The sequence below is a fragment of the Gambusia affinis genome, linkage group LG03 (genome assembly GCF_019740435.1).
Source record: "Gambusia affinis linkage group LG03, SWU_Gaff_1.0, whole genome shotgun sequence".
NCBI classification, from domain to species: Eukaryota; Metazoa; Chordata; class Actinopteri; order Cyprinodontiformes; family Poeciliidae; genus Gambusia; species Gambusia affinis.
The window spans coordinates 19,132,640-19,238,953 of record NC_057870.1 but is presented as its reverse complement, the minus strand read 5'-3'; the positions used below and the strand labels follow the sequence as shown (position 1 = coordinate 19,238,953).

General features: G+C 36.8%; 6 protein-coding genes and 1 long non-coding RNA gene across 7 annotated transcripts; 4 read left to right on the top strand and 3 right to left on the bottom strand.

Annotated features, from left to right (window-relative positions):
- The first annotated feature begins 1,122 nt into the window (after nt 1-1,122).
- rgs7bpa (regulator of G protein signaling 7 binding protein a) lies at nt 1,123-10,577 on the top strand. Its single transcript, XM_044112396.1, has 6 exons — nt 1,123-2,063; nt 3,478-3,644; nt 6,894-7,024; nt 7,427-7,568; nt 9,030-9,100; nt 9,571-10,577. The coding sequence occupies exons 1-6, from the start codon at nt 1,914-1,916 to the stop codon at nt 9,660-9,662; spliced, it is 753 nt and encodes a 250-aa protein (XP_043968331.1). The 5' UTR covers nt 1,123-1,913; the 3' UTR covers nt 9,663-10,577.
- A 598-nt stretch (nt 10,578-11,175) lies between these two features.
- LOC122828306 lies at nt 11,176-11,673 on the top strand. Its single transcript, XR_006370198.1, has 3 exons — nt 11,176-11,283; nt 11,361-11,538; nt 11,615-11,673. It is a non-coding gene; the product is annotated as an uncharacterized LOC122828306 (long non-coding RNA).
- Nucleotides 11,674-12,253: 580 nt separating this feature from the next.
- On the bottom strand, nt 12,254-20,764 carry c7a (complement component 7a). Its single transcript, XM_044110611.1, has 18 exons — nt 20,672-20,764; nt 20,470-20,531; nt 20,260-20,338; nt 20,024-20,165; nt 19,797-19,941; nt 19,319-19,457; nt 17,746-17,889; nt 17,366-17,609; nt 16,164-16,277; nt 15,906-16,072; nt 15,596-15,824; nt 15,317-15,491; nt 15,090-15,177; nt 14,265-14,397; nt 13,990-14,178; nt 13,367-13,466; nt 13,083-13,267; nt 12,254-12,994 (listed from the first exon to the last, which is right to left on the bottom strand). Exons 1-18 carry the CDS (start codon nt 20,705-20,707, stop codon nt 12,810-12,812), a joined length of 2,556 nt encoding a protein of 851 aa, XP_043966546.1. The 5' UTR covers nt 20,708-20,764; the 3' UTR covers nt 12,254-12,809.
- Nucleotides 20,765-28,357: 7,593 nt separating this feature from the next.
- On the bottom strand, nt 28,358-43,783 carry plcxd3 (phosphatidylinositol-specific phospholipase C, X domain containing 3). Its single transcript, XM_044110612.1, has 6 exons — nt 43,397-43,783; nt 32,456-32,712; nt 32,009-32,182; nt 30,389-30,564; nt 30,204-30,305; nt 28,358-29,153 (listed from the first exon to the last, which is right to left on the bottom strand). Exons 1-6 carry the CDS (start codon nt 43,497-43,499, stop codon nt 28,991-28,993), a joined length of 975 nt encoding a protein of 324 aa, XP_043966547.1. The 5' UTR covers nt 43,500-43,783; the 3' UTR covers nt 28,358-28,990.
- Nucleotides 43,784-47,097: 3,314 nt separating this feature from the next.
- oxct1a (3-oxoacid CoA transferase 1a) lies at nt 47,098-89,340 on the bottom strand. The gene is made up of 17 exons (XM_044110610.1): nt 88,962-89,340; nt 88,056-88,164; nt 87,309-87,399; nt 86,901-87,036; nt 86,579-86,728; nt 85,852-85,958; nt 84,848-84,908; nt 71,813-71,920; nt 71,467-71,581; nt 69,214-69,308; nt 68,537-68,585; nt 67,496-67,568; nt 65,883-65,958; nt 57,561-57,650; nt 56,163-56,243; nt 48,040-48,141; nt 47,098-47,644 (listed from the first exon to the last, which is right to left on the bottom strand). The coding sequence occupies exons 1-17, from the start codon at nt 89,064-89,066 to the stop codon at nt 47,609-47,611; spliced, it is 1,584 nt and encodes a 527-aa protein (XP_043966545.1). The 5' UTR covers nt 89,067-89,340; the 3' UTR covers nt 47,098-47,608.
- Nucleotides 89,341-90,061: 721 nt separating this feature from the next.
- Nucleotides 90,062-93,589, top strand: lg03h5orf51 (linkage group 03 C5orf51 homolog). Its single transcript, XM_044110609.1, has 6 exons — nt 90,062-90,237; nt 90,819-90,928; nt 92,079-92,225; nt 92,516-92,647; nt 93,133-93,244; nt 93,328-93,589. Exons 1-6 carry the CDS (start codon nt 90,144-90,146, stop codon nt 93,561-93,563), a joined length of 831 nt encoding a protein of 276 aa, XP_043966544.1. The 5' UTR covers nt 90,062-90,143; the 3' UTR covers nt 93,564-93,589.
- An 805-nt stretch (nt 93,590-94,394) lies between these two features.
- Nucleotides 94,395-99,634, top strand: fbxo4 (F-box protein 4). Its single transcript, XM_044110608.1, has 7 exons — nt 94,395-94,687; nt 96,327-96,601; nt 96,702-96,922; nt 97,867-97,942; nt 98,064-98,236; nt 98,337-98,530; nt 98,616-99,634. The coding sequence occupies exons 1-7, from the start codon at nt 94,532-94,534 to the stop codon at nt 98,697-98,699; spliced, it is 1,179 nt and encodes a 392-aa protein (XP_043966543.1). The 5' UTR covers nt 94,395-94,531; the 3' UTR covers nt 98,700-99,634.
- The last annotated feature ends 6,680 nt before the right edge of the window (nt 99,635-106,314 follow it).

The window sequence follows — 106,314 nt, the reverse complement described above, 5'->3', positions numbered from 1 at the left end:
TGTTGACGTACAATCCAGCTATATTAATTCTCTCTTCATAACTTTCTCCCCCTGGATAGACACCACAACCTCTGGATTAATACTCACAATATTCTGTGAGATTATCACAGCAACACTTTCCCTAAACAATATTCACACCCTTCTAAAAGATAACTCTTTTTCACCTTAACAATAGGTGTAAGTTCCCTGGGGATATAAGTTAAGACTTCACTACAAGCAGACTGGAGAAGATTCTCTGTCATCCAGGATATGGTAATCCTTACTGTGCTTACAGTAAGTAGAAGGCAACTGGACTTATTCTCTTGTTTCCTGAACATGTTTAGGACACATGAGTAAGATTAGCTCAACATTTTGGTTGATATTCCAGAAGTGTTTCTGATGATACCACGTGAGTTGTCCCAAGATGTGAGTTGCTCTGAAAACACCTGGAGAGACAAGTCAAGGCTGCAGAATAGTACTTCTCCATGTGTGGAGTTAGGGGCTGGAAAAAATATCACAAGAGATACAAATGTAATGCTAATGATTTGTTTATATTGGCCTCCTTCATTATATTTCAGATAGGTAGGGTTAAGGGTTATGCAGTCAAATTGAAAATCAACCTTGAGGTTGTTTGGGGAGCTCCAACTTTCCGAGTCAGAATTTGAGCATTACCTAGCTTTCTTATTGCCTTTCTGACTGGGAACGTGAAAAATCCAACTTTTGACTGTAAAGATAGTGTACAATAACTCTTTCCTCCTCATAAATGGGTTTTTATCACCATAATTTTGTAGATTTCGTAGACTACTGTTGTTTCTGCACATTTTCATTACCCGTTTTCCTTCCACTCAACCTTCCATTAATGTATCGGGATAAAGTCTGTGCAGCAATCTACATCTGTTCCCTGCCCTCCCTATGGAGGACGTAACTCTACGTTAAATCATCTTTGATGATATTTCAAATTACAGAGTTGTACCTGTAGATAACAGCACAAAAAGTAAATTTTGGCTCAGCTTAAAAGTTTAAAGTGATCAAGTTCAGTCCTCACAGAGCTCGCAGCATTTTTGATTGGACAGAAATCTTCATTTTCAAGGTTTGCTAGAGTCTGGTTAAAGGGCCCTTTTAGTATTCCTGTCCCACGGGTGCGCATGGTTGCCAACCACAGAGCCACGTCAGGCCTGTAGCAAGTGCTCATCTTCGTTCTGCCTCTCCAAGGTTAGAGATAGGCCCGCCCGACTGGCAGGAAGCACTCAAAGAAGAAGAAGAAGAAGAAAAAAAAGACACTCGGGGCCGGACTGGAACTCCGACGCCAGGGATCAGTTTCATATTTTCTCCTACACAGAAGCTCAAAGTGTAGGCTGCGACTTATATTCTCAGCGCACTCAGACGGCGTTATTTGGTCCGCATAGAACAGAAGAAAATATTTTTAATCGCCCGGTGCTTGATGGAAACGCGCAATCATAAAAAATGGTTGCATTTGGAGACCATCCGTGAATGCGATCTGACATCTGTGCGTCAGAAAGGACGCTTCTGCAAACTGGACTCCTAGCCGGTGTGAAGAGTCCTCGTTGTACACCTTTATAGCGGCGCGGGAGTGAAGGTGACTTGAGCCCCGACGCAGTCAAGGCAATGCGGAGAGGAGCCACAGGCGCTCATCTTCTACTTTTTCTGCGCCCTTAGGCTCGTCTGGGATTTTTTTCCCCTCCCTGTCCTACAATAAATAAAGGTAGCGACAAAGAGCAATAAGAATAGATCGAGCTTCAGTTGTCGAAGGTGAACTGAGTATAAGGAGAGAATAAGGTGAACGGTAAAGGGTGCAGGGTGGTGAGGTAGAAGAAGGACAGCGGTGGAGGAGTTTTTATCATTAGAAATATTTGTGGCTGGAGTCGGATAGAATCGTTCCTTTTCGGGGCTGTTTTAATCGTGGATGTGTATGCATGAGTTCTGCATCGAATGGGCGCAAAAACCGCCCCAGATCCGCCGGGAACATCTTCCAGATCGGCAAGCCTCCGTACCGAGACCCGCAGCGGAGGGAGAGCACCGAGAGTACCCGCAAAGCCCAGCGCGCCGTGGCCGACTGCAGAATGGTAGGTCTGCGGCACGTCTGTGTCTGCAAGCCGCCTCCAATAAAAGAGTGTCAAGATTTCTTTTGCTGTTTGACAATTGAATATCCTGCGCATCTAGCGCGCAAACATGAGTGACTTTACACAGGTCTGCCTAAAAATAGCCGTATGCATTTACACTTAAGCCAAACAGAACACCTCGGCGTGCAGACGGACTGTGTGATTTGCATTTAGAGTGTGGAAAAGAGATAGGTGCTTATGATTTAGGACTGGTTTGCTGAGAGTTTTTGAGAAAAGGTTGAATTACATGGACAAATGTGCAAATGTTGATAATCATGGCAAATCTGTCTTGTGTTTTAATAGAAATGATCAAGTCTTTGCCATACATCACTGATCGTCATGCAGTCTTCTCGTTTTCAGGCAGGATGTGCAACACGAGCAAAAATACCTGTGCCCCAATACGCTCATAATCTTATTTCTTCAGGCAACCAAGTTAAATAAAACATGAGTCCTCCCCCCCAAAAAAATTATATATTGGTACACTCACGCTTGTCTATAGGCTGTTCTAATGGCGATGCTTCATAAATCTTCAGTCACGTTTTTCTGACTTTGTAACTGCAGCTGTACAAGTCTGCACATTTTTCGTTTGCATACTGCAGCTCCCTTTGCTGGGTTTAGTTGCTCTTCGTTTTCCACCGCTTCTCGTGTTTAACATCTCAGACCTTTCTGCTGCAGTGACAGGACAGGAGCATAAGTTTCCTTAAAGAGGTGCTGGTCTGAGTCAGTTTTGCTGCCCCATTCTCACAAGTTTATAATATCCAGGCAAATTTCAGATTAATAGTAAGGAACACATTACCTTCAAGGTTTATATTATCCAAAGAAACAACAAACAAGCAAACAACAAACAGAGCTTTTCTTAAATAACCTCTTGTTGAAAGTTTTTCTTTTAAAAAAATCTAATTATAATTTCCTAGCATGTCTGCACCTATATAAAAAAAGGACCAAAATCTTGTAGTAACTATGCCAGACCTGAATGTAGTGCTGTAACAAGGTCATGAAAATAGATGTTAATAAAAAGAAGGAGCAGTGGAGCACTTTTTTATAGTTGCTGTTTTACATCTGTGTTTGGGGTGAAGTGTATGATTAGATGTGGGGCCATAATAATGTCATATTTTTCAAATTGTTGCATATTGGAATAAAAATCCATCAATTCAAAACATGCAAACTTAAATTTGCTTTTAAAACTTTTCTTGGAAATTTATAAAATAACCATCCATCATCGCATATACTCGTCTATCCATTTTAGTGTTAGAGATGTGAGGTAGCTGCCTGTAATTGTAATTTTCTGTCACCATTCATTCTGATGTGCTGCTGTTTAATGTGTCACGGTGAAGCTCAAGTTAATTTTTGTGATCCTTTTTGCCTCAATTTAACTCAGATCGTCCAAGAATTCAACACACTTGTGGCTTTGTACCGTGAGCTGGTCATCTCCATCGGTGAAATCACTGTTGACTGTCCTACTTTGCGGGCCGACCTGCTGAAGACCCGAACCAAAGGCTGCGAAATGGCAAGGGCTGCACACCAGAGTCTCTCCTTGATTTCCGGGTGAGTTTGCTGTCCGTGGTGCTGAAAACTATCACAATGTGCCACACTGTCGGAATTTGGAAAGTGGTTTACTTTTTTTCTTCAAAGCGAACCCCTTGTTTGCATAAGCATCAGGATTGTTGGCTGGCTTGTTTTGTTTACCTCCACCCCTGTAACAGAGACAGAATAAGGCATAACTGGACTAAGCAGCTGCTTTTGGTCCCTCTGGCCAGTGGATGTGCTAGACATCTCACACTGACTGCAGATATGAAAACATCAAATTTATTGTCATGTTTTTTTAAAAAACTAAACACACATATAAAGCAATTTAAAAATTTCAGGATAAAAATTTTAGATAACTTATTAAAACTTAGGTAAAGTCTGTAGTTGCCAGCTAAGAGAAATGCTGTTTGTAGTTTACAAACAAGCTTGTAAAAACTGAAACAAAAATGTAGCGCGCCTGTGTTGTCTGGTGGATGATGGGCTTTAGTGGAAATGAGGCCCTGCCTCAAATTCTGGTCAGGACCCAGGACAATCTTGAGCCGCCTCTGCTCTGTAAACATTCAAGCATTAGCCCACTCCATTAAACATACTGAGTTTGAGGGAAAAACAGAACATGAGATCAGCTTTTAAAAACGATCTGTAATTTGCAAGCGGAAGAGCTTTTCCAGGAAACGATCACCACACCATGCTGTAACCGATCACTTCCATTTAGCTGTGGCTAATGCACAAAGTGGAGTGGCAGTGGGATGCTTCCCCGGATGAATATTTGAGAAGATATTATCAATGGTGTAAATCCAATGATTTTTTTTTGTCAGGCTTTTAATACATTGTGTGCTTAGTTCTGACTTAATTTTATTGGCTGTTTCTTTGTTCTGTGATTTCTGTAAGGAATGGCTTTGCTTATTTTCCTCGCTCCTAAGTGGTCATAAAATACAATTCTTTGGTATGTTTTTTTTCTAACAATAAAGGAAACATCAATGCTCAGTGGTTAGAGTTTGAATTAGTTTCCTCTTTCTTGACTCAGAGTACATTTTCATTATAAATGTACGCTTTAAAATAAATCTGGATAAATAGTGGTAACAGAAAGCTGAAAAGGCCTAGTTTGACGAGAGGTTCCCTTCAATACTTGTGCCAGTGGATGAGGGGGACTTTAAGATCCTCTGAAGGGTAAGACGCCAGCTGTCTTGGCACCATCAAACTTACTTAAACAACAATTGGAAAAATTGCAGCCAGTGGTGGGTGAGAGGAGAGAGATTTGGAGGATGTCTGTAGTTCAATGTCGATGCCAATGCCCATTGAATGTTGGAAAGACCCCAGTATTAAGTTTATTGTTCTAATACAGTCCACATCCTTGCCTGCCTGTGATTGGCAGATTATTAGGTCTGTAAAATCCCCTAATGAGCTTTCACTTGCCCTTAGGAACTTTGTTTTGGAGGCTACTTACTGCTGATAACGTTAACCTTTTTCTTTAAGATCCTTGGATATATTGTCAGACCCTGGCCATGTAACTGCTGGCAGCTAACACTGGTTTCTTCTCCGGTACAGTAATACCATGACTGCACACTCACCCCATACAACAACCTGTTTCAACTTTTATAGATGCAGGAAAGCAGGGTGTTGGATCACCAGCTCACCTCTGGTACTATAGGTCATGCTTGAAGAACTCAGTGCAATTAAATTGCAAGTGCCCAGAAAAAGTCACAGAGGTTTTCAACTCTCGCTTATCTAGGTAAAATATTTCCGGTTGAAGCATGATCTTATCTGGTTATAGGAATAATCAGGATTTACACAAAGTAAAAATGTTAGAGAAGGAGTCACACCTGCAGCAATGGTCTTGTCTGGATTCTTGAAGGTCATAGAGCTAGAAATTTGGGGCCAATATATACCCTGCAGGAAGGACAGTATAGCCTCTCCCAGTTATAATTATTGACTAACTCACATAAAGCCCAATTGGGATTTAAACAGGACTTTATCGTGTATTTTGTGGTGACTGAATCAAACTTAGAAGTTTGACTTTTTTGCTACTTTGGGATTTGTTTGGGTTCCTCTGACTCAATTAGAAACACAGCAAGGTTTTCTAATGAGTCACAAATCAACATAATGGTTGATAAAACTTTTCCAAAAAAAGAAACATAGGCTGCATCAGGATACTAGTGGCACTTCTCGTAATCATTGATCAATAAGTATACTTCCTGTTTTGTTTTGTTTTTTTCAAAGACTGTAGAGAAAGTAGTAGCCCAACAATTGATATATTTAAATATACACTGAGTCTGAAGTCCACCTGCAACCCATTCAGTTCAGTTTCTGGACTGATTATTCCACTTTAACATCATGTTGTTTTTTTCCAGAAATCCTGAAATTATCTTTGTACAAAGGTAAAGTGGTAGGTTCATCGTTCTTTGATGTACAGTAAGCTTTTTACTATGTTAATATTGCTGTGTCAATATTACTGTGAGTTAATATTTTAAGTCAACCTGGTTCAAACTGTTCACAGTTATCACTGCCTTGCTGCCTTGATAGGTGTTCTCAGTGTCTTTCTAAATGATGCCGCATCACTAATGGGACAATGCACTACTGAGGTGTCAAAAGGAGACGTTTGAGGCATCTGTTATTTAGCTTATATAACAACCTATCATCTGTGTTTGGTGGTGATGTTGACTTTCAAATGTGTGCTGACAATACAGTCATTTACACACAGGATAGACATAAAATAGGCAACAGCCATATTATCAGTAGCAATGGACTGAAGTGCAAAATGGTATGAAAAACAGCAAAAATGTCTTTCTTCAAAAAAACAAACAAAAAAACAAACAAAGTAACTGATAAAGGAGAAAAAAATATCTATTGATGAGCATAAACATAAACATAAACAGCACATAAACATCAGGGAACTAATTTAGACTCTACTCTTAGGTTTTAAAATATATTAACTACTGCTCTAAAATGAAATTTGCCTAACTTTTGATGTATAAGAAACATCCTATCCATATGGATGGATAAATACTCTGACAATCCAGTGTGATATGGGACACATTAATTCTTTAAGCATAACTTCCACTCATTCTGCAATGACACCTTAATGTTCTCATGTTCTGTTTTCTGTTCTCCAAATATGACAGTATTTAGCATTTGACTTTCCCTGCTGCTTCTTTATGTTACTGAATACCATAGAGTGCCCGTACACATATTGGTCTAAGACCTTTAAAATGGCATAACTGTCAGCTGTAGCCAATAATGTTCTTTTGCTTTCACTATTTGCCATTTCAGGCCAGAGGATGGGGAAATCCACCCTGAGATCTGCAGGCTTTTCATCCAGCTGCAGTGCTGTCTGGAGATGTACATCACAGAGATGCTGAAATCTGTCTGCCTGCTGGGATCCTTGCAGTTCCACAGAAAAGGTTAATGCACATAGACTGCATGACAGTTTATGGGTAATATTAAATGAAGTTTTTAAAAAATAAAAACATGAAATGATTAACCATAAAGCATGAAGCAAATATATTATTTAGTACTTCAGAATGAATGACTGTATGCAGATCAGAGGATTTTGTAGCTTTATTTATGTTTGTACCAACTACCACCTTTAGCTTATGTTCCATTAGCTTAACTAAATGTTAAGTCAGTTAACCTTTAACTTAGCTATAAGTTAAGTGAATGTAACAGAAGCTAAAGAAACTAAAGGTGGTAAATGATAAGTGATCAGGTTGCAAACTTTTCTTCGTCTGCTTTCTCATTTTCAGATTTTTTATATTTTGTATGTTAAATAAATCGTTATCAAACTTATTGTCTTTGTGCTTTAGGTAAAGATTCATGTTGTCCTCCTGGAATTGACAGTAAGACTGAAGACTCTGACATCCCCATCCTGGAGGACACCTCTTCTTCACCCACTGATTGTCCTCAGCTCTGCTGGCTGGTGGCCATTGATATAGAAAACATTGAAAAGTAAGTTGAAAAATGTTTTCTGAGAACAACCTGAACGTTTTATGCTTTTTTTCTGCAAGTCTTCAGAACTCTCCTAACATTTAAACACAAAAAATAAAGAAATAATGCTCAAAAACATACACTAAGCAGCCATGTAAGTTTTTTGCTTAACTATTTCATTTAAATGTAAATGAGAAAAAGGTTTTCAAAGACATCACATAAAGTTATTTTGTGGGGAACCTGTTTCACACAAGGAGCCAGCCGAGAAAGTCTACCCTATGAAAAGCCTAATCGAAAGGACTTTAGTATATTCTTTATAATATCCTAAAGTTATTTAGGATATTAATATTATTTACTAAAGTGTGCTCAAACTTTAGTAAAATTTTTTACTCGAAAAATTTTACTATTTTTTGAGTAAAATATCCAAATTTCATTCGATATTTTTTTCAAAACTATTTCTAAAATCTTTGTCCATTTATAGTCATAGAGAAATCAGCAGATGTTTTCACAGCATGTCTGGTGGTTTAATATGGTTATTGATTATTCATTTTAACAATGTAATCAAATCCACAACTGAAGATACACAATAAAAATTGAAGAAAATCTTTTCTTTAAAATGTTCGGTTAAATTGAATAAAATTGCAATTCCTGCAAAAAAAAATTTCGAGTGGGTGTTCAAAACCTCAACTTGATGTGAATTAAGGAAACTGAAGAAAACTGGAGACTATTTTCAGTTGGGTTGGGCCTTGAGAATTGAACAAAACATGAGTGTGGCTTCGGTTTAATAAAAGAGCTGTCCAGTCTGGTCCATTCAGCATTTGCAGCCAAAATATATTGCACAAAGGAGAGTGAACGACCGACATAATGTGATAACGCAGACATGGTTTGGAATAATAGAGTGGTCTGTCTTTGAGGTACTGCGTCAAACTCCCTTCGCTGCTGCTTCCTCCTCTAGCTATGACTCTCCAGCCTCGCATGACTCCATTCACAGTTTTGGACTCTGTGTTTTTAAGTAGTTCTTTATTGTTTGTCTGATTTTCTGCACCAGGTCAGCCCATCAGCAGGATCTCAGTAAGCTGCAGCATCAGAAACATATGTGCAAATGCATCTTCATCAGCTTTTTTGAAATAAAGCTCTCTTGCAAAGGTGCAGGCCTGTGAAAAGAATTCATTTATATTCACAGTATATTCAAGTATATATGTGTGATATTTATAGAGTTAGAAGTAGTCCAAGAAAATAATTCTGAGTTAAGTTCATGAAAGGTAAAAGTAATGAATTTTAATTGAGAAGTTGAGACTATTTTAACCAGACAAATGGTTATATGTAGCTCCTTTGAACCATGTTGACTCTGAATAGAATCGGAATTGAGAATAGTTTGGAACCGGAATCATAATCGGAAGCAGAATCGTTCAAATTCAAATGACCCTCAACCTCGATTTTAAATGCCACATTTCATTTACTCAAACGTTTGTATTTTTACAGGGACATGAGAGATATGAAGAACCTTCTAAGTAAACTCAGGGAGACAATGCCTTTACCACTGAAGAACCAAGGTAAGGGAAAGAGTGTGCCTCATTTAAGGCATATGGACACAAGTTTTATTCAGTAGAAAAGCAAAATAAAAATGCTATCCATATAATCTTCAGAAGTCCCAATTGGTAAAGAAAGTTGGAATCTCCTTGCCTATATTGTATACAAATGTTTTATGTATCTAAGATATATACAAAACTGTATATATGGTGTTTAAATATACTGTAGCATATCCATGATGCTGTGGGCTGCCTCACAAAATCTATTTCCTTAATTCATTCATAACAATCTACAAATTATAATATTTCCACTTCAAGATTATGCAACTGTAATAAAATTTTTAACTTTTGGGTTTTTTGAAGTTATACTATCTAGACATTTATGATCACTTCAACTATCTCCCATATACTAATTAGTCTAGGTAACAATTAAATGTGTTTATGTTCATTTATTTTGCCTTTGTTAAAAAATAATTATGTGTTCTTTTCTCCAGATGACAGCAGCTTGCTGAACTTGACTCCCTACCCTCTTGTCCGACAGAGGAAAAGGCGTTTCTTTGGGCTCTGTTGTCTGGTAACCAGCTAAAGTCCCCACCTTCTAACGTAGGAGGCGACAACAAAGACATCATCACCCACTGTCTGTCACCACTCGTGTCTCCCACCGATCTACTACTGCCACTTTCAAATGTATTCTCTTTTTTTTTTAAAGGCTGTCCATTTTATAATTTTATTTTGTAATACAAAGGAGAATTGTAACTGCAATGTAATAAAAATAAAACACCGTAATCATATATTTTAAGATATTTTGCAGAAGCTTTTTTTTTTCTTTTTTTTTAGTAAATAAATCGACTGCTTGTCTAATTTGACAAAAAAAAAAAAAAAAAAAAGAAAAAAAAAAAGAACGTGAGCTCACATGAAACTATGTCATTGTTTGGTTATTACCACAGTCCCGAATGAGTGAAGTAAGGATTCATGTTTCAAAAAAGGGAATTTAAATGTCTGTGTTGTCAGAAATAATGTGATATGATTAAAAGCGATTTGAAGAATTAAAGGCTACACTCCCAGAAATGATGGGATGCCTTTGTCAAATATTAGATGACAAGTTTGTGCAGAAAAGTTGTTGTGTATTACAGTCTCTGTTTTCTGTTTCTTGCTGTTTTTGTTCTTACTGTACTTAATTTAGTCTTCCATAAACCAAGAACCTGTATTCAACTTAAACTATCCAGCTTCAAAATGGAATATATGAGACATTATTCAAAGGAAAACTTCTTTGCACACAATATCTATCTATAAAGACGTTAGACTTGTATGTACACATACGCAAGGCTCTTAATTATTTTCAAAGCTGGAGTTGGTTAGCATAGAGAACCTGTTTTGGGGTAGTAAACGAGGGAGGATCTTGTACTAAATGAGGTATAATGAAAAAGGAGAAGGTAAAAATAAAAGCTGTAATAGGTCATTTTACATTGTTAATAAAACTTTGTTATTGAAATCACTTAAATGGTGTGTCACCGTGGTTTTACAAGTAATACACCAAAGTGTCCATAGGGTGGAGACAGAGAAATACATGAACAGAATAGATGTCCGATATGTAATTTTGCTACAAAAGTAACTGCACATTTCTGTTGATATATACATAATGGCATCTAACTAATCAGTCAGATGCGTTAGGATTTCAGGATTAGGATTAGGATTTTTTTTTGTGTAATTGTGTTACTGGAAAATTCCTGTGTCTTGTTATGTGTACTTATTTGCATTGTTTTAGTTTTTCCTATTTGTACTTATTTTGCTCAGGTTCCTTGTTCACAGCTGGCACACATCAGTGATCCGGAGAAAGTTAAGTAAATAATGGAGATAGGATGAAGGCTGGACTTCCTTAATACTTTAACAGTGCCACAGATTGATTAAATCCTCGCCATGTTGCCTTGATGCAGTAGTTTTTGCAGAAGAAGCTCAGACTAATTAAGTGCCTATGCTATGCATATAGACACACTTTCTTTTCCTTTTCCTGAGAAAATTAATTTGACGCTTTGATTATATGTGTTAGGTTTCAGTTTTGTGTGAGTGCTCTTCCTATAGACGATCTTCGTGGGAGCTTTCTGGCGAGCTGGCGCACCGCACCTGTAACTGATTCCAGCAATCGGCCGCTGCTGGAATCTTAAGAAGCGGTGGACCAGTCATTCGTCGCTCGATGGTCCCACTTGTTGGTCAGAGTCAAACCTCAAGTTCATGTCGCTGTTGTTTTTATGAGTCATCAGGTTAATCCTGTTTTGCCATCTCTCAGATCCCGATGAGCTGCTTGGATCAAGCCAGGAACCACATCCAGCCAAGCTCGCATCTGCGACTGCTCCTTGCCAACCGGACTCTACAGCCTGCCGCTCGTTTCCCCGCTACCATCTCAGAGTCTCTGCACTTACCTGAATCCTTTCCTCTCCCTCAGCACCACCTCCGTCTGAGAAACAGTAAGCCCTTCTCTCCATTCCCCCTGTCAAGATTCCCTCAACCCGGTCACTACTAACTTCTCCCTTCTCCAAGCAGAACTAAGCCGGCCAGCCACCCCCGATCCCAGAGGGCAAATCTCGAATGTATCATTGTCAAGATTTACTGTTAATAAATCATTGAATCAAAGATCTTCCGGCCTTATGTGTGAACCTGCATGTGGGTGAAGAAACTTAAATCCAACATCACAGTATGTGAGAGGGCAGAACTGAAGCACATGTTCTAATTTATTGAATATGACTCCATACATACATCATTTTCATGCGAGTCTGACACAAGCAGGTACTGACACACATGGGCTCACAGTATGAGAAGGCAGCGAGCCAGTGGAAGGAATAGACTGCCAGCAGGAGTGTGTTCTGCCAGCAGGGAGCTTCTACTGTCAGTTATAGTGAGCAAATCTCTTAAATTATACTTCAATTTTAAATCCTAACAGAATTTACATGATCATTCTAAGGAACATTTTTACATTTTCTTTTCTCGGGTGAAGAACTTAAATTTCACATGACAGTCAGTTGTGTTTACAAAGCAGGCAGTTCAAAATGCAATATTGCCACTACATTCAGAGTAGCTGCTTAATGCATTCTGGTTAGGAGTCTTTAAAAGTGTGAATTAGCAAGGAATAAACCATACATAAAAAAATGCTTCATGACTGGGAATTAAAAGCACTTTAAGCAATGTAAATGAAATATTTTATTTAACAAAATAAAAAAGGAAATAGAACAACGTAAAGAAGAAAATAGAAGAGACAGTTGTTAATTCTCCCTTTGAACCTTTAAGCTTTTGTGACGTTTGTAAACTTGCTACACGCAGTATCTTGGTATATCCAAAAGGCATTTATGTAGGTTGAAACATGAGGAAAAGAAACGTGTTGCAACAGTCACTTGTGTGACCACCGATGTGTAATATTTAAACAGAAACGTCTGGGCTTCTGCTTAGGCTGTTGCCCCCACAACCTGATCCCAGATTAAGCACATGATGCATTGATTGGTCCATCATGTGGGTCATCCATCCAGCCATCCATCTATTCAGTTATAGTGAGCAGTTATAGTGATGCATGGATGGATGGTCAGGAGCAGTTTCATGCATTTGGCTTGTTGAAACGATTATATTTCCATCAGTACGTAAAAGGAAATGAATACATTTTATTTCTGAACCAACACTTCTACAGTATGCAACTAGTCAAATGCTGCTGGAACACAAGCCAGATGAACAATAGTATGAGTGGGAGGTATTAGGAAGCACATGGCTGGATACTGACAACAGTCACCTTCTCCCCTTTGCATCGTCGAAGTCCTGCTTCACACTCGCTCATGGTTTGTGGTGCAACCGTTGCATCTTCACCAACACGAATGCACACGCTTTCTCCTGGATTCAAGCAGTCTGCAGAGTCTTTACAGCGACACTGATTGGTTTGGGCTGACAAAATGGTGTGAGAGTAAAAAGAGATGACTGATGAAAATACCAGAAATATTTTTCAATTGTTTGAGAGCTTCTATGATCTCACCATCACAGTTTTCCCACATGTGACATCTGGTGCAGTCTGTGGTGCTGCGCTGTGGCCACTTGCAGTTGCTGTCGTCTGCTATCTCAAGGTTTTTCCCGAGACATTTCATTGCCTGAATCTTGCACACAGTCAAGAGAACAAACTGTCCATTTAATGGACTTATGGCACACAGCTCCAGCGAAGAACTGATAAAAAAAAGAAAAAAAAAAGACATACATCAAACTAAACCAACTAGCAAGCAAAATGCTAGATGATCACAATGGTGTTTAGATTAACAAATATACCTGCACTCAGGAGGCATTTTGCAGACACATTTTCCTCTAAATGGCTTCTGCCATTGTTTGCATTGTGCTGGGGAAGCAGTGGGCTTCTGGCTTCTTTCAGCTGTGGGATACATTTTTTTTTCCATTAACAGTAAAGAACAAAAATAAGTTAAAAGCACAACTGTACACCAAATTGTAGCAAAGTACTGCTGAAACAAAATATTTGTTTCAGCAATCTACCATCGTTTTGAATACATTGCCAATAAAAGGTATTCACCCTATTGGCTGTTTCAGCTCTCTTATTGCTTTTTGCTCAGAAGCATCTGCACAACATGATTTTGCTATCATCATGCTTCATTACGGTTAGGATGTATTTGTGGTAATGTGCCATGTTTGTAGCCTGCAAAGATAGCTTCTTGTCTGGTCTGATGGTCAAAGAGCTTAATTTTGGTCTCCTCAGACCAAAGAACTTTCTTCCATTTGACCATGGAGTCTCCACATACCTTTTGGCAAACTCTATTTGAGCCCTGATATGAATTTTCTTTAACAGTGGCTCTTTCATCACATAAAGCCCATAGAGCTTTGACTGAGGAAGAATCTGGACAACGGTTGTATGCAGAGATGAGATAAAACAACAACAATACCTTGGATGCACCTGGTTTGAGTTGGGTCTGGAGAAAAATTCAAACTGGAATCACAAGTAGCCGCAGTTTCGCCATCTAATGAATGACCCTGTGGACAGGACAAGCTAACAGAGTCTCCAAGATGATAAGCCTCCTGTAAAGGAGATGCTATGACATCCACAGCGAGCGGAGGAAGCTTACACACTGAAACTAGGAGGGGAAAAACAAACATGGAGTTAATAAAATAGTTATTTAACTATGATATTGTAGTTCACATTTATTACAGATATAGCTACCTGCGCAGAGCCCAGGGTTTGCGGACCAGGTTTGATCAGCATTGCATTGTAGGATGCTGTTACCAACAAGATAATATCCGGTGGTGCAGCTATATTCCACTCTGTTACCCACATAGTAGTTGTCCTTGGGATCCTGTGCAATGTGGTTGGAGAAATGGTGTAATTTAAAAAAAAATTCTTTATGTTTCCATTTTCAAAATTTGTTTCAGTGTCCACAATTCTGAGTTTATCATATATTTCCTGATTACATATAATTGGTTACTGCAGGTGTAATGATTTTATTGTGCAAAACACTTAGAACTACCTTGTTGCTGAAGTGTGCCATATAAATAAACCTGACCTGACTTATATATATAAATATGACTATATCTGGCACTATTAAAGTGAGTTCTATTTGAGGTTGAGATGTTAAAGTTGTTCTATTTTTCTTTTGGAGTTGGGCAAGTTTTACTGTTTTGGGATGGAAACTGTCAGTCAGATCTGACAACTCTGATCATAAGCTTACTTATGACCAGAGTTCATCCATGTTGGAACAACTAACAGATGCTGTCCTGCAGAGACTCCAGTTGGGCCAAAATATTTGTTTCACTCAAAAAAAATTAAAAAAGGAGGCAGCACCCTCCAGAGGGAATTGTAATACAGATTGAATTTTCCTGAACTGTAATGAAACAGTTTTCAAGCCTACATTGACATTGGTTCAATGAAGCATCCAACTTTGACTCAGAAGATTAAGGGTTAGGCTCGATGAGGATAGCACTATGAGTTTTGTTCGAGTTCCACTTTTCCTTTGCTCCTCATTGTACAGTAATTTAGCTTCATCTTTACCAGGATGTAGCCGTTGATCAAATTGGGTGGAGTCACACACTTCTGAAGTTCTGGAAGAGTTTGATCAAAGCACTGAGGCTCCATGGTTCTGTGGAAATGGTAAAATAAAAAGCTGCATTAGTGGGCATTCAACAAAATATTGTCTCCCTAAAAGGTTAGCTTATTACAATCTTAATGAACGTCTACAAATACTTAAATTCATATATCACATTGCAACTAGCTCTGACTTTAAGTACTGCAGGTCCTCTTGATCTTCACAGCCAGCGGTCTCAGTTGGTTCTCCGGTACAGTGATGTCCGCCGTTCTGAGGGGAAGGGTTAGAGCAAGAGCGACTACGCGAACTTTGACCCCCAGAACACAAAGACCAGGGAGACCAACAGGACCAACTGCCATGGATCACACCTTCATTTAAGGGGTGCAAGAGAAAAATAAAAGCATTTATATTATTTCACTTTAGAAGCTATTCTAAAATAGTAAATTAAATTGTATGAAAATCAAACATCCACCTGGTTGGCCCTCTGCCTCAACTCCTTGCTCACAAGCCAGCCCTGATGTGCCAGTTTTGCAGATGCATTTGCATTTGTCTCCATCCATGACAGCCAGGCCATTATTTCTGCAGGGCTGGCAGTGGCAGGGATGGCTTTCATACAGGTATTGTTCTATGGCTTTACGGAGGAAGAGTCTCTTTACTCCAGAACACTGAACTTCCTTAACCAGTTCTGAAAGAGGTCGAAGCTATCAAAACAAAAGAGTTAGAGGGTCAAACTACAGAGAAAAGTCTATTATTTAAATAAGGTAGGACATTGTTTTCGACACCTTTTGCTTTATGACCACAGGGAATGACGTGATAGAGGCAGCCCAATTTGAGTAAAATTCCCAGTTCTTGTCTGCATCATCAAGCTGCATTTTCCCTAATGCTGCAATATGTGAGGGACCTCCTCCCAGCACCTCCACTTTTTCACATTTGCCAGATCTGCTGGTACCTGTTTCAAAACACTTTTATGGATAAGAAAAAGGCAATATCCAGCATATTTAGATTTCTTTATGTGCTAGGAAAATTAACAAAAGCCTTACCACTGCGCCATATTCTTGAATTACTATTTGTTGTGCAAACCACTGTTGTTATAGGGAAGAACAGAAACCAGCGTTTTTTCCTTTCACATTCTTGACTGTCGAAGCTCTCACTCTCTTTAAGACAGACAAAAAAAGAGGGAAATACACATTACCTTTGAGGTCATTTAAACCACCTCTAATTTCTTCCAAAAAGTTTTTTTTTTTTGCACTAATTTACAAATTTTTTTCAGTTCAATTCCTGAAAAGGGTCATGACAGACTACTTAACTTAATTTGCTTCAGAAGAACATTGCAAATAAAAATTAGAAAAGGGCTTGAAAAAAATATTGTGCTAAAAGAATAATATTTCTTATAGAGCCATTGTGGACATCATATTAAACCCTACAGATTAATAATAGGAAGTCACTTAAAGCTCAAGTATGCAACAGTTATGAAAACATGTTTTTCACATATTTGTTAAAACTGTTACTATGTCATTATTACAGTATGTTATGAGACATAAAATAAATTGAGCTCCTCTACTTTCTCCCAGCACTCATTACAGAAATGTACAACTCGGTCAGAAACAACCAATCAGAGCAAAGAGGAAGATCTTAGCACTTTCAGTCATGCTTGCTCTCAGCTACCCTGCAGCTTTTCCTGAGAAGCAGAGCCACAAAAAAGTGAGAAAGAGGAAAGACATGCGGCCAAGGTCATGGGGTCGGGACTCGAACCAATGATGGCTGCATCAAGGACAAAGGTCACCGTATATTGGCTACACGCTCTACCTCTTTGCCATAGCAGCACCCCAGAATAATTTTTTTCATAGATTAGTGAACAGTAAAAAAAATTGTCTTAGAAGAGTTACCTACTGCAGCTTCAAATTAATTTCTCTGTGATAAAGACAAAATAGACAAAACAGACAAAAAGACCAAACCAAACCAAAAATGAACAGGAGTTTAGGAAGACAAAAGAATTGTGTTGCTTTTTAACAAACTTAACTTCATTCCACATTGCTGTGATGAGTGATCAGATAAAGTATGATTACTTCAGTCTATAAGTTCATATAAATCAACTTAGTCACCTAAAACAAATTGCAAGTGTTTTAACCTTGCCATAAAATTACCTTTAAGCAAAATTTCTGAAAACATATTTTTAACCAATCTCAGAAAAAAAGAAAAAAATGTTTATTAAACTTTTTTTTTTTTTTTTGAAATTCCTTACGGATGAGCTTTTCAGTTGCTTCATTGATTGAAACGATGGCGTTCAAGGAGCCCCCCATGCTTCCCTCAGATATGTAGTGTGTTCCAAACCTCTCCAAAATCTTCCTGTAGGCTGAGTAGTCATAAACAGAGGGGAGCTTGGCCAGGTCCTTCCAAAACTCCTCTGATATTGGAAGGTACTTAGGAGAGTTGCTTTGGAACTGAGCTACCTCTATCTCGTTCTTTAACACCACAATCCTTTCAGACTATAGAGAAGGAAAGAATGTCATTTCATGAACATCATTTTTAATCATAGGTTTATTTTTTATATATATTATTATTTTTTTAAAGAGTTTTCAACAATATTTTCTGTTGAAAAGCAAACATGTGAATTCAACATACTTGAGACGTGTCATGTTTAACATGGAAGTCATAATTACGATGTCCTGTTGTTGTCCCAGATACTCTCTCTCTGTTGACAATATCTTTTGCATAGTGCCATTGGCTGGTAAACATCTCATCACTGAAATCATTTTGGACTGTAACCTGAGAAAATATCAGGATTAATAATGTTTCCATATCAAGATAAACAAATACTTGACAAAAATGTATTTAAAAAAAAATTGATCCATATAGTTTAAATCTTTCAAGCAATAGATAAAAGATGGTCTTGTTATATTGCTGTCGGCTGTTAGTGTGTTACTTGAAGTGGGTAGCTGTTTGAACAGCCTCCTTTTGGAGAAATACAATATTCATCCTAACCAAAGAGTAAGGAAAACCACTTAGTGTAATTAAAGTTCACCCTTAAAAAAACGAATTCTCAGTTAGAACTGAAACTGTTAACTAACAAAATAGAATTATAATTTGAGTAGGTTCTTATTCATCAGTTGTCTTTTTGATTAAGTGAATCATTTAGCACAGTGGAGTCACTGGTCAAACACCGAATCAAGTTTCCTCCTCAGAACTTAAACAATAATGACCTAATTATTTGATTCAGGTGTGTTGCAGCAGAAACCTATTCAAAGGTCACAGGACACCGGCTCTCGAGGCCTGAAGTTTGACACCTGTGAATGAGCATATTAAGTAAATCACTGTTTAGCATTTGTCACCTCACTTTTGCCTGCATATTCACATCTCATTGGTTGTCTCCTGTTCTCCTGTTTTATTAACATTCTTTTGTTGTTGTAGATTGTTCACCATTGTCAGTAATTAATCTCACACCACCACTTGGCCAGTTGGAGTGTAAAGACCAGTATAGCCTGCTGACTGCTACTACTAAATATACACTGTATGAGCTATATTCAAATTATTATTATTATTATTATTATTATTATTATTATTATTATTATTATTATTATTATTATTATTATTATTATTATTATTATTATTATTATGTGCTCCATTATATTCTAAATCTATGTTTCTTTAAGTTGTGGTTATTCAGTGAAAAATCTACTTTTTAAGATCATGACTGTCTTAAGTCCACATAAGCCCACTTAAAGAAATCTGAATATTAGTATAATTCATCTGGATCTATATGTCTTGTATATGCAAAGAACTGCAAACTGAAGGGAATAGTTGTACAACACAACAGAAGTAAGGATAATGAAGCTGTTCAAAATACATGCCAGAAAAGAACCATGTTGGTATAAAATTCCATCTGAGGTAAAGTGAAAGAATGAGAGAAACCCAATTATCAATCATTTTTGCTCTGAATCTTTTACAAGACGCCAGACTTTACTCATTGAGCACTAATCAGTGATACACAACGAGTGACAGAGACTGAGTTCAAAGGTAAATGATTTGTACTTGTATAGTGTTTATGAAGCATTTCACACTACATTCAGTCATTCATCCACACACTACGGCAAGCTACAGGAGGCAGACAAAGTTGGAATTGAACTGGCGGCAATCCACCAATTGCGGGACAAACTCCTACCACCAATGCCACCAATGCCCTGATTCTTCTACTAACCAGGAAGTTGTACTGAATAATGCTGAGGGGAAGCCGATAAACGTTTTTGTGGACATCACTAAAGACGGGTCGACACTGGCCCCCAAAGCTCTTAGTGTTGATGACACTTCCTCTGCTCTTTCCAGATACCACATCAAACCTACAGGGGAAAAAATACATACATATATATTCTGATGTTCAAAGGCAATTTTTGGAACTGGATTTTATTTAGGAATATTAGTGTAAGTGCAACTTAATGCACATGCATAGTACACTTTTTAAAGATTATATTGGTAAATGGTTTTGTAAGCCAAGTGGGATTTCCTTTCAATTTCACAGTAATGTGTTACTCTGGGTTGATCTATCGCATAAAATCCCAAAGCTTGTGGTTATAAAATGACAAAATGTCCAAAAGGACAAAGGATGGGAATGTATAGGCACGATGTACTTTTTCAGATGGTTAAATGCAAATGTATCTCTGCAAAGGTTTCTCACTGACCCATTCCCTAGTAGCTCTACTTGAGGAGGGGGAACTGTATGTTCACATGTGATGAACTTTTGAGCCGGACAGTCCTGCTCATCTAGTCCATCTTCTTCACAGTCCTGATCTCCATTACACAACAAAGACTTGCTAATGCACTTCCCTGCAGATCAAAGAAGAAACAGATATTCAGGGGTACTGTATTTTGTTTTGTTTGACTTTATAAAGTAAAGTTTATTTGCGACCTGATAGACAACGAAATCTGTCTCCGCATCCATCTTCCAATGGACAGGCTTGTGTGGTTTCACAGGCTCTGGTCTCAGTGCGGCCACCATCACAGGGGTTCCCATCAAACTGAGCATAGACAGCCATGGCTCGGCTTCTTGTCTATAATGTAAAATGATAAAACTAAGCTTTATGAGTTATTACCCTTTCCAGATGGGGAACCAAATTGGCAAAAGTATTTAAAACTTCTCCAAACCTGCAATTTGGTGCAGGGATCACAAGCTGACCAGCTTCCAAAAGACCCCCACTGGCAATGAACACGCTGCACACAGAACCTTACAAGAATAATTAAAATCTAGTAATTCAGAAAACTGAAGGTAAGTAAAAAAAAAAAAAAAAACTGCAACACATCAAATTTGTTATTTTATCACCATGGATTTGTAGTGAAACAGGAGAATAAACTTACACTCTGGCAGAGTGCAGGGTCAGGAGCAGCAGCGAAACTGTTGCGCAGAGTTGCACAATATTCTAACAAGAGAAGAGAAACGACAATCATGAACAACAAAAGTGAAAAGAATACACATTCTTGTTAAGATCACATTCAAATTCTAAACATCTGTGCTTATGAAGAACTGCTATCAAGAATTAAAAATTGTAGTCATACTTGCCTTCATGATGTTCGAAGTTGAGCAAACAGGAGGCATGTGTGCAGGCTTTCACACAAGTATATTTAAGAGGAGTGTCATTGCTGGGAAGAAGCCCCATGGAATTCAGTATATTTCATAAGAAAGAGAATGTGGGGGCGGGAGAAAGGGGGAAGGATTGTTTCTGAAGAATGTGTGTGCTTCTTTGGATTTGATGAAAAAAAAGTTTGGTGGCTTTTCCAGCCAAAAAGCTTCTGCAAAGATTCCTTCCAAATCCTGAGTTTACTCAGTAACATTATCTCTCTACTGAAATGTGGAGTTATTTAAATGAAGGCCTCTATGTTCCTCTAGAAAACCAGTGTTTATTTGAACTTTCCACTTTACATGCAATGGCTTTAAAATATAAAATAAAGAAGAAGAAAGATCTGAATAGTCCTTAGGTAATCATCCCTCAGTGTTTGATGGGGTTAAATTTTGAAAAATAGTTTTTGACTCTTCAAACTGAGCACCACTTAAACTGAATAACAGCTGAAAAACAGCTTCTTGTCTCTTCACACTTTTTGTTAGGGCTTACAGTTCACCACAGTTTTTTGAATTATAAAGTACAGTAGCTCTCTAGGATGTTATTCACATGTAATCCAGTTTTTTCTTTTTCTATTACTCAGAATTTTGGGTGCTTGGAAGATACTACAACCTGTTTAATCCCACCGGCAACAATTGTTGTCAGACATTAAATTTTAACTTCTGGAAACTCTCAAATAATTGTTTTGACTCTCGGTTTCTAATTGAACCAGTGAAAGCTGAAGAATGTTAGTGTGTCAGCAGTTATCTTTACCACAAGTTAGGTTAATGTTTTGTATCTTATTGTTTTACTGTTATATTGCTATTTTTCTTTTTTGTTGTTGTTGTTGCAGTTATTTTAAATTAAATTTGGCATCTTAATTATTTATATATTTTTGAAGAAACTATAACTTACAAATACTGTATTGATAAATATTATTATTAGTTGTGATTTAGTTTAACAAACACTGGAGGGCAACAGAGGTCTGAAATGCTTTTCTTTTCTGCGGTTAAAAAAAACACTTGAATTGCTAAACAAAAACCTGTCTGTATTTTTGCATGTCTCAAAAAAATGACCTATTCTATATAGCTTAACCAGATTGTTGACATTTATAAATGATAAATTATAAAAGATAAATGCTTAATTATGTGACAACCAGTTGTATTTTTTTTAGTCCAGCTTGGTCTGTTTGCTATATATGTCTGTATTATCCTCAGCCCTCTAAATATGGCTATATTTGTGCAGTCAGGGTGACATACTGTGCATATTCATCACACACTAGCTGGTAATACTCAGACCTAAATTGATTTTTATATTATTATTTTTTTCTTTAGTGACCTTGTCTTGTCTGGCACTTATTTTGGCTGCTCATCATTTTGACAAGTAACTCTCTGAGCCATTTTTCATGCTTCCAATTTTAGGATGTCATATTAATGTAAAGCTTGGTGTTAAAAATGTGCTGCGAAATCTCATAAACTGTACACTGTTGAAGGAGCTTTGTTTACAATTTAAATATACAATTTGAGTTTTCAAATAGAAGAGAAAAATAAGGAAAGAGATTAAAACAAATGCATTGGGCACACGTTGTAGCTTTTTTTATTTTCTACACAAAAATTTTAGGGTTATATAGTATTTATCTAAAATTAGTGATGCAGATTCACCGATGAAATTGATTGTACTTTATCTGAAGATATTTACATATGGGGCTAATATCAGAAATTTTTTGAAAAATATGTCTCTACATAAGATTATCCATTTGGGAGAGGCCCAATTTAACATTTCTTTTTGGCTTCATGCAAATAACCTTTGGGTTCTAAATTACTTTCATGTTTTTTCATGCAATATCTATCATTGCATCATTGTCTATTGCAGTGACACACAGCCAGATGACACTTTTGTGTCAGATTTAGTGGTATACCAGAAACATGAAAATACAGAAATTCTTAAAGGTTCTTGGTTTTTAATGTGTTAAAATTGATGCAGTTATTTAATGGAAATTGATATGTTTCTGTTGTTATGAAAAGGATAGGCTTGGTCCTGCTGAAAGCAAGGACAAGTGTGATTTATATAGTTATCTATATCTATATCTATATCTATATCTATATAGATATATGGATAGGTATATATCGATCCATATATCTATATAGATATATATCCATATCCATATATATCCATATCTCTCTCTCTCTATATATATATATATATATATAGATAGATAGATAGATAGATAGATAGATAGATAGATAGATAGATAGATAGATAGATAGATAGATAGATAGATAGATAGATAGATAGATAGATAGATAGATAGATAGATAGATAGATAGATAGATAGATAGATAGATAGATAGATAGATAGATAGATAGATAGATAGATAGATAGATAGATAGATAGATAGATAGATAGATAGATAGATAGATAGATAGATAGATAGATCTATATATAGATATGTATATCTATATATAGATCAATAGATATATAAGTGCTGCATGATTTAGCAAATGTACAACAGCAGGCTAATTTCCAAAGCCTCCAGCTGGAACAGCACTTCCAACAGTTCAGACAAGAGGCCACCAGAGCGTGCCCTCCATTAGTCCTTTCTCTGTGGGTTTATGATATGCAGAAGGCCATCTTTAACTGCCATCTGCCCTAGAAGTTTTACTTGTCAGAGATCCAAACTTATATTTGGAAATTTCAGCTGCTTTTGTGCAGAAATATATCTCTATGAATTTATTTGTATGTTTACTATGCAAGATCTGTTTACCCTAACCCTATTTTAAATAGTGTTGATTTTTTTTTTTTTTTTTGTCTGTTGGGTTAGTGATTATCAGTATATTCATTATATATGCTCAGATTTAGTGTTGTGTTTTTCATTCTGGCTTTTCAAAACATCTCTCTTGCAGTCTTCTGCCTCATCGTCCTTTTCTGACCTTCATTATTAGGTCCTTGGACTTGAATGTAGGTCTGGTCTTTGATTTTTCCATCATAACACCCAATCATGTTTTAATCTAAACCATTTCACTGTAACTCTGTGTGCTCTGTGTGAAAATTTACCCCATCCTCTAACCTGCTGCCTTCTAGTATTGCCTTTAATTTACCTCCATCCATTTTCCAAAAAACTCAGACCAGTTTCTGTGTCACCGTTAAAGAAAAGCACCTCAACAACATGCTACCACTGGTATTTTTCACAATATGGATGGTGGGGTTTTTTGTTGCTCTTGTATTTTTTCTTCAGGTTTTCAGTCGTGCAATACTATGCTCTATGAGATGTTGAAACATCTGGAATCTGATTTTTAAAGTAACTTTGCTTTAATTTCCCCTACAACTTCACATCTGATCTGTCCAGTGTGTTATTTGGTTCATGCAGCTGTTGTTCCTTATTGTTCTCCAACAAACACACAACACACAAATGTTAGTTGTTTTGACTTGGAAACTTTTACATTTTACAATGGGAAATTTTTCTGTCAAACAATTTACTTATTCTTCCCAGCATTGTGAATTTTTGAAGTTCAAAGTTCTGCTATTTCTTTACATGGGATTTCATGATGAGATGTTGTTACATCTGACTTCTTCTGCTATGTGTCTCTTTTGGAAAGAGCCACATCAGAAATGATATGTGGCTTAATGACTGAAGCAATCATTAAGTGTCTCCTTCGCTTTCTCCTCTTTATGTTGCAGACTGGCATTTTCATGTTTTTTTGTTTCTGGTTAATTCTATATTTTGTTTCGTCTTTATGTAACCTGCCATGGTTGTATCCGATTGTTTATCCATCCATTATCTGTACCTACCAAATCCTCTTAAGAGCCATGAGGGTGAGTGGGTTTAGAGTGGTCAGCATTTTAGAGGTATTGAAATACAACCAAATAGGTCATGTATGGCAGGTAATGGTTTATGTAAGCAAAAAAAAAACAAAAAAACAATGAAATTCTTTTGTGATGAAAATGCATATTGTAGGCAGAGCAGCTGTCACCCTGTGCACACATGTACCTTAGCAAGTAGAGACAGAAGTGCCTGGAAAAATTACTCCTCCTCCTCCACATACTCCAAACTTTTATGAAGCCGCACATCTCGCCACTGCCCCTCTTTAAACTGTCTGAATGCCATCATCCATCTCTGCCTCCCACACCTCTACCTCCTCTTCACTGCTGTGTGAGCGTGACAGAGAAAGACAGACATTTTAACATGCACACGCTCTTTAACAAATCATTTGCATTTTCTCATCTTTAGTTGGCAAGCAGCCATTTGTACAGAACCTTGACAGCAGTGTTATAGAAATTTAGTTAGCTTAGTTTTTTGGGGGTTTTTTCTTGACGGTTTTATTATATCATTGTCCTGCAAAAAACAAAAGTGAACACCAACCAAACATTGTGTGAACAACAAAAAGAGAAATTAAATGTAGAAAATTTTGTGAAAGCAACTATTTATAATAACACATTGAGAAGTTTTACATATTTAGTGATGAGATGCTAAAACTTCAAATATGTGATTTGTTCTCAAAGCAGTTTAGTGGGTCAGAATAAGATGAATAGAGAACTATATTTTTTTTGTTAAAAATATGCACACAAAAAAGAACACTGAGCTATTGTTTCTTCTTTACCACCTGGCTGCTGAAAGTCTGACGCTGAAACACAACCTCAGCAAGGTCACACTAGGTGCCGCTGACCACCCTCTCTCTGTGCTCATCACCCTGGAAACAAGATAGTTTTTGGATGCTTTTCTGCATAAACAGTGAGAGAAATGCTGCCATGCTTGCATAAAAGCTGAAAGGAAGTCTGCATCAGATTCTGAGTAATTGCAATTTTCTCACTAAATTAAATTGCAGCCTTATTGTGCTTGTTAACATAATAATCTTTTCAGTCAAGGAGTTAACCAAGCAAGCGAACAGCTAGCACTCAGCAAACTCCCCACCCAAAGGCATAGAAGCTTTATTTGATTGGCCATTTTCCACATAGAACAGAGTCACTTTAATTTGAGAAATATGTTTTGGATTTTTACAACAGCAAAGGACTCTTTTCACATCAAAAAACAAGTGCAATGACAACAGTTTGGACCAGGGGAAGACACAAATGTCCTTACAACACAATCTACAACCTTCTCTTCAGTGGGATTTTGGCAGTGCAATACGTAAAAATTAATAGATTTTCACCTTAAAGGATAGCAACATTTACAGTTGAAATGAACACATGCTCTTCAGGGTAGTAATGTAAAAATCAATGTAGATGGAAAGAAACCTGATTAATTCTAGAAGTTTTTCATTCATGCACAAAGTGAAGTACAAAAGAGAAGTGAAAGTTAACAACAGCTCTGTTATGATACCAGTTATAGGAGAATACTTTAGTAATTTGCACATTTTCTGCAGTTACAGAATGTAGAAACATTCCACAATATAAAGTGTTTGACATAACTCAGAACCACACAGAAGTGAAAGTATTGGAGCAGATACTACAAACATGTTAGGGCTGAATCTGTCGCTCAGATGAGACTTCTTAAAAAATTATACATTTATTCACAAAACGTACATTCAGCAATTCAGCTGAGTAACATTTTTTAAATATCAATCTTTACCAGAACATCCTTACATCCTTTACCAGAAGGATGTAAGAATGTCATGTTAATTATCAGCTTCATATGATTCTTTTCCTGCATATTGTGTAAAACCCTGGAGATGTTATAGCTGTAGGGACATGCCAACCCAACCATTCCACCTGTGGTTAGGCTACTCATTGCAAATTAGTTTTGCACGGTCAATTCTGAAAAACTATGATCTCTCTTCAAGTATGTTATTACAATGCAACAGTGTGCACTATGGATATTAATTTGTTGATCTTGAAAACCTGGGTTTTCAACTAGGTGAATGTTTTTTACCCTTTACACTGGTGTTCATAGTAACTGTGACATTCTGTGAATTTGTCCTTCTCTGCATGTGTAATTTAAAGTTATTAAAACAGGGGAAGAACTTTTTATGTCAGATTTTACTGCACTGAATGACACCAATTAGTTATTTAATTGACTTGCATAATATGTGATATGCAACTCGTCTGAAACATTCCCAAACAGTTGTCAGCTTAGACAATTAAGTATGTGGAAAGCAACTCTAGTATTTAAATTGTATGAAATTTAAAGCAAAAGGTAGAAAAATGCTTTTTTTTTGCTTGAGGTTAACTGAAACCACTCTGAAAGTAAATTAAGTAAATTATCAACAAGAAATGTTAAAATAAAAAAATAAGTTAAAATTAGCCAAGCACTTCCATAAACTCATCTTAAAATTGTCAGCAAGATCAAGATGTCAGTGTTTTTACGATTGTAGCTGTATGTGACAGATGTTTCTAGTGAGTTTTAAGTGATGTGTTGTCAGAACTTTATTGTAACTTTCTTAAAGACGTGGTTCAGACTTTGAGGCAGCAGAGGCAGCCAGTAGCTGCAATTGTTCAGCAGACAAAACATCTACAAACTTCACAACTTTGGCTTGCAATACAGTAGACTGCTAATATACGGTAATGTAGCACTGAATCCTATGGATATCCACTGTTTCAGTTTGAGTCATTTTAAATTGCTAAAATAACTAAAAGAGGGATCTGTCTGACTAGCTGTCAGCTGCCACCACACTGTGGATTTTATCATTTTTTTAACAAGCTCACTGCAGTATAGTATTTCAACTACATAGTGTACTATTATTGATGATAACTTTACTTAAAGTTTAACTTAGAAAATCTGTACTATCCTTTTAACAGAGTTAATGCTAGCTGGAGAAGCATATTAAGGCTGAACTGCAGAAGCTACAGCTGGAACAAAACATTATTGTCAAGGGATATTCTCAAATTTATGTTTGAAATATTGTTGGTGAGTGCATGTAATCCTGGTAAGGTGTAATGTATTTTACAGAGCTTCATAGCTAACATTTTTATTAACCATAGGTTAGCTTCAAACTGTGACACAAAAATCAGACAATTAAACTTATTGTACAGCACGGTGGCCACATTTGGACTGCTTAATCTATCATGTTTATAATTTTCTGACTTGAATTAAGTTGCTAAGAGACTGCTAAGAATTGTTATCACCTGTTATGAAGGAAAACATCTCACAGTGACTCATACATGCTGCAGTATAGAAAGAAGCACAAACAAACATACAAGGGTCAAGTTAGTTGCAAAAAAAGGCAGACTGTGGGTACACTCAAGTACCAAAATATAATCATTTACACCCGCCTATCGCAACTTAGAATCCACCATGTAGTAGAACAAACAGTTGGATGTTTAACTATTAGAAATGAAGGAATAAGTGCATCTAAGTGCATTTCTGACAGAGCAAGTAGATGCTTCTTATAAAAATGGGGAAATTATTGTCAAATGCAGATGGAGAGAATATATCTGCACCAACAGCATAGATATTATTCCCCAGTTAGCCAAGCTGCACTCTGACTCTCTCTTCCTGTGTGGTTATAAATGAGCAAATCCACAGTTTTAATCAGTCAATCCACAGCTGCTTGCAGGACTGCCTGTAATTCCAACTACAGTGCATATCACTAGCTACTGAGTAAAAAACCTCAATGAAAGATTACTGTTGGAGGACAAATATGGAAATTATTTCTTTCTTGCCAGTGTAATGAATAAACACACCGGAACACCACATTTTTATGACACTCTGCAGCCAAACGTCCAGAGGAATGTTTGAAAAACACCTGCAGTGACATGAAAGGGGATGCATATTGTCTGAAAAATAAACTAAAAGACTGCACTTGGACTGATTTTTCAAACGGGACACACAAGAGCTAGCTACAATTTACGAGCCAACGATTTCAGTTACATATATTTATTTAAAACACCCTCTGGAAAAACTGTTATTATCACTAGAATGTCAAGACGGATGTAAAAGGAAAGTCAATTGAAGGTAATAGTGCTATGAAAACCTGCGTTAGACGGAGTTGTGAGCCTGAAAATGGCATATTTGTGGTAAAAGCAGACATTTTTACAGCCAACGGACTAACTTAAATCACCACTAAATATGTAAACAAAAAAGGTCGTGATCCCAAAAGTAGGAAATCAACCTCACTCTCATGGTGCTCCAACCAAACATCAGTGTATTTTTTCACCAACCTAATCTTGGTCTCTTCTCCATCCTCCCTGATCTCTCAGTCCACTATAGCCCTAAATAAAGAGAAAGGAGCTGCAACATCGCTTCCCTCCTGAAATAAATGCCAAAGAGTGTAGATAGAAAGCAGAGCCCAGAACACCCGTTATCTGGTGGTGGCAACTGCGCTCTCTGATGTCCCAACGTGGGCTCTCAGGTTGCATCATCATCTTCGTCTTCATTCAGGTGATGATAGTTGAGGCTGATGACGGCGCTGATGAATTCACCGAGCTCAACAAAATCGGCTGTAATAATGTTGATGCCATTCTCCCCGGGTCTTTGAGATCTGATCCACTGCATCATGCCTGGTAACGCCCTGAGAAGAAGAACAGAAACAATCAAAAAACACACAGACAATAGCGTGTTGGGACAAAAGGGCAGGTACTTCAGGTAAATGTTTCAGCATTAATCGTTTACGTACCCCCTGGGAATTTATCGTTGACATGGTACAGTATTGTTTCTCAGAGAAACGTATAAAACACAGTTTTGTGTACTGAAGAACGAGCTGTGATAAAAGATCTTTTTAACACAGCATGTGATGTCTGACTGTGTCCTTCTCACAGCTGGTGTCGGGCTGTGAGAAGTGCACTCTGAGCTCTTGTTGGACATGTTCATGAATATCGAGCAACAGGGGAGGAAGTTATCTTTCTCAGATAGCTCACCACATGTGCCCCCCCCAAATTCTAGGAGTTTTCTCCCTCCCCCCATCTCATGCACAACTGTTTTCTTGCATTGCAGAGTCCTCTACTGATTTGTGAGTGTTGTGAAACGAATGCTTGGAACTTTGAAGGATGTCTACATCAAAGTAGCTAACTGGCTGGTGTGAATGGCTGATAGAGGAATTATCAAATGAATAATTCATACCAGGAAAATTGATGGTTTTGGTGCCAAAGCTTTTAACAAGCTGGTGACATTACGATGGAGTGAGACACAGACAAAGCTGGGGATAAGCCTAGAAAATGAGTCCTCCAACACGGGGGAGGTACACAAAGAACAAAGAGAAACAAAAGCAATGGTTTTGTTTTTTAAAACCAACAAACCAGCTCAAATGAGGTCACGGCCAAATGCTGGGGGACATTTGTAAAACCCAACACGCATGATGATTAAGTTATTTAATGCCACACCGGCTCACATATTTCTGTCTTTGTGTGTCCACACAGTGAGTTGTTATGAGTAAATTATGCCACCTCAGAGACCACTGGCGCTGGAGGTGTAGCAGCAGTTTTGGTCCCAGATGGCCGTTACTCTTTTCCCTAATTAGTGTAAACTCTGCATGATTTGCATGCCCTATCGTTATGCTGAAAACAAACATAACAAAGTTTTTGTAGGGTTTTTTTTTTTTTGAGCCTCTCTCTGGAATAAATACCTTTCCGTTATCGTCTCCCTCAGTCCGCTGGCCACGCCCTTCATCACAGTACTTGCCTTCGGTGTTAGAACCACCTGGGAGACGAAGAACGTCCCCTTCCTCCTGCAGAAAAACGAACATGTGTATGTAAACGTCTGATCAGAATCGCATGAGAGCTGGTTATGGAAATAAATGTTGTTGCAAACCTGCGGTCAGTTACAGATGCCTGGAGAAACTGAACGAGCTTCTCTGGGTCGGTGGTGTTGGCCCATGGAGCAGGCATCATCTGGCCAGGCCACAGGAAGGGTACCTCCAGGGCCATGGGGTGGTGGTAGAAGACAAGCACCTGGTACTCCTTCTCCCAAAGATACTTCAGAGTCACCTATTGTTTACAATTACATGAATTACAGGATAACAGATCATTTAAATCATGGGAAATGAACCTTCCTCTACTGTGAGTTTAACCAGATGAATTGTGCATAAAGAAGCATCCTAACAAGTGAAAAATTGAATATCATGGGTCTCGGTTTCATTTAATTTGACTGGAAAAATACATCAATCTGCATGTTTTATTTTACTTGTGTGCAAGAAAGAAGAAAATATTGGCAGAATAAATATCTGAGGAGTGCAAGAAGACAGAAAGATTGTACTGTGCTTTGAAATATGCAGTGCCTATAAAATGTATTCCCCTCTTGAATGCATTACCCTTTTTACCCAAATCCATCATAATGAACAATGTGGCTTTTAAAAATATATATATAGAAAAAAATATGCCAAAGAAAAAACTGATTTCTACCAAATTACATTTAAATAAAAAAATATTTGACATAAAATAAATAATTGCATAAATATTCATCCCCCTTTAAAGACACAGATCTAATAAACAGAGGTCCAGCTAATTGCTGTGAGGAGTCTCACAATTAGCTTACTTGCACATTCAGCCCATTGTGAGCAACTGCACCCAGTTTTCTTATAATTTAGACACTGCGAGAAAAATTGTTTTAGGTTAAAGTTAGATAAAGTTGGTATAGAAGTTGACAACTGTGGGACTTTCAGCCTGAGAAACAAGAAATGACTAGCCAGTCAGACTTTGTGGTGAGAGACAAAACAAAACAGAGAGAATCACAGAGCGAAATGATGATTAAAAGTAACAGCAAGGTAATATGAGAAGCACAAAAAAGTGCCATAGGTTCAAATAGCAAACAAAAAAGCTATGAAATGTCAAGGCCTCTGCAGCACATGGGGCTGTGATCGCCAAACTGGGGGAATGGCCGCAGCAGATTCCAGGAAACACCTCTGAGATCTCAGATGAGTACAGTTCTAGAAACAGCTAGGATATGGAGAAAATTCTTTGAAGAGAGAAAATTCTTTGACATTCCAGCTGCATGTCACCCTATTCACCATGACAAAATCAAGACTGGAATCTTTATTGGAGCTCACTGTGATAAGAGAGTGACTGAGATAAGAAGACATCCTAGCAATGGTTTATTAGAGTATCTTCTGCATGTGATAAGCCAGAAAGACGGGGAGAGAAATTGCTTTAGTAGAAGTCAGGCTGCCAAATGATTACGAGTAGACTGAAAATAAAACTTTCTGAAAAACAAAATTGACTATAAATAAATAAATTCATAAAAAATAAAAATCTATCATTGAACAAATGACAATCATCAAATTGTAGATAAAAACTTAGAAAGTCTTCTGTGCAGTGCAGGGCTGAGATCACTCACAAAAATTTTATATCCTCTTGGAGACAAGTTGTTAAAGTTACAAAATCCCTGAAATAAATTACAGGGGGTGACATTGTTGAAATGTATATGCATTTATACCTCTTGAGCAAAAACCACTGGGCAGAGTTTTTCTCCAAAAACTTCTTTCAGCATGGCCACCAGCTTTTCGTGGTGCAGGTTTTGTACACCATAGAAGTGGTTGAAATCCAGGAAAACGACTTCTTTGGCGTGTGCTGATAGGAAGCTGCTGATCTGCTCTAAACCCTCACGGACCTGAAAACACGCACATAAAAATCCATCTATTGACATTCTGACACCAAAAATCTAAATGCATAAAAAACTTTGACTTTCCACTTGAACCTCTTGAAGTACCTAGTACAATTAGGCTCTCAGTCTGCACTGGAGCATACAGTTAAATAAACAGCCACGTGCAAGGAAATGAAATAACATCACTTAGCAACCACAAGTATCATCAAAAAGTCATTGCATCAAAAAAAAAAAAAAGAAAAAAGAAAAAACATCAGAGCTGTGTGCGTCTCTGCTGACCGTGGCACTGAAGAGCCCGTGGGCGAAGTACAGCTCGTTGTCGGGGTCACGGGGCTTGGTGGAGATGCGCAGGTCAAAGAAACGGATCCCGGCCTCCAGCTGGCTAGTGAAGTTCATAGTCTGCGTGGCCAACCACTTTCTCATTAGCTTCTTGGCTACAGTACCGAAAACAGACACAAAGTTCTGCACTGTCTCTGGCTGTTCGGGGCCCACTGGGGATGCCTCATCAATGTAGAAACTGAAGGAGTCGTGAGAACCTAAAGGAGGACACAAAGATGGTTCTAGATGAAGGTACTCTCAGTTGCAGGTTTTATTTCTGGTGAAAGCCAGGTGGCAAGAAAGGGGCCAGTAAATAAAATACCAGGGTGCCATGGCAACAAGTAGCTGAATAATAGCACCATGGACTTTGGAAACTTCCATCAAATTAAGAAAATCTGTGAATGGTAATAATAATACTTTCATCAATTATATTTCCCAACATTTTTGGTGAACTTTTTTTTTCCTATTTCCATGGCTCACTTTCAATTAGCTGTTAGCTCTTATAATCATTTGGTTTAAACTCAAGTATGATACAACAAGGGCTATTTAGCTTTGACTGTCAAGTAGGTGAACAATTTTGGATGTACAGTGTTTAATAGTAAGCAAATAAGGACATTATGATGGTATACATTAAGTCAAGAATATTTGTATAGCACATTTCAGTAACAAGGCAGCTCAAAGTGGTTTACATGAAACAAGCAATAAGCTCTATTTCTTTGATCATCCTAGTTTCAACAAACAAATAAAAAAAAAACTAAAAAAAGTGGAGATATGAAAGGTAATGCTGTCTGACAGTGAAAATACAGAAAAACAGAGATCTTTGCATTTATTTAAAACATATGAAAAAGCTAATTCTAGTTATTAAACATGAAAGTTATGTCCTTCCATCCCTGCTTGACAAGGTAAATATGTTGTGATAATTGTACATGTTAGTAGGCCCTGTCCTTGCCATTGCAATCACTCGTGCCACAAAATCCCATTTCTTGCTTTTTAGGCTCACAGAAGGACCACTCACCCCTTCCACCAACAAGCTGACATGCAGCACGGACTGACCTTCTACTATCTACACGCACCAGAGCCAGGTCTTCACAGCCAGCTCAGAGAATGACCATAAGCAGGGTGGACAGCTGAATCCTGGGGCGGTGGAGCTAACTGCATCACTGCTGGCTGAGCCGCACCATTAGGGTCACAGTGTAACACGCCGTGACCTTAACCAGCTGCAGCAGCTGCACCGCTGAATTTTTTTTTTTTTGTTATATTTTGTTTTGGTCTCTCCCTTTTTGGCACAGGGAGTTTTGATTCTTTACATATGATAATTCAAAAACCTTTTCGACATGATGTTTTTTCTTTATATATTAAATGGAGACTGGAATAACATCATTAGCATCTGATTTGCTACAATAATCAACATCAAAGCATGTAAAAAGAAAAATCACTCTTCATCTCATAATTTATCCAATGAAATAAGATTCTGTCTGAAGGAGAACCACATGTTTGAGTGAAAGAGCAGGGCACCATATGCAAAGGCTACAGCTCTCAACCGGTTCAATTCTCAGCCTCTTCCTGTCCATCTACTAGTGAATAAAGGTTACTTATGCCACAAAAAACTAATTTCACACACAAAGTGACAGGGAAAAAGGAAAACAACTGTGGCTCTCTCAGTTATTTAAAGAAAGGGTTTCATTAACTAAAATTCTGAGTTATAGTGCCTAACACAAATTTTAACGCCGTTGAAAAAGGGAGGGAGATATGTAGAAGTTGTCACACCACTTGGACAAGTCCCAGGTTAGAACACAAACGTGGAACTGGACAAGAGAGAGCCTATTTTAGGGATCTGTAATCTCACTGTTGGCCCACATAAGGAATCCACTTGGAGTTCTGTTCATGACGCTTCATTTCTATATTATTCAGCTCAGCTGAAGGTAAAATTTCAGCTCAAAAGTGACTGATTTAACCAGTCACTTTTGACTGGTTCAATCACTCTTACTTGGAAGACTGACCATGGAAGGATTTTTAGTTGAGCAAAAGAAAAAAAAAACCTTCAGATTTTTTTTCCCCACGTTTTTGAGAATAACAACAAGAATGGCTGAACCTTTCATAAATATTTATAAACATGAACCGGTTTAACCTTAAAACCTCATTTAAATGTTGGGGAACTGCAACAGCATAGCATAGAGTTATTTATGCTGGGGAGATCAAATCTACCTTTGTGTCTTTCAAAATGAAGTTTGCACACATTTGGAAAATGCGAACAGCTTTGTGCCTCTGCCCTCAGTGAGTCAGAGGTGTGAAAGGAAAATAACAAATAGCTTTTCAAGAAATTTACACTAAGATAAGAAAAACAGAACAAAGCACATGCAAAAACCCATTTATTGCCACTGAATCTTAAAAGCACGATGAGGCCACCATTCTGACTCAGCTGTGCATCTTTTTCCTAGCTCTATATTTGGTTTGTATCTCTTTCTGTCTGAGTCTGTCTCAGCCGCACTGAGGGCCTGCAGCTTCTGGGGAAGGAGTTGTCAAGAGGAGCTGATTAACTAATCAGTAGTGGACTTTGGAAAATGTGTATCCACCTCTCGATAGGCACCCACTTGGGGGGGAAAAACAATTTTCCTGCCACATTCTTTAAAATGGAAAATAAGAACTGTGATTAATCAAACATTGCTGATAGAAACCAACTCCTGGGAGATTGCAGCTTCCAAACTGAATGGCTTCTCAAACAATAAGATAAAAATATTTATCCAAATATGTAGAAAATCTTCAGTTATTTGAGGTGAAATGTGTAAATGTGGAGAAATCAATCCTGCACAATAAACTTCTGGGTGTTTCAGTTACACCTTTATCTAGAGTGATGTCTCACACCTAAAAGATTTATCTAAATGTGTTAAAATAAATGATAGAGGTCACATTTAATTCTTCCAAAAACTATTGGATACTGCTGTTTGCTTCAGTTTAATGTTGCTTTTTCAAACTTAAAATGACAAAGACTCCAGCAAAAACAATAAATCCTGCTCACAACTGATCCTGAAATATCAGCAGACTTTAAATTCCTATCAATTTTTTTAGACTTTTATTCACAAATATCTGATAAAATATAATTTCTTTGTGAGATTTTGCCACATATTCCAAATTGGATTGTGGTCTAGACTTTGGCTGAACTATTATACAACATGAATATGTTTTGATCTAAACAACAACCTTGGTGGAAGATGGACCTCCACCTCAGTTTCAAGTCTTTTTGCATCCTCCAGCTGGTTTTCTTCCTGGATTGCCCTGTGTTTAGCTATTGTCCATCTTTCCCTCACCTCAGAACAGTTTCCATGTTCCTGTTGTGTACCTATAGCATGATCCTGCCACCACGTTGGTCACCAGAGGAATTGTATTTTCATGGTAATGCAATTAATTTTTTAATGTACCCAAAATAGTTCAGTTTTGGTATCACATGGCATTTCTGTGTTCTTAGGGTTGTAAATAGGGCCTCTTGGGGCTTCTACTCATCAACAAATGCTAGCTTTGTGATTGGTAGTCTTATTGACAGATTCTCTCACCTGAGTATGGATCTTTTAAATGTTGTTGCATACAAACATAAAAAGTGATGTAATAAAAAAAAGGACTAATGGGAATCTGTCTTGTTTTAAACACTACATGGATTTTATACCAGTCTGACAACAGAACAGATTGTGGAAGCAGTGAGAGCTATTTTCTTCTGACAGTCAACCATGCAATCACATGTCAGGTGCAGACATGAAGATGTAACGTCCACACTGGAACAAGGGGGGGAGGAGTCACAGAACAGAAAGCAGAAAAGTTAAGCTAAAACCGGCTGAAAAAAAGAGTTATTGACCATTATGATGACAGTGTTGTCTTGAAAATTGACCTGCATGGGGAGGGGGGGGGGGGGGGGCATTCAGAAATGACCACTGCTGGTTCGAATCCGGGGGATTTTGAGAGAGGAAAAGCATCTCAGCTCACCATGAATCCTTTTCAGATCTATTTTTGGATGCTGAGGACAGGAGAGAAGAAGAGGAAGTGAGAAGGAAATGGAAAGTGACAGGATGCAGTACAGGAAAATTTTATGGGAAAAATTAATTTAACCCACAGGTTAAATCCTCTCGGCTATATTTCACCTTTTGAGATTTTCCATATAGTATTACTGTCATTCTTCAGTGCTGCTTTTCCATCATCTTATGACAGTAGCATTTTATTCTAGTCTATTCTATTCTATTCCATTCCTGTGTGCACATAGTATGATTCAATTTCTGGCAAAAATATGTAAAATTAAATTTATTGGTCCTTTTGATCTGAACTGAATTGTAGACAAATGGAGAAGTAAAGGAATCATATATAGAAATCATTCTAAATTATTTCCTCCAGTTTTTTTTTTTTTTTGTTTTTTTTTCAGAAGAATATCTATCTAAGGAACTTAGAAATTTTATAAATTCTAAAAAGTTTTAAACGTACATCAGAGCAGAGTGGATTGGTGCAGTTTTAATGTTAGCTTTATAGCATATTTGGGTACTGATATTAAAAATAAAATGACAATAATTGTTGAACATTTATACCCCACAAAACTATTTAAATGTGAAGTATTAATAAAAACAAATCTGTTTTGCTTAATTTTTTAAAAAGAGAAAATCATAGAAAGAAATATAATATTTCTCTAAATGAAATAAACCACGCCAAGGTTAATGTTTTCTCTTGTATTACCTTAGTAAGAAAAAAATACAAGTTCTATGGTTATTAATTATGTTCAATTTTGACTTTGACAAATTTCCAGTCATATTCAACAAATCTGAATGTGTGTTTCGATGAGGCTCAATTTTCAGATTAAAAGTACCTTTTAAAAGAATACGTATAGTTAGGCATACTACTCATGAAGCCTATTTTCTGTATTAAAAATTACTTTTTATTGGTCTGATATTGTATTCTAATCTCACCAAGCCGAGTTTGGATAAATAAAATAAAAAAAAGTGTCAAACATGCCAATGTATGCTACTATTCTAGGGCCATATGGACATGTTTTATTGAGATAGCTGCAGAATCAAATTCTTGGCTGATGCAGTTCCTGAATTCATCTCAAAATGCCACTTTCATCCAAACATCTAGAGTCCATGACAGTTGTGGTGTGCTTAGCTTTTCTACATGTAAATCCCACTGCTTTTAGACAATTGTATACAGTCTGATCTCTATATCAACTCCTTTGTCAACCGACATTCTTTATTTATTTCATTATACAATTTCTGTTTTCGAGGCACATTCTGTTATCTAAGTTATTCACACCACCGGCAAAGCTTTTCTATTATTCCTTTATTTTTGGAAACATGTGTCTTCTGAATTTAAGTAGCATTCATATTTTGAAAAGGCCAAGCCAGAGTCCTCACTTTTGATATGGAATCTGTGAAGTGAACTAAAGATTAGGATTATGGGAAGGCAGTCATACGCACTCAAGGGATTTAAAGTTAGCTTTAAAATAGCATTCAACAACTTGACCTTTGGGCATCAACAAATCTAAATGTTGAAATATTGAAAACTATATTTGAAGAAACTTTCTGTGCATGTACCTGCTGGATGTGACACACACACACACACGCACACGCACGCACACACCCACACACACCCACACACGTGTATATATATGACACACTATAGTGTGTCATATTTTCCTTCTATCACTGCAAGTGATGAAACTCCAGGGAAACTAATTCATAACAACTTTGACACATCATTCTTGACCAACTCAATGAATAATGTGCAGACGGGGAGTGTGTGGCATTCACCTCGCAGATCCAGTAATAGCTGCTGAAATATGGCCTTACCCACATCCCTACTGAATAGCTTGAGGGAAAAAGAAAATTTAAAGTCCTTTTTCCTTCATGTGACCCATATTTCATCAACCATAACTACAACTAGATGTTGGACAGCCATCTATAATACTGGACAGCCACTGAGTCTTATAGAATTTCTATAAGCCAGAGAAGGCATGGTTCCATGCATAATTACTGGTTGGACAAAAGTTGCAATTGTGACCAACAATAAAGTGTTAGTGGTAGATGGGAGAAATAGAAAAGCAGCAGAATGCTTACGAAGATATGTAAAGATGTTATATTAGAAATAACACAAAACCAATGCTGCTGCGTCAAGTTATGAGTCATGGCATTTTATTTTATATTATTTTAAAAAAGCTCAGCACTAGAATTATGTAAATAATAAATTATCGGTCAATATTATATAGCACCTGTTCTCAATAGATGCTACTCAAAATCTTCCAATCTCAAAATTGCTTTGTTTTGTTTTGTTTTTTATGGATGTGCCTAGAAAAAGCTGTTCCTCACTAACTTCTTCTATTTTTTCTCTGGCCCATTTTCAATCAAGTTTCACAACAGCACTGAGTCAACTCTCCTCTAGGTGACAAATGACTCACTGGTCTCTTTGGGCACTGCAGAAATCCTGCTATTTTAAAAACAGTTGGACCCAATACTATAGACAAAAATAGTACACTTTTATTTATGGACTGTCCTAACCATATTCTGGACATTACGCAACATGATTACCAAAGCTTTTCTGTAACCTAGAATTAAATAATTATGTTTCATTTTGTTCTACACACCTTAGAAGATTTTTTGATAATAGCACCAAACAAAATGCACACAAAAATTGGCTAGTCACTGGAAATAAACAATTTTAGGCTTAACCACTCCTGATCAGAGACTAGCCAGTAAAAATTTGAAAAATCGAATCCTTTTCAAATAACTGAAAGCACAATATCTATATGTCACAATATGTTGCAGTATCAGCGTTACTCTTTACTACAGTGTGGAAGTTGTTAATGCAGGAAATAGAGTGAGTTTCACAGTGAGATGTAAAAAAACGAAATCAATGATAGAACAAAAGTTGTAGTTGGCACAGCAGTAGGTCGGCTCTTCATTCGGTCAGCTGCAAAAGAGCAAATTTTCTATGAATGGTGGTCGTTTCACTTTTTTGCCACTTTGGTCTTTCTATTTTTGGTAATATATTATTGAACTGGAACAGATGCAAACTTACTCAAAGACTATTTCAATTCCGTATATCTCAGTTTATTTACATAGCACCAATTCCAATAATGTCTTAAGTCACTTTACAAAAAAAAGTCCCTTTGATCCAGTCATACAGATGAAGTAGATAAATTCCAAATTCATTATAGTTTCCAAACAATGCAGTAAAGTTATATTTGCTATTCAAATTGGTTAAAAAGTTTTCTATCAATGTTTTCTAGTGATTTTGAAATAATTATACATTTGGAATAAATTGAGCAGCCCCATCTATCTATCTATCTATCTATCTATCTATCTATCTATCTATCTATCTATCTATCTATCTATCTATCTATCTATCTATCTATCTATCTATCTATCTATCTATCTATCTATCTATCTATCTATCTATCTATCTATATATATATATATATATATATATATATATATATATATATATATATATATATATATATATATATATATATATATATTATTTGGGAGAAAATAGAATAAATTAAGAAAACAGCTTTCATAGTTCATCACCTATAAGCTCTCTGAATTAAGCTCATATCTCTAACATGATTAGCCAAATTAAATCTATTTATTATTATGGGTCAACTGACAACACTTTACAGCACTTAATTAAATGTACAGATGTCATAAAATCATCTTTGCTGATTACAGGATAGGAAAATGTCATGTTTTTATCACTTTGTGTTCTGAATACTGTAACTCATTGCTAGCGGGAGACAGTAGGTTGGTCATGTCTCACATGTAGTTGGGTCAATAAGTTACACTTTTTATTTTATTTTATTTTTTTCTTCATGGTTCAAAATTTGATAAGTCTGGTTTGCACACGTTAATATTACACACTTATGGGTACTATTGTTGTTTAGATGCGTGCAACATAAAAGCCTCTAGTTGGTGATGTAACTTGTCTCGGGCACTGAGTGTGAAAACGAAGGAATGACTTACAGTTCAAACAGAGTGCATCTGATACTGAGCATCCAAGAGAAAACAGTAGTGTTTTCTCTTTAGCTGCAAGCAGCTTTTTGCCGGTCAGATAAAATTCTGAAGCCTTGAACAACCAATGTTACTGCAAAAGTAAACCTTTGTCTAAAGGAGGCAAAACCCAGGAAGAAGTCAAGTGAACCTCAGTCAAACAGCATCGGAAATAAACCAAAGAACAATGGATCTGTAGCCTGAAGAATTGTGTGGATGACCAGGTGTGTTTCCTCTACCTGCAAATGCATTATGGGAACCAGACAAACAGGTGGAGGCAGCGTGATGGTTTGGGCAATATTCTCCTGAGAAAACTTTTATTCTACCATCCATCATAATGTTAATTTGACATAAACAACTTGTCTAAACATAATAGAATATGTGCAATCATTCAAAGAAAAGTATTCTCTGATGACTGTAGCCTCTTTCAGCAAAATAAATTCAAAAAGTACTTTGAAGCAACAAAACGTTTGGGAATTAAATGAGAATTTAAACAAGGATTTAAAGGTGGCTAACTTGTCCCAGATTTCAATCTAGTTAAGGATCTGTAACAAATAGAGGAACCACCTCACAACATTAAGAGGTTATAAGAATTTGCCGCCAAGATCTAGGTACCAGATGCCACAGCAATCTCAATAGACCTCTTGAGGTCTATTGAGTTCTATTGAGGTTTAAGTCAACGTCAAATTTATTTATATAGCACTTTAAAAACAGGTGTAAAACTGCACCAAAGTGCTGTACAAGAACGACAATAGCACAAATTGCTGATTTAGCAGCAAATGAAAGGACAAGTTCACTATCAAACAGGCAGTCATAATGTAATGCCTCATCAGAGTATGAGGCATTACTCTGATGTGTCTTTCTTTTTTGCATTTTATCCAGTTACTTTAAATATCTGCTCACATAAAAAGCGAGACTCACTGTAGCATAGTGCGTAGCGCCCGGTCACTTTGAGATTAGCTGTTGCTTCACCACAGCCACCACCTCAGGCTCAATTATCGACTGAAGTGATTTTCCATTTGCCTATTATTAACCTCTTAATCTTTGAGTGTGCTATTTCAAGATTGATTATTTAAAATTAAAACAAACCAACAGGAAGCACAAGAAGAGCAAACAGCAGATGAACCATTTAACCAGCAAATCAGTCAGACAGGGGTGGATGTTCACTGCACCACGGCAATGGCAGCTTTAGACCAGCTTTCAGGGTTAGAATAACACAAGTCAGGTGAGACAGCACCAGCAGACACTTGCAGGTATAACCTATCATTTGACAGTTGTTGCAGCGTGTCAGTCAAACTCTGATGCTTCTCTGAGAATCTATTATAGGCTACCATAGATTCTCCCTCCTCTGCAAAAATCTCTTCTGCAGCATAATACCTCAAAAGAAACAATTTCCACATCACACAGAAGGCATTTACAAGTATGTTGTGCAATGCCTGGAACACAGACAGGCGTCCTTTCGACTTTCTTGGGAGGAAAAATTGTTTTGACCTGGATCATAGAAGCAGTGGAGGGGAATTGAATAGGTATCATCAGTAGTATGGTGAAATCTGTATTAGTGCATCTTACAAAGATATTACATACATCTAAGGTCAAAAGATTATGTTTCCAGTTCCAATCATGCTTCTACAAAGGCTTATTTATTCCAAGAAGAAGAAACCAAAGACACTGATGTCAAATGAGCTTTTTGAAAGAAATCAAAAACTGCACACTGAAAGGAACACGTGGTTCCTGCTAAAATAAGCTCTCATAAAATCCTGAGGATTTTTGAGAATTATCTTGGCAAACATGATGTGAAGTGTGTGCAAACAAACGCGAAAAGCCAGACTAAGTGAGCCTTTTCATATCCTGTGTCCAATTGAAGGACAGGCAAAGGGCAGCAGAGCTGCAGAGAAGTAATGACACCTAATTAAATGAAACAGAACATGTTCTCACGCTACTTTGGTGTGGGAAATTATGATTCAGCTGCATGTAAAGCACACGTGGTATTGCTGGCTCTGCCCTTTGATGGTGACGGGTTAAATGCATGAAGGAATGCATGATTGCGTGTGGTTTTTAGGTATTATTGAGAGCTGTGGCCACTGCTGGATCAAAAAAAATGCCACGCCTCATTGGACACCGAGCACTAATCCATCTGCATGTAAAAATGATTCTACATGCAAACCGTTTTTTTAAAAAAAAAAAAACAACAAGCGATTGTTAATGTTCAACCACAAGACAGCAAGACGACAGTGAGATGGGGGGAGGAGAAAAAGAAAGAACGATCTGTAGAGCTGTTCTTGATAGTAAGATAGCAGATTTGTGAATTAATGTGCTCTAAAAAAAAAAAAAAAAAAAAAAAAATCTTAAAAAAAAAAAAATGCCCTCTATCAACCAGATATGCGCTGGGCTTTACAACCAGAGTGTCTTAATTTGAATAGAGTAAAAGAGACCTGCGCACTGATTGGTTAAAGGTCTAACAGCTCATTTCCTATCATCAGCACCATCATCATCTGAGTGCACTGACCGAACTCATCCCATCTCCTCTTGGGCACCACCCCGCTACAAACACAAAACAGAGCAGCAATTCTGCTTCTTGTATACTCATCGGGTGCAAAATAAATGAATAAAAGCGATATGTCACCCCTGTGCTATTTATAGGTACATCGCGGGCAAGCTGAAGTGAAACAAATAGATGGCACATATCTTGTTGCGCAACAGGTCTCACCCTTTGTTCTAGTGATGCACAGTTAAAGTCATGCCCATTTCTGCCCAGTGGACTTTAATTAAAGGCAAAGTGAAACACAGAAGTTTGCAAAGCCACGGTGTTAAAAAAAAATAATAACCAATGTTTTGTCATCTCACTAGCCCAGGATCAGAAAAATAAAATACATCACAACAAACCTACCGGGAATAGCCATGTTGGCGAGCGGGACGGTGTGCATGCTCTGCGGTAAACTTGCCATCCAGTCTGCGAAGCGCAGGTCGCTTCTCCCGTGAGACGAAGCCATGCTGCCACCGTGCACAACGCTCCGTTCTCCGGGACCGGTGCCTGCGCCAACCTGGACTGCTCGCTCGCTCTCTCTCTCTCTTTCTCTCTCTGTCCACACAGCTCCCTCTCTCTTACACACACATTAGCGTGTCCAACGCCCGGTTCAACATCGGAAGGATGGAACAACTATGTTAAAATGCGGTTGAACGGATCTCGGCACGCTGTCCAGTAAACCACCAAGTAATACCAGTGAATTGCATTTCCGCGAAATTCACCATCATTCTCTCTCCCTAACATAAAACAATAAAAGCACATCTGTTTAACGAAGAACAGCTTCATCTTAATTCATCTATATATCGAACAGTAAATTGAGAAATTCAATTAAAATTAGTGAACAAAATTGCCCATCCATCCAAATCATTGAGTACAGGTGTTCTCATCACTTCCACATGTCATGCAGACTCCATCAACGATTTGTGGAACACTGGGCGACTCTTAGGAACTTGGAACTGAATCTTGGGACTGAATTCCAGCATAGAAAACCTGATACCTGTACAACAATTATGACATATTAATAGTAATTATTACACAATCAAATGTCAGTGGCATAATAGCAATCTGAAGAGATTAGAAAAGTCAAGGACTTGATCATGTGAAATCTCAGAGCCAAGGTCAGTGGATGTTGTGGATGATCGGTTAGTTTCTGCAGTGTCAGTATCTACAGAACTCAATCCAAACCTCATGCTCCAAGAGAGTCACTGGACAGCTTAGTAGTTGCCAGAAGCCAACTGCCTGGGAGAACAGTGATAAGGGTAAAGTTTGGTGGAGATGATTTTATGGTGTGGGGCTGATTGGAGTTGAGTTCGTCTGCCCCTTAATCTCTTGTGGAGGAACTTTTAATAATATAAAACACACATTTTAGACAGTGTTTTACTACAAATGTTGTGGAAACAATTTGGGGATGACCTCTTCTAACTTGACTGCACAGCACTGCACAAAGCAAAGTCTAATAAGGCATAAATGAGTGCGGTTGGTGTGGAATAACTTGACTGACCCATGCAGGAAACATGTGGGATGAATTACAGCAGAAGCTGTGAGGCAGATCTGCTGGTCCAAAACCGGTGTGTGACCTCACAGATGGGCGTCTACAAAGGAAAGGTTACAAATTCCAACAAATGCAGTCTTAAAGATTGTGGAAAACCTTCCTTCATACTAACGCTAAGGGTTGAATCTTATGACAGGAATGCATTACTGAGGCCATGAAAGATTAAAATGATTGTTAACAGAAAATAAACACGCTGTTTGTTTTATTGAAAAGTCTTGGTTGGCAACTTTAAACAGCCTATTTCTAAGAGTAGCAACATAATCAATTTTTAGAAACAAATATCTTTAAAGTTGACATTTCAGTTTTTTCCCGAAGAAGAAACATTTGTGAATTTTCTGTACATATTCATAAGAGATTAGGGGTGTTCATTTAAATGCTTTCATATTCCCTCTAAGACCTCCAAGGGTAGGCAATTTAGAATTAAGCAACTGACATAATCTGTGATGAAAATCAGCTGGCAAAGCACCTTCACATGAGTCATTCACAAAAATAGGTCACAGTGGAATAAAGATTGAGAACATAGACCTGAATCCTTTTCATATGCAAAACCGCAACACTAACACATCCCACGACTAAATCAGGCGACTATCAGGACTGTAATTGTTGGTGTTAGAGCAATTTTTGATAAGTGTGCTAACATGTCAGAATAAATCAACTAAAATCTCTCGTATGGCTATATTATACTTAAATGCATAATATATTATGCTTGGGATTACAACATAAATGTATATATCCAATTTTTTTTTTGCTTTCAACCAGTTGTGTATATCTTGACACTAAATATTTTACACATTCTTCTTTGTATTTTGTCACAACGGTTATGCTTAGCCTTTTACTTTAAATATAAACAGCAGAAATTCTTCAGTTCTAACATTTGTTGCAACAAGTCCATTTTGAAAAAAGCAGGCTCCTCCCCAGAAAGTCGTTTCTGTTCAGCGTGGAATTTCTACCCAACTAAACCCATTTCAGATGAATCACTCTAAAAAGATAAGCTTGTTTACTTTTGCTGTTCAGTGACATTTGTTCCAGCTAAATCCAGCCATATTTCTGAAATCCATTTACCCACTATGAGAAACGCGTTACAAAATGCAGCGTTATGGGGAACCACTTAAGTTTGACTCATACAGATGTGCTGGATTACCATCAACAGCCGGCAGCAGGAGTCCCTGTCACTTTCTTCCATTTTTCTGCTTGATGATCCAACCTGGTTGATCTTCCTGAAGCTCAAAAAAACCCGCTAGCTTAACTCTGCGGTTATGTAACGGCCCTCAGGTAATCGCTGTGCATCTTTGGTTGAGTAGAGAAATCACATCAAGAACAACATGTTGTTGGAGAAAGAGCCAACCTGTGTGCCATTTCCTTTCTGTCTCATCTACATCTTGCTGTTTTTTTCACTTTTATAAAATCTAAAAACATATTAAGAAACTAATTAATCATGTTTTGATCACTTTACTCTGCACACAGACTTTATTTCATTTATTGTATAGATATCTGTAAAAAAAAAATAAGGCTTACTTTTAATTTGAAATGCATGAGCTACACACCAAATAGACAATTTTCTTCCATTTTTGAGGTGATTATTACAAATATGTCTCGATTAGACTCACTTTATGATATATACTTCATTTTCCAGATGGATAGTATACAGGTGGGCTCAATCAGTGAATGCATAATATGAAAAGCTTTTGTTAATTGATCAAGACTATGGAAGTAAATATGTGTCACCAGGATTTGAATTGAAAATGCCCCTGAAATTTTTTTAACATATTTGTGCTCGCTTTTTCAGTGTTAAAATATACTCATAATACATTTTTAACCTAAAAAAAAATCATTATTTTTGCATTGTTGAGTTTTCATTTATATTTATATATAAACTTTCCAAAATCCATGGCCATACTACCGAATTTTGAATGAATGCCAACTCAACGGTGTGTTTAATGCTTTTATTTTGTATACCACTTGTGTCAAGTCTAGTATCTCTTTGGAGAACTGATGGGTGACAACTTTCTGGGTTGTTTGTATGTTGCTTTAGGCGAGTTAAAAAAAAAAAAACTGAGCCTGGCAGTCTTATTAAAGGAATAGTTTTGCAGGAGATCCTAACGCTACTGTAGTTAGCTAAACTTTCCAGGGGGGTTAGCATATTAGTTGTTTTTTTTTTAAAGTCAGGATGATGAGATTCAGTCAGCCAGTTATCCAACTTAACATTGTCCAAAAGACCTGAGTTTAGTAAGAAGTTACGTCAGAGAGAAAAAGGACAAAGTGCAACTTTTATTTAAGGCAAATTCTGATTTGAAGTATGAACTTTAAAGCTCTGTATTTGTTTCCCCAAATTACACTTGTATGTATTGATATGGTGTACTATATTATTTACTTTCTGTTGCTCCGTCATAACCTAACCATATAACATTCTCAGAAAATGTATTTACAGTTTGGTAGAAATAATGAATTTTTTTAAAATTTTAAAGTGTATTCTGAATATAGTTCAACACTGAAAAGGTACAAATATACAACATTAAAATTTCAGGGGCCTTTTTATTTCAAATTCTGTTGACACATACTTACATCCATAATAGACAACTTTACAGATCTACAATCATACAATTTGAAACCGTATTGTATTGCATTTATTAAAAATATTTTTACGGTACAATCAGGTTTTAATCTTACAGTATGTGTAACTGAATTTAATTGTTAAAAGGTAATAATGGCGCTTTCTTCCTACAAACCATTTCAAGAACATTTTAAAGGGTTATTTTGGTTACAGCTGCACACATGTAATTATTACCCCAACAGTGAAATATGCACATCACACCATAAGAATCATGAACAATGACTCCAGTTGAGTCCTATTCCTTAGTCAGTGATGCTGAGTAATTCCTGATATTTGAACACTCATTCCCAGAGAACTGAACCAGATGCATTTTTTGTAACCTTTGACGCAGAGCAACCTCTGTTATTGGCAGTTTCTTAGCACAGAGTAACTAACAAGCCAAAAAACATCTTCATAACACCTCGAAACACTTTTAAATCTGCTGCATAGGCCTCAGGTTGGAAGACACCTGGAGAGGAACACAAAGAGAAATGCTTATTGATATTTGGTGAAGATGTGTAAAAAAATATTCAAACAAATTGACATTTAATGTCAAGCCCCAGGATCTGATTATCCATACAAGTCTGGATTAACTTGCATACTGTGGGAGGACAAAAGTCTAACTTCAGAGAGGACTTCAACATTCTAGAAAAGCTGTGCTTTAAGAGCAGGATTACTAATATTTCTGCTACAGTTGATTGACTTAACATATTAATGTTGAACATCTTTCCTAAATATACTCAAAATAATTTCAGTCTGATAATATCTAGCAGCAATAAAAATCAATTGATTTTGAGGCTTTAAACACAATCTAAAATGGGAAGCCTGAAGAAATGGGGATAACTGAACGGTTATGGCACTCACCTCGAAATCTGTGCCGGTACATGCCTTGATGTCCTCAGGATTCAGTCCTTCCCATATTTCAATCAGAGTCAGACCTTTTGTCTTATCCACATCAAACACAGCCTGGTAAAGAGACAGATGGTTGAAAAATGTGAGTATATAAAAAAAAGAAGAAAAATGAGTAGAAAGACGATGTTTGATGCCGGGACTAAAGTGAGGTACAGAGAGAGACAATTTCAGGAAATGAAATATCAACTAGATGTAAAATGTACAATGAGGCCACACTTAAAAAAATAAAAAAGAAAAAAAGAAAAAAAAGCAGCAGTTTGGGCATAAGGCCAAAGTAGCACTTTAGTGTCATCCACACAGGAGATGACAAAAAAGCTGCAATTATTGTTGACATACAGAAGAGGCAAAGAGGAGCCCTTGACTCACTGAATCCGGACCCCTACAAACAAGTGAACAGTTACACTGTAATTGTTGGAGAACTTCTGATAGTTTGAGCATGACAGAAAAATCTATTTAATTCATTTTGGGTAATAGATTCAACATTCTCAAATTTAATATTAATTCTAAGTGAGGGGTAGTAGCACATTTTGTTGACCTGGGGTCTGCAACCTTTTTAGTCTCAAGAGCCATTTTGGCCTGCAGTGCAGCTAAATAACATTTGTTCAGTTACAAATGTTACACGAGAACCAGCATTTTATTTCCTTCATTTTCTTTAATGAGATGTTGGTATTTGTGACAGAGGATGTAACAGATCACATGGTTTACATCCAATGAAACGTAACCTTGATCTGTTTTAGTATCTTTTGGTATTCTTTTGGAAATACCAAAATAATTTTTATTTGGCAAATGCTAGAAAACTTCGAGTTACTTTATGAAACTAAAAGATGCTTCACACTTTAAAGGTTTCTCCTTAAAAGAATGATGACAAAGCATCTGAAAAATCAGGGAGCTCATCACTGTGTACAACCGTAAGCAGAATATATATATATAAATAGAAGACTACTCCAGGTACACAGAGAAGACTGCAGTTTCTGCTTATGCAGATAGTCTGATTAATTAACCAGCAAATATTTGTCTTAATATCATTGCCAGATAAACCACAATGGGAAAAAAGGTAATATTCTGCATGAAAACCACAACTTTATTAAATGGACACTTCAACATTTCTGTCGATAAATGAAAAATAATGTGCTATGACAGTTTTACAACCAAGCTGTAGCAGTAGGCGTCATTATTTTTTCCCCTTTTTTAAATGAAACCAGTAAGTCCAAGTCATCCATTTTTGTTTATAAAATGTGCTGTGAAACCATTGTTGTATTCAAAAGTTGTATAGTGAGGAGATTAGACATACATTTTTTCCTAAACAAACATGCTTAAAAGTGAATCAAGAGAAATGCCAGTTTCCCTCCTCTGGTAAACAATATAAAATTAGTTTAAGGACAGTTAAGGCAAACTCTTCAGAGATGGAGCCTGATGCCTTTTTCCACAGGAACTGGCAGGCTAAGCCTCGACCACTGCCATGTAAAGCCTGTCAGGACTCTCAGCTCATTAGAACTCCACACACTGACAGGGCAGGAGGCAGATATCTCACTTCCATATAGCGAGACAGATGGAATGTCATGAGGACCCAGGGTCTATGGGCAACACAGACAACGACATGCATCTCTAATTGTGACACTTTGTCACAAGTGATTAAAAGGGATTACAAGGTTTATCAAAATATGCCAGAGCTGTGGGTTAAAAATACGACAACTGTGGTGTTTGGGACGTGTCGTCATAAGTCAGTGAAAGTAAGCTGTGACTCTGCTATAAAATGTACGGCACATGGCAGTCTGGGTCAGTACATTCTGAGCTTATCTCCTGACCTCATCTCTAATAATCACACTTTGTTTAAATTGTGCTCCATTTGCAAAGTATCTATTTGTTGTGAAAACCTTGGGTTACCTTTCTTCACAGTCTTCAAATCCCCCATCATTAGCCAGACTGATGAAAGTTATTAATTAAGAGGCTGGTAGACGATGAGATGTGCCGTCTGGCTGGAAGTGGGCTGAATGTCAATTAAAAATAGAAAGCGTAATGTTTGTAGGAAACAAGATGTTAGTATGTAATTGAAGCAACAGGAGCAATTAAGTCAAAGGTTATTTCTACCAAACATTTCAGCAAATGCGATTAGCAAATTTGGAAATGTGTTTACAAAAAAGCTCAACGTGGGGCTATAAAAGAATTTCAATTTGGCTCCTGCAGTTATAATTGCTGTCATTGGTGTTACTGTCATTATGCAAAATGACTAGGTGACATTTTTCTGGGACTATTATGACTGAATTATTCTAAAGACATTAAACTTGATTTAGACAAATGCTTTTTTTCCTGAACAAAACAAAAAGTAATTTTAACTATTAAGAGATAGGAGGGGACTCTGCAGCTGAAAATAGGCTTTAGAGGTGCTCTGATTTTCTCTCTCACAGTATATTAAAAAATACAATAAAACCACCAGAAGTAAATAAGCATTAAAACAGCATGTGTGATCCAAAAAAGAAAAATGTGAACATTAGATGATTCCCCCATAAAGAAGAGCAGTAGAAACAGAGCCTGAGGCAACAGGTTTACCACCACCCTGAGTCTACAAATCAAAACATAACTATTTAGGACAACACTCAATTTACCATCCCTGCAGGCTATCAAGAGCCAACAAGGACGATGTGTTTGAGAGAATATGTTGCGCATGTCACCGTCTGTTCATGTGTCTGCAGGCATATCCGAAAATGACCCTTTTTTCTGTCCTTATTTAGAAAAACCATTTGTTAAAAAAATAAATCAACATGCAACTATTACCATTTTTCAAGTTAAAATCAATACTTTTGCAAACACACATTAACTTGTAGTTATTCATTTTAGGCCACTTGTCAAGCTGAAGCAAGGAAGAAAAACAAAGGAAGGAAGAAGAAAGAATGCTGCATAGATTAATGAAGGTTGGAGTGATGTGTGAACGAAAGAAGGGATGGACAGATGACAATCGGACCAATGATGGGATGGACAGATGGACCAGAGATGCTATGTATGTATGGATGGATGAACAGACCAGACAAGTGGTAGAAGGACAGACAAACAGATTAAAGAAGTGATGGACAGATGAATAGAAAAATGGATCACAGAAGTGATGGATGGATGAATGAATGGATGGATAATGTTTTAAACCAGGGGTGTTCAAACTTTTTTCACTGAGGGCCACATGCATAAAAATATAGGATGGGCTGGGCCACTTACTAGAAAATAGATATATAGTCTTAACTTTAGTGTATTAAAGTAAAAAAAAAAAAATCAATTAAAAGTGGTCAAATATTTTATATTATTGAATATAATTAAAGACAGCTTAAAGACATTAACTTACGGGTACTGTGGAATATATTTTTTGCTCACCTAAAGTGGGAACGACATTGCACTCAGTGGGAGCAGGGCTGCTGCGCTTTAGAGAAGTGCAGGACATTATGGAGATGGCTGTCAGCCGTTTTTGTTCTCATTCTGCTTTTGTTCAGTGTTAACAGCGAAAATGTTTGCTCACATATGTATGTTGAGCCAAGTAGACTGATCTTTTTTTTTTTTTCGCGTGGCGTCTCAGAGGAAACTTTTCCTTTTCCAAGCCCCGCTAAAACTCGGGGAGGGAAAGCTGCTGATGTTGATTCTTCAATAGAACCATCACACTGGATTTTGATGAGTTCTAATTGCAGATTCTCTTCCACTTCTTCGAGATCCACCAAGAAAGGAGTAACGAATAGCTTGATTTATTTTTCAATGACAGAAAAATCCTGAATGCGCCATCTGAATTCTGTTTCGAGACATGTAATCCCAGACACATATTTCCATTTTTTAGCGGAAAGGTTGGCCTGTGGATAAGCAGTTCTGATCTCGGACAGTTCTGACCTTGCGCAGTTGTGTCTTAAAAAGATTGATCTTCACACAAAATGCTTTCATAGTAATGTGCTTTCATCATAATGTGCTTTTATCAAATTCTGTACTTTTCCAACCTTTGTAATAATGTTAATTGTATCACCTGACGAAAACTAGATTTAGGGTGCTTAATATGAAGCTAATGATTCCCCACTGGTATTACCATAATAATTTCCTGAGCCCACAGGCAGCCATAAACAGAGTTATTTGTTATCACAGTGGAAATAACTGGAAGACTGTATTATTCTGACAATTCACAACCAAACAACAACAGATAATAGACGTTAATTGGTGGGAAGTCTTATGAAAAAACACTGGTTGAAGACTCACTTCAAGTCTTCGGATGTTGTCATGGAAGCAATTTTTCAAAAACAATCACATAATGTCAATATTAAAACAATAAAATGGGGCATAACTATTCTTCTGATAGCATTTTAAGCAACTTTTTATATTGATCAGCATTTCTTAATGGCCTAATAAAACAGCTCCCCTCTTCTCTGTTTTCATGATGGAAGCAGAGCAAAGTTATTGCTTCACTTTCAAAGGAGGGAATTCCACCACTGAGACTATATATATAAAAAAACAACTTCTCATAAGTAACATGAACACTTCTTTTCATTTTGTTACTTTTAGAGAATAACTTGAAAATGCTTACACCGCAAGAAATGAAATACTTTGACTTCTAGCTGCTACTTAATCCCTGCAATAGGTTGAGCAGTTTTCAACGTTTTTTTTCCCCCCGTTAATCCACATTACTCTCCAAATGAGTTATTAAATGTGCATTTAAAAAAAAGGCATGCAGACCAATCATTATTATGCAATTAAGGTTTACTGTCAGGCCCTCCTAAATTTAAATAACTTTTAGAAAAAAATGTTAAGTTTAAACAAAATCTGCCTTGGCTTCTTTAAAAGCTTTTCTATAAGTTTCCAGGGATGTATTTTCTTAAAGTGAAGTAGAAAGTTCTCATGAAGTTAGACAAAAAAGTTTGATTTTTAAACTACAAGTTACTGGAAGGCTCCTCCATTGAAAAGGGGTGCAAAATGGTTCATAGCACAGACTTGAGCTACCAACTTTTATGTTCTTCTATGTTTATTATTTAACAATTTTAACAGAAACTTGATTAATCATGTTTGTTCCCTCCCCCCCACATAACTGAGAAGTAACAATTATTACTGGAACAAAATTGTTTCATTGATGGGCTAAATTAAAATCAACACTCTGAACATGCTCTACGACATCAGAAAAAGTGAACACGTCAGTAAATACAGTGCTTTGCAAATTTATGTACTCGTATATTATCACATCGCGACCAGAAACTTTAATGTGTTTTTTTTGGAATTAAATTACAAGAGGCTAAATGAACTGGAATCAACGTAGAAAGTAGTTCATACTTTCAGCACCGTAAATGATAAAGCAACTGAAGCATCATATCATGTGGTGCTACACATAGCTAAATCAGGACTTTGACTTTAAGCTAATCTATCCCATGTCTGAACCAGGGGTACTCAAATCCAGGCTTTGAGGGGTGATGTCCTGCAACTTGTAGATGTGTATCTGCTTCAACACACGGGAGTCAAACAATCAGGTCGTTATCTGGTCTCAGACGTACTTCAACGCACTGGAGAAGAGTATTTCGTTCAGGAGTGTTGCACAGGGGACACATCTAAAAGTTGTGTCATACACGTTCAATTGTTTAGATTTCACCTACATATAAATTGACTCCATTTAGTAATCAGGTGACCTGTGAAGGCAGCTTCCCTTCCAATTCTCAATTTTGCTCTGCTTTGTATTGTTCCACACATAAAATCCCAAGAAAATTCATTGAAGTTTGTGGTTAAGGGACGTGAACAGCTTTGCATGGCACTGCATTCAATTATTTTGTCACAGGAAAAAAAGTCACACTTAATTTACCAATAGCTAGAAAATCATCCTACTGCTGACCTCATTTAAAAAATATATATCTTTTGTTCATAACAGCCACTGAAAGAGCAACTGAAGGTGATATATTCTCGGCAGTTGCATTGAGGCTAGTTTTTTTCAGGAGATGACAAACTGACGACCACATTTCAGAATTTCTGAAAAGTTCAGTTCGCTTTGCCCAGACTACAAAGAAAGGGGGTGGCACTGTCAGACTGCCTTCAAAATGCTCACACATTGGGTCAGAATATGCCAGCTTATTGTGTAGTTCGTTGGAATAAAGCAAAGAACAAATCCATTCAAACCACAAGAGACAAAGCTGAAAATGGTAGGAGGGGGTTAGTAAAATACAAAGCATGAAGAAAAAAGAGAAAAATATGTTTTGAAAAAAGAAGAGAATGAGATCATCAATTATAAAGAGCAATCCAGGCTGGAGACAGTAAAAAGCTGGAAATATATTCAAGGAGCGAGTGTTTAGGGAGCAAGAAAGCCGAGACTTAAAGGAGGAAGATGGAGAAGAGGAGATGGCAGCCGAGTTTGTAATTCTGTATAAAGGGCTGTAACCTTTTCCAAATGTTAACAGAAAACTGCTTGCTGAGAAAAGCTGTGAGATCACAACAGAAACAAGCTGAGCAGAAAGGAATGAGTGGGATGTTGGGGGGATGGTGGGGGTGATAGAGACAGGTCTTGCTTTTAGTGGACAAAGTTTTAAAGGCAGTTATTAGAAGGGGGGAAAGGATTATCTGAACTGAGCACAACGCTACATCTGGATCAAAATCCACTTAAGACAATAACATCTCTGCTGAGTGGATTTCCACATCTGCTCCACCATTTTTCACATTTAGCAGTCAAAGCTGCGGTTTCTTCCATTTGAATTTGACAAGCCACCCCGATGAATCTTCCCTTTCTTCTACAACAAAGGTTACAAATCTAGATGTTTTTCTCTAAAAACAGTTTGCCTTGTGGTTTCCATTTCACATTTTTGTTCATCTAGCAGCTTCTGGGCACAATTTAATTAGTCTCAAAGCGAATATCTAGCATTCAACATATTCCAAGTGTACAGAGAGCACCGCGTGTGAGTAGGTAATCATGTATGTGAGGAAAACATGCTTAGATGCAAGCTACCTGAACCATAATTGTAAAATAATTAAATTCAGAAAATGTTTATTTAGAACCATTATTATAACAAAAGGTTTAGGTTATGGAAAGAAAAAAAGAATCTTCCTGCAGATGAATACTTTTTAAATACAGAGCCTGATGTTCTAATTATCAGAATATGAGAATACATTTATGAAATGCAGTAGGTTGATCTTTTCGCAGACCAAAAATAAAATTGAATTAAGCCAAATTAGAGAAATATGTGAATTAAATTAAGAATGTAATCCATCCATTCAGCCATCTGTCTGTCTGTCAAACCATCCATCAGTCCGTCCATCCATCTCCAGTCTGTCCCTTCCTCGCTTGCTGTACCTTTCCATCAGTCCTATCATGTGTACCGCTTTCCCCTCTACTCATCCTTCAATCCTCTGCAGGTTTTGATTTTATTCTACAGACATATATTTTTAGTGAGGTTTTGTATTTATACTTTAAAAATGGTCCAATGGTAAAATATAACATTTTTAACAAAAAAGTGCAGATAACCTGATCATATTTTGGACAATAAAATGTTAATTTGCTAGAATGTGTAAGAATTGGGTGGATGATTCTTTATTTTTACGCCCTCCAATAGATAAATTCCTTATATTACATTTCAGACCAATTCAGTTTCAAGATTTTGATTAAATTAAAATGTAAGATGTAGTAAATTAATAAGAAAATAGTATTGCAACATGGTTTTGACCACTTCTATGGCAAGGTCAGCTTTGGTAAGAGATGACAGGTTTGTGTGTCATCTGTTCCAAACAACCAAAGGTGCAGGTCCAAGGCAAGTCTGTAAAAACATAATCACATAACTCGTGGCCCAGATATGCACTGCATGTGGCATCATAAATAGCCTTCTACTTCTTGTTGCCTTTTTATTTAGTCCATCACAGCAACAGGCACCATAAGTCCTGCATTTTACAGGCTCTTTTCTACCATGAAAATTTACTTTCAAAAACATTTCCAGTGCATCAGAACCTTTAAATTATTTACAATCCAAATTGATTAAGCACTAAAAATGTATGGTTAATGGCTCATTCATCCCAGTATGTATACTGACTCTTATCTTCCATTCAAGTGGAATAAGGAACATTTGCATATATTATGTGCACAAATGAAGATAAAGTTGCACCTTTTCTGTGATGATTCGATCCACGCACTGCTTCCCTGTCAATGGCAGGACGCATTTCTCCATTATCTTGTGCTTTCCTCCCTGAAAGGAAAGAGACACATGTTATAAGCAAAGATGCATCGCTTGCTCAACAAGTTGGTCAAATAAATATAGGATTTTACTGATTATGCAAGCACATCCTAAAAATGTATGCACTAAACTCCTTTCTTTCCGTCTTCGTTTTTACCTTTTCTGTCAATTTTTAAGAAAAAAAGAAGACAAATTCCTGCCATGCGTCACCTTTTTCCCCCCGTCATGAATGAAAAAAAGCCTTCAGGATGGTACAGTTACGTTCACCTGCTGCACCATCTGGACCTTAGCTGGGTGCCAGACAGAGTCCCATTAGCCCAAAAAATAAAAAAAACAACAGAACCCAGCATGTTTCTGTCCATACAGAAGAATGGGCTTCTGTCGTATGTCAGTCTGGATTTTCTAACAGTAAAGCTATGCATTTTGGAAAGAAAAAGAAACCGAGTTTATCTGTAGCTGGAACAGGTTTAACTGTTAATCAGCTCTTCCAAATGCCTCCCTGTCCCAAAAAAACTGGACCAACTACAATTCTGGAGCTGTTTTTAAATTAGCTCAAGACAAATGAAGAAGGGATGCCATCTGAGCAAAACCTCATTAGGATGAACTGGCATTCTCAGATAAAAATGCATTAGGCAATCTATTAACCGACTTGTCCCTAATCAGCCATAACAGTCACAGTCATTATTATAGGAAGCAAATACAAACTAAGCTGGCAAAGGAAGCAAGCATGATAAAAGGGAATCGCCAATTTAGTTTGACTCAGAAGGAAAAAGTACTTAAGTAGAAATTTAGATATAAGGTTCTAAAGTTCTATACTTTTTACAACAGAGAAACCTGACTCACATTTGCTAAGGGTGTTTTATTTATTCAAAGCAGCATCTAGTTATGTTTTTACAACATTTTCTCAATTCATTTGTCAACAACTGCTAATTAAGAGTGGATGGAGGACTGCATTTTTTACTTAACTTTTGGCCAGCAAGGTACTGATTGGAAACATGTTTTAGCAGGGATGTGGTACAATCTTCAAGCTAATTTACAAACTCAGACAGGGGCCCGGGTAGGATTTTATTTAAGACAAGATGGTGAGGTGGAATAAGACTAAGCATAGTGACAGCTGATCCAAAACTTTATTTATGATATGATCAACCTTACAAAACAAACCAGTGACTAAATTCATAAGACAAAAGGGGAACAGCGGGCTGAACTGGAGTTAAAACGTCACCAGATCGTAAAACAATGTTAGAAAAGTACACATATATTACTCCTTTAGCTGAGGTGACTTGAAAGTAAGTTAAAAGCACACACTCCTACAACGATACACATACGCACCTTTGCCGAGTGCTCCATCGTGACCACCACCTTAGTTCCAGCACTAGCTACTAAATCCATGGCTCCTCCCATCCCTTTCACCATTTTGCCCTATTGAAAAAAAGGGAAGCAGATTTTGAGTTTAGTTCTCAAATGTAATTCAAGTTTTCACCCAGAAAATAAAACGATATGCATTCCTTCACAACGGCTACTGTAAAATAAGTCTCAAAAATCTAATCCTTTTCAGAGAAAAAAAAACCAACAGATGTTTGCAGAAGAGCTTTGTGTCCTATGTGCTGAGATATCTTCTAATACATCCCTATTCTTGTGAGAAGATGGAAACTTCACAGTGAGACTGTGGCAGAAGGAGCTTACAAATCTACAGCTTCAACAAATATGGTGAGCTGACAGTGGAACATTACAAATGCTTTCTAAATAATGAGAATGAAATGTGCGACCCAGAAATAATATGGATTCTATGAAGATATTATTCCTAAAGGTTACTGTAGGAGTTCACAACAGTATAGCTTTATACTCATAATTGGAGGCACTGAAACATGCACACTAGAGCTCAGCACATTCAGCTGATTATACTAAGATCAATGCATCTGTCAAAAGAAGCTCTGATCAAAAACAGCTGAAAAAGGCAAGTTGCTATAATACAAATCGTAAATAGCATTTATTAGTTACACACAAAAAATAATGCAGAAATAAAATGTATATTTTGGCACAGGTAAGAAAAAAGTACACTCTCCAAACACGGAATTAAGTGATCCAAATATAAATAACCACTAGAAAGATCCCCCTCCCTCAAACAAAACATGTTTTTATAAATTTGGACCCACAGACCGAAATGCAGTAGTAATGTTATCAAAGTCCAGATGCCTTATATAATGGATGCTATAATGCCATATTGAATCTGTTGGTCAAATGTAATAAAGAACACATTCAGAAGGGGCAACCATGAGTTTCTAGTATTTCATTCAAATAAATAGAAAAAGATGGAACTCTCAATGAATAAACTGTGGCACACTATTTGCTAAATATTTTTTTTTTTTAAAGTACAATGTGGATATGAAACAATAGTTAAAAAGAAATGTGAGCAGAGGACTGGGGGAAGATTTTCCAACATACATAAACTTTAGGTTTAAAAATTTACTACTATGTATAGCCAAGTCCAAACTTATTTAAACTCCTGGTATATATTGACAGTTATTTTTAAGAAAGAAGTTCGTTTGATATGTAATGATACAAGCATCTCAGAAAATAAAACAATGTAAAAGAAGTATCAGTTTTTGAAAAAATAAAAATAAAGAAATTGCACCTCAAATATTGAAATCTGTAGAGGTTGACAAATTAGTAAGGTCACATAACAGCAGAAAGTGGAAATGCAGAAAAGAAAATACATGATAGTGTTACATCTTACAAGAAGCAGAGACAAATTTGCTGTCTTTTCAATTATAAAAAACAATGCATTTCACTTGTAAGGAAGAAGCAAGAAAGGTGTTTTAAAATGGGAAGAGCAATCTGAGAGTTCATCACCATGAGGAAATTTGTCAGATGGGTGAAAAATCATTTCTCAGTCTCCCATTGTTCCCAACAAACTGGTTTCCAAATGTGGAAGGCTGACATGCAGATATGGCCACAGGGTGACGGCTCAGTAACTGAATTAAAATCCCATTTCCTCATCAATCATGTGAAGAGCCTGTTTTGCTCTCTGCTCAATAGCCCAAGAAAATATATGCCAAGTGTGGTGCATCATAAGGATACAGTCAGCCAGCTGCATAGGAAAGATATCAACTGAGACCAGAAAAGAGGTTCGGGAGACACAAGGTGCTTTTGAGAGGTGAGGGGGAAGCATAACCTTTGAATTTTATCTCATGCAGCCAATTGAACGTTGACTGATGTAGCAGCTTATCAACATCCGTAAATGAAATCATGAAAATCTGGTTTAGTCAATTTTTTCTCCCCCTTCTGATCTTCAAAAACATCTTTGTTATCCATCTTTCTTCAATCAATCTATCTGTGGCAGTTTGTGTGCTGGGTGAGTATGAAAGCTGTAAATGAGACTGATGAAGACGGCAACTAAATGGTGTAAAAGCCTATTATCCATGCTGGACATCTGCTACTATTTTTAAGATGACCACAGTAATATTAAATAAGTCTAATTTATTTAATATAAAGAAATATTAAATAAATTAGTATTTAATATTTTTATGAGATTAATTTTTAGATTATTCTCATTGCACGAGTACGGTCTTCTGTGATGCTTTTGGATAAGATCTTAAGTTGTGATGATTGCGAGAAGTGCCTGGTTTGGAAACATTATGGTCCCATCTTTACTTTTTGCAAATGGTGTGGGTCCGTATTGCCATCTTTAAAGAATAGACTGGGACTTCATCTGCAGTAATGTGGACATTGAAAAAGTCTGTTGTGGTGAAGAAACAGCTGGTTGAAAAAGCAAAGCTTTCTATTTACTGGTTTCCCTTCGTTCAGATTTTAAGCTATGGTCATCAGATATGGTTCACGAGTTTCTGAGGTCATGAGGTTGAAATTAGCTTCATTGGTAGGGTAGCTGGACTGCCAATTTGCTGAACGCAGAATAGTCACACCTGCGGTCCACTATATATTCAAAAAAGTAAAACAAAAATACCAAACAAACGAACATTAGAGGTTCTAGTGTATTTTTGATGTCATTTATTTGCCTAACTGCATCTTGAGACTGTGAGTGAATTCAAAGCATACTGTACTGCACACCCAATAGTTTTCTGAATTCCAAACAGGAACGTGATTAAAATAAGCAACAGTTAGGAAGAAAAATAGCAGCAAATAATTGGAATGCTACAGAAAATAAGGGCCAAAAGTACAGAAAACATAGAAGTCACAAACATACTTGGCCTTAAAAACAGTGGTTAAATATGATCAACACAGTGACGTTGATTTTCATAACTAGTCAGTTATTCTTTTTTTTTTTGCTTGTGACCTAATGCATACAACAATGACAGAGTCAGACTAAAGCTTTCTAGCAGACACCATTTAATTACATGCTGTTCTGTTTGCCAAACTCAATAATTATAATGATGTGTGTCTCTGTGACAAAGCACACATATCAAACCGATTAAAATAACATTTGTAAAAAGATTATATCTGTTCCATCTTGCTCCATTGTTTCTGATAGGTTAGTTCAATATCTCCAAAGATTTTGGTTTTGAGTCTAAAAGAAGAAAAAAGGCAACACCTTGGAGAGCAGGACAGATCATATTAACATTTTACAAAATCAATGTCATCATACCAAAAAGAGGTTGATGGGTGACCTGACTTCTTACCAGCGGAGCATGTGCAAGGCCACTCAGATGGAACGGACATATTTTTCTAACAATATTCACATAAATACCCTCAGACAGAGCCACCACCAACAGCTCCGTAATTTAGTCATTTAATTAACAAAGCCTTGATGTTATTGACCTTGCTGGTCAGACTGAGGCCCCAGAGGTTTTTCATTTCCTCAACACTCTGATTGTGTTCATTTGGCTGCTGCAGTCTGAGCACAACAGGTCCATCAAAGGCATGTTTCTAGACACATTTCATTAGGAAAAACATGGATAAAACTGTACATTTACCGTGAGACCTCTCTTCTGTTAATAAGAGAAAACTAGAGCTGCAAGCTTACAATTCTGATGACCACACTTTCCCTCATTGTCTCAGCTGAACTATTACAGCTGCATAATTTGTTTTTACAGATAAGCTATTTATGATTAAATAGAGTCAAAAAGAAATTAGGTTAGAATATTTAAAGACATTCTTTCATTTAGCTCGAGGCTTAAGCCACTCATCATACCAGAGGAACCTGCAGTGGCCTATATATGTATTCCAAGTTAAAAGTTTAATTTGGCCTTTGTATAATTTGTAATAATTGAACCCAGCTCTTGGAATATATTTTTCATTTCGACCTTGCAAAGTTGAACAGCACAAGTGACTTCATTCAGTGCAACAGACACTGAAGCTAGAGATTTTCTCCTATTAATTTTTAAATAATTTAAAAATAAAACGGGAAATGAAAGTGCTCTTTAATACAATTAGATCAACTAAAGATTAAATAAAAATTTCCAACTACTGCTCTGTAAAATCAGAAAGATAACTTCATGAATTTCCCTCTGAGAGTAATAAAGTATATTCAGTTCTATGTAATGCAATGTGGGAGTTGTATGCATAGACTACTGGAGACCATGTCAGTAGTATCTAATCCAGATGAAACAAAACTATCAAGTGCTTTGAAAGAGTTTTTATACCGATGGAAGGTTTTTATGTTTTCATGCCATCTTCATGAGATGAGCGTTGGGATTGGTGGGATCAGGCTGCAGGGATGTTTGTCTTTAAAGAAAATGCAGCTGGCCAGCAGGAATTTAAAAGTGGAATGCTGACACGCTATTGGCTGCCATTTGCTAAACAGTCCACAATCCACTGCATTTTCCTTGGAGCTGATTGGCTGTATACACAAGCGAGTCGATAAGGAAGACTAAATAGTACCGTAGGTTCTGTAGTAGTGCTCAGATGGCTTCACTTGTGTGTACTAATGCATATCAAGGCATTTTTGGTGTTTGAACTATTAAAAAGGGCAGTTATGAGCGTTTCTAGTTGGAGTCTCAAGTACTTGCAGATTTCATCTAATTGCTGGCAGTTGTGCGTTATGCACACAAATAGAGACATCCATAAAAGACTGGTAATTGCAGAAAATGTTGGCTCTACATAATTTGGACTCTGTTTACAAACACTTAGTTTGTAACATAAAAAAGTGCAAAAGTTCAAGGGCTTTAAATACTAAGTGAACAGATATTTTCCCTGAGAGCCAATTTATAAGAGAAACTGCTTGATGTCATGTTAACATGTGATTTCTAAAGTGCAATAAATTCTATCAAACTGATATAAACCATAACATGCATAGCAATAACAATAAAAGAAACAAAACAAACAAAAATAGCAGGACTATAATAAAAACCAGAAAACATAAAAACAAAACTGTTTAAATAAAAGACAATGGCATTAAATTATACCACTGTGACAATAACACTGAAAAACTGCATTGTGGGAACCATATTTTGACTGAAGCTCTATCTTACAACACTTTAGGGGCTTGCTGCATTTTTTGAGTTGCTATGGCAACACTTGAATTTATTGTAGAAGTGGTAGGATTCAGTTTATGGTGGAATTACCACAGAAAATGACCCCCTCCACAATGCGAGGGTTCCCACTTACCAACCAGCTTTTTTATTCTCCCCCTCCAATTCTCTTGACGGTCTCCACTGTCTGATACAAATGGCTCTCTATTTAATAACATAGCGACAGACTGCTATAATGCTTTGTTACCCAGACAACTAATGACAAGAATCAGAGACAGAACTGACAGTAAGACAAAGGAAACTGTGTTCCAAGTAACAAAAAAACAACGGCTAAACCTACATGTGATCTGAATATTCAATGATTTTACAATTCAAAGATTTTACAATTTAACTTAAAAGACAAACTACTATTATTGTGAATAAACAGGAGATGTGTTTGAAAAGAAAAGATAGAGACTTACAAAATGGAAATCAAAGTAATGGGAACCATGTTTAAGTGAATGTACTTGAATTTTGAAATTTAGGATTTAACTGGAAGGAACAATGCATATTAATTAACATTTCTGTAAATGTGCCAGAATTAGTCATGGCTATTTTATCTGTCGCTGGACAGTGGAAAAATGTGTCTAAACAAAAAACAAAGATTGTATAAAGAAAGGTTAAATGACTTAACACAAATGATCAAATACAACACAAAGGAAACTGCAATACAATTGTAGTACAAGAAGTCCTTGAAACCAACTTCATCCATCAACATGGCAACAGCATGTGACATTAGGTGAAGTTACCTGTTCAAAATGTTGACACATCTAATGTTTTATGATCCAATTTCTCAACAGTTGTTTTTTTTAAATAGATTTGTGGTCATTTCTACAACTCATTAGAAATATGCATTCTCAAATACATTGTTGATATCAGTTAAGTAACACATTTTTTAACCATCTAAATTATGCGTTTACTTTGTTACTTTTAAGAGGAGTTTTCGGTCTACATTTTTGCAGTTCACTATGAGGGAAAAATTATAGATTATGCATTAAATACATGATAAAGTTCAAATAGTTTTTTTTTGTTGTTGTTTTTTTTACTGTATTACCCTTTTGTTTTCATCCATTTGCTTTTCTCTCAGATGTTTCACACAAGTGAAGATGTAAAAGCATTTCAAAACCCTGAGCTGGAAAATTTTCATCTGCATTTTGCATATTAAAACATTAGAAATCTACTATCATGCTGAGAGTGCAGAAAACCAAACTCCTACGTGAAAACATTTCTAATTTCACGCTATGAACCCATCTTTAGATGGTGAATACTTTATTATCATAGTCGGCAGGAAATGTAATTTTCTTCATCCATCTTTCAAGACGAGGAGCTTATGAAGATTGAAGCACAGTTTAGGGTAGGATATGTGCAAGAACTGCTTCAGTATTTTACAGTTTATGCTAAACAATTGAAAGTCTCAACAGTCAAGCGCTCTTCTAATAGCCAGCTATTTATCCCCTTGTATAGCCAGAATAACCAATGTTCCGGTGAAGAAAAAAGTTCTCAGATAATGGAGCTTCCTCCTCTGTGCAGTCTGGAAAACATCTCCAGTGGGTTTTCCTTCTCATGTCAGTAATGTATTACAGCTGAAAGCCATGAAAAATGTCTAGATTAACCCTTTTATCTAGATGAATTAAACTTCTTTCCAGCTTTAGATGTTGCATAGTTACCACTATCTTGCAAAGTCAAAACCGGTAGGTTTGTGGTGTGGGAAGAGACCTGGCTTTGAACAATATATTTTGTCATTCCACAACTTCGCAGAGTGTTTTTGATTTTGCTCTTTGAGCCCTTCTCTTGAAGATGTTGTCATAGTTAGACGGCTGCTGTCAGGACCCATAAAGGTCTTAATTTGGTTGACAATCTCTGGATCATTATATTTCTTAAAAAGAAATTGATTTATCTAAAAGCATCATCAGTAGCTTCCAACCTTTTCAAAAATCAAAAATTGGCCAATTTCACCCGAAAATAAAGATCAAATACAATGTTTCAGAATTTTCACACAGGCTTTTCTGAATATTTATACTGAGAGACACTTTGGAAAAATGAGGCTTGATTTCAAGACAAGAATGTCTGCAGTTTGTTGCAATTATAATCAACATCCATTGTGAAAAACCTTGAATATTTAAGGAGTAATTACCTTCAAATTTGAAGACATGCCCCCCCAAAAAACTAAATCACAGAAGTAGTATTGAGTGCAGCAACAAATTAGGATCCAGCTTACCTTTAATTTTGCTTACATATTCTGTATTTACGTTGTATTATATTTTTACTATATACGCTTTAAGCTCATTTATTTAACTTACTTTTAGCTGCATGTAAAAAACAATAGCAATATTTGAACATTAAAACATTGGATGAGGTCAATCCTCATTTCTATGCATACTATAATTTCAAATTCCATAATTAAGGGATGAAGGTGTTGGCCCTTTAAAGCCAGAAGGATGAATTAATGATTTTGTTTCTTATTGAATGTTTTATGTTTTTACTAGCTGAAATAAAATGATTAAATCAAAGAGTGTTTCTTATTTGTAGGATCAAACTTTCAAATAAATAAATGTTAAGTAGATATGCAATAATTGTATGTATTTGTAATTGAATAATAAATCTGGAATGACTTAAAATGACCGTCAGTGGTGTGGCACTTGAGAGTACTTTCACCTGGACAAATACATAAATATTGATTTAAACAACTTCACCACAGCATCTAAAAGTCCATGTATCAAAACAAAAAACTTAAGAACAGTGAGACTTTTAGCTGCTTCCTTTTACCACTATCCAATTCATATACACATGCCTCAAGTGCTTAGAAAATAGCAATAACTTCCTAAACTACTGTCTGAACTTTTGAGATATTTTCAAACTGGACATCCATAATACATACACAGTTTTGTGCACTGAAAGCCAGAAACTGTGCGTCTGCCTCCATTTCTGTGTCCATTATTTTTGGACTTGACTCACAAGCTTGGATGCATCCTTTGACAAATTAAATATGTTCAGGGGTGCATGGAGAAACGTTGGCGCTACTTCTGGGCAGAAACTTCTGTGCAATCATGTCACAAGTTGTCACCACAAGTTCTGCAAGCAGCATTTGGAACATTTTTTCTTTTAATGTCATATTCAACACTATAAAAATGCAGTAGGAAAAACATTATTAAAAATGGTAATAGATTTAAATTAAAGTAAACCTCACAGGGATCATCCAGTTGGCTAGATCTCCATATTTTGACACCTGCATGGCTCCCAGCATTGTCAGGTTGATGTGACCCCTTGAGAGATGACACAACAGAGAAGGACAGCTGTCAGTTTTGGGATCAGTTAAACTTATGAACGTAGGTCCATTCATAGGAGAAAGACTAGTTAGAATCTTAAAAATATTAACATCCCATCTTTGTCTTCTTGACAGAAAACCTTTGAATACCTTGAAAAACATACAAAAAAACCCTTTCATAGTGTATCTACATTCTCCTGATGCCCAGAGAGTATAAATACCTGATCCAACAGGCAGGAGGGTCCAATTTCCATATAGTGAAGTTCAGAACGTCTTGTTTATGTTGGTATGACCTTTTCACAAGTTGTTAATTAGAAGTGGAAATATCCACTTTCTTATCTCAAGCTTTTGTAAAGTTTGGATCTGCTGATACCGATTCCCAAAAATTAGAATTTATTTTTGATAACCATATGATATCAATATAAGAGAAGCCTTAAACATATTTCTAGACTCTTATACTATGAGCAGAATCATGCTGCGTTTGAATAGGCAATTGCTATATTTTTTTACTATTACTTTATATCAAAGACAAAATGAACTTGGAGAAAATATTTTTAAAAACTTTATGGATCCAATTTTTGGGATTAGTGCAGTTAGTGTAAACCTGTGGAAAAATATATGATTCTTGAATTTCTAACTCATTGGACCCCATCAAGCTGAAAAACTGGTCATCAACTGATTTCTTTGAGCATTTATTTTTTTATTTTATCTTCCTCTGCCAAGATATGGATGAAGTGAAATAAAATGTAACTGTTTAAAAAAGCCTAATAACTAACTGAGCAACTTTACATGAAACATAACAGATAAACAGTCTCAACAGCAAATGTAGTTAAGGAGGAGTAGTTATGAAGGAGTAGTTATAATATTTGTAGAACTAAATTTTAACCAGCTGCACTGTAAATTTTCTATTTCAAGCAGCTACAGTTAAATGATAAAGGCTGGCTGCTTAGCTTGTTTAATTGTGTATGCTTTAGCAGCTAGCAATCCATCTCAGAGAATCTCTTAAACTCTCCATTGCATCTTCACAGCAGGAGACCAAAGCGAATACAAATTCAGCTTTGGTTGCTTTTAGTCTCAGACAGTGTGACTGGACATTATTGTTTATGACCACTATTGAATTTCCTCTGGGTGGCCAAACAAAACTAATGCTGCAGGGAGCACGGGTGGGCAATATCAGTCAGCAGGCAAATCAATAAAAACAAGAGACTTAGGATATATTGACAAGGCTGCTGTCTGGTTGGGCTGGTGACAGCAGCCATTTGTATTATCCAGTGTTTCACATCTTGGTGTCCTGTGGTCAATCATGTTTATAGCTTTAAGGAGGTGGTTTGGAAGAAAATTAAGTATCTGATTTGGAGGAAATGTGGCATTTTCTTCCCATTTTCGACAATAACTTCAGTCCATGGGGTTGAGTCACCATGTTATGAAACCTATTTTTTTAAGGATCTGTATAGTGCAATTCCATTTAAATGTCACCCATAACTAACTTTCGCTTTGCAAATAAAGTTTTCAAAGCTTGTTTGTCACGGTCTTACCCTCGGATCATGGCAAATGACTCATCACTGGAAAAATAGGCAGCCCCCGGGAGTACAGTGACAGTCTCCTTCCCTGCAGAATGGGGACAGAAAGCGCAAGGGTTAATACATTACAGCAATAGACTTAACAGCACATGGCATTTGCAAAAGCAATAATATTAAATGATAATATAGTAGGTTAATTTTTGAATCAAGATTAAAAAAAGAATAGACGCTAATACATTCAGCGCCTTGCAAAAATCATGTTTGCAATTGTGACAGTGGCCTTATGTGTACCTTATGGGGAGTAATTGTGAAGGAGAAAGCAAATGAGCTCTCAAAATGTGTGCAGCTAATATTTTGAAAAGCCTGGCTTGCAAATGTTCTCAGAACCGTCTTATTGTGGTAACCGCTGATGTGAAGAGCTCACGTTCTGTCAACATGGATGGAGAGCAGATTAAAAAATGTTCAAGTCTTGCCAAAATTCTGAATTGGATTTAAATCTGGACTACATACATATATATGCTTTGATATAAAATATTCCATTGTGAGTCTAGCTGTGTGATTTAGGTCATGGTCCTATTGGAAGGTGAAAAACCACTATTTAAGTAACTTCGGAAGTAAGTAGGATTATTATGTTTTGGGGTTTCAGTAGCAGAAATATTTAAATTGTAATTTGTAAAAAAAAAAAAAAAAAAAAGTATCATTTTGCTTTCAGACAACAATCACAATAATATTCTACTTTTCTGTTGGTCAAACACATAAAATCCTATATTATAGAGGATATAATATGACATTTATACATAATACATAGTTTATATTATTCCTGTTTAGTATCTAATATGTGTGAATTCTTTTTCAAGGTCTTAAAAAAAGCATATGGGGAGAGAAAGAAAAGCCAACTCTTGAGAGACAGAATTTATCAAGCAATGCAGAGGCATGTAGAAGAATGTATAAAAACCCCAAACACTTCTTGATCTTTCCAAAATGCTGCATTGTCTACTTGAATTTTTTTTCTCAAATATAAATTTATCTTTTAAGGCACCGATCAATAAAGCTTACCAGCATTAATAAGGTCTGCATCCACTTCATTCTCAGTGGGGTAGGGCCCCTATCCAAAAAGAAATGAAACATGAGTGTGCACACAGGAGCACAAGCATACATCTGCTCACACACGTGACTCATCCTGCCCAGCTATAATCTTTCAAGACAGAGACAGATACAATCACATCTCTAAATTAGATAAGATATTGATTCCCCCCACCCCCCCCACCCTTGCCCCTGTGTACAACAAAGGGAGCAATTCTTTCACTAAAAGATGAAAGGTGTAGAGAAGAAAGGTGAGAAGGATACTTTTTGAAAATCCAGGGCTTTTAATTAAAGAAAGTTTAAAAAAATAAAAAATTGCATAGGCAGTAGGCACCCACATACTTCTGCAAACACAACCAATTGAAAAATCCTTTCTCAGCAGCTCCAGCAGCCTTTGTTAAAAGACTCAGGCAGCAAATAATGACTGTAACAAAAAATGGAAGGAAAAAGTGTCAAACTGCCACAATCCGTTATATAATGAACCTTGCACATCTCAAATTAGGGACCAAACTAGAAAAGATAAAGTTTAACGTCTGACTATTTATCTTCCCGTACACTCTAAGCATAATTTTGCTTTAAAGCCCTCACTTCTGCAAAATTGACCATTCTTTCAACTTGATGTCTTTGAATGCAGCGAGGAAAACTCTTACCAGTCCCAAGAGTCCATTTTCACTTTGGAGGTGTACAGTGATGTCTGGTTTGATGAAGTTGCTGGCCAGCATGGGGATACCAATACCAAGGTTGGCTGTTTTTCTTTAAGTTAAGAAAAATGTATGATGTATATTCACGAGATAAAAGTCAAATATGACATATTTACAGTAATAATCTTACACTGCAAACTGGGCTCCTACACATTTAAGTAAAAATACTTCTCCAGACTCAACTTTTCAGTCACTTGAATTCACTTAAAATATCCAATTTGAAAGTTTATTTTGGCAACTATTTCTGCAGCAGGCAGGATTTAAATATGAAATGTTCAAAAACAAGCAGCTGGAAATAAGAATGTTCAAAGGTGGCAAGGAAGAGATGGACAGAGGGTTGGACAAAGACTAGAGGAGTGCAAGAAAAAAAGAATGACTCTAGAAAGGAATAAAAGACAGAAGAAAAAAATAAGGGAGCAAAGGACAAGGAAAAGAAGAGATGGAGGAACAAAGGACGGAAGCATACCAGAAAGAAAGGAAGAAACAAAATTTAAATGATGGGCAAAAGAGTAGCATGTTGAAATACAAATATTTGTCAGAAATCTTTTCTATGCTTACCAGAACTTGGAAAATAATAAAATCAAATACAAAACACTACCTTTTACAGAAATACAAGCATTTATTACAGTGTTATTTGTGTTTGTTGGAGTTCCTGGAAATGATTTGCAAAATACCTTTTTTTGTAACAGCATGAACATGCAGAAACATTTTAGGCAATTTTTCAGTAGGAAGATAATCAAAAATTGCTTCTGTTTCCTGAAGATGTTTAACTTCTTTTTCAAAAGGCTTCTTCCGTTCTAATCATGGGTTAGGGATGTTAATGAACAGGATCGGAGGGTTGGGTCAGTCACTCATTGCACCATAAGGGACAATTATTGGTACCCCTGCTGTCAAAACCAATATAGCCTGTCTTTGCGAACAAGGCAGCACTTAGTCTTCTAATATGAAATTTTACATAATTGCAGCATGCAGTGAGAGCAAGATCTATGATTGCTACCTTTTCCCCACCTTTTGATTCAAGGTCCTAGTCCTGGTTCCTCTTGAATTCTCTCTTTTCTACAGCACACCTCACATATTTTTAAATAGGATTTAGGTCTGGAGACATATAAGGCTATGAAAAACAGAATAAATTTACTGCCAATTTGACTTCATATTTCCTGTCATAATCCTGCTGAAATACTAAATACGCACCAACTTTTAGTTTTTGATGGAAGCGACAAGATTCGATCAGAATTTGTTTGTGTTTCACAGAGCTGATAATACCATGCACAGTTTTTCTAGGGTCTATGAAAATGTGGAAAAGTACCTTATGCCCACTTCTAGGAACAGCAGAAGATCTGTGATGCTGAGGGGTGGGTTCTCATCCAGCCTTAGTTTTACACCAAAACTTAGATGAATTTTTTTACCTAGCCACACCATTCCAGTTCATTTCTGAGTAAAGTTTAAAAAAACAAAAAAACAACAACAAAAAAACTCCATAGGTAGCATCATTACTAGTTTGTGATGATAAAAACACTTTCTGGCATCACTACTAAAAACCCAGGCTGCATGTCTATGGTTATACCAGAATAGTTTAAAAAACCTTGACATGTCACTACCAGTGTGACGATATAGTTATATTTAATAAAGAATATGTATTCTGATAAGGCTCATTTGTCAAATTAATTATTTGTCAATGAAAATATCCTTTAAAACATGTATTAAGTATACTTTCATTAAGCCCAAATGTCTATATTAAAAATTATTTTTGTATTGGTCCGATGTAATATTCTAATCTTAAATCTTGTTTACATTAGATGTAAATGAAAAATCATTCTAGTTAAAAAGGTTTGAAAATCGTGTAGTTATGTGTAGTTAATTTTAATAATTCTTTTAGTCAACTGAGTTACTAAAACAAACTTTTCAATCTTATATTCAAGACATATATTTCTAAGGGACTAAATATGTCACATCAGGATTCATTATAACCAAATATAACTAAACACAGACTAAGCACTCTGTGCCCCTTAGAAGGAAGAACTGCTAGAGAATAAAATAAAATTTTAAATAAACTACTCTTGCCTAATCTCAATTACTTCCAATCAACTGCTACAAAGCCTACTAATATTCAGTATTTGTGGAAAAGTTTCCTTTTTTCAGGAGCTATGGCTGATACTTGTCTGCTTGCACACAGCCTAAAACCAAAAGGATGACAAAGGATACCGTACATCCCATCTTCAAACTCCAGAGCTGCCCTGCGAATGATCCTTTCCCGAACAATATCTGAATCCTTCTTTGGTTTGGGCTTTTCTTCTTGGCCTTTTCTCACAGTGCGTTTCTAGAAGCATACAGAAATAGATGAGAAACAGCAAGATGGCACCTTAGGAGTCTATTTCTGAGCAAGCGCAATGGCACAGGGATAAAACATGGAATCTGTGGGTTTTACACAATGAAACCCTGCGATAATGCTCTTACTGTGAAAGAATGCCCATAATAGACATTGCAACAGCATCCCACTGTCAAATGATCCTTTCATTTATGTAAACTCCGACAGGTCTTATTTTTGTACCTCAATTCTTTTCTCATAGCTGGCTCCCTGAACAATCCTGTGGACGTAGATACTGGGTATGTGTATGTCTTCTGCAGCAAACGTCCCAACATCTACCACCTCCTCCACCTGCAGAGAGACAGAGTAATGAGCACCAGCTTCATCTCCAAATTGACCCACGATCCCTGAGATTGAAAGTTCAGATAGAGAAACCAAGCAGTGTTGGAATTACAGTAGCAGAAAATAACCCCTGTCCAACGAGTTATGAAATTCAGAAAGTTAAGCTGGTATAAAAAGAAAAAAATAAAAAACTGTTGAGTTTTTGCTGATGTTTAACAATCAAGATAATGTTATCTCCACATATTTTGATTTTTTAGGTTTTATATATCATTACCGATACCAAACATGGAATTAAATGAGCTACTTATAGTGCCTTGCCAAAGTATTGATACCCCTACATTTTCAACAAAGCTGCACACCATTGTGAAGTGGAAAAAATATGACACAGGGCTGCACAGTGGTGCAGTTGGTAGAGCTGTTGCCTTGCAGCAAGAAGATCCTGGGATTGATTCCCAGTCTTTCTGCATGGAGTTTGCATGGTCTTCCGGGTTCTCCGGCTTCCTCCCACAGTCCAAAAACATGACTGTCAGGTTAATTGGTTTCTCTAAATTCTCCCTAGGCGTAAGTGTGTGTGTGAATGGTTGTTTGTCCTGTGTGTCTCTGTGTTGCCCTGCGACAGATTGGTGACCTGTCCAGGGTGAACCCGCCTCTCGCCCGGGACGCAGCTGGAGAGGAACCAGCAAACCCTCCCGACCCCTTTAGGGACAAGGAAGAACAGAAAATGGATGGATGGATGGATGGATGGATGGGTTTTCAAAAAAAAAATAAAGAAAATCAATACTCTGACATAAATCAATACACTGAATATTGATTGCATGTGTTTTGTACAGTGCAATTTGTTACAATTCTGTGGAATTTAGCCTTTTCAGTACATCCAGTATACTCTATTCCTATTTTGAACTTTTCACTGAACGAAAAGTGGCATAATTGACCCTATGTTCTGACGAGCGCAGTTAGTGAGCGACAGCTATCAACAGCATTTTCAGTCACCGGAGTTGAATGCTGTCGATTGCGGAATCCCACAAATGGGGGGTAGATGCATCACAATATTTACTGTACAAATGCTAAAAAAGGTTATGGACTTCCGGCTAACCAATCCGCCATTTTCATTTCTAGCAGTGATTTTGCTTTCCAAGTTCAACTGCCAAAGCTACAAGTACAGCAAACGACCCAAGTCAAAAATGTTTGGTTTTATTGGTCTGTCAAAGTACAAACCTGAATCCAAATTGAAAATCTGTGGCAAGACCATACATAAAAGGTCTTGCCACAGAGAAGAGAATACAAAAATAAACTACACTTTCAAAACTGAAAACCAGGTGTCATTGTTCTTCAATTTTACAAATAAGCACAACTTTGTATTGGTTTAACACATAAAATACCAGTTAAAAAAATGAGGTTTGTTACTGTAAAACCTTCAAAGGGTACAAATACTTATGAAAGGTAAACTAAAAGTCAACAACATTTTTAGAGATAGTGAAAAATCCTATATTTGGCTTTATGACCTCCTGCAAGTTTCCATTTTTGGCTAAAATTGTGAATTTCACATTGAAAAAGGTCCAGCATTAGACAAGGAGTCTAAGTTTTTCTAGCTTTTCGTTAAGCAACTCCACAGAGGCCAGTAAAAGCCGACTGTGTACCTAAATCCAGCTTGGCTACATGAACAAAGAAAAGGATCATCTGATGCATAGGAAAAAGACTATTGATGTATCAAGACTAAACACAATAGCTTCTGCAAAAATAAGCCATGTTAAAAAATAAACATGCACAGTTTAAACTAAACTTAATGTTTCAACCACTCACACTTAACACAAAATTAAAAATTAACCCATTTAATAATCTCACCAACAACAATTGTTGCCAGACACTTTTTCTAACTTCTGGAAGCTGTAAAAGAATTGTTTTGACTTTTAGCAGCTAATTCAAGTTTTTAAATCAAATAATAGAGTGTCTACTCTAAGCAACGCCAATTTCATGTATCTAGTGTGAAAGGTCACATGACCAGACCTCTTTCTTCCTGCCTGACCATGCAGTTTCCCACCGGCAACAATTGTATAAAAACTACATTTTCACTAACATAACCAACATAAAATGTAATAATTCATAAATATCATGTGTTAGGGAGGTCCAAGGATTGAAATGCATGCACTTATTTTGCAGGAGAAAATTTGGAATTAAACGGGTTAATTATACAATCCACAATGTATTCTAGACTCAGAAATACGCATCCATCACCTTTTTGAAGAAAGTGCACAGCACTAGCAGAGAAGTGCACATAAGGGATTATTTCTGTCTGACTAACAGGACGGAGATGGAAATGGGTATTGATTTAAACAGCACTCGGTCAACATGACTGGTATAAAAATCCCACAAGAAATACACCTGCCTTCTTCTCTCCTTAGGTAACATTAAGATGTGCTAAAAAGCAGGCTTCGAGCAGCCTACACCCTAACAGGTGTGAAAATGGATCTGTGCAGTATGTGTGGGCTCCACTAATCTTGTTGGCCATTAGTCGTCTGTTCAAAACATTTAAAAACTCCCATTTCTTTCATGAAGCGAACGCCTCGCAAACCTCTCCTTGAATTTTTCTCATTTTGTCAAGTTACAACCGAAGCTGTACTTTAATCGGATTTTAAGTGATCGGCTGTATACGGTAATTGCGAAATGGAAAGAAAATATTACATTGTTTTTAAAACCTTTTGGAAACGAAATCTGGAAAAACAACAACAACAACAAAACAATATTATAAAGCATTCAAAATTTCCATAGTTGGAAAAACGAAAAACACAATGCTAAAGGGATCTTAGCTGCAGAAAAGTAAGTAAACAAAAAGAAATTACTTAAAATACAAGCAAATTGCAATGGTAGTATGTTAAACATGATGATTTTGAATTGAAGATCTAGAAAAATGGCAATCATATACAGATTGATCTATTTAGTTCAAAAGGAATGCAAGACTTAAATACACACAAGTATGTAAATCCACAGATAGAGGTAAATATACAGATATTAAAAAATATTTAAAAGTAGCAAACTTTCATATCTGGCTAATGGCATAATGGCTGTTTTGTTTGAGATTTCAAAATTTAAGCAGTGCATCCTCAGAAAACGTCTGACTCTGTCACAACCAGTTATGCATCTCTTGATCTTCCTTGGTAATAGACATGTTTACAATGCTAGTCTGCTAGGGCCTAGTTACTACTGATAAATAAAAGGCCATCTTCAAAGGGCCAAATGTGGTACGCAGACTGTTAAATGCTGCAGTCTGACCTAAACTAAACTATATTTTAAATCTGGCTGTGTGTTTTTAGGTTGTCTCAAGTCTTTTGCAGCCTCCAATTGTTTTCTTCTTCCCACAGGATTGTTCAGCATTTAGCTCCATCTATTTTCCCCACACCTGATCAACTTTCTTTCCCTGCTGCAGGAATACATCCCCACGCCATGATGCTGTCACTACCATGTTCAACAAAGTGCAATGTTGTTATTTCTCCCAAACAGCGTTTTCCATGCAGCGCAAAAAGTTACATTTTTGTCTATTCTGACCTGAGAGCATTCTCCCACATTTGCTGTGTTCCCCACACAGTTTATAAAATGATTCTTTTGGGGGCTGGGGAGGATTTTTGAAAATGTAATAGGGGGGGGGGAAGCAAATATAAAAAAAGCTCTGCACAAAAGCAATCATGTTTCTAGTGACTGAAAGAGAATTTAACCACAACACCACAATTCTCTGCTTCATTTCTACTTTTCAGTGCTTTGCTTCCTGTGCAGCTCACTGTGTAACCTACTTATTCCATCTACATGAGGGGCAGCCGTTCAGAGCAAATTGAATTGAATCTCTCCTTATCTCTGCTTCTCTCCCTCAGTTCTCTGCGCTGACTGAGAGGAGTCAATGGCCAGGAGTGGATCCCGTCTTCGTGTTGTCATGGATACGAAGACCTTGGTCTCTCAGGAGCTAAGGCCACTTAGGATTGTAAAGTGATTTTAGACTCCTTTTATGGCTCTTTAGGCTGGTTTGTAGTAAACTTCTGACAAAGAATGAGACTAATGGAAGCACAGCAACATGAGTCTAGCATATTTAACTCATCTTTGCCCAGGGGGCTCAGTCTGAGTTTAATAGTAGTGAATTCATGAGACATTTTTATCAAGACAGAAACTATAGCAAAATACTAAGACTAGTATTACAACAAACAGTAAGCATACCTTTCAAGGCCAAAGATAAAATAATTTACCTGGCACTTTATCTCGTCGGTGAAAAAATACGGAACTCCAATGAGAAGCAGCAAACAAATAAATCCACACCTCACAAGTGGATTTTTTCATACAGTCTTCTTTTTTTTGTGCTCTCTAAAACAAACAGACCTCGAATTTAGCAGCATTTTCAATTAGACTTCCGAAGCTAAATCACAGCACAATAAGAAGCTCATACAATTTAAATGTGCCGCGCAGATAAAAAGCTTCAGTTCCTTTCATCTATGTGATGTGTCCCGAATGCACAGGAGGTTCAACGGACAAGGAAGGATAAAACATTAAAATAAAATAAAAAACACACACACACACAATTGAGCAGGTGTGTCGAGAAAGTAAATAGACATGCATTGAGATTGATATTCCCATATTTGTAGACAAATTTTCACATCAATGAGAGCAAAGCGAGGCATGAAGTGAGCTGGCAAAGGGACACAGGGAATCAAAGTGCCCTCTGGGGACACAGCAAGGTTTTTTTTTTTTTTTCCTGAGAGGGTGCGCTTTTTTAGCCCACAAGCTTTGTCAAATCTTGTTAATCTCACACGGATCTGTTTACAATCCAACCAAATCCTGCAGCCAAGTGTTACTACACAAGTGTTCCCAATGCAATTTTAAGGAAAACCAGAAAGATGCAGTGAAGATCTCAAATATTTTGAGAGTGAAATTAAATTTAAATTTATGGTAATATAATAAGCTTGATATAAAACATATAATCCAAAAGAGACAACGTAAAAAGTATAAATTAACCAAATTTTTTCTGAACGTACGAAAAGAATATTGTTTATTTGGCTGACAGGAGTGCATCAGGATAAAAGGTCACATTATTTCCCAATCGCCAAGTCAAAGAATGAAGTGAGGTACATTGGGTTTTGCAATAGGATTCTGTCTGGTTATAAACAAAATTACAGGTTTACAAACAATTAGAAATAAATTACCAATGTTATTCATTTATCAAATGTCACACAAAAGAGAAGCAGAGACATTCTGTACTGAACCAAATTGTCTACCACAATAGCCTGACATTAACTGATTAAATATTGTCCATGAACAGAAACAGTCTTTGCAATTACACCAAACAGATGGGGGACTCTGAATTGTCATGGGCAATCTGGAGTACTGCTTACTATTCATTCAAGCAATTTCAACAATGTTAGTTGTAGTGTTAGAAACATGACTTTTGAGGACTCAAATGGACACATTTTACATCTGGTTTTAAGATGAGAGACTGAAATTATTTTTTTATCCAGCAGATGATGATCAATGTAACATTTATAAGAAACAATCTATTAGGTTGAATTTATTACTTTTAGATCTCAATACTTGTCTAAAATGCTATTTAATGTAATTAAATTTTAAGTTTGAAAATCAGCAAACTTTTGAAATTACTCAAAAAACTGAGCTAAATGTACACTTTTTGATGTATGTCTGGAGATTTCAAAGTAGACCACAACTTTGGCAGTATTACTCATATTTTTGTCTGGGAAAACAGACAACTCCCAGCCTTCAGCACTTCAGCATTAGTGGATCCAGCTATATGCAGATTGTTCTATGGAACATGAAAAAAGGTCATTTTTATCATTAGGGTCTTTTATTTATGAGAGTTCTTTTAACAAAACACCCAGACGGACCAAAACTTTAAGGTGCTGTGCACACTGGAGCTCAGATATTCACGTAATTTTAAAACAGGATAAAATAAGATTAAGTCATTCAGAATTTTACAATATCAGTATAAAGCACATGTACTTTAAATTAAATAATAAATTATTACGAACCTCATGTAGTAATAGTGAAGTTATTGGAAGTCATATTCAATCTCAAAGTGTTTCACAAAAACAAATACTAAAACTGGACAGTACGAAGATGAGTAGAAACAGCTACAGGAAACAAAGTGAATACGACACCGCACTCTCATTAATGTGTGTATTTTTAGTCTTTCCATCCTCTCCCCATTGTGTGGGCACTTGGCCATGCTCTGTTGTCACTTTCTGGGATCAGTGCAGACTCCGTCCTCTAACCCAAAATACAGGCATTGCGAGCAATCTGTTTCCTCTCTGTGGAAACTCGATTGCCTCAATAGCACCTGGGAAACAGAAGCTAGCCAGCCGATTGGCAACCCCTGAAGCAAAAATATATTTCTCCAAATGACGCATATTTATTCGTGCGCATTGGGAACAGACTAATCACAGAGGTGTATATCTCACAAGAAACTATAGGGGGAAAAAAACCTTGACTAATATGCATTTTGTCCAAGACAGATTCAGATGACAACCTATTAAGGAATTCCTTAAGTAGAGAGGATATGCATCAAAGAGAACATTAAATGTAACAGACTGTTTACTTAATTGTATTTGTGGAAAAAAAGAGACTTGTGTGATATTTTTACAGTCTGAATCCAAACTTCCAAAACCCTTTCTCACTCTGATGGGTAAATGTTTTATGTCCAGGAGCCCACATGGCAGAAGGAATGATAGAAACAATTCAAATTCAAATAATGTTACTTAAATAAAAAAAATTAATAAATAAACAAATAAAAATTAAATGTGGATAAAAACTTTTTCTGTAGATGTGAATGTGTATGACTTTGTGGTAGTGTCTCCCTTCTCCTCAAACTTGAATCGGCATGACAAAAGTATTTAAAGAGCCCTACATCCTCCCTTCAGGGTTACAATAATGAAAACTTACCATGATTGAAATCCCTCAGTAAATGAATCATGTGTCATTTCACAGCTAAATGAGTATATTTGAGCAGAACACCAATTCATTTTCTTCCTTCTTTTACATGAAGACAAGCAAGTACTCAAACCTGAAGTGAATGGGGAACAAATGTGTTTTGAAACTCATCTCTCTTTTCATTTTACTGCAATTGTACATTATCAAGACCTGCATCTACTACAATTTTCTTTGGAGAGGTGTACCTTTGAGTACAAAGTGGCACTTTTTTAAGTACAGTGTTTTTGATGTGGAATAACATGAGCTTGTTTTAAATGCTCATTTAAAGCAAGCTCCACAAAACTTGCAACATGTCGTGCAACAAATGACAGTTCTAACTATATGAGGAAATGCCCTCTATTCTGAATGGCAGCACCATGCAATGATTGACTAAACAGCATGACGTTAAGACAGGGGGTGGAAAAAAGCAAAAAAACAAGAAAATATATTGGTCACTACTCTAATAGTTCATAGTGACTACAGTTCTATCGGCCAAGTTCCAGCTGGCAGTTCAGTGTTCCGGGCAATAATACAAAAAGGGTTGCTGCTGTGACAAAAACCTCACAATGATCCCACAGAGCGCTCATAACATCCCTTACTAAAGGTTATGTAAAAATGAGAGCACTGCACATTTTATGCCCACAAAGTCAATTGATCAACTTGTTTTGGCAGGAAGGTCATTGGATTTGTTGAGAAAGCAAAAGAAAGACAAAGACGGAAAAAAAATAAGACCAGAAAAACAAATAATAAGACAAAATAAGCAGTAGAAAAGTAGGTGATCTAGTCTGACACTAGCCAGGTAGCCCTACTGAAGTGGATGGTGAGTTTTGTATCTTATTAGTCAATACATTAGAAAAGGTGTTTTAAGCTGGGAAGTGTTACTGAAAATTGTAAACCTACCTCTGCAAACTAGAGGTAATTAGATAATGCCATGATGATCACATAAAACATTTCACGTTAAAGTACTTCAGGATGAAATCCTGATACCTTCAAAGGGTGTGCATTCCCAATGTATTTTAGTCAATTCCAAACTATGAAGATCTTCTGCAACAATATCAGTCAAGCACAGAACTCTGGAATTATTTCTCTTTCACAGACGTACAGTGAGTCGTTCCTCAACCCATTCTTTTTATATTGGGTTTCAACTACTAGCCTTAATGAGGAATTTTTTTATATTTCGCAATAGTTATGACCAACCAACAGATTTAGAGAATTGGTTGGTATACAGCTCTTATTGGTATAGCTGTGGGTTAGCTTGCTTCTCAAAGAAGCTCAAAGCCTCATTTAATTTTGGGTATATTGGTTATGATGTTTTTACAGCAGCCCTGTGCAACACACAAAACTGTGATTTGCTACCAGTTAGTGGCAGCAGAAATGAATCAATCACCAAGTCAAATCATTCTTATGAATATTTTGTTCATTTTAAAACATTTAACAAACCTCAAGCACAACAACAAAATCTGGCTGACGGTGCAGAGAACAACTGCTATTTTTGTTTCCACACAAACGTGCAGTGGGAGGCTGATAAATTACTCGGAATACTCACTCGGTCATTTATATCCATTTAGAGCTCTCCTCCAGTTTCACAAACAAAACACGCAAAGATATAAATTCTTGCACAAGTGGTTGTAGAGCACACACATTTATTGAACTATACTGAAATGTTGTTGTGTCATTTACCTAATGACCAAAGAAGCTCAAAGCCTTATTTAAATTTGGGTATAATGGTTATGATGTTTTTATGGCAAAAACTACTGTGATTTACTACACTGACTCCCATAATGCACTGGGGTGTTTTGCTGTACCTGCATTAAAAGAGAAAACCGAAGCAGCTGGATACCATGGAACTGTGAACAATCAAACAGCAGATCTGGTTGCCCAGCAACCATGGCAGGAGCTGGTGATGATCTAGAAATTTTCTTCAGTGACAACTGATTTTCTGACAGTTTTCCAAATTCTTATAGATTAATGTAATTGAGAAAGACATTGATTTACTTAGAGAAACTCAGCAGTTTTTTTCAATAATCTTAGTAGATGAAGAGTAAAACTCTTGTATTGGTCAAGGCCAATTCTTGTGTGCGTGTGTGTGTGTGTGTGTGTGTGTGTGTGTATATTAGTCCTTTTACCAACATTGAAGCAAACCTGGGGTTAAAATTATAATTTTACAACTTCCTGTTTGTCATGAGTCCATCTGCTATAGCCTGAAATTTACTATCCCTTGGCAACCATTAACTGGTTAGTCCCTAAAACATTAAGAGGTTACCTAGCTGCAGACAAACTAAAGCATTCTATGAAATTTGGCCCAACAGAAGGTTGTCGTGTTTTTAGAAGACCTTACTAATGAGCTACTTGGAAGCTGAGCTGCAAGTAAAAAAAAGTCAGTTTCATTTGAACCGACAAGGTCTGGTGGTTATTTAACAAGTGCACCCAGACAGCAGGTTGTTTATGACAATGTATCACTGAATTTATGACTAAGTCTGGCTCAAAGCCTAGAGATAAATCTATTTTCACAAAGACAGTAATTGCAGCATTATCAAAGATAAACGGTTTTTAAATGGCATTGCAATATGTGTCTATCACTCTCTAATCATGAAGAAGTTGTCACAGATAACATTCATGTTACCACTGCCGCAATAAAAAAGGTGCTATAAACTTGAACAAGTGCTTCGTGGTTGTACGCTTGTACCAACCAATATAAACAGCAGGTTTTATCTTGGTCTCTCACGAGGAGAGCAAAAAATGTGCATGTTTATTGGATAGTGGGGAGAAAAAAGGAAAAAGGTTTGCTTTGTGATTTGTGTCATAATCATCAAAACGAACAGAAATTCAACACTTATGATCACTGCAATAAATCCACGTAACATCCCCATTAAACTTTCTGAACTACTTAAATAATCAAACTTTTTGACCAAATTATAATGTAATGAGAAGCAACCATCTCTCTAGGTAGCCGTTAGACCCGTAATTATTTATGTTTAGCCTGTAATTTCGGACAACAATTTAACTAAATTCCATCCCAAAGAATATATATAAGATGTAGAATCGGTAGAGCTGAGAGCCAACATGAGCCAGTTGTAATAACATGAAATTGGGCCCATTTTGCTCATGGTTGTAATTTAGTTGTGTCCAGTCCATCATTACCCTTTAGCTCACTTTGCTCTTTAGGGGTATTAGAACAAGCCATCTTTTCATTTTACAAAACAAAAAGTTAATCCAGGCCTTCTAATAACATTATATTCCCACAGGTTTCACAAAGGTGAGTTAAACCAAGATGCATTAAGGTTTTTAATGGTTAAAAAAAGGAGCAGCAAACTTTGTGTGGGTCGTTTAGAGATAAAACAAACATTTAGCATGTTCAAAAAGAAAGCATCCAGACTCAACTTTATACATGAACCATCTACAAAGTATAACAAGAGCGGGAACTATATTATGCACAGACAGATGTACTAATGCACTTATGTCATGTCTGCTGCATGCATTTCAAAGACAAGAACCCACTAATCGCTCTCCATAGGAGGCTAAAATTAAATCAAGTTCAATCCATTCGATCATTATAAAGTAAGATTCGCAATTCATATAACTTAAATGTCTCAGCGAACTCTTAAGTGATACAATTAAAGTAAATCAGACGTGGTGCAATAAGTCAAATTCACTTTAACTGTGGCATTTTCCTTGGGCAGCACAGAATCAGTGATCAAAATCAGTGTCTCTGTGTTAAACCTCAGTGTTTGAAATTAAGAGGATAATTCAAATTATACAGAATAAAAAACAAATCTAATGATTCCAAATTAATATAATGGTTCGTTTGCAACAGATACAAGTAACTGGCTCATGAACAGTTCCATTAAACACAACTGTACTTCTACACACTAATAAGGTAAACACCAAAAGTAAAGTAAGAAAAAAATGATTTCTCCAGCCACAAAACTTTGCAGAGGCTGTTTGCCATCATATTTTTTTTCCTCAGACCTCGTTAACTGGAATATGTCAGGTAAATCCTGAAAACCTGTAATACTGTAGGATTAAAATATTTTTCAACTCATGCCATCCACTTTCCATTTTTGCAACCAACATTCCTGCCATCGGCCACCGTTTGTGAGGAGAACTGTTACAAAACAATCTTAGAAATGCAGCTGGATGTAACTGAAAAAAAAAACAAATAGCTCCAAGCAAAACCCAATGCAGACTAGGTTTACAAACCCAGTGGGTCATTTTTATTCACAAAGAAAAAAAAAAACAAAAAACTCAACCAGATGATAGTCAAAGTTAAATATTAAATGTAATCATCTGCAAATTACAGTCTTTTATTGTAATGAGTGCCACTTTAGATAAGAGCTGTCACTACTGAAGGTGCAATAGCATCATAATTATTACCATAATTTCTGTGAGAAATTATGATACAAAAAGAAAAAGAAAGAAAGAATTCCTGTTTGCACCAACTCCTCTGTATTTAATAAGTCATCACTGTCATTTTGGCGACCACAACAAATCTGCATGACGACATACAGCTGAAATCAAGAAGTTCCTTTAATTAAGCAGGAAACTTTATGGCTCACCGACTGGAACAAATTAGTTAACGTATTAAGCCCACAGCAGCTCCATGGTGACTCAATTTATTCTCCCTTTCAAATACTTCTAAAATCAACAATAAACCAAATCTCAGGTCCAGCAACTGTAAAAGAATTAAAAATAGGCTTCTGGTTCTTAAGATATTTACAGTATTATATAAAAGCTGACTACATCTTTTTATTTTGAGAAAGTGCTTGCATTTAAAGGTTTATCCTAACACACACACACAATTTCTTTGAGCAGTGTCTACATCGGAGGTGTGAAGCTGTGTGTTGGTGGAGCTGAGAGGGAAACACACAAGGAAAAGATAAGCGATGACAATTCTAAACTGTCAAATGCTGGACAAGTAAGAGACCAGACAGCTAGACTGAAACCGGTCATGTCATGGACAGCATTCTGCACAGAGTATTAGGCCTTATCTATAAATAATACCTAATGTCCGAGTTCAATTCATCCATCCATCCATCCATTTTCTATACACCCTTTTTCCCTAATGGGGTCAGGAGGGTTGCTGGTGCCTATCTCCAGCTGTGTCCCGGGCGAGAGGCGGGGTACACCCTGGACAGGTCGCCAGTCTGTCGCAGGGCAACACAAAGACATAAAAGACAAACAACCATGCACACACACACTCACACCTAGGGAGAATTTAGAGAAACCAATCAACCTGACAGTCATGTTATTGGACTGTGGGAACAATCCGGAGAACCCGGAGAGAACCCACGCATGCACAGGGAGAACATGCAAACTCCATGCAGAAAGACCCCGGGCCGGGAATCAAACCCAGGACCTTCTTGCTGCAAGGCAACAGCTCTACCAACTGCGCCACTGTGCAGCCCCAGAGTTCAATTCAGTGAAATATAAATAAGTGTGGAGTTTGTTGAGACATTTTTGAGCTGCAACTATTAACACTTAATTTGACACCTAAAAGAGCCTGGTTTTATATTGGTTGTTTATTCCGCATGATTATTATTATTGAGCCTTTATTTTATCAGGAAAAAGTTTGAGAACCAGTTGTCAGTTTCCAGCCTAAAAATATCTTGCAATCTCTTTCAGGTAGTTTGAGTTGTCTTTTTTTTGGATGGGTTGTATTGAAATGAACTTTGCTGTGCTTTGGTACAATAACAATAAAAGCATTCTGATTCTGAACAAACTCTGAAATGTCATGTATGTAACTTAATTAAAAGCATATTCATAAGTTAAAATGACCTGGTCAAAGTCTAGACCTAAAATCTTGAGATGGATCTTAAAAACGGCTGCCCACAGCCACCCTCCAACCTGGCCTGACCACAGTTGTAAAAAAAAAAGGATTTATAAAGACTTACTTTAACAATGTTCAATTATCAATTTTAATTTGTTTCTCAATAACACCACAAATCTAAATGCTTCCTGCCAGATTAAATGAACATTTATGTATACCTCAACAACTGTGGTTTTGGCTGCCTTGCACATGGGTTGGTTGAAGTTTCTTGCTGTTTTCCTGTAAGACACAAAAACAACGCACATGATTTCTAGAACATTATTATGCTGGGGAGATTTTTTTATTTCAAAACTGGATGCAAAATGGGGTTTTAAAAAGGGTTGAAAGGAGTGTCTATTATATAACCTCTTCAATTAGCTGGTGCTGAACTGGAGAACACCGCCCTCTTGAGGATAAAAAAATAACTAAACACAAGATCAAGATCAGTGCATTTGATGAATGAAATTAAATTTTAATTATTATCAATATTACTGTGAACAAGTTATATAAACAAAGCTTGCAAAACACATAATACACATTATTTTAACTAGTGCATACAGTAAAAAAAATGATCTGTGATCAAGTAAGATTAACAATAACAAAATTATTACGTATGAAAAAAGCATTTTATAAAGAATTTTCTAAAGTGTTTCTTCCTTCTAGCTTTCCTTGGGTTAGAAGCCCTGAAACATTCCAAAACCACAATAAAAAGATGCAAGAAAAGTAGATTCAAACTATGAAGGATTACACTGTTGCAAAAACATCACATAGAAAAACAATGAAAAAACTTGTTTTAAGGGCCAATGATTTTACTAAATAACAAAAATACTTTTTACAGCAATGTGCTGATGTGCACCTGTCTAGAAACAGGACCAACATGCACAGCAAAACAGGCCTGAAATATGGCTGACAACCTGCCACCTGGCTGTCAGAAAATAAATCAACTATGTCAGCAATATCAAGACTAGATCCAGAAACTTTACAAATGTTATGGCACAGTATGAAAAAAACATCTACATAAAGCAGGCTGCTGTGTGGGAACAACAACATATTCAAGATACGAGAACAAGTTTAATACAATGATGTGAACAGGTTAACATTTTCCCACAATTACTCCAAGTTTAATGTAAAGAAGGAAAAAGTTCATTCCAGCAAGTCTATATATAAAATGTTGTATATTTACCTAAAAACAATGTTTCCCGCTTTGTCAGCTTTCCATGCCTTGATCAGTGCAAAATCGCCAGTGATGGCTTTTTCCATAATGTAATGTCTGCCATTAAACTCCCGCACCTGTAGATAAGCAACACAGCAAATCCAAAAGAAAGAAGTTCAGACTCTATCATACAGTGCAATCTTAACACTGTAATCTAATAAATAAGTTTAACACACAGTATAGCCAGTTATGCCGACTTGCTTTACTGACTCCATTGATTTATGTTCAAAACCAAATATGTTTTCTGTGGAAGCAAGGGTTTGCAGAAGCTACATACAGGCGGGCAATCATAGGACGATTTTTGAAGTGTACAATTGTGCAAAATTGTGCACTTCAGTAGATAAGTCAAATATAATTATGCCATGAGAACTGTTCAGTAAAGCTAATGTTGTAACTATGGTACACAACTGTATGTCATGATTTTCACAAAACTGATATTTTCTGGATTTAAAGAATCCCAACAAGAAAGTGTTAAATGAATGCGAGGAAACTACAATAAAAAGCAGGATGTAGCGAGCCCTTGAGCGAGTGGTTGAGTTTCGTGAAGAAAACAAGGAAGCAAGGAAGGATAGTTTCTCCTCACCACCAGAAACTCACCTTCCCTTGCAAAAACTATTTGCCCCCAGGATTTTTTTAAAAACGGAATCTTGGATTTAAAGTATGAAGCAACCAAAAGCCGAGGGAAGAGCAGTCTAACCTCTCGCTCCTCGCTAGCAATAGCAATGCTGCCATCTTTGTTGTACTTAATAGGAGAGCCTCCCTCTTGGATCAGAGTGCCATAGCCGGTGGGAGTGAAGAAGGCTGGAACCCCAGCACCTCCTGCCCTGATCCTCTCAGCAAGAGTCCCCTGTGGTGAGGAAGAGACTAATTTATTGCTAGTGCAATAAAGTGTGCACACTGAGCCATGATCTGAAGAATTTACATTTTGCTAAAAAAAAAAGGGGGTTAATAAAGTTTAACTTATTGAAAACATTAATCTTTTGCTTGGTAATGTGTGTGTTGTATCATAACATTTCTACCTGTGGCGTTAGCTCCACTTCCAGCTCTCCTGACAAATACTGTCTCTCAAACTCTGCGTTCTCTCCTACGTAGGAGGAAATCATCCGTTTGATCTGCTTGGTCTGCAGCAAGAGGCCCAGGCCAAAGTTATCCACTCTAGGAAAAGTCGAAAAAAGTCATAAAAGAATTTAAAAGAATTTTTAGGATACTTTTTGAATCCTTATGCATCCATCACCTAAATTAATTTGGATCAGTTTTGGGTCACAAGGTAAAAAGACACAAAGATTACATTTTTGTTAGCATTACTGAAAAGAAATACCTCTACTTCTGCAAATTTAAGAAATTATAAGCCATTTAATGCATTTACAAACACAGAATCAACATACCTCCTAATTTCCACATTGAGATAAAAAAACGAAAACTCTTACCCTGCATTATTACTGACTGCAGTAATGCCCTTTACGCCAGTCTTCAGCAAACTGTTGATTAGATTCTCTGGAATCCCACACAACCCAAAGCCTGTTTTGGAAAATACCAGACAAATAATAATGACATGATATAAAACAGCAACAACAAACAAAATCACTGTGTGAAAGGTGACACATCAAGATCAGGTTGAACTTTCACCTTGTATATCTGCGACATATCAAATTTGTGGAGCAAATAGGCACATGACAGTTACAAATCACAAACAAAACCCCAAAGTCCAAGGATCATGGATGACGCCATTGGAAATTCAACTTCTTTAAATAACACACTGATCAGATGATCATAAAGATGTATGTCGAGTGCTTATGAAAGCACAACAATCATAATCACACGAAAGGCTTTAGAAATCTAGGCTTTTGAGTCTAATGAGGGAAATATTTTGACCAAAACACTGAGAGGTTAATGTTTCATTATTGCTTTACATGAGACTTCCCTCAAACAGGAATGTGACGCAGTGGAAAATGTTCAACAATGTCCCTGTGAGCTTGACTATAAATAAGAGTCAAGGAATTTGTGCGTGCTCAATGTTTAAATTGTAATCAGCCAGCATGCTCAGGCTAACACCCCTTCAAAGTAAAGTTGCCACTGCACAGATACTTTCTGTGTTGAATGTGCAATTAGTTCTATGTGACTGAAGCCATTCTGGTGACATAGACGTTCCATTTTAATAAAATGCTAAATATTACCTCCAACCAGAATAGTAGCACCATTAGGAATATCCTTCACTGCTTCTGTTGGATCTGAGTAGAACTGCGAACTTCTTGGGCTGGATGTGGAAAAATAGCAACCACAAGTCTGGAGAAAGAACAAGAGGGAATGAATTTGGTACACGGACTGACATGTAGTAGAGCTGCACATTATGTTGAACCAATATAATACAAATATTAAAATAGTTCAAAAATTAAAATCAAAAAAGTAAATTTCTCTCATAACTTGTACTCGTATACATTCTTCAATTATGTATTGCTGTTCATTTTGAAGGTTAGGCCTTTTAATTGATGAGGATTGATATAACCTCCTATACCTTCATACATAATGGTTGATAGTTATTGGGTTGTCTCATTATTCATAACCAAACAAATCCTGACCAACAATGGTAATGGTAATCAGGGGCTCAATAGTCTCAGACAGTACATTACTTAGAAGATCTAGCCTGCAGGTTGGAATACAGTGTCATTATTTAATTTCGATCCACATATAAATAACTGACCTACGCAGCGGTCAATAGCAACCCTGTGTTTTCAGGGTTTCAAATGCAGGTTGTTCAATTTGTGCAGTAGCACAAAAATAACATGTTACATTTTTAGAGGTAGATTCAGCCAATGTAGCGTCTCCCTCCATGCACCTATTGCTTCACATCCACAATTTGAAAAGCTTGCTACACCACTGGTTGCAGGTTTGCATGCGTCCTTGTTTTCTCAGCAATAGCAGACTTTTAGCCATTCTTCCAAAGTACGTCCTTGGATATCGAGAGGCTAATGTGATCTCGAGTTTTGCAGCCAACAAACAGAAACTCCTTCGCGACAGTTAAGACACGTCAACCAACTTTTATTCCTTCTGAGACACATATGAGCCATAGCTCAAAAACAGACCTTTAGGAGGCGGTGGCTAGCGAAGTTTACTCTGGGTCTTCGATGACGTGCGAGGTTTTTGAAGATTAAACCCTCGACTCTGCAAAACGCTGTAAGGGTCGCCATCTTTTTTGGATGTACACACGAGGGTTAAATTAATTATGCAGCAGGCTGAAAGACAGCTGAATGTAGCTAGGTGTCCTCCCCTAATAGCTCGACGACATGTGTCGGCGTTAAACACTCTTCACAAAGGGGATGTTTTCAAAGGCATGACCTGCTCATCTAATTTTAACCCTTTCGCCACCGCTTGCTATAGCTTTATGCAGGGTAAAAATAACATAATATAAATTTGGCTTCGACGTAATTTCGTAAGGCCATGTGACAAGACGCAAGCCAAAAAATAATTTTTTTATGAACTTTGTTTTGAGAAGCGTCTTTACAATCAGGAGAATAACGCACGTCAAAAAGGTTGAGAAAACCCTAGACCTACACAGAATAGAACTTGCATTAGCTTACGCAGCCTTGCCACCATTTTGTGAGTGGCATTTTGTAGACACGTACGAGCCACGTAAAATCCGGGGATCATTATCTGATGAAGCTAATATCATCCACAAAAAGCAGACTCAACCATTAGATCACTAAAATTGATCTCTTTAATAATTTGGCTGCACCTATAGAAATTCTTTCCACAAAGGTTATAAACAGAATTGGTGACAAATGATAACCTTGTCAGAAAGACAGACGCTGAATTGGGAGTTTATATGTAAGTTATATTCATAAAAAATTCCAGAAAACAAGGCTTGACATATTTCACTCCTTGAGCAACAAATCAACATAATATGTGAGAGTTATAACACGGATGAGTGACTAATTAAATTTTTATACAATATTATGTTCTTCTGAGATATATGTACCTTTATATTAATTATGGTTGGAGTACTGCTATGATCTGTTGACAAGAATCTCGAATCTATCTTATATTGTCCTGGTTCTCACAGTGAAAACAAGGTGGCCAGGTACCTTATGAGTACTTTTGAGAGGCAAATTAAATGTGAATTTGCCTTTCCCAATATGGTGCACCCGCTGACTCGAGATGCCTGTTAACGTTATGTTCTCACTGGCCAACTCAGCCAAAGCAGCGTCTACCCGTCCTACGTCTACCTCAGTAACCACCTGCTCACGTGACGTATACTTTGTGTAGTCATGGCAGACGACTACAGGCGACACGATTTTGAGTTGGAGAGGAGAATATTTGAGATAGACAACAAATGTTCATGTCTCCGGGCTGAAAAGCAAGGTATCGCTTACCCATAGCGCTCTATTATTTTTTGTTTTGTTACTATCTTGAATATTTTCTTTTCAGAAGAGAAATATTTTTTTCCTCGTTTGTTTAGCTGAGAAGCTAACTAACGAACATTAGCTTGCAGCCATAGCAATAAAACTGTGCGGTTTGACAACTCATTTACTTTTAACTTTTAACCAACCGGTAGCTCAGCAGCTTCATAATGTCATTTATTATCTAAGTTGTGGTTTGTTTTGTACTTGTTATGTATATAAATATAGTTAATGGCGAACAGTGACACATTAGCTTAAATACAGTTGAGGAATGTTATTTAAGAAACTGACGCTAAACCAGATATAAAAATAAACAGTTGGAATCATTATTTGTCGTAGAATTTAAGCATTGCGTTCCATTGCGATATAACTGCAAACCACTGAGCAACGTCATTAGTCTGACCACAACATGACCCCCCCAAAAGCTAACCACTGCGCTTTCAATGCTAAGAAAGCCTTTTAGAAGTTTTTTCTAATTTTTATGCACTTTTAATGTTACGCCTATGGTGTGAATATTAACGGGGTTTTTTTCTGTTTTAATAGATGATGACTATTTGCAGAATGCGTCTGCAATACTAGAGAAGTTGAAAGGCTTTTACAGACATGGAGGAGAAAGCTTGAACTTTTCCAAGCTGCTTCAGGATTACACACAGGTTTTTCTTCACTCAACCATCCATTATTCTGCCACTAAAGAGTTTCTTGTAAAACGAAATAGGTATCAGATTGCTTGATATCTCAGAATGGGAATCCTGACAGTATTCATCACATTCAACCAGCATGTTCTTTGCTGTTTGTTTTATGAGATCCATTTCACAAGGTGGCACACATTAGCTTTGTTGCAGATATGCTTGGTAACCTAAGCATATCTGCTTGGGTCACCCACAAAAATGAATGTTAGGTTAGCTGGACTCTCTCAGTTGCTATTAGGTGTCATAAAATGGTTATTCGTCCCATGCTTGTATCTGTATTGTCCAGAGTGTATACTTCTCTCACTCATTTACTGCTGGAAATCAGCATCAGCTTCCCCATAACCCAGCATGCATAATTGTTCTGGTTTCTATTAGTATATGTGAATATACATAAATATGTGTGGAGTTTTCCCCAAATGAATGAATGCATAATCCATTATTAACATTTGGGTAAATTGCATCAGCTCAAAGAGACTGATCTGTGTTGTAGGTGGAATTCAGACATTAAGTCTAATTTCTGAGTTAAAACTTCCTGTAAACAGGTTTGCCTACATTTAGCCACTGCAGATACTTTTCAATATGTCCCCCTGTGTGTTAAACTAATTAGCCTAAATGCGTGAAGTTGATCGTGTTCCCGTTCAGACATAAAAAGGTTTAGCTGCAGACTCTGTTGTTTATGCTCACCTGGTGTAAAGCTAGTTTAGTTTTGCAGCTATTTTAAGAAAACAATCCAAGCAAAAGCAAAATTAAAAGGGGATTTAAAGTGAAGAGCCATGGTTGTTTACCATGATTCAAACTTTTTACTAGGAAGCAAATTCCCTTGAATTTCAGTCTGAACAAATTCCCCTTTTTTGCTGATGTTGCATCAACATCAACGGTAATTTAGCTCAAAATGCACATTTAGATGAGACAAAGTAAGAAGTCAAAGAAGGGCTTTGTTAAAGCAAATGACAAGTCGCAACATTAAAAGCACTCTCAATTAAAGACATCAGTTATTTTTCCATCTGTGTGTTACTTTAGGGTACATTGCATTTTTGTAGTAGTATTTGAACTTTTATTTCTTTGTTTTTTTATGTATTGATCTGTATTTGTTTTGTTGTTTTTTTCTGCCTAGGTGATTCTTGACATCACTTTTTATGAAGAGAATCAATTGGTAGATCAGGAATTCCCTGAAGACTCCTCACCATTTAAGATCCAGCAGCTGCTGCAAGACCTTACTGAGCCAGAGGTGTTGGTGGCACGGCTGGCACCAGGACAGGAGGTGTGCATGTTTCTATGAACAGTTTTATTTAAGAGTCAGTTATTCAGATATTCTCTTAGAGATTTCAATTTGAAAAATTCTGACGATAGGCACACTAAGAGCCAGTATATCCAGCAGGGTTTTCTGTTGTGCCTTTCTTCAGTTAACTGCTAAAAATTCTTTCCACGTATATTTTATTGATTTAATTTTGCACTTTCTGATCTGACATGGGTGTGTCAGGTGTGTGATTTGTTTACATAGTGGTCTGTCATCATGAAACTGCATTGTTGGTTTATTTTGGTGTTTAATAGGTGCAGTGCGTGTTGGGCACAGAGCTGTTGGAATGTCTCTACTGGAGACGTGGAGCTCTGCTGTACATGTACTGCCACACCCTTCATCAGCGAAAGCAATGGATCAAGAAGAACAAGGACACATTCATTAAGGTACCACACTGTAAATATACTTTGCTTTGGAGAAGTATTCATACCCCTTGAACTTGTTCACACTGTGCCACGGTGTAACCACAAATAAAGACGGATTTTATTTGTAATTTTATGTGATAAAAGTATTCAAACTAATGCATAATTAGGAGAAAATAACATTTGGGTTGTGAAAAAAAAACTATTTTTTTGCAACTAAAATCTGAAAATTCTGGTGTGCGTTTGTATTCACACCCTTTATTGCTAATATTTAATAAAACAGTTACTGTGAGCTTACCTAACACAACCCCCCCTCTATAAAATACAACATGTTGACATTTCTTGCTGTAATATGAATAGATGACAAAAGTTCAAGCAGTATGAATTCAAGGAACTACAGTTGAAGCATTTGTGAAATGTCATGTCTCATAAATTTTGACCTTGTTGGCTGGAAAAAGTGTCTTAAGTTTCTAACATTTTTCTTGGCATGCATGCACATTTTCATCCAGTGTATTCAAGAAGGTGTTCGGTATTTGATGCGGATGCTGCAAGTTAGAAACACAGTGAAGCTCAGTGATGGGGTGGTGCTTCATGACAGTGGAGCAAGCATTTTATCTGAGGGTAAATATGTTCATCTCTGAATAGTAAAACTCTGTTATGCCTTCCTTTTTGTCATGCTTGTTTATCTGCTTGTGTTTTGACAGGTATTTTTTCAGACACCCATCTGCTGACAATGATGTACATTGGGGAAATGTGTTTCTGGGCCGTCAAGTATGAGGACTGCAGCGCTGACCCTACAGACCACAAAGATGACGGCCTCCAGTTTCGGGACATCGGTACACAGATTCTGAACAAATACGTGAATGCCTGCGAGGGACCTCTGCAGGGCCAGGGCTGGAATACAGAAAATGCCAAGGAAATACTTAGTATTTTACAGTGAAATAAACTGCTCATATGTAAAAGTTACCATCAGGCGCAGATCTGAGTTCAGTGTTCAAATGTGTCAAACCCAAATAAGTATGGAACTCCATAAAAGAGGTGCAGTGTTGTAGAAGGTAAAAACCAGGACTCCCTGTATGTGTATGTGATGAAAAGGTGTCTTTGGGTTATCTTAGTCCAAAAGAACTTGGGCAGAGCATGTGAGAGTTTAGAACGTTGGAGGAAAACAAAGACGAAAAGACAGGAAGCTTCATTGTTTTTTTTCTGCTTATTGCGCAGATCTCATCTTGAATAGTGCTTGGAGCAGTTGTTTGCTCTAAAGATGTTATAATAACTTTATTATTAATATTCAGAGGGTGTTATTTAAACAAAATGGCCGTCTCTACTTTTTACAATTGTTTCAGATTTGAAAATAATCCAGCTGGATGTGTGACATTGCACATAACATCTTATTTATTGTTTTGTTGCCATTTTTAATGTGTTTCAGATGTAATAGAGTTGTGGCTAACGTGTGTATAAAATATACACATTGTAAGTAAAGCAAGATGTTTCAGAAATTTTGACCAATTTTAAGTGTGTAGATGCCATTTTTCTAATGTGTTGCCTGTTCTTTCATGTATCATAATATTCATTTCCTTCCACTCCACTTGGATAACGTTGGCAGTGTAACCATTAATACAGAGCCTGTTATTTGAAGAAAAAAAAATACTATTTTTTTTTTTTTTTAAATGTCCTTGTTGACAATAAAGATATGATTTGTTTTCAGAAAATGTTTCGTATTATGTTATACTAGTTTGGTTAAAAATCCGTTTCAGTCCATGCAAAACTACACCACCCACAATGCTCTAGGACTGCCACTAAGGAGGAAGTAAGAGAAGGAAACGTCAGATTTGTTGTCGTTTGGCCGACCGCGTTTCACTGGGATGAAAGTTTTTGTTAGTTTGTCAGCGAGTTTTAACATTTGAAGCCATGGCTGAGAGAAATGGGCAGCTGAAGTCCGTGGTGATTCGCAGCTTCAGGCGGTTCAGCGAACGATATTTTCCAGAGAAAGCTGCCAGAAGCTCGATGTTGGATAAGAAGCAAGAAGAAGAGGCGTCGCACTTGGGATATTTGGACAGCTTTCCTGTAAGGCAATTTAAAAAAAAAAACAATTGTAGTTATAGTGTGCTTAACTTCTATGGTGTAGAGTTGAAAATTAGAAAAAAAGTTTATTTAATTATTTTTTCCCTCATCTGTTAGGTTAGAGCTTATTTTTATTTTAAGACTTTATTTTTTTTTTTTTTTAGAAATGCTTGTTTTTCTAATAGAATTGACTGTACCGTTTACTAATTAATATTTCATTTAAATCCTTGTGATCTGTTAATCAGAAGGATTTTGAGATTTGAAAAAAATCAGACATTTACACTTAACTTTGATCAGCTCTACATTACGATGTCATCAGGTGACTCAGAACCCATCCAATCACTGAACAGATGCTTAGAACAGATAAATGTGTGGATGTGCCAAAACTTCCTCCAGCTGAACAAAAACAAAACTGAAGTTATTTTTGGACCTAAAGAGGAACGATCTAGAGTCAGTACACAGCTTCAGTTATTACAACTAAAAATCAGCGATTAGGCCCGAAACCTGGGAGTAGTGATGGACTCTGACCTGAACCTTCAGAGCCACATAAAGTTACAAAGTCGGCCTTCTATCACCTGAAGAACATTTCCAGGATTAAAGGACTAATGTCTCAGCCAGATCTAGAGAAACTCATCCATGCGTTTATCTTCAGTCTTATTGATTATTGTAACGGCGTCTTCACAGGTCTGTCCAATAAATCAATCAAACAGCTGCAGCTGATCCAGAATGCTGCTGCTCGCGTTCTCACTAAAACCAGGAAGATAGAGCACATAACACCAGTTTTAAAGTCCCTACACTGGCTCCCTGTAGCTCAAAGAATAGACTTTAAAATACTGTTGTTAGTTTATAAATCACTGAATGTTTTAGCACCACAATGCATTAAAGATTTGCTGCTGTTGTATCAACCTTCCAGACCTCTCAGGTCTTCTGGTTCTGATCTGCTCTGCACCCCCAGAACCAGAACCAAACGAGGAGAAGCGGCATTTAGCATCTATGCACCAAAAATCTGGAACAAACTTCCAGAAAACTGTAAAACAGCTGAAACACTGACTTCCTTTAAATCTCAACTAAAAACCCACTTGTTTAGAGTTGTATTTGAAACGTAATCAATTGCAAATTTATTGACGGAATCTGACTTGATGTTGTTTTTATTGTTGATTTTACGTTGCATTGTGTTTTTTGTGTTTGATTTGATGTAAAGCACTTTGAAATGCCTTGCTGCTGAAATGTGCTATACAAATAAAGTTTGATTTGATTTGATTTATGATCTTCAGTCTAATCATGGCCCTCACAAAAAAAGAAAAGTGACTAGTTTCACCACTTGTATTAAAACATTTAGACACTAAGGCTTAAAAAATTAACAACTTGCTGATTCTATTCCATCAAAACAAGGTGATTACTGTTTTTGCAACTTAAATGCTGATTAAATGTTAGAAAATTATCCTGCAGGAGAAGCTTGTTTTAAGCACTTGTAATCATGAGCTTGTTCTTTTGACCCAGATCTATATATCATAACCACTATTGAGAGTCAGGAAAAGTCTGGTCACTTTAAAACGCATTTCCCTGTCTCCTTTTTTTAATAGCAGACCAGTATTCAGTGTTTAGCTGATGTGTAAATTAAACATATCCCTCTTTTCAAAAGGTCGAAGTGCAATTCCTGATCATGACCTTTCTCTCTCCTGTGGATATCTGCAACCTGGGAGCCACCTGTCGATACTGGAGGGCCATGGTGAGAGATCCATTACTGTGGAAATACTTCCTGTTGCGGGACATGCCACATTGGTCATCCATCGATCATCTGACAATGCCAGATCTGGAGTTGCTGGATGCACCACTGGTCAGTGAACGTGAAAGTTTGGATGACAGACAAGAAGAGGAAGAGAAAAATAGGGAACTGAAATGTGACTACATGTCAGAGTAGGTATATTCTTAATGCGTTGATTTAAAACCAATTTGTAAAAGTTTCCTCCGTATGTTTTTTTGTTTCTTTTTTTAAATTACTGTTTTGTTTTACCAGATACCTGAAAGGTTGTCCATCCTGCAGACAGCAGTGGTTGCCCTCCCGACCAGCATATGAACTTTGGACCTCATTCCTTCAGTACCTGGTGCCCTCATCTGAACCTCGCTATGCAATGTTTGGGCCTGGCATGGAGCAGCTAGATGTCTCTTTGGTCACAAGACTGATGCATGCCCCCGATCTGTTACCTGTGTCTGGTACTCCACACAGGCAGATAAATGGTAAGGCAATGCTAAGTTTTCCTTTTTGTTATTGCTATTTTTGTTAATAGTTCTGTTTCTGCAAATATAAATAAAACGCAATTGTCATACTATTATTGCATCCTGAATCCAAGACTTGTGCAATACGATTTAAAATCCTTAAAAAAAACATAGACAGTATACCACTTAATTTTTTGTTCTGTTTTTTCCACATTACAACCCCAACTTTAATGTATTTTACTGGGTTTGCCAGCAGTAGAGAGACTGCTTTTTTTACTAGTTTGTTCTATAAATGGTTCAATCTCAGTCAGATTGGATTCAGAGCATCTGTGAACATCAGTTGCAACAGTTCGACCCTACATGGCATGTAGCAATTAAAAAAAAAAAAAAAAAAACATGTTATGAAGTTTTTTTCAGCAAGGGTTTTATTTTTTTTCAATTCCTCCTTGAGTATCAGATTCATACAGGATGTAATAGCTGGCCTGTCAGCAGGAGCTGTGGATGTCTGCACCTCCTCCAGAGTTACTCTGTGGCCTCTTGGTTACTTCTTGGATTAATCCTCTCCCTGCTCGGTTTATGGGTCTGATGGACAGCCATGTCTGCGTTTGCAGAAGGGCCACACTATTCACCATTAGTTTACTATTGTTCTCCAATAAACATCTGAGGCCTCGATAGAGTAGTTGTGGTTTTACTGTGATAAATTTTTTAAGACTTTGATTCCCTTTCTTTCCACTTTGTGTCAGTCTACCACATAAAATCCCAATAATATTTGTTATGTAGAATTTCAGGTTGAAATATGAGACAGTATGAAAGAATTCCATGCATTGAATGCACAATCTGTCCATCTTACTTGTAGTTTTATGGCCTGCCACATGATGGCAGTATTTACATTCTTTACTAGAAACTGTCAGCCAAGTTACTAAAATAGTAAACCAAACTAAATCCAAACACCGTTTTTATTCTAGGTATTGGCTCTGGGATCAGCTACTTGTTCAACAACCAACACAAATTTAACATCCTAACGCTATATTCCACAAACAGGTAAGATCTTTATTTAAGATGTCACAGAGTTGCAGTTATTCACAAGTCGTTTTTGTTTAAACCTCTGCGAGCACACAGAGATTTACTCTACAGCTGTAGTAACTTTGCTTTCTGTCTGCAGAGCTGAGAGAGAAAAAGCACGACTGCAGCAGCAGAGCATCAGCAATAAGCTCTTTATCTTTGAAGGAACTGATGATGCGGGTTGTCCAGTGTATACGCCTGCCCCTCAGGTGCAGAAGGTGTGCCAGGAGGTGGATGGCTTCATTTATGTTGCCAATGCAGAACCTGGAAAAGGTGAGGGAAAATTTAATGTTTTGTTTGTTTGTTTTGTTTTTTTGCAGCAATTGGTAATCTTTGACTTTTGAATAACTGCATGGAAACATTTATTTCTCAGGTGATGGTGCGTCTGAGGCGGCCCAGATTAGAGCTGTGCTGAATTTTGTTGGGGATTCCACAGCCAAGCCACTACTGTTGCTCTCCTGCATCTCACGAGAACCAGAGGGAGCGAGTGAAGGAGTCAAATGTCGGACACCCTGTGTTTATGTGGCAAAGAGACTTGGCCTTCCTCAGCTATCTAATCGCTGGATGGTAACTATATCATATGTAATTCATTCCAAACTTTCTATTTAACCATGTAGCTAATTTTCAAAAAATCTTTCTTTTTTCCTTTCAGGTGCAGGATACAGTGGCAGAATCATTGACAGGGGTTTTAGATGGGATTGCCTGGCTGCTGAAGTCTTCTGGCGTCAAAATTTAGGGATAATATATTGTTGTGTCCCAATATCATCAAAGAGAATTTGACAGCAGACCACCCTGCCACCTGATTTTGATGTCAGTATCCACCACTTTATTATTTCCTCTTTGTAAGCGTAGCTGTCTGATCTGCCAAAGTCTTACTTGAGGAGCACTGCCAGTGGATTTTAATTAAAAGGTTGAGCAGCAAAGAGGAAAACTGGGACTCATGCAGACGAGCTAGTAGGGATATCTTTTTTTAAGTGGTGCAAGTGAAGGAATTCCAGTTGGGCAGTAGAGCATAGAAACCGAACAAATTGTATTATTTAACACTAACTGCAAGAAAACAAAATGCTGACGGCGCATTGAGATTCTTTCACTTCTTTGCAAATCAGTGAAGGTAGACCTGCTGTAAAAAACAGAACATTTCACCTTGAAGAAAATTTGGTGGCACTATTTTTACTTGTTTGGTTATTTTATAATTCCATATGATCACAAATGTTGTATCTTTTCTTGACCCCTGGATTTTCTAATTATGAATGTTTACTAGAAACTGCCTTGTGAAAGAGTCTTCATAAAAATGTTAGGAAAAAATTAAGTCTTCAAATAAAATGTTTACACATAGGTAGATTAAGACAAGAAATCTATGAAAAAACAAATAAAAGATTAGAACTCTAGATGAGCATTGGATACTTGAAACATTTTGTAAGATGCTTTTGTTGAATGCACATGTTTTTATTTCTTAAGAGCAGGAACAAATGATCCTTTTTATTCAGTTCGTACTCTTGTTGATTCATTTAATATGCAGTGACTTTTAAAAATAATTTTTGCCCCATTCACATGCCTAGACCTTCTGTTTGACTTATTTTACGTGTTACACCGCTCCCCACTGCAGATTATATCAGTCAACATCTGTAAAATGTTTTGTCTGTCATTGCGCATAAAGTGTCATGAATTATATCTTAATCTTTCAATGCTCTGCTTTTCTTTAAATTCTAAATTTAGCACATTTGCGTCACTCAGATTGCCACCGTCTGCCCCTTAATGTGTTTAAAGTTGTGTATGTGAATGGAAAATGGCAACCTAACCTGGTTCACCTCCATTTTCTACATCCATAATGGCGCAGCTCAGATGCGTTAATGGCAACAATAGGATCACTTCACCAGCATGTTAGGTATGACAAGATAATATGCCTCGCTGACTCTCTTTTATTCTGGTCCCCTTACTAACATTAAATTGTCAGCAAATGTTCTTCCCTCTAACCAACCCTTCCATCACAAGGTTTCTCCGTCTCAGAAGTCATTCTTATACACATGTAGGTTTAGAACAAGATCATGATTGCTTCCATTTGGGTGCATTAGGCAAACTTTAACGGTATTGAAGCAGAGATTGTTTGTTTGTTTAGGTTTTTCATGCAACCTTTAATTTTCAGTAAATAATGGTGAATTCAGCCTGCTAACCGTGGGCATCTGTATGCAATTAGTGCGCTTCTAGGAAAGACAGACATACGCTTTCTACTTTCTGTTCTGTGTAAACAAGATGTCTTGTCTTTGGTCCTCACTCTGGAGCCCCTTACCTTCTGTGCGATTTTGTCTGCCTGTATGTGTGTTTGTGTATAAAAGAGAGTTCATAGTTTATACGGGCTGGACGATCAGCATGGATGACATTTAGATAGTCATTCATAATGGTCAACCTGTTTTCAGGCCAAGTAGGGACTAACGCTAATAGTTGCTGTTTGGATAAATATATGATTTTGTAATGTTTGTTCAGTCATCTGAACAAATAAAAAAAATCTTAGGTCAACCTGAGGTTGATTTTGTACAACTTTTACGTAAATCTTATCATCTTCTTATCTTGCATCTTCTTATCTAGGTATTTTCTAAGTCTTTCTACTAAAGTCTGTGAACCATGAACACTTCTCAACCAGTGAGATGTAGGTTTGGTGGGGGAGGTGCTAAGTCCATGTTTTGGACTGTTGAATGAGTACCAGACCTTCAGCTGCATTTTGTCATCTAAAGCCAGTGGGGCTCTCTAAAATTAGAGGAAGCGAAGAAGATACCCTGACTGACTGATTCAAAACAGGCCACAGATTAGTGAGATGACACTTTATAGAAATATGTTAGGGAGTAAGGAATGTAAGAATGTAAAGTCTTGCAAGTACTGACTTTGAAAAAGTACGACAAAGTGCTAAATGTGCAGTCCAAAATCACAGTGCAGCAGTCAGACATTTACATGGATGTAGTCAAACTTGGACTTTTACTCATGCATTAGAGCTGTTGTTTTTCCAGGGTGGACTGATCACACAACTTACAAATTCAGTAAGTTTTAACAATGATTACCATGTGCCTAGGTTGTGAACAATAGTGAACAATTTAAGTGAATTCACACAGGGTTAGAATTATACACACAAGCTGAATTTTATACATACTCTAACTAGTGTTTGGATAAATGTTCCTCAGCAAGTTTTAAAGAAGCCACAAGCTTTTTCTTGCCATCCATATGATCCTATAATATTTTTAGTTTAGTATTTGTCCTTTTTTGAATCAGAAACAACAGAGCTCATTTAAATTGTTTGTTATCCAGGATAGCCAGGATGCAGCTAAATTTTAGGTATAGTCTACAAGTTTTCCACTGAGGTTGAAAAGCTGAGGAATATTAAACTCTCAGACCAAATGTTGTTGGCTTTGTGAACCAACTGGTTCACAGAGTTCAATCAGGATTTCATACCATGATTTCTTGTAATTTTTAAATTTGGTTCTTTGTAGTTTAATTGTATGTTTGTGGAACAAACTTCCACAAACTTACAATTAAACTGTAAGTGATGCTGTGCCTCGTAACGGCTTTAAAAAAAAAAAGAAAAAAAAAAGTTGTATTTAGTTATGTTCAAGTGACGCAGAAAATTGCAGCTGTAAATATAACCAACTTGTCCATGCTTACAATAGGAGCAATGATTAAACAGTAAGTGTAACAAAGTGGCTCAGCAACAACCCATATTTATCTTCCCATAGTAAGGATAGTAAGTGATGTAAATACAAAGTCACCAAGTCTTCCTAGAAACCTTCAGATGTTATGTGCTTTGGTAAAACTTGACAGAAAACACTCCAAGTGCAAGATGGATCAATACGGGGAAAAGGACCTTCTGTTATTCAGTGGGACTGTTTCTCCTCCAGAACTCCTGGGATCTTCATTACAGAGCACAGCCATTATGAACCTCTTGAATTACTCTGAGATTTTAAATAAACATGTATACTGGAGAACTGAAAGGGAGTCATAAACAAGATCATGAACTAAAACATATGGCCAAATCAACACAGATGAACTGTAACTTTTTTCATGCTCATCTCAGTCTCTCTTCTGTATCCTGACATTAGATAAGTAATTAAAAACTGTTTTTGGGGAGGGAAAAAACTTATCCAAGCACTGTTAAGGTGAAAATTACCAGGCTTATTACTCAGCTAAGACCAACAGATTCTTAAACATCTATTTTATACCCAAGCTCAGAAAAAAAAATAAAAATAAAAATGGAAACAGACGGACTCCCTTCACAGCTGCAGAAAGCAACATCTCCAGGACCATAACCTTCAATGTCTTATGTCAGACAAATATGGGCAAACATTTCACAAGATTGTTGCTGTGAAGTTTCATGAGCATTAAAATAAAACATAACATGAAAAGACCTTTAGATTAATAAAGTCACAAGATATTCGCCTGTAGGTAAAATTTCCCCACCACAGTACTAAAGTAAGAAGTTTTAATTGTTTACAAATAAATTAGAAAGTCTTACAAATAAAAAATTGGCATAATACATGTGAAAATTTTAGAAATATAAATCCAATATGTTTGCTGGATTAGTTTTAATATGATGACAATATTACAGTAAGTGGTAATAAACCTCCATTGTTGCTTTTAGTGTGCAAACCTATCACAGAAGCACAAAACGTGCTATGAGTGAACATACAAGTCCAGAATTAAGAAAGAAGTGATTGTTATTAATCTGATGAACTTGGCTGTAAGCAGATCACAGTCTTCTACAACTTCTGTTTTTCACACCTCTGCCTTCTCTGTTCTTCACTTTTTCTCTGCTAAGCTCTTCTTTTCATTAGACTTAAGTCGCTGATTTGTATTCCAAGATAACAGTCGAGATTAAAGTAGGTTTAGAGAAAAAAACAGCATCATTTGCATGATGCTTTCACCGATTAAGCTAAGCGTCCCTCTTAATTGTGTTGTTTTGCACATGGTGGGGCTCTCATGGTGATACTCTGTAGATCCCATTCATACCAAGAAATCACACCAATTCGCTTCAATTTCCTGCCCACTTCACCTTGCCTAGTTTACAACTCTACCTTTGGCATACATATGACAGGTTAGGTAATGGTATAATACTGGATTATGGTTCAGACAATTTATTTGTGAATGATTTTAAGTCTATCAGCAGCTAAAGAACAACAAGAAGCACACTTTGCTCCCTCCTAATTTTCTCAGTTGTTTCTTTCTCTGTGTGCAATAGAGACTACCACCTCCCTTTTCTAATCAAATAGGCAGCGAGGGCTTGACACAGATGAAAATTGCCACACTTTGACGTGAAACTGCCCTAAATGCATTACAGGTGATTTGATGGGGTTGAGACAGAGGACACTCTTTTGTTATGGGGGAAGAAGAAACAGACAACCCAGCACAAATTGCATTGCTGCAAAAAAAGCATGCTTTGGCAGAAAACCAGTAATGAAAATATGGTTGTGACTTGTAAAGCCTGAAGCATATTGCTTATGTACCTTGGACTCTCTAAACCAAATCACATTCAAAAACATAATCCAAAAATTTTATTTGGTTATTGGTCCTCATTAACAAGAACTAAACAAATACACCTTAGCAAAACACATAAAAAACATTCCATATGTAATCTGCACTTAATTAAGGCATATATTCAGACTGGGATTCAGTCTTATAACAAATTATGCTATATTGAGGAAACTACGAGGACCCTCAAAAGCTTTTAGAGAAAGCCTTGGGGGTCGTCAAGATCTATTTTGGTAAATGTGAGACAGGTCTTTGTGTTCTTTTTGGTCACATTAATCAAGACGAGTGAGGCCTGCAGTCCTTTAGAGGTCGTTCTGGGTTTTTTATGACCTCCTGGAGGAGTCCTGGATGAGCTCTTTGATACAATATTTTTGCTGGATTAGTTTTAATATACAGCTTACCAAAACACATAAAAAGGACAACACGTTCTGTGGATTCCCAATTGTTCCATGCTTTTTTTCACAGCTCTCACTCAAGTTCACTGGAGCCCCGTAGCCTTAAAAATGGCTTTGAAACCTGCTTTAGATTGATATCAACGATTTTGTTTCTCATCTGTTTAATTTCTTTAGATTGGTGGACGATATTGCTTTTCGAGATCTTTAAGCCTTCGTCATATTCTCAAACAGTTTCTCTTACTTTTTTGATTATGTAAATTACATTTTTACTCAGAGCAATATTGTTTTTGCAAAGATAATAAACTTCAATAGATAAGACAATAAATAAAAGTGTTGATTAAAATCTGCTATTTGTATTGGGCTGTCTTTGTCTGATATTAAAAATTGTTTGATAACCTGAAACTGAAACGTACAGATCTATTTTACTATGTAGATTCCTTTTGATTGGTACTGTAGTAACAACACTAAGTACCAAGCATCCCACAGAAAGTACAGCTCTAGTGAAACATAATTCCACCACTCCAGAGAATTCAGTGGCATTGGTCTGTGGGTCAGGTGCATTGTTCTCTTGTCACATTCAATACAGCATAAGTCCACATGATTCAGTAACGGATAAAGTGGTTCACTGCACGCCCCCATTCTCCTCAAACTAGAGCTATCTGTCACATAACTCCCTAATAACCAGGGGATTCTTGGCCATTTAATGAGTGCAGATAAATAACAAGTGTCCCTTTGTTTCAATATGAATGTCAAACACCTTTTGGAAATCAAATGAGAATAATAAGGAAGAAAACTCGACATAATAATCAGAGATTTGCAGTATTTATGTTGTTTTGTGTCTCATAAAGAGTGTTTTATGTGCACCACTGTTGGAAGATTCAGAAATGTCAAACCATAACTTGTGGACTTTGTAAATGAGAAGGGGGGTGGAGGATATGAAAAAAAGATGACTCTCAGTGCAGACAGGGCAATCGCATTTCCTCACCATCACATCACAAATTATGTGTTGACAAATCCCGTCAACACAGAATCTGTACATTGGAAAGTAGAGTGGAGGCGATGAAGAGATCAAAACATACTTCCAGCCCGCCTCCCTGCCTCTCTGTCGGTATTTGAATTTGTCTTGCATTATTTTTGGTATGTTTCCACTGCTCTTCAGATATGGTCTGGTAGTGTGCAACTATCTGACTTCAGGTGAAGTCAGATTTATAGGTCACACATATCATTAATAAGGCAAACTTCATTTGCTTTAGCTTCATTAAGGCCATTGATTTTTTTTAATACTGACAGATGTTTGCCCTGAAAAGCCTGACTGAACCTACAGAGCTGTGTAAGAAAAACACTCACGAGATCCATGCAAAACAAAATATGCTGATTCTTGACAAATAAAACTAACAATTGTGTGTCAACAGCAAGCAACAGTTGGAAACATTTCTTTCCTCTTACATGCTCACATGTTTGGGCGGGACTTCCATAGCAACCGGTGGCTTTTGGTCAGGGGGTGGACAGCTCCTGAAAGCTGATTGTGGGCGAGTCTGTAGAGACATCACATCTCTAAATGACCGTTCGTGTGAGCCCAGGGAGCAAGTATTTTGTCCTGCGTCCTCTCAACCTAAATGCCGACTAATTCCATTTACAAGCTACCGTGTTTTGCAAGGAGCATTTTAATGTTTTTCTAAGAAGAAAAGGCTGTCTCTATAGCTACAAATCTGAACTGTGTTACACTGCAAAAATTTATTTTACAAGGTATAAGTAGTAGCCATAAAAATGATTAATAAGGAACGCAGCTTATTAGTTTTTAATGCTCAACATTCCCACAACCATATGCACTTCTGTAACTGTCTACCTAGATATTTTGATTTCAATTCAATTGATAACACTGGTTTTGTCAAATGTATCTTTTGGTCCTGTGGGGAAGGCTAAGACTAATATGTTGAGTTGTCTCAGAAATGAATATTTAGCCCATCAACTTGGTAAAATTAGGAAGTGTTGTACAACCAGTTCTTGAGGAAATTTCTTTGCTGAAGCAGTATTTCAGTTTGTATCCATGTTTATATAGTTTAGTGACAGTGCTAATTGCTAAAGTCAAAACTGCTGGCAAGATGAAATTCTTAGCACCAAATACAGTTGCAGTTTTCAGCACATCACCAGAAAAGATTAAACTTTACCAAAAGTTTACCCAACAGGGCTAATGCTAAATTCTAAATTGTTGACAAGGACATTTTTTTATCCAGTCATTGCAAAGGTAAGGCCCATCTTTGCTGCAGTGGTTGGGGATTTAATTTGAAAAGGTTTCAATAATGTTTTATTTTAGTGCATTTATTTTGTATATTATTTGTATATTATTTTTTCAACTTGTGAGGACAAACCAAACACGCAAAACAATATTTAAAAATGGTATCTATAAAGATTTAGCTAAATGACTGCATTTTAAAATGTAGTTGAAAT

Bases quoted from the DNA above. Each gene is read 5' to 3' on its own strand.
- rgs7bpa (XM_044112396.1), top strand. From the start codon at position 1,914: ATGAGTTCTGCATCGAATGGGCGCAAAAACCGCCCCAGATCCGCCGGG. The intron at 2,064-3,477 runs GTAGGTCTGCGG...AATTTAACTCAG, and splicing joins CCGTGGCCGACTGCAGAATG to ATCGTCCAAGAATTCAACAC. The intron at 7,025-7,426 runs GTTAATGCACAT...TTTGTGCTTTAG, and splicing joins CTTGCAGTTCCACAGAAAAG to GTAAAGATTCATGTTGTCCT.
- c7a (XM_044110611.1), bottom strand. From the start codon at position 20,707: ATGCCTCCTGTTTGCTCAACTTCGAACATCATGAAG. The intron at 15,825-15,905 runs GTGTCGAAAACA...TTGTTTTGATAG, and splicing joins CTGTGGTCATAAAGCAAAAG to CTTCGACCTCTTTCAGAACT. The intron at 12,995-13,082 runs GTGAGATCATAG...CCATTTTGTCAG, and splicing joins CATGTGGGAAAACTGTGATG to CCCAAACCAATCAGTGTCGC.
- plcxd3 (XM_044110612.1), bottom strand. From the start codon at position 43,499: ATGGCTTCGTCTCACGGGAGAAGCGACCTGCGCTTCGCAGACTGGATG. The intron at 30,565-32,008 runs GTATAAATGCAT...TGTAAACAATAG, and splicing joins CAGTGGTTTTTGCTCAAGAG to GTGACTCTGAAGTATCTTTG. The intron at 30,306-30,388 runs GTTTGCAACAAC...GTTTTTCTGCAG, and splicing joins GCATCTGTAACTGACCGCAG to GAGGAAGGGGACGTTCTTCG.
- oxct1a (XM_044110610.1), bottom strand. From the start codon at position 89,066: ATGGCGACCCTTACAGCGTTTTGCAGAGTCGAGGGTTTAATCTTCAAA. The intron at 84,909-85,851 runs GTAAATATACAA...TGTGTCTTACAG, and splicing joins GCGGGAAACATTGTTTTTAG to GAAAACAGCAAGAAACTTCA. The intron at 56,244-57,560 runs GTGCGTATGTGT...CTTTCCTTTCAG, and splicing joins CGATGGAGCACTCGGCAAAG to GGAGGAAAGCACAAGATAAT.
- lg03h5orf51 (XM_044110609.1), top strand. From the start codon at position 90,144: ATGGCAGACGACTACAGGCGACACGATTTTGAGTTGGAGAGGAGAATA. The intron at 90,929-92,078 runs GTTTTTCTTCAC...TTTTCTGCCTAG, and splicing joins TGCTTCAGGATTACACACAG to GTGATTCTTGACATCACTTT. The intron at 92,226-92,515 runs GTGTGCATGTTT...GGTGTTTAATAG, and splicing joins GGCTGGCACCAGGACAGGAG to GTGCAGTGCGTGTTGGGCAC.
- fbxo4 (XM_044110608.1), top strand. From the start codon at position 94,532: ATGGCTGAGAGAAATGGGCAGCTGAAGTCCGTGGTGATTCGCAGCTTC. The intron at 96,602-96,701 runs GTAGGTATATTC...TTGTTTTACCAG, and splicing joins AAATGTGACTACATGTCAGA to ATACCTGAAAGGTTGTCCAT. The intron at 97,943-98,063 runs GTAAGATCTTTA...TTCTGTCTGCAG, and splicing joins ACGCTATATTCCACAAACAG to AGCTGAGAGAGAAAAAGCAC.